Source organism: Camelus dromedarius, chromosome 33 (assembly GCF_036321535.1).
Source record: "Camelus dromedarius isolate mCamDro1 chromosome 33, mCamDro1.pat, whole genome shotgun sequence".
NCBI lineage: Eukaryota > Metazoa > Chordata > Mammalia > Artiodactyla > Camelidae > Camelus > Camelus dromedarius.
In genome coordinates this window covers 5,811,064-5,932,310 of record NC_087468.1, presented here as the reverse complement: position 1 = coordinate 5,932,310, position 121,247 = coordinate 5,811,064, and the positions used below count along the sequence as shown (strand labels likewise).

Here is a 121,247-nt window from a genome sequence, read left to right as displayed (position 1 = left end):
ATGTCAGAGCAGCTGCTTCTGGACGGGTGTGCAGCGGGCGGCGGGGGGGGGGGGAAGGTCAGGTCTTGTGGGTCCAGTGGTGCCCTGAGTGTCTCCTGATGTTCTGGTTCAGTCCACCTGGGACAGTGATGCTCTTGTACCACTGACAACAGCCGACTCTTGGGAAGCTCAGCCCTCAGCTCTTCAGAGTGATTGATAAAGTTCAGCGTGTCTCCCCCAGGGAACATCCGGCAGCAGCTGGGGACAGCTTTGATAGGCAGACACAGGAGGGGGCTGCTGGCATCTGTGAGCCAGCACCAGGGACGCTGCTAAATATTCTACGGAGCCCAGGATCCACCTCCCTCTACCTGCTGCCAAGACAAAGAATTTTCTGGTCCTCATGTGTCCCTGAGAGTGACCGAGGGCTCTTTGTCTCCTTGAAGGCTGCTCAGTCCTCTCCATCAATGCTCCCAGCCTCCCAGGGGAATGTCAGAACCAGGTTACGACAGGACAGCAGCTGATGTGCAGAAACGGCAGTTTCCTCCCCACCTCACGCCTCCAAGCAGCCCCCACCTGGAAAGCCCTATGATCTGTGGCCAAGCCTCGGGAAAACCCAGTGGCTTATCAGGTCAGGAAGCTCAGCATTAGGCTTTTTTTCCTTCTAACTTGTTCTGAAAGGTCAAAAAAAATATATATATTTAAGCTGATTAAAGTCAAGGAAGTATTTCCTCTGGGAGTTCTGAAAGATTTCCTGTCCTCTTTTTCTTTCTTTCTTTTTTTTTTAAAATGTCTCATTCATTTCAGTGTCTGCCAATGTCTGTTGTGTTCCAGACACAAGAAAGCAGGCTGAACGGTGGGAAACTCTTTTCCCCGGTGGAGACATCCTTCACGAGGATGCCCTCCAAGGGAAGGACCAGCCGCTTAAAAGTGTGTTTGAGGACAGAACCAACCGAAGGCGAATAGAAACCCTGCCCCGTGTAAGGAGGCCGAGCCCCTCACTTGCAAAGCCTCTTCTCGTTTGGAGGAGGACGTGGTGAAGGCAGGTGCACGGCCAGGGAGGAGCCCGTCTGGCCTTGGCCCTGTAAGTCGAGCGGGGTCTCTCACTGAATAGCCTTGGCTGCACCACTTCCCTCTGGGGCCTCCAACCCCCGCCCCCATCAGAGCGTGAAAATCAATAAGAGGGCATTTATGAAGCACTTTGGGCTCCTTGGAGGAGGAGTCTCGGGGCGGAAGCTGTACCATTATCCACATCATCGTCAATGCAGCCGCCAACCAGAGAGGGATGCTGAGTGCTCTGGGACGACCGCGTCTTTTTCAGAGTAATTGCTCCTCGCAGCTACCGTGGATGCGAACGGAGAGACTGTCCCAGGGCTCACGTTACCAGCCTGACGGCTTGTCGAGGTCCTGCTTTTTGCAGCTCTAACAGAAAAGACAGGCAAATAAATGTTAAAAAGTCACAGACAAGCCCTTTGTAAATGCCCAGCACATTCTTCCCAAGAACTTTGAGCTTATTATCTCATTACCTTTGACAACACCTGGTTGCCTCAGACATCACCACCACAGAGGTGGAAACAGAGGTGGGAACCGTGGATGGAAATTGGGACACACCATCCAGGTGCAGAGTGAGACTGGTCCCCGCTCTGAGCTCTGCCTCCATCTTCCCTAACTCAGGCAGATAAACTACGGGCTTGGTTAGTATCCGAGAGTGTCTCCTGCCGTCTGATGGTTTTTCCCACCCAGGAGAATTGATATTAAATTATCACCGTATAGAACTGCCCCTACCTTGGGGTCGACCCCACAAGTCTCTTTACAATTTCACACAGTAGAGGGAGGTGGGCTTAAGCCATGTCTGCTAAAGACCCCAGCCCCCTGCTACATATTTACAACCCGTTACCCACCTAGTTTCCATTTTCTTTCCGATGTTCTGTAGATTATTACACTGAGGACGTCCACGCTAATGTGGTGGCAGGAAAAAGTAGAATCACAGCCTTTCCCTTCTTTGATAGCTGATGGAAGAAGTAAACAAGCCATATCAACCAAAAATAACTAGCTACAATCACACAAGGAAAAAATAAAACCAAAACAAAACCAAACCCACTGTCATAAGAGTCAAGGAAGGATGGTAAAGACTCTGGTGTCATGACCAGCGCAAGCTGGTCCCTAGCCCACAACACATGTGAGATGCCTGGGGAGGTTGGGGGGGCGCACCCCGTCCCGTCGCGGGGCGTCAGCCACTGGGGTCACCGTGCTCCGGGGCGCTGTGCCGAGGGGAGAAACCGCCCTCCGTGGGTGCACAAGGTCTGACAGAGGACAGGCACGGGGTTCTAGAAGGAGCAAAACTGAAGTTTAGTAGGACAGTGCTGAGCCCAGGAAAGCTCCCTCCACTTTCCCAGCATGTATGTCCTCGGGGTTCAGAAGAGCAGTTTGAAAACAGCTCCCAGCACCTACTCAAACTGCAGGCAGCCGAGAGCGAAGATGGACAGACAGACTTTGGGAAGGAGCTTGAGAAGAAGTGCAGGAGATCTTGCCTGCCTGCTGCAGGGCAGATGGGAGGTCAGCCTGAGCTAAGCCTCAAAATGGTGCAAATGAGTGGTTTATATGAGCATCTGCATGAAAGAAAGGAAGGTAAGAAAATAGTGGGTGAAAGGACGGACCAAAATCTAGTCTAGAAGAAAACACAGCTGCTCACCAGAGGCAGTTCATCCACAGAGGCTCCCACCTGTCCTGGACCCGAACAATGAACTCTGTGACCCAGAGCTCACAGTGAAACGAGACCACAGAACAGGAAGAAAAGGGGATCATGGCTCAGAAAGGAACATAGCGTCATGACAGACGAACCGAGGAGAACGGATTGGAAAACAATTAGGGGAAAGAGGACAGGGATAGAGAACAAAGAATGAGAAACAAGACAGGGTGATGGGTCCCCTGAGATGAGAGAGAAATGAACTGAGCAGGGGAAGTTGTTTGGGTTATAACAAATGAGAACGTCTCTGAAACTTAGGAATAACAGATTCTGCCGTTCAGGGGAAAACCCCAGAAAGTTTACCATGAAAAACTACATACAAAGTTATGAATACCAACTGCCAACTAAAAGCTGGTGCTGGCCACCTGCCTGGATGAGGCCTGGACCACATTGGCACTGGGATCAGATCAGTGGCTGCTGCAGCCGCTGACCTCCCGGTCCCCGGACGGAGTCCAGGGTGGAGCTCCAGGGTGCAGAGCTCTGCGCTCCGGGAAACCTGGCAGAACAGGCCCCATACAGTTAGATGTTTTGGGAGAAGACTTTATGAGCCCACATTCTTGCATCTCCTCCTATCTAGAAAAGCACTAAAATCATTAACAGCATTAACGGTGACATCCGCTCCTCCGTCTAAACGTGTGCTTGGCTGCACGCACCCCCTTCACTGAAATCACACATAATGCTGTCCAGTCAGAGTCCAAATTTCCCCTGTTGTCTCATAACTGTCATTTTACAATCGGGGTTTTGGAATCAAGACCCAAAGAAAACCCACAGCTGAGATTTGGTTGATTTATCCCTTCTTATTTTTCCCTTGTCAGTTATTTGTCGGAGGAAGGCGGTCGGTGATTTTTGGCAGATGTACCTAGACCGTGGCAGACATAAACTGAATACTTTATATACTTTTTATCACCATAAATAACTCTGACCTCTGTGTATTTCATGACTTTCGTCCTGTCTCTTGGCCCCGCAAACCCTGACACTTCCCTCGTCTGGTTCTGTTTTCCACCTGGAGTGGATGCGACCGTGTGCACCCTGCGGTTTCCTGCCTCCTGCATCATCAGTGATCTCTTCCCTAAGGTCTCAAGTCCGGGGAGGGGGCGTCCTCGGAGGAGCCTTCCCCAGCTCCGCGAGAACGTCAGTCCGCCCCGGGGCAGTCACACAGCATCACGTGCCTTCCTTCCCCATCGTTGATCGGAGTCATAGTTTGCCCCTGGGTCTTGTGTGCGCCAGTGCGAGCGGGGGCGTCTTCTCGACGTGTGTTCCCAGGGTCAGTGAGCCTGCGTGTGGTGAGGGCTCAGGAAAGTGTGAAAATGAAGAAACAACTCTTTCTGGGCTTTCCGAAGAATCTGCGCAATCCTGTAAACACGAGGTAAGGAACTAAGCAGTATTACCCCCCCGTGACCCCCCGCCACAGAGGTTTTGCCATTTATATTACGTGAATGATGTTCTTGGATAATGTGTACCTATGGAAGGAACCATAATCACCCCTGTTTGGATTTTGGGTCTTTCTTGGTGGGGGATGGTTCAGGCTCCCCACGGGTCCCTCTGTCTTACCCCCATTCTGCCCTGAGTCGCCAGTTTTAGTGCCCCAGATGGTTCTTCGGGGCTGGTGGATGGTCCACGACACATCTGGGAAGGACAGAATGTCATCTTTCTACTTGCATGACAGCTTGGCCGGATTTCATGTTTTGCTTTGTATCAAAAAAACACAATATCGTTCAATCAATTTCCAGTAGAAATTTACAAGTCAAAGGATTTCTAATCTCATGTTTCCTCATGCGGAATCAAGAATGGGCAACCTCTATAATGAATTAAATAACCTGTTGAATTAAACTTTAGAAAAAAAAACTGTTCCATAACAATTTTTGATTGATATACTGACCAATCGAGAGAATTATTATAAGGAGAGGATTGAACAATTAGGTTGTTATTCAACTCGGAAATTCCAGTCCTACTTTTGTGCCCTGGAGAAATGCTCACACAGATGTTAAAGGAACTCTGTCAAAGAATGTTTATTGCAACAGTGTTTACAAGAGCTTCAAACGTGGAAACAACCCAAATGGCCATCTGGGGGAGGACGGATACATTACTGTGGTTCATCTGCTTAACATAATGCCGCACCCCAGTGAAAACGGTGAGCTGCAGCCAGACAGAGTCATAAGTGAACCCCAGTTATGTGTGGAGCTAGGAAGGGGACGCTGTGGGAGCACGTGTGGAGTTTATGGCTCGTGTCGGAACTTGAAAACACGCAGGAGAATTCTCCACCTCGGACACAAAGACATGTGTTGAAGGGTTAGGACGGGCAGTTATAAACACTGAATTCCAGAGAGCGGAGCGGGGAGGGGGCTTGGAGGGGCTGGGGGGGGGGAGAGGGACGCAGCGGGGGTGGGGTGGGCGGGGAGGTCCACGGTCCACTGGGTTCGTGCCGTTTTGTTTCATAAACTCAGGATGTCCTTATACGTTTTGTAGGATTGAAATAGTTCATATTAACTAAAGAAAGCTGTGTTGTGGGGTAAAATTTAACCTCTGATGATTAAAACCTACCTCAGGGCTTCTGCTAAGTCACACGGCAGCTCAACAGAAGTTCACGGAAACCGCGTCACACCCGGTCGTGTTCTCACCCCTTTCCCCTTTTCTCCAGTTCCTTCCACGATGTTCCATTCTCCTCCCAGCCCTTGCCGGTCTGAAGGTTTACATGTGCATCTTGTCCTGTCTGTCTGTCTTTCTGTCTGCCTGCCTATCTACCTCCCCATCCATCCATCCATCCATCTGTCCAACCGTCCATCCGTCCGTCTATACACCTGTCTAGATATATGTCTGTGTTGAATGTTAAAAAACAAAATTCAATGGAGCAAATGTTAAGATCTTGTTGGCTTTACTTAGTGATCCCACCAGCAGACAAAGGGGCCCTCTGAGGAGCTGGGCAGAGAGAGGACTTGAATTGCAGGAGGAAGCTGGACCAGGAGGTTACATCGGACAAAGAGGGCGGGCTGTTACAAGGTCACTTTCCTGTAGGGACGGCAGGGCCCACCAGGTAGATTCCTTCACTGGTGCTGGTTCCTGATTGACTGCATTCAAATTCCACTTCTGGGAGAGCAGAGCTGTAATTAAGTCTCAGTTTGGTGACGCGGGGCTTAACAGTAAGTGAGTCCATTTATGAGAAATGCTGATTTATCCTAGTGATTTCAGGTTTGTCTTCCATCCCTCAAGCTGCTGGAACCGGTTCTCAAATGCTGCACACGCTGACCTTGGGCAGAGCTCCAGGACAAGGAGGAGCGGGGAGGAGGAGCCCGGGGGGACTTTCCAGGAGGCTCCGCTTGGGTCCCACTGAGCTTCTTCTCAGCGGAGAACCTGCCTGACGGTCCTGCGATCTCCCTTGCAGAACAAGTAGCAGGCTGTTATCTGTCATGCTGATTTTCTTTTTCTTTTTCTTTTTACGTGGATTAAACAAAATCAGTATTTATTCAATATGTCTTCTTTGCTCAAAAAGAAGAGAAATCCAGGAACAGCATTCCAAATGATATGGCATCATTTTTCAAACAATCAGAACATCCAGCATCTTTCTTTTTGCTCTGGCATTCTTGGCTAGTAGATGTCATTTTCTTTTCTTTTCTTTTCTTTTTTTTTTTTTTTTTTTGCTGATTTTCCTGAAAGCACTCCGCTGCTGCGCGGTCCTCCCAGCTGTACTCACTGCTGCCACCCCACGGCTGCCGGGACCACGTTCATCTACCTAACATCACTCCTCTTCTGCGTGGAGCCAGACAGAAGTCAGACCTGGGGGAAATGGGAGGAAATTAAGTCCTTTATGTTCTGGGTTTCTTTTTTGTTTTTTCTCTCTGATTTCTCCAGAGGGAAGCAGCTTACTGTCTCATCGTTCCTGATGAAAAGACAGCTCCTTTAAGTGAATTCCAGCTGAAACCTCATCATTGCAAATATGAATAAAGGAAAGGTCACTGAAAACGGAGTCAGGGAGCCCTGAGGGGGATCTCACCCTCTGCCTCTCCCCAAATCTGAAGACCCAGCCACCGGGACTCCCAGCTCACCTTCCTTCTCTTCTGAAAGTTTCTTGACGATTCCACGGTTTTGTCTTTCAGATTAAAATAGTTATAATATTTCACCTCAACACATCTTGTTTTGGGCTTTGGCTGGCAATGATTTAGGGACAGCCGGCATCTTTACATTACTAATTATTTTCCACTAAAGAGCGAGGTGTAGCTTCCCATTGATTCAAGCTCTCCGTGTCCTTCCACAGAGGGTCACTGTGTTCCGCTCATGCTGTGTCTTTGTTCCTCGTTAATCTCATTGATGGACCATGGCAGAGGCTGTCGGCCACCCATTCAGCCCTCGCGGCGCCCACTCCCCCTTGCTTCTAGAACATCTTCCCTCTTTGATGCAAAAGCCGTGAACTTTCATCTTTGTTTTCTACGCCCTGCATATGAGACGCTTGCTCCGTGTTTTTAAACATTTTTGAAAAAATCATAGGCTTGCACCCACGTTCATAAAACACTACTTCTATTTAGATGTCCGCCTCTGTTGTCCTGCCTCACCTGTTAGTCAGCAGTTACCTTGAAAGTAAGTCTTAAATTTCAGACCCAAAGCAGGAAACGTCCCTCAGATAAAAACCCACTGCACACACGCCCGCTCCTTTCCTAGACGTCTTGTCATTTGCAAAGGACAAGGCAGACATTGCATATCAGCTACCTTGTTGGAAGCTTCCTAATTTCCTCATGAATGGCTCTACCTCTCCCTTGAGAAGCTGAAGTTGTGCAGTGCTTTTTGATGGGTGATGTCTGGGCCCTGGCGTGACTGGCTCTAGATTTACGGCCATTTGTGAACGACACGACAGATACAGCCAAGTGACGGGCTTTGGGAGCAGCAGCAGGTGGGAAACAAAAAGGTGAGACGGATATTTTTAATCTCAAGCTGATTGTGTCGTAAACTCTGTTTAGAGAGGGTCTACCATCAGACCTCAGAAGGCAGACAGTCAGAGAAACGTGTCTTATACTTTCCAAGGAGGTTGAGAAACCGACTCAGATTGGACCATGTGACAAAAATTCATCAGCTGAGTCATGCTGCTCGCGAAGCTAGACAACTGAGTAGTGTCAGCTTGACAGGGACACAGATGTCGGGGCAGCTCTGCATTCAGACTGAATCCGGGATGTGCGAGTGCCTGCGTAAACCACAAACTAAGTTATCAGCAGATCCTAGTCTCATTCTGCACTTAATGTCAGGATTTCCAGATAGCTAGAATTTACGAAAACTCCCAGGCAGTGTGAGAAATAAGGCGGAAGGCAAAGAGGAGCCTCCCCAGCTCCCACCCTACCCCGTGGGCATGCCCCGTGGGTCACCTCCCCGACCTGCACTGCTGGCTTTGGGCTGGTGGGTGGAAAAACACTTCCCCTTTTCACCTCGGGGCCTGGTAAACTCGGCGACCCAGGGTCAAAATTGTTGCTGGAGATGTCTGCTGACAAAGGAGCAGAGAGGGAATCACGGAAAGGAATTGGACCAGCTGCTCCTGAGACAGAACCGCTCTGTGCTAAGGGGACGGAGGAGGCCTGGCTGCCATCTGTTTCCCCGGGGCTGCGGGCAGCTCTAAATGCCCCCAAACCAGCAGACTTTCCCCCAGGCCAGGGTGCCATCTCTACAACCATGATCAGTAAGTTCGGAGCTGATGGGGTCACAGCCTGCAGTCTGATTTCTCACCTGGGTGCACAGGGGATGCTGACAGTGCTGGTGGCCCCTCAGGTGTGGTCCTTCCTGTGTATTCTGGGGGCTTCGTAGGCACACACCTGAGGTTCTGCACTGAGGGGTTTCTTCTCCAAGACCTGCCTGCTCAGAACGTGCCAGAGTGCTGAGGATGTGACCCCACCAGGAGTAGCCGTCAGCCCACAGCTGACACGAACCGGAGGGCGAGAGGCCCCACTGCCAGGCTCCTCGAGAGGGACACGGCTGGGACCTGCTCCACCCCGTCTCCCAGAGGTGAGGCGGCAGGGGGGACCCCGGGCGTCCACAGTGGGACCCGAGTGTGAGCACACACCCTGTTGGTTTCCTTCAAATGGGCTTCATGTGAAGACATATTTAAAGATTTTCACGTATGAACTCATAAATCAGAAAAAATTCTTTGACCATTTATCAATTTTTTTTTCTTAAGAAGACGATGTCTGCAGCATTAGTGTTAATTGCTCCCGTACGGATTATGTTTAAATGCAGGTTCTCCTAAGCTCGGTGCCGATTCCCCCGGATAGCTGCAGTTTTTCCAGGAGTCCTTCTGCCGGTCCTGAGGGTGACGTGGTCCGTTCAGCTGTGGCCTCACCTCAAGGACCTCCCCGCCCCCTCCCTCTCCTGTCTACACTCGTGGGTTAAAGCCTGCAGGGTGATGTCACTGCGACCCGAGGAGGAAGGCGAGGAGCTGCGGTCACTGCCGCGGCCTTGGGACCTTAGCACCGATTTATGAAGACGGAGCTGCAGGGCCATTTCTGCTCTGTTTTGCATCTTGATTGCAGCATAAACCCAAATCCCAGACCCTGTGAAAACAGGTCCTTTCCTTCGCAGATGCTCGTGGTCACAGCCTCCAAGAGGCACCGCTCACCTGCGTTCCTGCTTTGCCTGCTGCGTCTCTCATGGGTGGTGTCTGGAGTCCAGGCGGCTCCCCTCCCGCCCGCCGCGCACGGCATTGTCGGCCTGTCTGCTGCCGCAGAAGAGGGCCTCCTGTTCCTCCGGGTGCCCTAACAGACGAGCGGCGTATTTGCTGGTCAGGAGAGATGGCAGATCCCTCTTGTCACCATTCCTGTCTGTGTGCCTGCCCTCACCCCCGACTCACATCTAACTCCCCTTCTTTGTCCTTCCTTGGTGTGTGTGTGGGAGAGAGAGAGAGAGACACAGAGACAGAGAGAGACAGAGAGGCAGAGACAGTGGCAGAGGCAGAGGCAGAGACAGTGGCAGAGACAGAGACAGTGAGCCCTCCTGACGGTTTCACTTCAGACGGTAGCTCTGATGCTTCAAGATCACCCCAAGCTGCTTACTTACCTCTTCTGTTTCCACCGCGTGAATCCAGGGTGCCTGTCGCCCATCTCACCCCTTTGTTTTCCTCCCCTTTTCGTCTGTAAGTGTATTTTTCGGGCTGTCCATCTGGGTGGGTGCAGGAGGGTGGCCTCCAGCCTGGCCCCTGGCCCCTCTCCCTCTGCACAGAGCGGGTGGGAGGAAACCTCGGTCTTGGTCCACGTGTCCCGGGGGCCCAGGGACGCCACCCACGCTGGCGCTTGGCTGCGCGGCTGCGAGGCTCCGTGAGGCCAGACGGTGCTGGCTGGCGGTGCGGTTTGGTGGCACTAGTGTCCGCCTGGCACGTCCTGGCCCATTCGGCCGGTGCCAGCCTCCTCGTCAGACCACCCACAGTCCCCTCCCCGAACGTGAAAGCCTGTGAAGCCTGTTGTTATGGGTGTGGTTTCTGTGTTGGGAGACTGGGCCAGCCACGGGCATTTCTTCCAGCGGGAGAGCCCCCCTCAGCCGGCACCGTCGCCAGCACTGTCGCCGGCACTGGGAGCACAACCTTCTGAACAGAGCGGAACCGAGTTCACCCGCATCCCTGGGAAAGATGGGGGAAGTGCTGCCACCCTGAGGCCGCACGAGGTACGGCAGGCAGTCCCGGAAAGTCAGATTGGCTTGTGTTTCCCCTTGGATTTGTGAGAACGTCTCCTCTCCCCGGTTGTTGACTTCGTCGTCCCCGGCCGCGTTGGCAGTAACTGCAGGAAGGAATTACAGGACCTCAGAGGACCCCTGTCCTCACCTATTGGGTGATGTTTATCCACGCCTGCTCCCTATATGTGATCGTCCCTGCGCAGAAGAGAATCAAGACTCTTGTTTCAAATCAACTGCGACCTTCCGGGGCCCATGAAACTCATCACCAAAAAGGGATGTGTTTATCCGTGAATACATTTTAAGAAGTATAATTGCTGGGTCATTGATTACGTGTTTAAGATGCTTGTGTAATACTTCAATAATAAAACAGAATAAACAACAACAACAAAAAAAAACAATAGGCTTGTGTATTATGACAACCTGAATTCCAAGGGGGCCGTGCCGTTTACTGCTCAGTGTATAGGACCACCTACTTCCCATCACCTTGAAGACATCGCGGATCCTCAAACGTTTTTTGATTTTGACGTGGGTACCTCTAATTCTTCATGAATTTTGTTTAATTTACTTTTAAAAATCGTAGTTGACTTACAACATTTTATTAGTTTCAGATGTCCAACAGACTTAGTTTCAGGTGTTCAGTGTTTTTGTAGATTATACTCCATTTAAAGTTATTATAAAATACTTGTGCTAAACATTGCGCTTTCCTCGTGCTGCACAGCGCATACTTGCTTGTTGATTTTCTGTATAATCGTTTGTGCCTCTTAATCCCCTCCCCCATCATCCCAGCCCCTCCCCTCTCTCCCCGCTGGTAACCACGTGTTTGTTCTCTGTATCTGTGATTCCTTCATACATTTTAAATTGCGGGATTGAAATTGCTTTTGGTCTAAGAAGACTCATTCAAAGTCAGTTATTCACTTACTGATCTACAGAGGGTAATGCCCTGCCATGTCTTTTCACTTGACTTTTAGTTGGTTCCGTTTCCCTCTCTCTCTCTCTCTTTGGTCTTGAAGGCATTTGAAAATGATGTGGTTACGTTTATTGGTCCTTCCCTTATGGTTTTTGGCCTCAGTGGTCTTGTCAATTCAGATAAAGTGGTAATCAGAACACCTGGCCCCTGGTCAACAACAAAAAATACCTGGATGAAGTTTGTGTGTGTGTGTGATAGCCCTGATTTAGTAGCACCCAGGAAATCGGCAAGGATGCTTTCAGCGTTGAGATGTGGATGCAGCTGCCTGACCTAGAAGACACCTGGTCCCTCCCACAACCGTGGGGTAGACGTGGGCTGGACGTGGGGGTTCCTCCGGGCCCCTGCTGCACTTCCCTCCATCTCTGATGGCTTTAGCTCCCCCTTTCCTGGTCCCAAGACAGTAGCCTCGGCTACAGGGATCACATCCAAACAGGACACAGTGCAGAGAAGAGAAGGGGCATCTCTCTCCCCTGGTGCTTTTTAAGAGCTGGGACTAACACTGACCTTCACGTCTCATCGTCCGCACTGTGCTCCTGCCAAGCGCCAGCCAGGAGGGGGCTTGATCTGCTGAGGATGGAGCAAACCTCAGCTCTTCAAAGCAACGGTGCCTGAAATCCACCACAGGGTAGATCTGCGGCGGGCCAGGTCACCCGTGATGAGAAGGACCAGGTCCTGACTGGGACGTGTTCAGCCGAGAAGGCAGCCTGGAGGGACTGGGGGCTGGACGGGACCCCTGAGGAAGGGGCAGCGCTGGGTGGGGCCGAGAGGACGCACTTGGTCCTGGCTCTGTTCCAGGCTGTTAAACCCACTCTTCCCCCCACGGTGACAGTCAAACAGCCTTCTGTCTCTGAAAACTGCAAAAAGACTTATGAGAATCATTTGGAAAACTGAGAAGAAAGAGTTCAGAGCAATGACCCTGTACAGAATAAATCTATATAAAAGTCCGGTGTTCTTCTGTACACTGAGATAATAATTTTGAATACGTAATGGAAAAGTTTCATTCACAATAACAACAAATATAAAAAGCAAAAAATAAACTGAGAGAAGCCATGAAAGAAGATTTGGGATGAAAAAAACTAGAAATTAACTGAAAAATCGTAAGAGAGGATTTGATTAAATGCAAAGACAGTATTTCTTCAGGGAAAAGCTGAGAATTAACAATGATGTCAATTTTTCGATAATTATATTACGTGGAGGGAGAGGCAGGTGGGGAGGGACGTGGGGAAGGGGAGGCGGGGCCAGGTGGTCCTGGGTGGGGTGGGGCAGGGAGTGGCTGGGGGGTGGCTTCCCAGTGCGGGGGGTGGGAGTGAGTGACGGGAGCCCTCGGGGAGCTACTGAGGGGTCTGTGGCCAAATGTGGCTTAGGGCTACAATTTAAAAAATATTCTGCTTTGTGCTCAGATTTAGATGCTGTGTGTGTGCTGTTTTACCAGATGACCTTTGATGGCTTAATTTAAGGTCTTTTGTCCCACTTTTTTTATGACCGCACTAATCTGGCCAGAGCAGTGCGCTGGATTTGGGGAGGATGTCCGCCTCTCTTCTTAGTGAGGAGGCTGGAGAGGGGCATCCATCCGCCTGCTGAGAGCTGTGTTCCCGCTGCCCCGCTGCCTGGTATGCTGGCCCGCAGCCCCCTCCCTGCCCTTGGGTCTGGCCTGCTGTCTGTGGAAATGGGCTTCCTGTTTCCTTTGCTTCTGCTCACATCAGCACACTGGGCACAGGGACTCACTACATTCCAGCCTAAGCTGAAGACAAGGGAACATTTTTGTCAGGACCAACGAGTCTTGTCTTGGAACATGTGGACCCTTAGGGACATGTGGAGGGGCCTCATGGGGTCGGCCAGACCTGTGACTGTTGGCATGGGTTATACATGTGCTCACACACACACACAATACGTGTTATGTGTGGGTCCATAAAGTATGCTGTATGTATATGCACACACGTCACATGTATATATGCACACACATGATATGTGTTATATGTGGGTATGTGACGTATGCTGTGTATATATGTACACACACCTATGACATACCCAGCAAAGGGTTCATACTCCCAAAAGCTGAGTACCCGTTGCCCTGTACCAGTGACCCCTAAACTTCCTGGACTGTGCGCCCCCCGGCTCTGTCACTGCTGACACGTAGATCACATGCAGGCGCTCAGTGATGGACTGAAGGTCCCCATTTCTGGCGATGATGGGGCTGTGGTTCTGCGAGCTGGGATCGCATGTCACCCAGCGGGTGATTTGTCGCCTCGGGGGGAGCGTGACCCTGCTCCTTCCTGGTGTTTTGTCCCCACCCTTCCGGCCCTGGTCCTGTCACTGCTTCTGTCTCGTGACGTGGCTGATGGACTAGCGTGAGGAGAGGTGGGTTTGGCCTTTTTGGATTTTCAATTCAAAAAATTACTCTGCTTATTGAGAATCTAAAATCTGTTCCTTTTCCGATTTGGTTGTTGTCATTTGGAAACTGTCAGCACCTTTGGCACAATGCCCGTAGTTCTTGCCCGCCAGGCCTACGGGCCCCGCGTCTCCTGTAGTCCGCAGACCTGTCCTCTCAGTTTTGAGTGCACCTGTGTTCCTTGAATTAACTCTTTCTATATTTTACCCACATTGTTGTGAGTTTGGGACAGAGGCAACCTCCCTGGGTAATCTGACAAGCAATGATTCTGGACATCAGATCCATGTAAGAAAGTGAACATTAGGAGTATAGATAACTTATGTTTTTAAAATTTTTAACAATTTAAAGAAATTTTTAGAAAATAATACAACGAAAATTTAGAAAAAAATGTAATAAATAACATACTATAGCACATCTACCTGCCACCCAGCTTCATTAAATCTTAACACTTTGTCATACTTGCTTTAGATTAAAAGAAATTAGAGATAGAGCTGAATCCCACTGTATACACTTTTCCAACTCCACCCTCTACCTTTCCAAGGTCACGATTCTCAGTAACTTGGTGTTTTTCATTTCTGTGTGTATTTAATCCTACCACCCCATTTGTGTGTATGTATAAATGATATAAAATACTGTTTTGTAGGGCATTCATCTGTTTATAAATTACATTTTACATTACATATCTCTTGGCCATTTGTTTTTTAAAAATATATAGTTCAAGTTCATTGATTTGATAAATATGCCTTAATTTAGCAACTTCCCTGATTTATTTATGTGCACGAGTCTTTGTTAGAAGCCACCGGCGAAGACAGGATTTAAGGCGGAAGTCCTTCCGCTCTCAGGTCATAATTTCTATCCAGACACTAGGTGGTGATGTTGCGCTTTTAAAACCAGTTTTCTTTTTAGAGGCACTGGAGGGGTGAGCTACAACTTAAAAATAATCATTACATTTTCAATTTTAGCTCATTTTGGAATCGTATTTCCCCATTGTTTAAAATGCAACAAGAACTCTTAAGTCTTAAGCTCGGAGGCACTGGATTTTGTTGTGCTCAGATAACAACCCCAATATCTAAGTAAAACGATATAAAAGTGAAATCTATCCTCAGGTGAAAAAGCATTAGAATTTTCCCATAAAAGGGACTTTAGAATTTATGCTGAAAATATTTAGAGACTTGACAGAGATTCTTATTCTCACGGAAGAGTGTGCCGAACCCAGTATTAACCGTTTTTTAGTGTACCTGTTTTCACAGAGAGAAAAAAGAAAAGGTTATTCTAGAAAGAAAAGATAATTTACAAGATAATCATATGATCTGGGGAGAGGAAAGAGACACAACTCTCTGGGAGAGAGCTCTCTGCAAACAAGCGCACTCACCCAGGATGCTGCTTCTAGAAGGAGGGCGAATGCCAGGAAGAAAGAGAATTATTCAGACCAAGACTGTCCCTCCTGCACGACGTGAAGGGGTGGGCCCTTCTCCCCCACCCACACTGGCTCTGACTGTTAATTTAGATGAAAAGTGGTTTGTGTGCCCAGGGCCTGAGACGGGTCACCTGTAAGTTCTGTCCCATTGACACCAGGCAAGCAGGGGCAGGAGGCTGGGGGAGGGGCGCGCATCTGATTTGATCTGTCATCTGTGTTCACAAACCCTCACTTACTGATAGACACACACCTGCCAGAGCTGCGGAGTGTTTTAGGGGACAGTTTCTCCTGGGCTTCAGAGCCGGGGCACCGACCTTTCAGTGTTTTTGACCTACTTGTCTGTTCAGTGCGGGCTCCCAACTCTTAGGACTGTGGTCAGGACTTAGCAACAGCAATAATAAACAAGGATTAAAAAAAATAACATCCAGCGCTTGGACCAGAGAAGCTGTCATCCATGATCTATCTTTTTTCTAAAGGTTGACCAAGAACAATCCTAAATTCGCCCGATCTGAATTACCGGGTAAGGTACGTAAGATCTAGATGTCAAAAGCCAACTCAGACCTTAAAAATGGTCACAACTATATTTTAATTTGATGAATGTGTATATCTTTCCTTATTTGCAGTTATTTTTATAGCAAATTCCAAGTTGTTTTACATTCAAATTGTCACTGTACTGAGGGTGTACGTACAACTTAAGTGGTAGAGCGCATGCTTAGCATACACAAGGTCCTGGGTTCAATTCCCAGTACCTCCTCCAAAAATAAATAAACCTAATCAAAATGTCATTGTACTTAGTAAAACCAAATGAACCTCTCCCCGACAAATAAAAAGCAAAACAAACAAATAAGAACCCCCTAATATGTGAAGCAGTGGATTCCACAAGTGACTTAATTCTGTAATAAGAGTTTTTAAAACTGCCCTGGCTTAATGTTCATAAATTCTCGAGATAAGAATATGAATATAAGTACGGAAATTTGGTTTTGATTCAATTTCCCAAACTAATTTTCAGATGGATAGTCTAGATAAGCATAGATAATTTCCTTTCATTCTGTCTAGCTAAACAGGTAAAATTGGAGGGACGCTCAAGTCTGTGTTGTTGTACGCTGTTCGTCAAAAGCTTTGAGATAATGGAAATTCGTATGAATATGAATTTGAATTTTTGTTAGATTTGTTAGATTTGTTTTAGATTACTGTTACATATATTTTTAAAAATACTACTCTATTTCATATATATTATGTATGTATAAATTGGTAGTTTCTAAAACCAGCACCTATAAAAGAAGTGAATCTTCTCACTGTCCTACCGGAGAAAACATACTCTCTCTACATCCTTGATCTCATGTAATTCTCTTTTTTTTCAGGGGTTCACCCTCCCTCTAGAAAGCCATGCCCTGGGTGATTTTCTCTGTTTTCAAAGAATCATCTCTCAGGTAGATTGATGTCTTTTCCCCTCTAAAGCATATCATTTGAAATAGTGAAACCTTGAGTTCAGAAGGTTCTTTCTTGCAAGTGTGACAAACACACTGGGAAGCACAGGTACCCCAAGCAGATGGAGTGAGAAGACAGGACCCTTTGTTTTGGAAGGAGTTGGGAGCAGTGTCACTAAGGCGTGGAAGAGTCTTGATGATGAGATGACAATGGTGATGATGATGGTGGTGATGGTTGTGGTGACGATGGTGGTGGTGATGGTGGTGGTGATGATGGTGGTGGTGATGATGATCATAATGGTGATGATGATGATGATGGTGGTGATGGTGGTGGTGGTGATGGTTGTGGTGACGATGGTGGTGGTGATGGAAGGCAGCTGCTTTCCTGGAGGCCCTTACTGGGCTCGTAGCCTGTGCCCAACATCAGGTCTACATCAGGTTCCTGGGTCTGCACAGTGGTTGTCAACTGGGATACCCTCCTCACCCCTCCCCGTATGATATCTGACAGTGTGACAATGTGACAATGTCTAGAAACATTTTTGTTTGTTTCTGGGGGAGGGGTACTACTGACATCAAGTGGATAGAGGTTGGGGATGATGCTAAACGCCCCACAATGCACAGGACAGCCCCCACAGCAAGGAACCTTCCAGCCCAATGTCACTATACTGCAGTCAGGACCCCTGGCCCTCGTGTGGCACGCTGACCCCGCTGTGTGGCTTAGACTCAGGTAATAATGGACATCTGGGCCCCAGGTGAGCACTTCAGGATGCCCTGTGATGGGAAGATACAGATTTCTTACTCTTTGTTCTTCTTCTATTATTGTGTCCACAAGATATGAAAGCTCATTGCTTTTTCGGTCTTTTTTATGGCTATTTTAGAAGGCTTCAATGATCTTTCAAAGAAAATTGTACAAATGAAACAGTGTGTATTACTAATGTTACTATAACTTAATATGAGTAACATGAGCTGTTGTTCTGAGTGAGCCTGTTAGAAATAATTAGCGTTGTACTGCATATAAAACAAGAGGAGTGTTTTATAAAACCAATGTTCAGTTGAGGATGTGCTAAATCACAGGCCATGGGGACGTGCTGGTGAGGGAAAAGATGCAGTCGCTGACTTCCTAGAACCAGTAGTCTCAGGGAAAAGGCACCCACAACTCAGGTAATAACCGCAACCAGAGCAAAGCTGCAGCAGGCTCGGTGCTGGGGAGGAGAGGAGCCGGGCAGAGCGAGGCTGGGTGGGATGGGCGAGGGCACAGGCCGAGAGGAGCAGTGGGGCTGGGGGCCGTGGGAGTCGCTGGTCAGTGGCACTGGGGAGCAGGAGGGCCAGCTTGGGACTTGAGCGCTTTATCATCAAGCAGTAAGAAGCATGAACTTCACTGTAGGTGAGACATAGTTGGTTTTTCTGTTTTAAAAAAAATCACTCTGGTTGCAGAATGGAGAATGGATTTGGGGGGGAAACCATTTCATTGTTCTTATTTCTGTTATATAAGTGATACCCAAGGGCTCCCCCTAAACGGGCTTTGGTCAGGTGAGGAAGAGACCTCGCCTCTAATGCCCCGGTGTGAGGTGGGCTTCTTAATATGCTGATGTTTGGAGCCAACGTGAAAACTCTAAAAGTGATGTCCAGATGGTGGGGCGAGGCCTGAACTGGGGCAAGTAGCCCAAACCGAAGAGCCAGGGGTTTCGACGCAAAGCATAAACCAAGATGGCACTGAGGCCAGAACTTCAACAACGGAGGACACACGGGTGGTGGAGGGGAGAGTCTGGAAGGATCTCAGACCATGGGAGCACGCTCCCTGTGACTTTTCCGGGACACAGCAGGGCAGGTTCCCTTCCCTCAGACAGCCTCTTGTTCTGGATGGGTAGGGACCAGAGGTTCCTTGGGTTTGAGGAACAAATCCTCTTAACTAGCTCTTTCCAGTTTACAGCGTGGAATGTAAATTTCCCAAACCACCATTCCAGCTGGCACTTTCCCCAAAGCGCCGGGGCAGGACCAGCCCTGATATCACCAGCATTCCTGTTCTTTTGTCTCAGAGTCTCCAGACTTCCTGCCAGGGCAGGTGGCCAGTGTGTGTGGTGGAATATGGGGTCCCAGCAGGTTGGGAGAGGCAGGCAGCTGGGAAAGACAAGCTGGATGCCCATGGAAGGGACTGTGGAGAGGCCAGAGGACTGGTGACCTCGCCACCCAGAGGTGTTTGTTTAATAGTTAAATAAACCACACAAGAATGGATTTGCCCGCCACTAAGATTCAAGCTCACCCTGCTCCAACATTTGGGGCTCTGTTCAACTTCTGTATCGTTCTGCCTCTCTGGTCATCCACGCCCTACACTCTGCATCTGTGAGGGGGGCATTTAGGGTCCTGGGCTCTCCAAGTGGGGCTCCTTGTGGGCGGGGCTGCACGCAACAGGAGGCATCAGCACAAGGGAGTGGAGGTGCACAGACCATGCAGCCACGGCGAGCATGCGCAGGGGCCCTTCCGACAGTGCTCAAGGACACCGGGGAGCAGGCTGGTGACCTGCTGGGCGACCCCCAGGGCAGGTGGACCCACAGGGCCTCCCTCCTGCAGGGATGGGAAGGATGCCCAGGTCTGCGTCAGAGTGAGGGGCTCACATGATTGGTGGTCTGATTGCCACGCCTTGGCGTGGGCTCCTTCCCTCCCTGGAAGGTGGGTGTCCTGTCCCCTCTCAGTGCTGGCTCCCTCTCTCCCTCCGCTCCCCAGGACCTGTCCCCTCTTTTCAGGCCCTCACATCTGCCCACGCTCCCCCTCCCCCCACCTGCCCTCTACAACCCCCACCCGTCTTCCTGGAGGGAGGAGCACTGCCTCTCCCTCTGCTCTGCTGACGATGAGCCTCAAGGCTCTTCACCTTTGATCATTTTAAATCATTTTGATCATCATACCTTTCATCCTATGATCAAGATTCACACTTGGAAATTAAAAAACAGAACATTAACCATGTCCCGGTCTCTGCTTTCCTCCGATAGTGCAGTGCTTCTAACTGAGGACGCAGATTGTCAGGAGCCATGGGAAAGAAAGACACAGGCGGGAACCAGTCCACCAGGAGGTTACGTCTGGGCTCACTGGCTGCTTGGTTCTCCCATCTCACAGGAGTGGCAAGTTCACGTGCATTTCGAGACCCCGGTTTAGGAGACTCTTAGGAGACTGCGGGATAGCTGGGGGGAGGGAGGGGTGCCCAGAAGAGCAGTGGCCTCTTGAGTTGCATCCGCGTCCCCTGTGCTGGCATCAGGTCCCGGTCCAGCAGCGCCTGGCTTTCGCATCCCATCTCCCTCCTCTTCTTCGTGGGAGCCGGGCGCTGGTTGAGGTGAAGGGCCAGATGCTCACTAGGACACCCCCGGGCTCTCTTGGAGCCCCTCCCTCCCCAAGCAGATTAATTTGTCTAAATATCAGAGAGTCAGAGGGTGTCTCCACCCACCACCATCGCAGTGACTCCGCCTTCTGGCTGGCTGTGCAGACCGCCCCTGACCTTGGTTTGGAAACCTACAAAGTGCTCCCCTGACCATTTCCTCATTGTCACTGGTTCTCATAAATGCAAAGGCTTTTCTTCCCTCCTCTCTGGAGAGACAGACTCGTGGCTCCTCTTCTGGCCGAGCCCACCCAGGCCCCCTCCCGCCCACCTGCCGGCCTCCTCCACGCCCTGCACCCCGGGAGCTCCGTGGAACCTGCCTATCCTCCCTGTGGTTTCTGTGGGAATCACATTCCGATCCTTAAGTGAAACGTCATCTCTTCGGGGACGCCTGTGTGACAGAACAGGAAACTGGTCTCTCTTTCTGAGTATCAAGCTCTCCACTGTTGGAAACCTGCTTAGTGTGGACCTTGACCCCAGGGGAGTGCAGTGATCTCTGGTTTAACGTGATGAAATCTTAGCCCCAAAGGGCAAACCGGATTATTACTGGTCGTACATTCTTAATAACGCACTAAATGAGCTGCAACCATGACTAGAGATGAAATAGGAGTTAATGGAAACACATTACGCTATTATTAGCGTTTAATGGAAACTTGTTAAGATTTTATTTAAAACACAGTATGAAAAGTGAAGTTATAATGAAACTGCGCAGAGGAGGGAGTTGCCAAATGACCTAGAAGTGGATGAACCCGCAGTGAGCTCTGGTTGGTGGCACTGTCCCAGCTGTCACCTGTCATGAGCTCTGTCTGTGTTCTGCAGGGACAGTGAGTCACAACCACGGCTCGGACGTGGTCTCACCAGGTCTGACACTGCACGCAGGCAGGCCAAGGGCCGAGGTCAGAGTCTGGCTCCTCCCCCGGCCGGCTTTCTGTCCCCTGGGACTCTGAGCCTGCATGCAGGGTGGTGGAGGGTGGGGGTTCCTGTGGGACTGGGATGGAGCAAGCGGCAGCCGCTGGGCCCCAGTGATGTACTGAGGGCTGAAGTTTCCCAGCATTACTTCCGTGGTGGGAGCCGTGCCGAGAACACTGTCACCAGGGCTCAGAGCTCCCCAGCGCACCGTTGAGCAGACTGATGCTTCCCAGGTGTGGCCCTGCTGGCACTGCTTCTAAGAAGGTGCAGGAAAAAACCATCTTTTGTTGCTTAAAGAGGAGGCTTCAGCTTCTGGAGTGTTTCCATGATCACAAACCATCAGCAGCTCAAGATAGGCCTGCCGTGCATGTGTGTTCACACGTGAGGATGGCCTGACCTTATTTTTAGCAATTGAAATGTGGGTTAGACCCCACCTGACAGACTTGGTCTTCCTGCTGTGTGGGGGCCCGGGGAATTTAACTGAATCTAAGCAACACGTGCACGTGGTTAAAGGGACAGATGCATTTTCTGTGGGGGACAGAGAGCAGCGGGTGGCTCGGGACTGGGAGCGAAGTGAACCCCACGCTGAGAACCGTGGGGTCTGCGTCCCCACCCTCCTTCTCCATCCGTGTGAGTCTCAGCTGGGCATTCAAACTCGCTGCAATTTTTTACATCAAAATTTAATCAGTGGGAAAAGGACCAGACAGACTGACTTAGAGAGACCCCTCCGCGCTGGAAGTTCTCGCTTAAGGGCGAAGTGACCAAAGAGTCATCATCCGAGGCCACTCGCAAAGCGTATGCAGTACCAAAGCATTCAGAAAATCATAATCACTGAAGTCTGCGTTCACCTTGAGGTTCACGCTTGGGGCTGTACATTCCGTGGGTTTGAGCAAACATATAGTGACATGAATGCATCCTTATAATATCATTCAGAGTATTGTCACTGCCCTAAAAATCCTCTGGGCTCTGCCTTATTTATTTCCACCTCCTCATCCTCACCTCTGGCAACCACTGATTTTTTTTTTTTTTTTTTTTTTGCTGTCTCTCAAGTTTTGCCTTTTCCAGACTATCACACAGCTGGGGACATGCAGTGTGTGTGCCTTCTCAGATTGGCTCTTTTACTGAGCAATATGCATTTAAAGCTCCTTCGTGTCTTTTCACAGTGGAGCACTTTATTTCTTCAGAGACTCATACCTCACTGTCTGGATGGATCACGTGGTAATTTCTCATTACGAGAGGGACCAAGTGGAATAAAGCTGTTCTGAAGATCGTGAACTAGGAAACAGCAAAAGAACTGAGAAGCAGCAAAGTGGCTGAAGATATAAAGTCAAAGGGGTAGTAGACGTGGAGGGGCTACCTGGAGGCAGCCATCCCTTTCATCACGCGGGAGTGGAATCTGCCGGTACGAAAGCTGCAGGAACACAGAGTAGGAAGCTTGGTCCCAGAGTTTCCCAGTCTGCTCAGCGGAACATCACAACCGCATCAGCGCTTCTCCTTGAAATTGCACAACTCGTAGAGTCATTAAATCTTATTAAATCAGTCCAAGACTATTGGGAGTTGTAACTGTCGGTTTCCAAGCACTGTGTAAAGTCTTATCAAACCATAGGCTTCTCTAATTGTATCTGAGACGCTTCCTTCCAGAACACACACACATAATCACCAACACCAAGGCGCTTGGAGACTCCTTTCCTTGGTTGATGTGACCCTCCAGCAAAGTAACGAAGTGAATTAATTCCTAGGTGGTTAGCACTTTTTATGGTGACTATATTGGCTTAATAATGAAGGAAAGCCATATGTCTACGAGCTTCTGCATGGATATAGATTGAGAAAGTGAGGGAAAGCCAGTGTTTTGTTATGAGACCAGAATGTTGAATTTACATTATTTTCGTCTTACTTCAAGCAAGAGACTGTGGTTTGAATAACTCTGCTAAACAGCTTCGGTGATGAGTCTTGCGACTCTTTATCTTACATCTCCATCCTTCCAAAACAGAAGTAAACAGCAAGACTGCACAGAATTGTAATTATCCACAAGAGCCCAAGAATCTGATAAAAATGGAAATAAATGACTCAATCAAATGACAAAGTAATTTTCTATTTTCAGCTGACTGTTGGGGAAAGCAGTGAAGTAAATTTTCTCTCCACTTTGTAGAATTGTAAAAATTTTATTGACTCTTGGCAAATCCTGTTGTTACAGACCGTACATCCTTCCTATATGTTGACTACTTGATTATTTATCGTCATGATTTTGCTGTGTGCATTGTTTTTTTCTTTTTTAATCTCATGAGGGGGTGGGGATTTGGTTAAAATTTAGTAGTTTCTACTTGAAACTAAATGGAGTCCCTGGTGTTATATCTTGTTATTTTTTTCTTCTCTTTTTATTTTTTCAAATGTGATGTAATTGACATATAACATTATGTGGGTTTAAGGAGTACAATGCATGGATTTGATACAATTATATATTGCAATATAATTACCACCTTAGTCTTAGTGGGTGCCTCTCTTGGGTCATGTAACTATTTCCTTTTTGTGGTGAGAACAGTTAATATCTAGTCTCTTAGCAACTTTGAGTGTATAAAGCAGTCCTGTTACCTATAATCACCCCACGGTGCATTATCTCTTCAGGACTTAATTACAACAAACATGCAACTGCTAGATAAGCAGGTCTGATTATATTCTGCTCTTAAGGAGTTTTATTTATCAAATATTACTTCTAATTTATTTTTACAGTCTTTTTTTCTAAACATTCTTCTTTTGACATTTTATTTGTGAGAGAGACACTTGAAAGAAAACAATAATTTAGTTACAGAATCTGCTTCCTGTTAAGATCGGAATTTTCTTAATTTATTTTGTATTTGAATTTCCTTCTTGTTTAGTGGGGCTCCAATTGTACTAAAGTTTTAGTGGAAGAACATTCTCCTGGTACAAGGTGAATGAGTGTGTCTGTGTTACGCCTGTGTGTCTGGCTGGGGCTATGGAACTATGTGTGTCCCATTACGCCAGTGGTGAAAGATTAGTTTTTTTAATCTGGGAAATTGCCACCACCTTTCTGTGGGACATATTAAATGCTATATATATATTTTTAGTTTAAACTTAAATTGTGGCCAAGTTAGACCCCCAGAGGATTACGTATACATTTTATTCTGGGGAGAGTGCATACATTGAGGTCAGGAAATAGAATTTCTCCAGCCCCCATGAATCTATCCACCATCCACCATGTGCTTTTCACCAGTCCCCACACCCACTCACCCCTCCAGAGGTGACCACTATCCTCAAGAGGTTTGTTTTTTCCAGAGAACTCTGCCACGTTTTCTAGTGCTGACCATGCCATTTCACAAACTGAACTGAACTAACTAAACTTCTAAGCCTCCTCATTTGTGAAACCTCATGTAACCTTCCTCATAGGGGTAAGAGCGTTATGAGCATCAAATGAGACAAAACATGTAGAGTCCTTAGCAAGGTGTTTGGGAGAAAATAATTCCAAACAATTTCAGTTATTAGTACTGTCACCATTGTCAATCCTCAGTACACTTGATCATCAAAATTCTAGTGAAAAGACACTACAGTTATTCCAATTTTATAAATGTTCTGATAATTTTCAGAAGCAATTAAGACAATCTAGCCACATGTCATAGATTTAGTCATCGGCATAGAGCACACAATTATTTCTAATTTTTTTCTGCTGAATTAGAGAATTTTCTACAGACTTTGAAACTATGAATCAGTGATTTAAAGTCCTTCATAATCAGAAAGGGAAATGATTGATTTAAGTGATACTGGGGAAAAGCTGTCTCATGTTAAAACCACATGTCAGATTTGGGGTTGGTGCACCTGCTGTGTCCTTTGAGTCAAAGTCACCGAGGGGACCTGAGGCCCTCCGTGCTGGTCCAGCTTGGTTCTCAGGTTGTCAGATTTCAGGTACAATGGTTGCCATGAAAACATCTTCCGTAGTGAAACATGTATCGATTTATTCCCACATGCTCAAAGGCGTTTCTGGTCAATTCAGGCTAACTGGAAAGGCTGAGAAGCACATTTAAAATTCTCTGTCATTTCATTCCGCCTGACATCTCAGTTCAAAGTTGCTCAGTGAAGTGGGCCGACGGCCTGGTGCCCAAGATGAAAGCCCCTGAATAAAAGATGAATGTGTGTGCTCATTCCAGCCCTCACTGCCAGATATCAAAGCCAATTAGGACACTTAGGGGCTCATTTCATGGCAGCGGGGACTGAAGATTGCGGGTTTTGACTACTAAATCAAGAAACCATGTTTTCCTACATAGGTTTGCCAGTGCAGAGTGATTTTTGTCTGTTTGCAGTGACTCATGTGTATTTGTGCCTTAATTCACCGTGTTTCAACCCGAGCTTCACACATTCCATCTGTGTGAGCTTAGACAAGGACACTCAGGGCGACAGTGCAGATTTTCAAAATTTTGTTTTGGATTCTCAACTGTGTACAACAGGACCCCAGCTTCCCACCCATAAGATCGTTATCTCACCAAAGATTAGCAACAATTTTTTTTAATTTATCTTTTAAAATTTATTTATTTAATTTATCTTTTTATTATCATGTATATAATTCCTTTTTATTTGTCTTTAAAAACTTTACTTATTTATTTAATTTATTTTTTGTTATCATATAGTCAGTCTGTTTTCACATTTCCCTAATTGGATGTTTAAATTTTGTTTAAATTGGGTTCCAAATGAGGTTCATATTTTGATTGCTTGAGGCTCTTTTATTTTCCCTTACATTAGCTTTTCTGTTGAAGAAACTGGGTAGTTTGTAGGGTTTGCCACAGTCTAGATTTCATTAATTTCAGCCTCATAGCATTTTAAACACACTCTTTTATTCTCTGTAGCACCTGTAAATCGGTGGGTCTAGATGTGTGGTCAGATTCAGCCTTGGTTTTGTTTTCTCCTTTTCTTTCCTTCCTTGCTTTCTTTCTTCTTATTTCTTTCCTTCCTTCCTTCCTTCTTTCCTTCCTTCCTTCTTTCCTTCTTTCCCTCCTTCCTTCCTTCCTTTCTTCCTTCCTTCCTTCCTTTTTCCTACTGGGTCTTTCCGTCAGGAAGCACATGCTGTCTGGTTATCTCCTTTTTTTGGGGATATTTATCAGCCATTGATAATCTATGCTTAGATTTATTAATTCATTGGTTTTGCAAAACATTATTTTCTAATTCTATCATACTTCCTTCATTTAAAGCTGGGATAATTCAAGAAGGAAACCTTCCCTCGTTGACTATCTGGTTATGCCGATGTACAGATTTTACAGGGACGGCTTGATCATTACTTGACTCCCTCTCCCTCCAGTTTTAAAAACCAGTTTTAAAATGAGGAGTCGGCTCCTAACATACATCCAAGGTCGATGAATGAGCTGAGGTTCCTTCCTTTCTGATACGTATTGTAAACTTCTGGATCTTTCATGTGTTTTAATCCATTGCAACTAATATCTTTGTCAACATCCAAATCATTCTGTTTTTGGCCAGTGGGAGCCTATCCTGGTTAGCTCCTGAGTCCTTCTGACGGGGCCCGAGTTGTCCTGACCGCTCCCTCGCTCTCTGGGGCAGCGAGATGTTCCGGACTGATCTTGTAGTTGGAATCAGCTGTTTCTCAAGGAGCCCTTGTCTCCTCAGTGAGAGACGGTATTTGACGGCTGTAATCTGAGATGTCATACTGGCAGGTTGGTCTTTGCTCCTAGGCCTTGTCAGCGTATAGGACTAGGGGATATGCATGTTTTCAAAGGTAAGTCATGAGTCTACACTGATATTTCCAACTCAAACTGCGCATTGCAGGGATTTTTCCAACCCTCATTAATCTTGTCTCCCTTCGACCACAGTTGAAAATCTCAGCTCCCGATGCCGACTGAAATGCTTGTCACGCAAAACACATCATAACAGGACAACACTGCCACTACCACCGCCGGGAAAATGGTTTCAGAATTCTGTAGATTTTTTTCCTTTTTGTCCTTCAGGACTGTCCTACTATGGACATATGGTTACATTTCTGTGTGTTAAAGCTTAGTGTGTCTCCTCTCTAAGCAAGTACGCTGCCAACGAGATACACAGGTTTATTTGTTGTATTTGCTTTTGATTTGTAGGGGTGGCTTTTGAAAAGACATTTAAATGTGTTTCACAAATAACATAAAATAATGACATCATTCCAAAGTCAAATCTATTTTTCAAAAACCCAAAGCCATCCAGCTGATAGCCGTCACGTCTGCCCCTGTTCTCACTCCTTCAATAGGGAACCGTGGGTGGGTGGTGAGCTTTAAACAGTCAATAAATAGTAGTTATGAATCCACTTTTTGAGCAAAGAATTCTACTAGTTCTGCTAAGTGACCCCTTAACATGCTTTAGAATTCCGTCCTCCATAAATAAAATATAGAAGCAGGTGGCAGGTCATCAAAAAACAGTATTTTTGATGCTTTCTTTTTTCTTTTTTAAAAGTAATTTGTGGTCATTTCATAGTGTCTCTTTGTTGCACATCTGAGACTAATATAATAAAGAGGAAAATAATTAAAAGTAAATCAGTAAATTAAAAAGCACCTTTGGTGTGTTAGCTCCCCATGTCTGCTGTAACAAGTTTACGGCACCCTCGGGGGGAGCCAGCAGGCGCTGGGGCTTGGCTGTGCCTTCGGGAAGATGCTAAACCCACTTCCGGCAGCTCCAGCTGACCCTTAGCTGTGGCCCCATCCCTCCCATCGCTGCCTCCATGGTCACATGGCCTCCTCCTCTTTTTGTCAAATCTCCCCTGAAGGATTCTTACAAGATGCTTGTCCCTGTATTTAGGGACCCCTGAATAATCCACGAAGATCTGGTCATCTGAAGCTCCTTAAATGAAAAGAGTTGGACAACACCATTTTCCAAATAAGGTCACATTCGCAGGCTCCAGGTGTGGGGGTGTGGACATATTTTTGAGGGGGGAGGGCACTAGTCTACCTACTACAAGGAGGAGCGGGACTAGTGTTGGTTAAAAAACCCTAAAACCTAGGGAGAAGGTCTTGAATTAAAAGGTCCTATTGAACATCACCCTCGTTTCCCCACCCCCAGCAGAGCTGAAGCCTCAGTTATGCAAGGTGAGTTCTAGAGGTCAGCTGTGTGGTGTTGGGCCCCAAGTCCACAATGCTGTGTTGTAGACTTAAGATTTTGTGAAGAGGGTAGATCTCGGGTTAAATACCCTTACCACACACAAAAAGTCTTACCAAAATTTAATTGTACAAAGGAGATGCGGGTGGAGGAGTCTCTGCTCCAACTGGAATCCCCTGGGGAGAGGTCACTGTGTCTGGGGCCGGGGTCCCCGGCTTCCTGACAGTGCTGGCCTGAGTGGGACCCTCGTCTCCGGGGTCTGGCAAGAAGAACGTAGGACCAGGGAGGAATCGAAATATTACTGCTTAACCAGCGGAAAGCATCAAAGTAAATCTATCAGTAACCCGAGGGACACAAATAGTAATAGAAGGAATAAAGAAATGAAGTGAATGCGTGGTGTTGACAGTTTAAAATAAGTCTTGAGCGTAAGTGAGGAAACAGTCCTTTGTGGTCACGCTATTTATAGTCCTTTTTTCTGATATTTCAGGTGTTTGAGACATTGAAATGCACGTGCCTTGCTAAACTGGGTATCACCACCGAGCATGTTTTCAGACATGCAATTAGTCGACTTTGTAATCAATGTTGAAATTCTCAAGAAACGTCAGTTTTCTGCATTTTGCCAGATTAAATAAATTAATTTATCAAACTGAGCATTAAACAAATAGTAATGAAGGCTCCACTTCACACACTTAAAAGAACATACTAATTGCCTCCGTGACTGAGACCTTTTTTAAAGGACGAACCTGCTTCCTTTTCTTACCCCTCCCCTTGGGGGCCCCTCCTGGAGCCGACTGGGGGTGCCCCAGCTCCCCCTTCAGCCTCTTTCTGAAAGGAGTTGAGACCTCTAGCCCTTGACGCTGGAGGCCAGTGGGGGCCTCCTTTTCTGACCCTGAGGTCTCCCAAAGTTACCCACCTCCCATTGCAGTCAACTCACATCTACGTCAGTTTATTGTTAAGTCAGATGTGCAGTCACGTTTGGGGGTGCTACTACTGTCTCAATGATGAGTTGATTTTACGGAATAGATACTCCACTGCAATGCCTCATTCTCAACTCCTGTTTCTTCAGCAAAATTCTGTTTTCATGCAGCATAGGAATAGACCCCCTCCCCAGGAATACGGTCTTTGCTTTTATGAGTAATAAATTTGTTATTCTTGTTTTCTCCCTTTGAGAACTTTCCTAGGCTCCCTGCCCAGCCACTCTGGATGTGACAATTACTTCCGTTTTTGCTTTTCTTTCTGGTGCTCTCAGCAATGGTCCTGAAATACACCCAGCTTCCGCTGCTGGATGGGTGCAAATTGACGACCCCTCCGGACACAGGTACCCATAAAACAGCAGACCCAGCACCTGGTGGAAATATTTGTTTTCTCTTCCTAACTCAGAAAGTTGATTCAGAGTCCACCGAGAGCAACTTTCAAAGGAAAGTTGAGCTCACTTTTTCATTGGTAGGTTTCTACTGCTGGGAGAAGGCTAAATAAAGGTTCCATGTGGTGTTTGCAACAAGGGAAAATTCAGCGGAGAAATGCGTGGCTCCTTCCAAACTGGGCAGTGATTGGGGTCATACTTGTCAGGGAGCGAGAAAGGTTGCTTGGAGGTCACCGGGAAACAGGTCCAGGCCTGACGTCTGAGTGTGGTGTGTCATTGTGTCTCCTCCTCATCTTAGGGGACGGTCTGGAAGCACCCTGAACGTTTTCTCTTTGCCGTTTGAAATTTCTGGGTACTGTTCTCTCATTTTATAAATAGAAAAAGCAGTGCATCAAGGGAGAGATTAAACGACTCCTTGGAAAGAGAGCTGACTCACTCCTTCCTTAGGTCTGTATGTACTGAGTATGTTTCATGACCCAGAATGGGCTGGGCTCTGGGGTCACAGGGATGGAGAAGGCAGGGAGGCTGAGAGTGTCCCTGCGCACCTGTGCAGCGTGTCTCGCCATGGTACAATGGCTCTGCCTGCACGCAGCTCCCCTCAGGCCCTGGCCTCGTGATGTCCCCAGCCTGTGAGGATTAGCATGTCTGGCCATTTCAGGACTCCGTTCAGCACGTCGGGTGCAAGACCTTAACTTCCCAGGGATAGAGGAGGCCACCAATGTGAACACACAGTCGCAGAGACTTAGTGGAGACAAAGAGGGAGGACCATCGGACGGCTGAAAGGTGTGCTGGATGATCATGGTGGCTTATGGGGTCAGCTCTGCACATGACTGGAAAGACATTGCCCGCCATCACTGCGGAGGTCAACATACAATTTTGTTGGTGACATGCAGCCCAGCAAAGTGTCTCCCTTACTTCTCCCTGTGAACTTGACCCATATGAAGCCAGGCTACACTTGAGTGATGCTGTGTGTGGCAGGATGCACTTGCCCAGGGCAAACAGACCCAGGTTTCTAAGGTAGAAAGGTGGGCAAGGACCTGCACGACAACCACCCTGGGCATCTCCTGAGTTCCCTTCCTGGTTGTCAGGGCTGAAGCACCCACGATGGAAATAAAAAGTCACCCCTGAGATCCAACATCATTGAATCAACAGAAGTGTTTTCTGAGACGGGTCAAGAAGGGATGATTGGCAGAGGGGTGGCTGGCGTCAGGCACAGAGCCTACAGCCCCAGCACGCTGCTCAGCCACGTGAACACAGCCATCTGGAACCTTCTGTGAGGGTGCCTGGTGGCATAGACCCTCCCTTAGAAATACTTCGTGCCGTCCCCATGTGTGTCCCAGAAGTGACATTCGCCCGGCAGCGTCACGTTGGAGAGGAATGTCAGTGTGTCCCACTGAGAACCACCACCCCTCCTGTTCTCACTCTTCCTCCTTCTTGCTTTTTTGGAGAATTTCCTTCCTTTTGGACTTTCCCTTTCCTTACAACGTGATGAACAGCAGCTTCTTCCCAGCCACGCTCCTCTCAGTGCGTATTTTTCTGTTTTCCTGCCTCCACCTGCCTTAAACCACACTCCTCCTTTCCGCCTGGGTCTGGAGATTTTCTACCACGTCTCAGCCCGTCCGCCCAGAGTGGGTGGCTCCTGGTCCCAGCCCTGCATGGGAGAACTCATACCCATGTTTGTAAATGTTTAGGACCATCATAATACGGAAAAAAGAGTCCAGCAATCTGGAAACAAACATGAAGCCTGTGAGCTACAGACAGTGGGGGAAAAAGAACTCTTCTGGGAAATCCATTCCGCAGGACACCTTTTAAAAAATCAGTGAAAAGCTGCAATGGCAGGAGCAACAAAAACTATGTGATGAATCAAGGCAAGGGGCCAAATGCCATAAATGTAACGCATCTTTCTGAGAACTTCTCACCTGATGAAGACTGTGTGGCTTGGCGTCTCAGCACTGGGGTTCTGGGGTCACCAGCTGGTGCAGGTGTGTTCCAACCAGCGAGTCTTACACCGGCATCCCAGACGCGACACCTCTGCCTCGTCACACCGGTTCTAACAGACTCACGTCCACGCGGCGGTTCACGCTGGTCCCAGGCATGTCCAGAAGAGACATCCACGGCCCCCGTGGCTGGATCTTCTATGGGGTGAATTGCATATGAAACAACATCATCATTGCCTTCCTTTTGGAACTGAAATTTACATTGTCCAATTGTTTTGATCTTGCAAGGTGAGATCTTAATATTTGGCAAATATCTGTAGCCTGTACTTATATTAAAGCAAATGCTTATAATCTGTACATGTTCTCTACAAAGCGAAGATACTGAAGAAATCAAACACAGTCCATGTGCAGGACGTCATTTGCTGTTTTGTTTTGTTGGCTGAGTCCCAGTCGTTGTCTGTGTCATAACTGATGGAGGAAGAGAAGTAGACTTTGGAGTTGAAATTGGAAATATGATAATTCCTATGAAAAGATTCAATTTGCTATATACAGTTTTTGGCTTTACTGCCATACAAAATACTGCTATTTAATTTCCATGTAGCATTTTCTCTGATCTAACATAAAGTTTTAAATGTCAACCTACAAACATCCCAGTTAAATGTCACTTGTGTTGATTTTTTTTCTCAGAAATAAGTTAAAAATGAAAATTCCAGAAATAGTCAACCAATGCTAACATAAGAGCCAGAAGCAAAGTGCTCCAAAGAAGTTCAGCAAATTCAAATTCAGTCCACGGTGGAGAACCCTGGTTGTTCCCTATGTGTTATGTAGATGGAAATGTGTGTGTGTAAATATTTAATACATGTTAAAATCCACCCAGTCTTTAAGCCTGCTTATGCAGAGCTACATTAAAATGGAGAAACTGTCATTGGAAAAGGGGCATGAAATGGCTTCTGAAATGTATGTTAGGTATATGGATCTTTTTTTTTTAATTTAAAGAGTTTTTATTGAAGTATAGTCGGTTTATAAAATTGTGTCAATTTCTGGTGACAGCATAATGCTTCAGTCATACATGCACATACATAGATTCCTTTTCATCCTTTTTTTCATTACAGGTTACTACAAGATATTGAATATAGTTTCCTGTGTTGTTTATTTTATATATAGTAGTTAGTATCTGCAAATCTTTAACTCCCAATTTATCCCTTCCCAACCCCGTCCCCCCTGGTAACCATAAGTTTGTTTTCTATCTCTGTGAGTCTGTTTCTGCTCTGTAAATAAGTTCATTTGTGTCCTTTTTTTAGATTCCACATATAAGTGATAGCATATGGTAGTTTTCTTTCTCTTTCTGGCTTACTTCACTTAGAATGATGATTTCTAGGTCCATCCATGTTGCTACAAATGATATTTTCTTTTTTTCATTGCTGAGTAGTATTCCATTGTATAAACATACCACAGCTTCCTTATCCAGTCATCTGTCAGTGGACATTTAGGTTGCTTCCACGTCTTGGCTATTGTAAAAAGTGCTACTATGAACATTGGCATGAGTGTGTCTTTTCTAATTAGAGTTCCCTCTGGATATATGCCCAGGAGTGGGATTGCTGGATCATATGGTAAGTCTATTTTTAGTTTTTTAAGGAATCTGCATACTGTTTTCCATGTGGCTGCACCAAACTACATTCCCATCAACAGTGTTGGAGGGTTCCTTTTCCAGGAATTGTTTAAGTGAAATGCTGTTGAATAGTTGGTGTGCAATTAATTTTTTAGCATAAAGCAGGAGCTTTACTTTTATTTGTATTAAATTCTCATCTTGTTGATTTGGACACATCACTCAGCCCATTGACCTCTCTCTGAATTGTGATTTCCTTGTAGTTTATAAGCTCTCTCTTCCTGACTCTCTTCCTTGGCAGGACAGTGAGGTGGACTGACTTTGCTTGCATGGCTTCTGGGTCAGTCAGGGCCCCGGCAGAAAAGAGATGGCTCACTCACTGGGTCACTGAAGAAAGTTTGCTACAGGAATTGCTCTCAAACACAGAGGCTGGGTTTCAGAAATCAATGGGACATTTTTTACAGTAGCCAAAAGGTGGAAGCATCCCAAGTATCTGCTGATGGATGACTCGATGAACAGAATGTGGTCCACGCATTCAGTGGGGCACTGCTCACCTTTAAACAGGAAGGGGATTCTGACACATGGTGCATCATGGATGCATCCTGAGACATTATACTAAGTGAAATAAGGCAGGAAAAAAGGACAAATACTGTATGATTCCACCTTCCTGAGGTCCCTGGAGCAGCCAGGTTCGCAGAGACAGAGGGTGGAAGGGTGGGTCCTGGGGCGGGCGAGGGGATGGGGGATGGGCGAGAGGACGAGAAAGGGGGTGGCAGATGAGGGGATGAGGAGCTGTGTGTAATGGGAGCAGAGTTTCAGTTCTGTGAGATGAAATGCGTTCTGGAGATGCAGTTAGCAGTGGTTCACAGGAATGTGACTGTATTTAATGCTCCTGGACTGTGCCTTTATAAAGGGGTAAGATGGTAACTTTTATGTTACATGTGTTTTATCATAATTTATTTAAAAAAAAAAAAGGAAAAGAAACCAATGGGGAAGGGTGTGACAGCCTGGAAGCTGTCAGCAGCCCCAGAGGAGGAAGGCGAGTGTTCAGGAACCTGGGAGCGCAGCGCCACGCACAGGACCGTCCGGCAGAGGCTGTGGCCGTCAGTGGCGGGACACCTTCGAGGGACACGCGTGGACAACAGAGACATGGAGCTCGCGCTTCCTCCGGCCGCTTTCTGCCAGCACCTGTCGGCGGCGGGGCCAGCTGGGCTGAGAGGCGGGCCGCCCACTCCGGGCAGCCGCCCGGGGACACGCGAGTGGAGGGGGCCGGCGGGGCCCCCGGGGCAGTGACGGCGGGGAGGCCGGCTCAGGTCCCGAGGGCTCGGGCGGGCGGGGAGGGTGCTTCTGAGCCTGCGGGACAGAATCTGGGCCTTTCCAAAGAGGATGGGAGTCAGAGAGGAATGACAGCCAGATCACCTGTCCTGAGCGGGTGCGAACACGTCCGCAGAGCACACCGCCGCTGAGTAGATCGCTGTGACCTCGGAAGCAGGAGGCGGCCAGTGAGAACGCAATCTCTGTTTTCCTGGAGTCTGCAGAAGTGTCAACGGCTAGTGAACTTTTAAGTAATGCTTATGTTTCTTAGAGGAAATGGGGCCTGTTTTTACTGTGAATGAAAACACATTATCTGCTTTCCCTCCCTGGGCCTTGCGTTTAGTGTTGTAGCTAAAGGTCTTTGCCAAGTCCGAGGTCACCCACGTGCTTTTCTAGGAGTCGTATCATTTTGCATTTTTATTTCGACCTGTGATCCTCTTTGAGTTAAATTCTGTGAAAGGTGTAAGGTCTGTATCTAGAATTATTTTATTATTAGGTTTTTGATCCGTGGATGTCCGGTTGCCCCAGCACATTTGTGGAGAAGACCCCTTCCTCTGTTCCATTGCCTTTGCTTCTGGTCAAGGGTCAGCTGACTACTGACTGTCTCTGGGCCAGGGTCCCGGCTCCCTGTTCTGTCCCATCCATCTGCCCATCTTGTTCACCAGCACACAACTGCTTTGACTATGTGGCTTCACGGTAAGTCGTGAGGCCGGGTCCCGTTGGTCCTTTATTCCTTGTGTGTAGCTCTTATTTCATTCTTTAAAAAAATCTGAGATGGCCACAGGGTGCTTGGTGCAGCCTCTTTCTTCTTAGTTCATTTTCTACTTTTTATTCCGTAATAAATTCCTAGCAGATACATTGTTGAAATTTTAAAGGCGAGCCTGTCCCCCACCTTTCTTGTATGGTTATCTCCTCATGTTGAGGTAGGAAGGCTAAAGCATTGTCAGAATGGACATGTCAGAATAATCTTGGACGGCCTCAAACAATTTCCTGTATTTGCAAAGGGCAGCTTGAAAGTGGCCATTTACCATAACCAAGTGTAAATCGGCCGGTTTCCGCAGGTCAGCTACACTGTACACTATTTCCTCTTCGATGGTTGTATTTCACAAATATGTGATACTAGTATTATTTAAATGCCATTGTGCATGTTCAGAAAATACTATTATATACCTAATGTTAATGCAGACAAAAACCAATGATGCATTAAAACCTTAAAGGGGTGGGACATGGATATAATTTCTGGGGCAGTGACAAGGTGGGTTGATGAAAAGTTCCCATGACGGCATCACTTCATTGAAATACTCCATATTACTCAGAGTAAGTCCTGCAGCATCTGACATGCAGATGCAGGTGCTAGACAAGACCTGCTGAGATTTACATTTTAATATCTCCCAGAGACTCAAGCACCTCCAGCCAGAGGGGCAGGAGGAGACTTCCGTTTGAGCTGTGATTTATCGGATGAGCTATGGGCCTCTGGTGTTGATAATTGTTTTAAGTCCCGCTGTTCTCGCCGATGCTGCCTTTTAATCAGCATCTTACAGCTGCATCACCACAGCCATCCATCTACTGTTCTCTTAGCTTGGAACATTTCAGCCTCTTTCTATTTTATTTTTTAGAGTTGGCTTTGTGTTTGCAGTGTCACGTATACATTTTAAAGAGACAGGCAGGGAAAGGAGAGAAAGTAAAACCCGGATTCTCAGAGACCGCTCATTTTCTTCGTGATGAATTTCACAGTGGAAAGCATGTCGGGCACTGGTCCTTTTCACTTGCGGAAGAGTTCAAAGGCCTGATTTTACAATATCCTGTTTTTCTTATATTCTTCCCCCACCTTTTTTGTACGTATATATATTTTTTATTGAAGTATAGTCAGTTTACAATGTTGTGTCAGTTTCTGGTGTACAGCACAATGCTTCAGTGATACATGAACATACGTGTATTCATTTTCATATTCTTTTTCAGCATAAGTTACTACAAGATATTGAATACACGGCATGAACTTGTTATTTATCCTTTTTTTTTTTAAACATGAAAGCGTCTGACAGTGGGTTAATTATTTGTCTCTGCCAAGTAAAAGTTCAGAGCCAACGCCTGGCTAACATGCTGCAGGACATCTTAAGCCCTCTGTATTTCAGTCCATCAGGGTGACCAGGTATGCTTTGCTGAATGCTGGTGATGCTTCTGAGGAATGCCATTCATATCACTGACAGCATGGATTCTTATTTTTATGACAAGAGTTTTCCAGCTGGTGGAGGTTGTGTCTTGTCTTTATAAAATTAATTTGTCATGAAAAATTTCCAATGATGGGAATAAAGTGTCTCACAGAAGGGGCATCTGTTTTTTAACTTAAATAAACTAAGGGGATGATTCTGTTTACCAAGGTGAGGCTCCCTGGAGGCAGAACACATTTGTAAAAGAGTTCTTGGGTTTAGTTTTTGATCTGTTAAAGCTGTACAGTGGCAAAGCCAAGAAGGCAATTGAATATATTGAGTGTATTGAATAAGGCAAAAAGGGGATTTAGGCTAGAGATGAAGACAGGAAGAAATACCCCCGAGACAATGGCGATGATGTGGGAGTGGGTAAAATCACCCAGGTACGGAGTGTGGAGCTGCGAGAGAAGTCCAGCATTAGAGGAATCCAGTGTTAAAACAGAGACATGGAGGAACCAGCCAGCAGACTAAGGAGGGGCAACCAGACAGTCAGGAAGGAAGGTGCAGCCCTGTGATTCCAGAAGCCAGGGGAAGAGAGAGCTTCCAGAAGGAAGGAGGCATCGTGAGTGTGAAAGTCGCTGAGCATACAGCTTGGATGAGACTGGCAAAGGGTCCCCGGGATTCAGGAGCAGTGGTGAAAGTCAAGATGCAATGGCGTGGGGAGTGACTGCATGGTGCCAAGTGGGAACTCTTGGGGGCACGCAGCTGCAGAAGGAAGGAGAGTGAAGGGCAGTGACCGAAGGAGACAGGGTGTCAAGGGAATGTCTTTTAAGTGATGAGTAAGATATAAGTGGGTATTGGGAGAGACCCCTTCCTGGGTCTGTTTCTCACACCTTGCAAGAGGAGGCGTGGACGGCCATTGCTCTGGACTGTCTGGTGGTGAACGCCTCTGCAAGGTGCAAGGTTTCCCTCTGAGCCAAGCACGGATTTGTCCACATCCAGCAAACAAGGTAATGCCTCCCTCGGGGGCAAAGCTCAGCCGGCTTCACGCCCAACATCAAGGATCTGGATCCCGGAATGCACCTGTGTCCCCGGAATGCACCTGTTCCGAGCGCAGGTATTTCCTGGGCTACCTCCGCCCGAGTCCTTCCCCAGAAGGACAGGCAGGCGGTTCTGCCCCCTCTCTACCGGCCTGTGTCCTCAGTGCTTCCCTTAAACAGGTCAGAGCCCTCTAACACAGTCTGTGGCCTTTATCGAGTTTCATGGTGTGGAATTTTGCTGTGTTACTAAAAATCCATTTCCAATTTATAAGAGCCAGAGATGAAACAGCTGTTACTCAGCCTTTCTTTATTGAAGGAGGAAGCTAAAAAAAAAAGCCTTCAGAAAACAGAGGAGAAATGGAGGAAACTGCATGAATTCCTCTAACTGTATGTTGCCGGTCCCCGCAGGCAAACCCCTTTCCCCTCTCTGTTTCCCAAGCACTTGGTGGCTGGTTTGGGACGTGAGGTTTGCTCTGTTTGACTCGGATGTTCCAGGTGGGCTGAGCGGCTGATTTATGCTCGGGAGAACATGAAAAAGACCTCAAGTAGCTCATTTCATTCCTTCTCCGAAAAAACCCAGCCGTTAATTAGAACGGGCTGGCGACTTTGATGCGAGGCTGGGAAATCTGAAGGCGTTCGGGGCTTTTCAAGACAGAATTTTTCAGCATGAGATCTAGTTAGCAGCTGTGTTGTCAGTGAGTCTGAACAGCAAAATTAGCTGCACCATCAGGGCGCTGGGTCAGAGAAGTGCAGAATTAGATGCGGACGTGCCCGAGTTCTCACCCCTGGGCCCCTCCATCTCCAAACTCCTCACCTGCACCGTCAGGGCCAGACTGTGGCCAGGGCAGGCCAGCAGTGGGGACAGGCCAGCAGCGGGGGCAGGACAGAGCACAGGGGCCGGGCTTCAGCCGGGGACCCCTGGATGAGAGCCCACAGGTGGGATCTGTTCTAGCTCTTCTGGGCCTGGAGGGCTGGAGGGGCGACCGAGGAGCCTGGGTCCCAGGTGGGGGCTTCTCCCCCAGGGGCTGGAATAACCTGAAATGTAGGGGGTAAAGGAGTGACAGCAACGAGACAACAAAGAGTAACAGGAGTAGTCAAGGGGGTGTGATTAGGTCAAAAGGGAACTTTCTCGAGCTAAGACGCATGGTTTTTTAAATTTAAAGAATTTATTTCATAAAATGCAGGAGAGAATAGTCATATGTCAAAACAAAGCAAAAACACAAAGACATGGAAACTGTGAGCAAAAAGATAGGTGACTGGAAGGACCTGGCTGGAAGTCTGACGCGAGGACATGAGCGTTCCAGGAGAGGAAAGGGAGATTTGGGTCTGCATGTGGAGAGGGCTTAGCAAGTCCCAGGAAGGATGAATTTCTTTGGGAAATCCTGAATCGCAAAGAAAAGTCTTACGAAAGCAAGCTCTGGACACAAAGACGTCTCCTACAGGGAAATGGCTGTAGGGAGGCACCTGCTGGACCAGAAGCCGACGGTGGTGGGTTCACACCTGCAGGCGTCACCCCCCTGCCCTGACGGGCATGGAAAGGGCGGATGTGAAAGGGTTCCAAGAGCATCTCACGCCCTAGTTACCTCAGGAATACATTTCGGAAGGTATGTGAATCATACCAACTCACTATCTCAGATTGATGAGAAACTAGAAATTATGAAGGGTGTGAGTTTAAACTAGCAATAGGAAGTAAACGAATTGAAAATCGCTAGAAACGCCTGTTGATCAGTTAAAGGGAAACAAAGTGGAAAATTCAGGACTGTGCTGAGACTTTTTACAGCCTCTTCCGTTGAGGTGTCCTACCTGAGTCAGCGGGGCCACTTCTTGGGATGCTCAGACGAGAATGCCTGGGACCCCCTGTGCCAGGTGTTCAAACAGGAAAAAAGAGCTCATCCCCTGTCCCTCCAGCCCGAGGGGGGACAGAACCCTGGCTTGCCTTACTAGCCACTCTTCAGGCTCTCAGTCCTTTTACCTCCTGCGTAACTGCTGCATTGAGTTCAGTTCCTCCCCGTCAATAACCCAGAGTGGCTTCTGTCTTCCGGGTTGACCCCTGGCTGACTCACCTGTGTGGTCTCCGCTCCCCTCCCCCTCCATTCAGATGTACTTCCCTCTCTCTGCTCACTGGCAGGTGACCTGCCATCATGCTGCAATACTGAGTTTAGCAGCAGCTATGGGCCCAGTAGAAGGGGGGTGGATGAGGGACCGACTAAGAGACTGGACTTCAGAAGAAGGGACTTCCCCAACCCTGTTTGATATTCCACGTAGTGGCTCGAGACCGTGTCCCCAAACAATGTCTGGAGTGTCCCCAGTGAAAGTCTCCTCCTGAAGACACAGCGCTGCCCCTTCTGGCTGCTGGCCCAGGCAGTCTGGATTGGTAGGGAATGTTCTAAATTAAAAGAGTTAATGAAAATCTAGAATGTGCTGGGGAAAAGGACTTATTTTTCCTGTAATTGACCCCGATTTCACAACTTCTTGGAGGAATGACAGAGCAGTGGGGACCGCGGTGCCTGCTCAAAACTGGAAACAGACTTCTCCCCTGTCTCCCTCCTCTACCCCCTCCACTCACTCCATCACAGCCGGAAAGCTTCCGAGTGGCTCAGGGATTGGCCGAGACGGTCTTTGAGTCCATCTGGAGACTTTCACTCTGGGTAAGGCCACAGAAAGGATGATAACCTCCTTCTGGTATCTTCTTTGCTTCTCGGTCTCCACCGGCTTCCCATTGTGTGAAGACAACCTTTTAGTGCGCTCTGAGGCACGTCGAATTTTATCCAGTAACGGATAGAACTGTGGTTTCTAAACCTCTCTCGTCTCTAAGGGATGAAGTTGGCAATGCCCGCTGACTTTTGTTTTGGGACACTGAGTAGTTCTGGCCACCTCAGCTTTGAGAACAATCACTCTTACCTGTAAATCCTCTTTTAACGTGATTGTTCTCCACACAAGAGTCAGTTTTTTGTTTTTCGTTTTAGGAAGAGCATTTCTCACTTAATCGAACTTTCCTTTTCACACTCATCCCCCCCACCCCTTTTACGATTGTTTTTAATTGAAGTATAGTCGGTTTACAACGCTGTGTCAATTTCTATTTCACACTCATTTTGGTAAATTCCTTTGGGATTTAGAGCCAGTTCCCTTTGGGAATTTGAATCTGTGGGGAGCAGCCTGTAAGAGCAGCTGCCACTTTCTCTCTTCTGTTCTTTTTCTCCTTGTTGACTGAACATTAAAATATTGACCTATATCATCAGCTGTTTTGAAATGCTACCTAAATGCAGGAATCCTTAACTTGAAGGAAAAAGAAAGGAAGAAAACAAAGAATACATGTACTTCCTCTGGTCTCTGAATAAACAAACCTGTCCCAGGTGAATAATTTCTATTTCTTTCTTGACTGAGGAATCCAACTGGTTCTCTATGTCACGCAGTGACTTTGTTGTCTTTGTGACTCCAGGCATTTTTGTCTATCTCTGCATCATATTAACTCACGAAATCTGCTTCGTGCTGTGCTTTTGTTAGAAGAACAGGCTGTCTTTCTGAGCAGGTGTTAGACTGGTCCTTCTTTCATGTTGTTGCTTTGTGAAGGTGTTAAAAATGCCACTGTAAAAGGCTGGGCTGGAAATTGTTTGGTTAAACTGTGTGCGGCGGATGCCTGTGCAATTTTCACACCCCTGACAGTTTCCCCGTTAAGTGCCGTCACCCTGAAGAGATTACACTTTAGAAGTTTGAGGTGTTTATCCAAGATGATGCAGCAACGTTCTGTGGTACACTTGGAAACATCCTCCCATCACCCCCGGCAACGGCTCGTGGAGAATGACCACATGCTTCCCGCACCCCCTGGCTGATCCGCCCCTCCTGCCCAAGGACTAGACGTGGGGTTTGAGGGACACAGTCTTTATTCAGGTCTAGACACTGAATGAGTGTCACAGAGCCACTGATTAATGGTCACTCCACTTTGTGTGCAGGGATATTAAATATTGTTGAGAGGAAATAAGTATTTAAGAGTAAACCCCTAAGGCAGCTGGCCTTCCTCCTGTGAGTCTGATCCCGTCTGGGTGGTCTCCTGGGGGCAGAGCCTTGTCCTCCTCAGACAGAAGAAATGAACAAACAAAACCCAAAACACCCTCGGTGCTCTGCAGACCCTTTCTGTAAGGGACTGGGTAAGAGATAGTTCAGGCGTGGTGGGCTATAATCTCTCTGTCGCAAATTCTCCACTTTCACACATTGTAGCATGGACAGGATGTAGACAAATGAGTGTGCCTGAGGGCCAATAAAACTTTACTGACAAAAGCAGGCTGTGAGCTGCAGTTGGCCACCCCCTGCTCTGATGAAGGGGCAGCAGATCTTTGGTGCCGGAGGGCCGTCCTCCTGCTGGATTCTGTGTACCTGGGGTTTCGTGAGCACAGCACGGAGTGCCCAGGGCTGCCCCTCCGTGTGCCTCCAGTCCTCACGAGTCCCGTCTCCCCTGTTCTTCGCCCACCTCCTCCCTCGCTCCTGCTTCTCCCTGGGTACGCACCTGGGTTCCCAGCAGCCACATCCCAGCATCCTTCGAGGGCTCCACCCCTGGTCCTTCCAAATCAGGGCCCTGAGAACCAGGCGTGCATTTTAATTGTCTGGAAGCAGGCAGTCATCTTGCAGGGAAAGGAAAACCATGGCCAAGGTGTGCGAGCCCCGTCTGATTCAGCACAACCGTCAAAGGGGACCACGTCCTCAGCCACCCACACCAGTCCTGACATCAAACTTGGACGCTGCCCTTCGAGGACCCCTTCACATTCTAACCAGAAAGTACACACGTTTGGAAGTTTCTTTCCAGGACCCTAATTGACTTCCCCTGACGTGGCCAGTATGGAAACACCATGCTAACGTGAGCTGGCCGTGGGTGAGGTGGATTCCCTGTCACCAGGCTCCTCTCTGATTACTTACTTGTGTTCTCCAAGACTGAAAGCACTGTCACACTGGAAGTACCCCCCAAGGAATCAGCTAATAAAAGCGCTGGGCTGCTGAGCCAGCACCAGGACCTGGAGCCTAAATATGTCTTTCCTGTTGGATTTCAGCCAGGCCGCTCCCCTGCGTCCGATGGCCCCCAAGTGCGGAACACCGACCCCATCTCTGTTCCAGGCCCCGTGTGTCCACATCAGCGTCTGAAGGAGTCACTCCTTCTGCAGCTTCCATTAGATCTCAGCTTTGCACCAGGTTTTTCCAGGAAAGACTCATTATTACGCCCCAGGCTGCTTTGTTTGTGCAAATTCTACACATTCAGAGAAACTTCTAGACAAATGAAAACATGTTTTATTTACAGGAAAAAAAAATCTGTACACTGTGTACACATAAAAATATACAAAACCAAAATAGAAAAGGTCAAAGTGTTAAAATGTGTACAAACACTTTTAAAAGGTGACTTCTGGAAAACCTCAAGCCATAATTTATTTGACGCGTAGACACTGCATTTTAAAAACTAGCATACAAAAAAATTCCCAAAGCTGTTAAAAAAGTTCACTGGTTTCCACTGGAAAAATTTCATAAGTATTTTATCAAGAGTGAAACAGGACAGTGTGGGATCGTAAGCATTAGGCTTTACCAGTTCCAACGCAGGTAATTTGTGTGAAATCTACCTACTAAGAAGACTATCTCCCATAGAACCAAATAAATGTTTCTTTCCCTAATCTTGCAAAAGCTGTGAGGTCTAGGATAACTTCCCCCCAAAGTTCAGAGTTCAGTCAGGCTTCTGATGAGGATACGATCTTCATGTAGTGTTTCCACGCTCCGAGTGTCTTGTAAATATTTCCGACATACTTTCTAAGGTAGCCAGAATGTGTGAAATATGTGTGTGTGGGAAGACTAGATTTATTTTTTTTGTAACAGAAGGACATATAACATTTGCTTACTTCTCTGGAAAAAATCGGTGTTTGCATAATTAAAACAAACTTTATTGTAAAGTTTTCAGAAGTAAAGTTTGTTGAAAAAAGACACTATAAAAGCAGCCATGTGTGTAGATACGTATATATACACAGAACTATATCTACATGCACGCTTTAGAGCAAGAGTAAGAATTCTATCAATACCTTTAAGTCTTTAGATTCCATTAGCCCAAGCTTGTAGAGAAACTGATAGATTTTTTTCTTCTTACTAAAAGGCTTCATTCATCTAATAAAACAAGAACCAGAACTTAACAATTTATTTCCTTGACAGAGAAATACCCTTCATGAACCACTGGTGTAAATACTGTCTGAGAGACAGAAACATGGGACAATTTCACAAAATACCCAGAGCATCAACAGCAAGTCTGAACTCAGGCACAACTGGCCCAAGCACTGAACTTCTAAATGCAGCTGTGGAACCGCTCTTGTCCTCCGTCTCTTGTCCTTCTGCTGCTTAGCTGTGGGACCAGGTCACTTTGGCCACCAGTCTCGACCCCGCCCTGTGCGTTGATCTCTGAGAAAAAAGGCTGAAGAGAGAGCTTTAGTCGTGTCATCTGTGCAGTGAGAGTCTTACATCACCGACCATTACTCACAAGAGCCTGACTCCACCTCATGCAGCCAAACAGACCCAGTCAATTCAGTAGCTCTCAGCATCCCTGTCCGGAAGGGTCAGCCCACAGCATCAGATATTAATCTGTCCCACCAGAATGGACTGGCTCGTGAACCTGCCACAGGATGACCTGTGGCAGCTTTAAACAGTTAATTTTATTTCTCAGTTTTGAAAATGCTAACAATTGCTTCGGCCTGGCTTTGTCCAGATGCTTCAATGGCAGGAGAGGACTGGAGAGTCCAGAACTGATGAAGTGTCTGGCTGACCGGCCGAGGGCCTGGGACACGTGGGGTGGGCTGTGACTGAGAGTTTTGAGCTCTGCGTCCAGCAGACGAGGACAGTCCCCCTGAACCTGAAAGGGGGAAAAAGTCGCTTGCTCACCCATCTCGGTTCTCAGCTCTGAAGTTGCACGAGGCTTACACACAGCTCTGAGCTGCCCCCTGTAAGGACGCAGGGGAGGTGAGACACGGGGCCAGCACTAGTGTTCCCCGGGGACCGTGAGGACCTGTCAGACCTCACCCTGTACCTGGTGGAAGGAGCTGGGGAACCGAGCTGGGTGAACCTGGTTGCAGGTGAGTTGTCACTCCTGGTCAACACTGTTGTATTGTAACAACAACAACAGCAAGAAAAGATGAAGTGACGTTATCTTGAGATGTAAAGCAATGTGACCTTTGTCCGTCCTGAGAGTGAAAAAAGGGACACTGAATAGCTTCAGTTTACGAGCATCTGGTCCCGGAACAGGGTGGAGGGTTTGGAAGGGGCGGAGCTGGGAAGAATGCAGTGGGCACCGCTTTCTGTTAACATCTCTGCGCAAGGGCTGTGTGTTTATTCAGCAAACATAGCATCTGAGGATTTAGTCGACATCTGGCAAAACTCTGCCACATAGGACCTACCTGACTCAAACTAGAAGCGGTCATCATGTCCACTACATCTGCCTGCTACTTCTGAGCAGCTGAACAATGGAAACTTTCAAACAGAAGCACACCCAGCCCACACGAATATTAATGTGTACCACATTTTCCTCAATGTTTAACAGACCCCGATTCCCAAGAGTCTTTAAGGCTGTGATAAATCCAAAAGTTTTCATTAAATTTTCTTTAAGCTTTTCAGTCTTTCTTATAACGTCAATGAGACTGAAAGTCCTTTCTAAAAGTCCATGTGTTACAACAAAGTGTATTTTAAAATCCTTGAAATATTTTCTAGGGCTTTTGAACTTGAATATTTACATCGACCCCCGGCACATTTTCCTCTACTCACGTTCTCATGAGGGGGCTGTCCTGGAAATAAGGACGCAGGGAGAGAAATCCAGAAGGAGGCTACTAAAGAAACATCAGTGACATGGGCATCTGAAGGTCAGAGCTTGGAGGCTCTGGGGAGGAACAGAGCGGCTGGAGGACTGCTCACCCCACAGCAATGCTGCTGAACTCATTACTCACTCAGCACTGGAAGAGATTATGTTCTTTCAGGGAATCAGGAAGAAAAGTGTCTTGGCCACGTCTGCTCAGACATAAGCCAATGTGCTAGACAAAATTACCCATCCCTTCTCACAGATCTGGAAGCAAAACTCTCAAAGTGGGATACTGTCACGATGGAAACTCTTCATTCTTCCCACATCACTCTTCCAAGAAGCCACAGGAGATGCCTGTGACCCGACCCTATTTCTGTGGAGTAGACTAACGGTACAGAAGCTGCCAGTTTCTGTAAACCATCCTTGCTCAGGAAAAGAAACCAATCCTGGAACAAAAAACTAAACTCTCCTGACGTTCACACCCTTGCAAAGGAGAACACATTTAATTAAGTTGCTATTGTCACTGCCAAGAAGTCTTCACTATACCACTGAGATACGTTTTGATTTTGATTATAGATTGAAGTTGCCTGTTTAACGAAGGTATTCCAAAACGTTTCTGTTTCGCTGCATTCACGGCAAAAACATTTTGTTTTCACTGTATCAGTGACAAGGCTGAAATTACAACAGAACAAACTGAATGTAGCTCACTCACTGCCACGACCGTCTTCCCTTCCACTGCCTTTCCCTCTGAAGCACGTGTTATTTTCCTTGCTGTTCAAGGGCGATACTTTCACACAACTATACCTAATCATATGGCTTTGTCAAGTTGCTCATGTAAAACACATCTGTGAAAACAAGGGTGGGGGTCCGAAACATCCGCCCGTAGGAAGAATTAGTGAAAATCGGTGCATCACTGTCAGGATCCCAATAGCTGACACTAACCAGAAAGACACATGAAAGACACAGGTGTGCACCCTCGGAATCACAAGGTGCCAGCCCCCCAGTCTCCCTTCTAGACTGGAAGGAGCCTTCCCCCAGGGGGATGTCCTAATTGTCGGCGCCTATGGCTTCCGGGCTGTGGGGAGGGCTGGCGGGCGAGGAGGTACAGACCAGAAGGGCCGGCGTGGAGGACGGTCTGTCCAGGGCCGCCTGCAGACCCCGGGTCTGCATTCACCTGCCGGGGAAGTTCCTGTTGGCCAGGGATTCCTGGTCAAGTAAGGAAATAGTGCAGGAAAACAAAGTGCATCGTCTGTACTGCTACCCTGGGTGGGCTTTTTCTTGGACTGCTCAGGGGGGATGCTTTGTGGCCTGACCCACGAAGACCAAAGCATTTGGCGGGCAACAGGGACCAGAGAGGGGGCTGCCCGCGGCTGGAAACACCTCATAGGATATGGGGGGGGGGGGGTTTGCTGTCGCCATAGACACGTCTGGGGGATAATCCAGACGTTCGTCATCGACTCTGGGATGCTTCACGATCAGTGCACAGTCAAGGGACTCACCGGCTGTGACGGGTACTGCCCCTCCGCGTGAGCGCTCCCAGCTATAAGCCACGCCCTCCTGGCAGGTGTACCTCGGAGCCCTGTGGCTGAAACCCTCCCTGACTGATGGGGGGCGGGGTAAAGAAAAGACGTTTTGGAGGTATTGACCATTTGATATACATTTTTTTTCCTTGCTATCCTTTTAAAAATTGTTTCTTGCATCTTTCTTGGTTTTTGTTTTTTCCCCCTTTGAATTCCATTTCTATATTCAAAGCCGTCGTGAGTTCCCAGAGGCTTAGGAGGGGAAGAACTCTCCGGCGGAGGCTGAGTTACCGGTGGCGGCGGTCGCCCCGCCCCGCCCCCGGGACCAGCGCCCCGGGGCCTCAGGCGCGCGGCGGGCAGCGCGCGGCGCGGAGCCCGGGCAGCACCACCTTGCCCTTGCGGCGCAGGTCGCCGCGCGCGCCCGTGTTCAGCCGCTGCACCAGCAGCTTCTCGTAGAGCAGCGGGTGGTAGGCGCCCAGCGTGCAGGCCGCGTCGCGGTACAGCTCGTGGTAGTGGCACAGCTCCGTCTGCCGCACCGACGGGATGTACTCGTACACGTGCACCTCGCGGCAGAGCGTCATCATGAGCAGGATGCCTGCGCGACAGAAGACCGAGCGGTGAGCGACGCGGACGGGGGTGGGGAGGCCCCGGCGCTGCTCCCCCTTCCTGTCCTCTGTACTCTGCGGCTTCCAGTGAGGGGCGTGTGTGCGGCCTGGGGGCGCGGGGGCGTGTCGGACCTGACGCGATTGTACACGCATTCTTTCGGTCCACTCCTGAGAAGACAAAGCGCTCGAACTCAGGAGAGGACAGTTGGTGACAGACTGCATCCCCAAGTTTGACTGTCACTCACCCAGGTCTACACACGGGCGCACCCGGTCTACACGCAGGTGCCCCCACCTACACGCAGGTCCACTCCGTTCTACACACGGGTCCACTGGATTTGCAACAGGACTGTGATGTCCCCATGAAACGCATGTAAATAGCAGCTTAAAAGGAAAGAGATGGAGACACAGAGTCTCAGGTTCATTTTCAAATTATTTTTCTCCAGGGAGGGTATAGCTCAGTGGTTTAGCTTGTGCTGCAAGAGGTCCTGGGTTCAATCCCCAGTACCTCCAATCAGTCAATCAATCAAATTACTTCCCCCACCCCAAAATTATTTTCCTCACTGGAACTATCAACATTAAAGTTGCTTTAATTCCTCATTTTTTTTCCCTCTCTCCTCATACCAGGGTGATTGTGGCTTTCCCTAGGAATTTTCTGCACCCCTGTCATTAATAGATGTGATTGTCATTTCAAGTAAAGGACGAGAAAGTAAATCATTTGGTGCTTCGATTCATTAGTAACAAATCACTGCAGAGCCTCATACTATTCTTTTTAAATGATAAGTTGTGAAAATTTGGCAAGAAAGTCCACTTCTAAGAATGTAAATAAAATGTAAGCCCACAGTAAAAAATTTCCAACTGAAATGCTTGTCAGCATAATACAATTCCATCTTGTCTTTCTGAAGCCATTGTTGACAATCTTGGGCTTATTTATAATTTCTCAGCAATGCTAGACTCAAAGGTTCATAATCTATTATTTGTTTGGTGGTAATTCCTCATTTAAAAAGTGTTTATATAAATCTTATTGAAGTATAGTTGATTTACAATATTGTGTAAGTTTCAGATGTACAGCAAAGTGATTCAGGTATATGCATATGTTATGTGTAAATATATATACATATAATAGATATAATATTATATATATATAATATACCTTTCTAGATTCTTTTTCAATTATAGGTTATTACAAGACATTGAATATAGTTCCCTGTGCTATACAGTAAATTCTTGTTTTTTAAGTCTATTTTATATATGGTAGTATGTATCTGTTCATCCCATACTCCTAGTGTATCCTTTCCTCCACCCTGCCCTTTCTTCTTTGGTAACCATATGTTTGTTTTCTATGTCTCTGAGTCTGCTTCTGGTTTATAAATAAGTTCATTTGTGTCTCTCTCTCTTTTTTTTTTTTTTTGGTTTAGATTCCACATATGAGTGACATCATACAGTTTTTTTTTTTCTCTTTCTGGCTTACTTCACTTAGTATGATAAATTCTAGGTCCATCTGTGTTGCTGCAAATGGCAATGTTTCATTATTTTTTATGGCTGAGTAGTATTCCATTGTACATATACACCACATCTTCTTTATCCATTCATCTGGTGATGGACATTTAGGTTGCTTCCATGTCTTGGCTATTGTAAACAGTACTGCTGTGAACATTGGGGTGCATGTATCTTTTCAAATTAGGGCTTCCTCTGGATATATGTGCAGGAGTGGGATTGCTGGATCATATGGTAACTCTGTTTTTAGTTTTTAAGGAACCATACTGTTCTCCATAGTGGATGCACCAATTTACATTCCCACCGGCAGTGCAGGAGGGCTCCCTTTTCTCCACACCCTCTCCAGCATTTATCATTTGTGGACTTTTTGATGATGGCCATTCTGATCGGTATGAGGTGATTTAAAAATAACTTCTAGAGCTTCAGAAATACAAAAGCTTGCCACGGAGTTCATGACAGTCCCAACTGAAGGCCAACAGAGGTTCGGGAAGTGTGGTCCTTATCTTGAATTATCTGCATAATTCCTCCTGTTTTCTGCATTTCGTTTCGTGTTCCCTTATGAACTTGTGGGTTCTGCAATCATGAGCCTTGGCCTGGCACATCCCAAAATCTCAGTTAGAGCCAAATCTACTCTAAGCGTTTAAATGACAGCCAGCTGTCGTTTGGATATCGAACTGGTGCCGCAGCGCTTTCAAACGGATGGAAAATCAATGTACAACTCGTCGGAGACGTGTGAAAAGTGGACAAGATTTGTGAAACCAAATGTGGAGAATATTTTATTATTTTAAATTTTTTCTGACAGCATGGTCGTTTCCTTTGGCATCTGTACACTCTGCTTTTTAATTTGTTAAGGCTGATATACATATATTTGCATTTAGATTTACACCCTGTCATATAATAAACACTGAAAATCATTATAATTAAACGTGGTTAAATCTACATGTCAGTTTTCCTACAGGTTCACAGTATGGAGCCATACACAAAATCCCGAAGGTGGAATTTCTTCACGGGCTGCACACAGGAACCAGTGGACGTCAGTGTCTGCAGGTGTGTAACGGCTCCCACGCGGTTGGGAGTGTGCATTAGAGAATGGGATGTGGGGAGTATATCCCGCAGGGAGGCAGGGTTGGAGCAGAGCTGGGACAGACCAAGAGCCTTCAAGTCCTCTTGGAGGCCTCTTCACTTAAATGCAATGTGTCTTGAACAGGATACAGTTCTGATTGACTGGGGATTTAGGGAAAATTTCTCTAAGGAAAAAAAGTACGTTAAACGAAAGAACTAAGCTTGAAACGTAAAAATGGGGGCCAAGCCCACAAGCTGCAATCTTAGGATGATGTGAGGAAGGCATGTTTAACGACTGGACTGAGAAAAAGGTTTGAGCCCTGCTGCTGGCATCTCCTCTGAAGCGCTGTGACGCTGAGCCCCGCCAGCCACAAACAGCGCAAACGCCAACCACACATTTCTCAGATGCTCTGTGAATCATACTGACAAGGTACTGGGTCCCCAGCCTACCTCTGGGTTTGATGATTTGCCAGAAGGACCCATGGGACCCAACATATAGTCAATGATACAGCAAAAGGGTACGAGGCAGAGTCAGCAAAGGGAAAAGCACACAGGGTGAAGCCCAGGGGAGACGGGCATAAACTTCCAGAACCTTCTCCCCGTGGGCTAATTCCTCCAGCAACACACTGTGATCCACCGTCAGGGGAGCTCTGCAGAGACTCTGGGAGCCAACTCTTGATGGGGAGCCCAGACTCTCAGATGCCAGCCTTCCTAATCAGCCGTCCGCACAGACACCACACACGTGTAAACTCACAATATTCCAGTCCTTCCTCAACACTTCCCTAAGCCCCGGCCGACAGGGAGTTCACATCTGGTTATGCTAAAACTGTTTTGTTTCTTTTTTCATTTCCTTTCTTAGGACTACTCAGGATTATCTAAAAACAAAAAGAATACAAAGCATCGAATGCCCTGGTATTCAGTAAAATAATTTGTAAAAGAAATCACTGAAGAAACTTTTATGTTACGTAATTTTGTTTATGGACTACTGAAAAGTAACTGCTTTCATCACTAAGAAAATTTTCTGCTTTCAACATGGAGCCAGCCTTTTTGAAAGGCAGATCAATATTTAGACACTTTGTAATATATTTCTCCAGCCAGTCAAAGGGCATGTGGCCAGGTTTTAAAAATCTTTGACTATAACTCAATTAATGGTAAGTTTTTTTGGCCAGTTTTTACAAATGAGTATCTACTAGGGAGTCATTTGAAGGGAAAAAAAGTGCAAAGTTTTCTGGGAAAATATGACCCAAGAGGCATTCATTTGCCAAATTTCACGTTTTAAATATTGTATAATTCAGTATCATTATCAAACCAATTCAAAAGCATTCCCACTGGTCTTAATAAAACGACGCGTTACACAGCTCAGCATTAACAAGAACCATCTACGCTTATTTGCCCAAAACCTGGATGAAAAGCAAGCCTCAACCCTTGATCAGATCATCGCAAACACGGAATGAATGAGGCTCCCCTGTAAAACGCTACTTTGCACACGCAGGTGTGTGTTGGAGGCCAGCAGAGGGTAATCACTTAGCCTTTACTTTCATTGTGATTACACTAGAATTGTCTTAACTTTTCACCTGGCAAAATATTTAAAGTGGGATCAAAATCATTAATAATAACAGAATTTTCTCCGTGATGAGCACACCCTCTCCACATGTGGCAGTAAGGTATGGACATAAACAGAACAAGATGCGAGTGACAGAAAACACCAGCTTTCGTCAGTTCCAGGTCACACTTGAACTCAAGCCACACGTGAAGTCTATCAGACGTTTATGAGAACCACCACAGAACTCTGCGGACACGTGTCTGACCGAGGGGGGCGGGCAGCAGGCTGGGGAACACGCTGCACCAGGGAAACCTAGCAGCTCTTGTGTGGGGGCCCCATAAATTCATCGTGAGATGCAAAATTATGAGAACTACACTTAAGATTACTTAAGGAGCAAAAACGACTTATAAAGTGATATTTCCAGAAAATATGTGCAATTCAAAGGTGGTTTGGAAATGTATATTTCATGTAAGAAAATAATAATTTTTATAATTATAATAATGCGTCTTAGCATTTATTATATTAAATAAAATCATATAAATCAAGAATGATTACCATATGGTAATCTAAATCTAATAATCTAATAATAATCTAAAAAAAAGTCAAGTGAACTTATTTACAAACCAGACTGACAGACCCAGAAAACAAACACATGGTTACCAAAGGGGAAGGGAGGTGGGAAGGGATAAATGGGGAGTTTGAGATTTGCAGATACTAACTACTATATGCAAAATAGAGGAACAACAACTTCCTACTGTAGAGCGCAGGGAACTATATTCAACCTCTTGTAATAACCTAGAATGAAAAAGAATATGAAAAGAACATAGATGTAACAGAATTACTATGCTGTGCACCAGAAACTAACACAACATTGTAAATCGACTATGCTTCAATTTTAAAAAGATAAACAAACAAAAAACACATGGGGAAACATCATTCTCCAGCGATGACTATGTAAGTGGAAAATTTCAAACTGCTTGTTGACAGCAAGCACACCTGAGGCCCCCGCCCTTGGGCCCCCAAACTTGAGCTCTAATCAGATATTAGCCTCATGAATTCACAGGGAGGCACCCACACGGAAAATGCTTGATCGGACTTCCGGTCGTAGCATCATTCCATCCTCGTGACCCTTTGCTTACACACTAGATTCCACTTTCTTCCCTAAGTCAACAGGATTCTGTGACTCTGTACAAAAGATACAGGACTGAGGATTTCAAAAAGTGACTCGGAAACAAAGAATGTCAAAGGCATGGCTTTAAAAGGGGTGGAGGGAGCTATGCTTAAGGGAAATAACCTGCAGCCTCGGAAATTTTGGCTCGAATTCTGTGTAAAATGTTTGACGCTGTTAAAGTACACCAAACCCGCTTCAAAACCCACAAGCCTCAATCCAGATCCTCCTGCGCCCTGCACCCCTCACCCAAACCAGCATCACTTCCCCAAATGCTCCTTTGTTCACAGGGACCTACTGTGCAGCCCGAGCTAAGGTGCAGGGTTGCAAATTCATTGAAATTAGGGTTGAGAACATTATCAATGTTTTATGGACAAAATTAATATCCTTTGTTTCTACTGCAGCCTTCACATCGCCAAGGGCACCTAAAATATTCTGCAATATTATCCTACTCAGATAAAATCAAGAAAAAATGGGGCAATAAGCTGAAACAGAGGTGAAGAAATGAGGTAAGACCACAGACTCTGAGGATCAAAGCCTGGCCGCAAAAACCACACTATGCCAGGTGTCAGGCCCTCGTTACGTGGAGTCCATTTTTGGGTTGGAGCCAGTCGCCTCTGGAGCAGAGAGCACAACACGGCCCTAGAATTTGACTCCTGAAAGCCCAGAGGTACCAGTAAGCTTGCAACCTGCGGCGTGGTCCTGTGGCCACAAAGCCCACTCCTCGGCCCCGCCCCACGTCCGCACCGTGCACTCGGGTGGGTGGTGGTTCATGGGTGGCCCTGGGGTCTCCACCCCTCGAATCTGGCAGGTCTTTGACCCACAGAAAGTCCCCGGGCCTCAGCCCTGAGAAACTGCACCTTCTACTTCCTGTGATTGGAACACGTCCAGGAGCCCTGAGCTTCCACTGAGAGTCCACATAGCGCGAGGCCACCCCAGGGGGCAGCTGAATACCAGCCAGTGACCCCGTGATGCCTGTGGAACGAAGGTCACCCAGCCAAGCACGTCCTGACCCCCTCCCCATCACCAGAGGAAATACAACAGTTCTCAAAATTCGGGGGTAGTTTGTTACGTGCCCCTAGGTAGCTGGAACACTGTGTTTCTATCTCTTCCGTTAATCCCCCTCCAAAGCCGCCTTGAATGGCTCTAACTATATAACACGAACGTGTGTTTATTAAGCATTAAGCCCCACCCTGCCCGCCTGCCCAGGGACCCCGGAGCCTCACATTCACCCACCGATGAAGCCAGACGACGGGGGGTTGGGCTGGATCTTCTCCTCCGTGTTCTCCTGGATGATGTCCCAGAGCTGCCAGATGAACTTGGGGTGGAGAATGTAAAACGGCTGGTCCGGGTTTCTCCGCCGGTACTGCACGTACGGCGTGAACAGGTTGTAGTCTGGCTTCTTGTACCACTAGGAGAAGAGGAGCAGAATGCCGCCGTCAGGGACGGAGGGCCGCGCTGCGGGAGGGAAGCAGGGCGCACCCAGGCCAGGGGGCACCTGGAGGCCGAGGGGCCGGGCCGGGCTGGCGGGGTGCGGGCACCACCCCGCAGGCGCCGCCTCGCTGGAGGAGGGGCCGGGGGGCAGAGCCGGTCCAGCCTGCAGCCGATGCTTTACTCCCGGGTTACACGGGGGAGAAGGGCCCAGGGCGGGTCAGCGGACTTTCCTGTAAAGGGCCGATGGCAAACACGGAAAGCTCTGGGGACCAGAGAGGCGCTGCTGCCACCGCTGGGCTCTGCTGTGGGCCTGGAAACAGCGGGGACGGGACGAGTGTGCGTGGCTGTGTTCCTGTAAAACTTTATCTGCACACACACGGGGCCAGACTTGGGCCACGGCTGCAGCCTGCTGACCCCCGGGGCAATCACTGTACTTCAAAAATACCTTCTCCAAATCTATTGTTTAGAAAGTTCTCAGTCAGTGCCTGGGTTTGGGGGTGGGTCTGGGAAGACAGATGAGGGGGCCCAAGGGAGCTCTCAGCAGCGATGGGAAGATTCTATTTCCTTTTTTTTCTAATCAAAAACATTTTTTTTTAAAGTTTATTTATTTATTTATTTTTAATGGCAGTACCAGGGACTGAACCTAGGACCCCGTGCAAGTTAAGCTAGCACACGCTCCACCCTGAGCGCTATCCTTCTCCCCCAGTTCTGTCTTTTCATTGTGGTGGGGGCTATGTGGCTTCTACACGTGTTAACATCCATCAAATGGGCACACACTGATTATGCATAAATCATGGTAAGAAAACATGAACAATAAGGTTGATTTTTTTTTTTAAAGTCTTCATAAGTGTCTGAGGTGCGGCCAAGAAACGGGATTTGGAGGTGTTGGGGGAGGGGCTCTGACGGTCCCTGCAAACAGATACCTCGGGCAGAGTGGGTGTCCATTAAGATCCCACAGAACAGTCCATGGTTGAATGTGGTCTGTGCCTTTAAAAATTCTGAGGACTGGCCGGAGCATCTTCAGTGAACTGTGCCCCCAAACCCCAAGGTGGTGAGAGGAAGGCAAGAGAACATGGGGGTCTTTTCTTCCCCACCTCCCCTGGAGCCTCATATGAGACCCACAGAAAGCAGCCCACAGCCTTTGGCTTGGACAGCTCTGTGCCCTGGGCTGGGATGCTCCCAACACAAGCAGAAACAAGGCCCGACAGCTGGAGGCTCTTGTTGGTCCACAAACAGCAAGAAAACTGCCAGAACTTCAACTACAGAACCTCAGGCTGGAAGGAAGCTGACAAGGTCGAACGTCCATTGGAAGCTGATTCTCACTAGACGGCGTGTCTGAGAATCGACCAGACAGCGTCTCAGAAATGCACATCGAGGCTGTATGTGCCCAGATCCCTGGGAACAGGGCTTTGACAGGTACACCTGAAAACCATTCCAGGTGACTCTGCAGTGCGCTCCTGGTGGGGCACCAGTCACAGCTGTGCTTGGTACCCGTCCAGCCTCAGTCTCAGGGTCAGTGGGGACAGAACGCTCCTTCCAGAGGGACCACCAACCTTGGGCGGCTCTCTTAGAAAGTCGCCCCTTGGTGGTAAGACCTGTTTCATCTTAGGAAGCCGGCAGAGCAAGTCCCGAGACTCTGGTACAGCTGCTGACAGCATTGCTCACGAGGCTAAATTATAACCTATCTTCCCAGCCCTCTTTAAGAACAAGTTCACTGACTCACAGACATAGAAAACAAACTTAACGGTTATTGGTGGAAACGGAGTAGGGAAGGATAAATTGGGAGTTCAGGACTTGCAGATACAAACTACTACATATAAAACAGATAAACAACAAGGTCCTACTGTACAGCACAGGGCACTATATTCAATATCTTGTAGTAACCTACAATGATAACGAATATGAAAACCAATATATATGCATACAGAATCACTATGCTGTACACCAGAGACTAACGCAACATATTATGTCGACTATATTTCAATTAAAAACAGTGAAGTGTCCTTACAGCTCAAAAAAACCCAAAAAAGAAAAAACACAAGTACATTGACTCTTCATGCCAGATTTCACCAAAAGTAAATCGGCCATGAATGTAACTTACTTGTATTTTGGTGGTTAGTAATAATCTTGTTTATACTAAATCATATCAGATTAAAAATACTTGGGGGCAGAAGCCAAGGCATGGCACACTCAAGGAAAGCTTGTAACAGATTCCATTTAAATAACAATGTGCTGTTGATTCACAAAGTTTAAACTGCCCTGCCAAGAACTTCCGATTTATTTCCAAAGATCTTATAACTACTTGGATGGTGATGTAACCCTCTCACAATGGAAAAGTTCTGAGTTTAATCAGCCCAGCCTCTGGAGTAACTAGGCATTTGTCGACATTTAGACATTTGTTTTTGTGTTTTAAATCCTTCAGGACAAAAACACTTCAGCACTAGATGGATTACGCTCACCACAAATGCTACTGAAACTGGGACTCAAACGGTGGGAACGTACATGAATTAAGTCAGCACCCAGGATTGGTTTCACTCTGCCTGTCGCAGTTTAATCCCTGACTAGCTTCTGTTATTTATCAGTCAAAGGCACTGTCTGACCCAGCAGGGCAGGGACACCAAAGGCAACACTTACCAGGTTAAGGTTTGCAGAATAAGGAGCTGGGTCCCAGGCCACCAGGATGACGTCTTTATACAATGAACTGTCAATGAAGTGATGGCTGGGGTTGGTCAGAATCTGCAGATACACAGAAAAATACTCAAACAAGTGATGGGTTCTTCAGGAGACCTGGGCCTGCCGGTGTGACTGTCCTCCCCCTGTGGGCTCGCTGGTCCTGGGTGAGTCCCTCAATCTCACCTGCGAATCATCTTTTTAAAGTACAGTTTGGGGAGAAAATGATGCCCTGATTTGCCTCAGTTTTAAGGTGTAATTTTCCCGCAGTGTTTAAGATGCACTTTTTTCCTTCACATGTTAATATTTATGAAGTCAGGACAGATCTCACAAATGACATGAGTTTTAATTGGCTGGGACTTAGCTCTTCCTCTCTGAGAAACTGTCATCAGACCGAGGAGGAATCTTCAATCATCAGCGTCTCTGAATTCAGGAAACAGGGGCCGGTTTTTTACCTGTCTGCAGGCTGCAAGCCTTGGGACCTAGGATAATGCTAATATTTGTTCTGCAAGAAACCCCCATACATCGCTCATCACCCCATTTTTCCGATATAGTTTGAAATTATAGAAATTGTTTTGGTTTGTTCTGAGAACCACTTGGCTATGAATTTTGGAAAATACTCTTATTAGGAACAACTGAGAAGATATATTTTCATTTTAAAAATTTTCAAAGTTCCTGAGGTGCCCTGCTGACCCTTGAATTTTTGTTCCTTTGTTTTTCTCCCCTTCACCCCATGATTTCCTCCAACTTTCTTCTCTTCAGGTCACAAAATGCGGTACACTACATAGGTATTTGCCCACATCTACCCCGACTTTTCCTTTTGATCTTATGTACTTATTTTTCTACTCACACGCATCACCCATGTTTCTCTGCATTTTTCCTCGTTAATTCTTTATAACTGCAAGACCCATAGAAATAAGCAAGTTCATGGTCATGGAAAACTGGGTGATTCCTCTTCATGCAGCCAGTTAAACTACTTCCCCATAAAACGTACACCCTTGAAAACCCTCCGTCCATCTCACCTGGGAATTAATGATGCGGACGGTGGTTTTATTTCCAACATCCTTCTCATAACCACGCGTAGGAGCAGAGTTAAATCTCAAAACTGCGTCGTGGGAATCTAAGGGCACATAAGTGAAAAATTCAAATTTTTTTTTTCTCTTCTGAATCAGCATAATCTAGGAACACACCTTAAAGCAGATCTCTGGACACCTGAAGCTAACTGGGCGCCCACGAAGTTCAAATACCATACATATGTTTTTCTGTTCACTGTTTATTTAGAATGAGATCTTGGCTAGGGGGCAAACAAGCTTGAAAACATATACATCCGTTACAAGTGGTCCTGTATCGCCTAAGGGACATGTAGATACTTGGCTCACATTCTTTAAAGCATCCGTTAGATGCAGCCTTTCTCCGGAAGGTTCTATCTGGAAGGTGGAATCTATGGGAACTGGGCTGGCTGCTGCTCGTTCCCCTGTGCCGAGCATGGGGGCGCTCATGGTGCGTGTAAAGCCACCACCTGCCCCAAGATCCGGTGTGTCTCATTCAATGGGATCAACAGCCTTCAGCGCAGCTTTACCCCTTCTGGGTGCTGGTTTGTGCCTAACATGAAACCAGCCCTGATTTCTGTGCACTGTTACATTCTGCTAAGCCAAGAAGACCCTGCATCCCAGCAATGTCCAGGTCTGACCACCTGCAGCAGCCCTGGAGCGGGGCAGGGCCACCGATGGCGCGGGCTCCCGGTAAGGGCCCTCGAGGTTCACCAAGCTGCAGCTACAACAGGCGTCTGCGTCTCTCGTCATCTGACTTGATGGTCAGACCCATGTTCTCTCAGCTCCCGGGGGAAAGCCAGCCTCCCATTTCACAGAGACAAAGAGGACAGGTGGAGGACAGCGGGCTTGTGATTAAGGGGTGGGGTGGGGACACACTCCCTTTCCACAAAGCAGTCGAGACACACACATATGTTCCGAAATTTCTAGAGCCACCTCATGTGTTTCCCAAACCCTGGCTGAAACCAGAGTTAACCAGCAATAGGGAATTTCTATGGGCTTTCTTTAGCTTCAAAAATCCCACGCACATTTCTAGTTTAACTTGGAGCAACCACAGTGCCTGTTTGTGAGAGACTGAGGGGTGAGATCAGGTATTTCTGACTTGCCAAACAGCCTGCAGGTGCTGTGACCATACCCCACACAAGCCCCAGAGCAGCTGGCCTTCCTCCCATGAGTCTGATCCCCTCTGGGTGGTCTCCTGGGGACACAGCCTCATCCTCCCCAGACAGCAGAAACTCAGTGTGCGCGCCATCACGAAAACCACGTTACCAAACAGTGTGCCTTTCTCCAAAGCCCAGAACTCAGAAGATTAAATTGAATTTTTAATTTTTAATTTTTTTTTGTGGGGAGGAGGTAACTAGGTTTATTTACTTACTTTTTAACGGAGGCACTGGGGAGTGAACCTAGGACTTTGTGCATGCTAAGCACGCGCTCTGCCACTAAGCTGTGCCCTCCTCCCCAGAAGGATTTGGATTCCAGTTTTGAGCACTCACATTACTACACTTTTGGAAGACAACGCATAAAGGGCGCCTGGCTATACCATCTGGAAACCCTACAATGTTCTTTTAGGGGAAACTTTGCAGGAGCCGGCAAGCTACAGTGTGTTTTAGGGAGCAACCCTGCACCCCCGCAGCGCAGACACACCCCTGCATTAATCTGTCGTCTGTAACAGCAGAGCTGAGTTGTGACGGAGGCCCTGAGGCTCACGCTGCCTAAAATATTTACTACCCGGCTCTTAAAAAGAAAGTTTGCCAATCCCCAGATTTTAGGTGATCTATGCTTTGTGTAAATGATGCCCCAAACTCAAACGTTTACAATTTTCTTTCCTTCACAATTTAGGCACTCTTTTGCATTTTTGGGGTGTAACTATTTGCCATATGATTTATTATTATTGAAGAGTGTTTCATCATAAAATTTCAAGTGATATTTGAGCTAGAAAAATCAGACCTCCCAAAACAGTGGTTCTTATTTCTTGATCTCAGGGTCCCTTTACATCCTTGGAAATAACTGACAACCCAGGGACCTTTCGTTTGTTTAGATTCTATCTTTCAAGATAAATCACATTAGTAAGTAAAAAAAAGAAAGAAAAATTTAAAATATTTATCATTATACAATATTATCTTTAAAATAACCCATTTTAGTAAAAAAAAAAAAAATGCTTCAAAAATCAGGGAGCAGATTGGCACTGTTTTAAGTGTTCCCAAATCTCCTTAACGCCTGGCTCTTTGGAAGACAGTGGGTTTCACGAATCTGCTTCTGCACTTAATCTGCTACAATATATTGCTTTAGTTGAAATAAATGGAGATGCAGAGACATCACTGAAAATGGAGGGAATGTCGGAAGAGTCTTTCCAGGTTACTGGGAAAATTTTCCTCTGATGCATCACCAAAACTCGACAAGAGTTTCTGAGAGGTTGGTGGCAATGTGGCATGTGACACGATGTCAATGACCTTTCACGCCCTGCTGCGTTAAAAATCCGTTAATTAGTCTCGCTCTTAAAATGGGTGATTCACTCATGAATATTTACATAACACCGCACAGCAGTCATTTGGAAACTATCAGTTCAATAAGTTGATCTTCAAGTACTGATGTATTTCATTATGAAGTGTCCAATGTCCTCAGTATCGCCACAGAGCTCATCACTCGTTGAGCCTGGGAAGCTTCCAAGCTCGTGGTTGAAAGCTTTAACCTGATCACTGTCTACAGACTCTTAGTTATTTCCCTAAAAGTGACAGGCTGGCTTCCTTCCTTTTTGAGAAAATGTCTGTCAAATATTCAAGTCTAAACAAAGTATGTCTGTTGGCCATTTGTTTCAAGTATAGTTGTGTCTCGTGACAAAAGCGGCTAGTTCCACTCACAACGCAGTCACACAAGCGCGTTTCCATGTGGGCTGGCCCCATGGACAAGCTCTCATGTTATTTCACACTTCGTCTTAAAAGCACATGCACTCAAAGACTGAAATCTAATAAAACTGACCGCGTTTACTGCCTCCTCAAGGACATCCTTACAAGGAACTGGAACCTTTCCTTCCACTGCGAAGCTTGGCAGCAAGATGCTCCCTCAGGACTAGTGAAGCTGGGTACCATTGCCCTGATCTACTCTAAGACGCGGTTTTATCCACAATGGCTTCTGCATCATCAGTTCAGATGCCAACAGTTAAAGACCTCTGGGTACTAGTGGAAAAACAGTTCTCACCTCATGAACCCCCCGAAAGGGTCTGGAGGGCCCTTGGGGGAGTGTACCATGTGAGCTGCTGGCCTGGGGCAACCCTCCCACGGGCAGGGAGTGAGGGGGGCTCAGATGATGGGGTGGCCTCCAGGCACTCGGAGGGAATCAGGACCACTCCAGGGCAGGAGGCGTGATGCTGGCTCTGCTGGACCAGTCCTACCACCAAGCACGCTGCCCTGGGACACAGCCTCCGTCTGGAGGCAACGTGAACAAACCAAGGATGCTAGGTAGCGGGTGCATTTCTAATCAGTTATGTAGAAACTCCAAATTATGTACAGTCTTCTAAATGCCAGTGTTCTACACTGAGGTGTGTTTTAAGCCTTAGAACAACTTCACAAGGCACAGGGAGCAGAAAGGTAACCTAGCTTCACTCCTTTGGAAGTGGTAGGAAGCTGGAGAGTTAAAAGGCCAATTTCCTGGAGGAGGCAGAGAGGTGGGGCTGCCATGGATGGAGCGGAATGGACCAGGGTGGGAGGACCAGCTGCGTGTGTACGTCACGCAGACGTGTTTGTAAATGTGAGCTTGGCTGGGCCTCCCCAGATGACGTGCCTTCAAAATGAAGCTGTCCATTCATATTCAGAGAAGAAGGAACGGATCAGACAGCAAGCGCGGGGAAGAAAGTCAGGTGTCGTTTCTGCAGCCATTTCACGTTGACCTTGAGAACAGAGCCGGGCTAAGTGCATCCACTGAGGAAGATTAAAAGCCCACCAGGAGCTCCCAGACGGGAGGGGCATTGGCACCAGATCCACGGCCAGCCCAGGGCCCCACTTCCCACCCCCACCCTCCTTTCCCGAGCTCAGCCAGAAAGCGGAATCCGCACCAGCAAGGGACCCAAATCCTCCAGCGTTTGGGGGAGTAGCTGCCAAGGAGATGCCCCTTTCCCCTCCTGAATCCACTGCCCTGGTGCCCCCGGCCTCTCCCGGGGACGCTTGCAATCTGCCTGATTCCCCGGTGCCCTCCAGTTTGGCTCTGGAGCAACCTTTCCAGAATGAAAGTGGATCCAACACTCCTCTACTTTGAAGATTTCCATGCCTCTGCACCACGAGACCCAGGGGCCAGAGCTGGGGCTTCTGAGACCCAGACTGTGATTTGAGTCTGGCTCCGCCCTCGGGGTCCCTGGGTGCCGGGCTTCCTTATCGTAAAACAGGAATAAGCATCTCCACCCGTCAGCACCGGATGGCTTGAAACAGTCAACACATAAAAGCCTTTAGGACGGGACCGTCTCTGCAGTAAACACCCTACAAGTGGTCGCTGTTATGAGAGTCATTACGTGAGGTCTGATTTCTAGGGAGTGACACCCTAGAGCTCGGGGGGGGGGGGGCTGGCCTCCTGCCCAGCCGTCCAGCTCATCTGTCTTCTCTCTGAGCCCCGGCCCCGGGGCCACCCCAGCCCTCGTCACCCGCATACTGCACTGTTCCTCATCTCCCTGCGATGCTTGACCTGGACCTCTCTTCTCAGTGGTCTTTGCTAACCTCCGCTCTCTGCCCGGACATCAGCCCTCGCAGTGGGGTGGGAGTCGGGTGTCACCCCTGCTCTGTCAGTCCACGTCTCTCTTTGTCCTTCTCCTAATCATGAGATTGCAATGGTCTGTTTACAGTCTGCCTTTCCCATGAGACAGCAGAGCATTTGAGGGTCTGTGCCTTATCCACCCTGCTGTCACTAGGGTAAGTGCAGTGTCTAGTGCAGAGCTGGGGAATCCATGCTTGTTGAATGACTATATGATCTACTTTCTTGCTTTTTTAAAGTAAGGTTGATTTGTTTGTTTTGGGGGGAGTACTTAGGTCTACTTATTTATGTATTTATCATGGAGGGACTGGGGACTGACCCCAGGACCTCTTGCATGCTAAGTACGTGCTCTACCACTGAGCCATACCCCCCCCCCCCACTTGAGGTAAGGTAACAGGACAGTCCAAATGTCCAGCTCTCCCTGGGAGTGCCGTACACCCCACTCCCACATGGCCTCCTCCCCTTTCCCATAGGCTTCCCAGAATCTGTTTCAAGTCACAGACCCTGATCTCCCGTTCAAGGCCACTGCCGTTAGTTCAGAGCAGACCTGCTCGTCTGGAGTGTGTTTCCACAGGCCTGTTGGCGGTGATCTCACTGCGAGATTATTATTTACAGGAATGGGTGGAAAAAAAGAGCATCTCATGACTCTAGAAAAGATTGTCGCTTGTTTCCAAAACAGTTCAGTCTGCTTTTCAATCACATATTCAAAGTGGAGGTGTTTACAGCTGCTACACTGTTCTTTTCAAAAACAATGGCCAGGTGTGACTCAGTCTGAGGGAGCTGGGGAAACGGGGGTGGGGGGGCACTGCCCGCAGAGCAGCCGGCAGAGAGTGCTGGGGGCGGTGGATGCGCAGCCTGGGGCCTCCCTGGTCCCCTCCCTGGGAGAGAGGCGGGGCTGAGCCCCCCGCAGGTTGCTTTTCTAGCTCTGCGCTCAGTTTTTCACACGCCCACCACCTCGTGCAAGTCCTCTCCTCTTAGCCAGTTTCCAAGTTAACGTTTAAGGGCCAAGATGAATTCTGCGAAATAGTTCAGCACGCCCACCTCCCCAAATTTCCCTGAAGGAATCTTCAGGAAATCTAACAGCTGTGTCGATAAGCACGGGCTCACTCAGGTGAGTGGGAAGGGGACACGCAGCACCTGGCTTGCACAAGGGCTGATGCTGAGATGCCGGCTTACAAAAACGAAAGACCTTTTGTCTTTACAAATGGAATTATGCTGCCGTTATGTATTCTTAAACTGCTAGATACAAAACTGCATTCAAAGGGATCAAGGCAAAACAGAAAATCAAAAAAAAATTCTGAGTGTGTTTGTTCTTCAGTTACCTCTGTACAAGTTTAATCACAATGCTTCACACGAGTGTGTGTGTTCACAGCAGCACTGCTTACAACAGCCAAGACACGGAAACCACCTGGATGCCCATGGATAGAGGACTGGATAAAGAAGCCATGGTAATAGTTATACAGTGGAATCCACTCAACCATAAAAAAGAATAAAACAATGCCATTTGCGGCAACATGGATGGACCTAGAGATTGTCATTCTAAGTGAAGTAAGCCAAAAAGAGAAGGAAAAATACCATATGATATATCATTCATATGTGGAATCTAAAAAAAGAAAGAAAAAAGACACCAATGAACCTATTTACAAAACAGAAGCAGACTCACAGACATAGAGAACAAACTTATGGTTACCAGGGGGTGGGAAGGGATAAATCGAGAGTTTGAGATTTGCAGATACTAACTACTCTATTTAAAACAGATAAACAACAAGGTCCTACTGTACAGCACAGGGAACTATATTCAATACCTTGTAAGAGCCTGTAATGAAAAAGAATATGAGAAGGAATATATGTGTGCATATGTATGACTGAGACATGACGCTGTAGACCAGAAATTGACACAACATTGTAAACTGACTAGACTTCTATTTAAAAAAAGGGGGAAAAATGCGAACACTATACAATGAATGTGAAAGCTAGAAACTAACAAAGATGTGACTGACATGTCATGTTTCTGGGAAATGTGTAACTGCCAGTGTCTTTCAGACTCTCCTCCAAATTCTGAATAGAGGAGAGTGGACAGGACTCTGATCGGGGATATTCAAGCCAGAATAAAGAGCAAGGAGCCGCTCTCTGCCAGGCAGGAGCAACCCAAAGGTGCAGCTACGATGCAGCAGTGCTTATAACAAAGCCCAGCCAAACCAGGAGCAAGCCACTGCCTGCTTTAAAGCATGCTGCTTAAATTCCTTCCTCCATTATTAATAACGGTCCTTGGAAAGGAGGGAGGAGTGTGGCTTTACTTCACCGCAGGGGCCTCTACACCACGGCTCCCTCCTGATGGGTTACAGCCGGCCAGCTCTGGCTTTGGCTGCAAGTCCAAGTGACACATGGACAGTGTTACTGTGAGCCTGTTTAATGTCAGCACAGGGACCCTGGGACCCCAGGCCTCAAGCCCAGACTTGGGCTTTGTTTCTTCAGCTTCTCAAAAATTCCACATTCGGCCTCATTCCCAAGAGCCTGTGAGAGGAGGTCTGGGTGGGGCAGCCCGATTTTAACAGAAAGCATCACCCTCTTTCAAGACAGCTCTGGAATCTCGGCTACTCTTCAAGGACACGGAACATTGACGACGCCCCAGGAACCACGGTGATTCCTTTCTAACAAGTGGGCAGGGTCCCTGAAAGTCACACCCAGGTTGGCTACGAGTTAATGCCTTCTACCCTGAGAACGTGTGGCAGCATTGGCTTACATCGGGGCCTGAGGCCGAGCCTGCGTCTGGTCCACACTTGTCTTCCTGGCACCCCGGACAGAAGCCGGCAGAGTAGGGGCTCCGTGGGTGTTTGCGAAATGAGCGAATGAGCCTAAAGGGCGCAGCACAGGGACCGGCACCAGGGGAGTTGGAGGCCTTAGACTGGACTGAAGTTTCCAGATGCAGAAACCCTCCTGAGTTGCCTGCCTGCCCACCTGCCCTGCAGGTTCCAGACTTATCTGTACCCGCCCACCACAGCGGGAATAAGGTCTTAAAATATATCTTTCTCCATCAATATCCCACTGGTCCCTTTCTCTGGAGAGGCCAGAGTAACAGAGGAACCACCACCCGGAGGTGCTCCAGGGCTCGACGTGGATTGGAAGGCAGTTCAGCAGGGAAGATGGAAGCCCAGGATGTGGTGGGTTATTCACCGTCCGGGAGAAGGTCCCTGGGAGGTGCCGGGGCCAGGGCCCAGAGCCTGGACACGCACCAACCCTGGGAGGTCAGGACTCGGGTTCCCGCAGGGACAATGTTGGCAGCAGTGGTCCAGCTCCCAGCAGGGCCCAGGGATCGGGCTTCAGTCTCTGACAGAGTTAAAACTATCATCATACAAACCTCTCCCTGGAGCTGACCCTTAGGGTCGCTGCTCCGTGCGGGTCCCCTGCTGTCCTTTCTGTTCCCTGTTCCCTCATAATCCCACTACCTTTCTGGTTCATCAGGCGTGCACCCCCGCTGGGAGCCCATCCGTGCAGAACGGGGCTTCTACAGGAGACGAGCCGTGAGACCGGCAGCCAGACGGGCCACTGGTCTCCCCTACCCCCGGCCCCCGGCTCTGGGGAGAACGCCTCGGCTTGAAAATCACCCCAAAGGAGATCTCTGCGGGAATCCCAACCAGACTCATTCCGTCCCAGCAAAGGAAAAAGACCTAAGACTCTCCAAAAACAGCAGGACCACACCAGCCACCCTGCGTGGAGGGGATCCAGGGCCTCGGGCGCTCGGGGCGCAGGATCTGGAGACCCGCGGGGGACCCACCTATCTCCTCTCCCAGCGAGGAGTTGAGGATGGCGCCGGCCGACGTGACCACGGCGCAGCTCCGGAGCCCGCGCGGGTGCAGCTGGCCGAGCGGTACGGCGGGGACCAAGGCGCGCCAGCCCAGCGCCGAGAAGGGCGGCTCGGTGCCATCCAGGGTGCGCACCCGCACGCGGCCCCGCAGCGCGCACAGCAGCTCCGCGCGGCTCCGCCCGGCCGCCCGCCGCCCGCGGAAGCGCACGCCGTGCTTGTTGGCGCTCAGGTAGGCGCGCATGGCCTTCTGCAGGCGCGGGTGCAGCATCCGGGGGGACGCGTCGCCCTTCCAGAGCCGGCGCAGGAAGGCGCTGGACATGGACGAGGACAGCCGGTCACCGTCCTCGCCCTCCTCCGGCGCGGTGCTCCTTCCCAGCCTCCGGGGCCGTCTCTGCGCCCGCCTCCCCGGGGCCTGGTGCGCCGGCTCAGCCCCCACCGGCGGGCCTGGGTCTCCGGGGGACAGAGGCCCAGACGTGCCCGGAGCGCGGCTGTGCGCCCCTGGCCGGCCAGCGGCGTCCTCCCGGGGCAAAGTGCTTTGAGATTTTCTCCCCATCTGAGGTGAAAAGAACTCTTCTTCACTTTGCAACCCATCTTGGGCCCATGTCTGCAGGTCACCCGGCCCCGCGTGCAGAGGGCCGGGCGGGGGTACCCCGGGCAGCCGCCCGGGTGCGTCCGCGCCCTCGGGCAGGGCGGGCTCCTCCTGCACAGCGCCCATGATGGCCCTCTGCCTCCCCTGCACCGGCAGAAGCCTCCTGGTCTCCAGGAAGGAGAAGGAGCTGGGCGCGGGCTCAGCAGGGTTGCTGTCGGTGAAGTAGACGAAAATCGCCACGAAGAGGAGCCCCCACGCAAATATCCCGCAGAGCATGCCTTGTCTCCATTGCTTCAAGTGCGGTTTCATGGCAGGTCTGCGGGGTCAGCACCTTGTGTCCCAAGGCGGCAGGAGGCGGGATGGACCTGAAAAACAGTGGGGTGTTACAGTTAGCCACATAGGACGCTGTGGGACAGCGCTGGGGACAGTCTGTCTTGAGAGGGTCCCTGGGGAGGGTGAGAAGACGCATCAGAAACCAGGATCATAGGAGCTTCGGCTAAATTCAGGGGTCATATCCACCCGCCCGTGACGTCTGTGATACAAGGGGTCCCACCACCTCAGCTGAGAATCCTGGCAGAGGGGAAGTGCAGTGGGTGTAAGGGAGACTCTCTAGAGGCACCTCAACGAGGCGGCTGCCTCCCCACCTGAGGGCTGTTCCATCCGGGCCCCTCCCAGCAACCTGTCCCTGCAGCTGGTTACAGAATTCTGACCTGGTGAAGCCAGGCAGGAGGGCTTGGCAGAGATTCCCCTCCCTCACTTGCTCAGCAGACCCTAAAGGCTCAAAGCTCAGCAACTGCACAGCAGCTCTGCTCTGCGTTTCCCAGGGAAACTGCCGGGGACCTGCCAGAAGTGCACAGATGGTCCCCAGGAAGCGATGGCTCCATGACTGGGGCTCCGGGGGACGGTTATGCGGGGATGTCTGTGGAGCTCAAAACAGCCCTCAGGCAACCCCTTCACGCCCCTGATGGAATAAGATGGGCAAGGACGTATGCCAGAATTTTAAACAAGGGGGGAGATAAGAAGCAAGATTGACTCTAGGTGAGCCTCCAGCAGACAGAGGGCGAGGGAGGAGGCAGAGAGGAGGGTCCAAGACACAATGTGGGAGCAAAGGACCCTGCCCGGCCATCGGTGTCCCAGCCCACGTTTATGGCCACGTTGCTACTCGGGGAGCCCAGTGCTTGGTACTAAGGGCAACAACATGACATTGATAAATGCACCTGAGCTTCAGGGATGTAAGCAAAGTCCCAGAGAGGGGGAAGCACAGGCGTGCGAAGTAAGCCTGTGTGTGTGTGTGTGCATGGGTGTGCATGTATGTATGCACACGTTACGTGTTTGTGCATGTGTTCATGCACGTGTGCATGTATGTGTGTGCATGTGTGTGTGTTGGGAGTGGGAGCTGTGTGTCTGCAGGTGTGCACAGCTGTGTGTATGGTGATGGGGTTGGAAGAGGCAGGGAGACCATTTGGGGGAAACTGAGCTGGGATGCTGCCCCATTCAGTCCTAGGATGGGGGGCCTGGGGGCCTACTTGGAGGTCTGGGTCATGTCTGTGGTAGGAACGGGAGGTCTCTGACAAGGGGTAAGATGCTGGTTGCAGAGGCTTTCAGGGCAGGTGAGGCGGGGGGAGAGGAGGGCCTCAGGAGGAGTCGGACTCTCAGGAAGCCAGCCTGCTGGGTGGAGCTCGCAGAGGGAGCTCTCCCCCCGCAGTGCGGGCTGACAGGCCTCCAGGAAGACGGCAGGGGCAGGGGGCGTGTGAGCAGAGGCGGTGATGCGGGGACTGGGCTTTACTCAGGTGAGAGCTGAACTCCGAGTGGGTGAGACCCACATCTGTGGAGTCACCTGGGGAAGCCGTACCCTGTCTCTGGTGGAAAAGTAGGTGTGTAAGGTGAGAAGCCACATGCTTTGTGGCCCTGTAGCTGGTTACAGATGGACACAGATCTTTTGGCCTTTTCCCCCCGGTGGGGTCGGTCCCAGTCTCCCCTCTCCCCTTCTGACCAGTTAGCAGGCCCACATCCAGTAGCTTCCACGTCCTGCCTTTAAAAGACTCGCGCTGGGGGAAGTAGCCACCAGCAAAGATGTCTCTCTAGCCCGAGTCCACCACGCAGCGTGGCCAGCCACGTGGAAAGCCCACGTGAGCTGAGATGCCCAGATCAGCCCGGGCTGTCCAGCTGTTCCTGGCCTCGGCACCATCTTGGACTCCAGCCCAGTGGAGTGTTCATATGGTTCCAGCCCTGGCCAACCTCTGGCTGTAGCCGCAGGTAAGACCCCAAAGGAGAACCCAGCCGAGCCCTGTCAACCAACAGAACCAGGAATGAAAATGACAGATCGTTGTTGTGAGCCACCAAGTTTCTGGATGACTCGTTACACCAGAAGTGATCGTTGGAACAGGCTCTGATAGAAACGCCAAATGAGAAATGCCCAGCGTGGTTCCAACAGCTGCGCGTCCTTGAGACGAGGGTCTAGCCTCTCAGAGAGATTACGGGAAAAGCAGCGTTCACTGCTGCTGCTTCTGTAAGCTGTGGCTTCTTAAAAAGTGCTTCTTTATCTTGCCTTCACCTGGAAGCAGGGCTTTAGATTCCCTTGAACGTCGTGTGTCGAACACACGTAACGAGCCTGCGCCCACCAAGCTGGAAACACTGATGCTGAGAAAGGAACCTACAGAACACAATGCTGGCAGCCGACCCGCGGCGGGCCAGACCCTGTGCTGCCCCGCGCTTCCCTTGGAAGATCCCATTTGGTCTCCCCAGCACCTAATAAGGTAGGAAACACGGCTTCATCCATTCCACAAGTCAGAAAGTTGAAGCCCAGAGAGGTTAAGTAACTTGCCCGAAGCCACAGAGATAGCAGGCAGCAGACAGCATATAAAAACCCATCTGCTCACACTTTTAGCACTAAGTTCTGATTCCAACTGATCATAAGAATCTGATTCTTACACTGTCTGTGGGGAAGGATCATCTTCCCCCAATGTTGCTACAATCTGAATACTTTCGTATTTCCGTTCCAGAATGTCTGGGCAGTGTCCCCAGGCTGTCAAAGCTCACTGCCAAGCTCCGAGCACAGCTCATCAGAACAGCTCACGGGCAGTGTGCAGACGTGAACATGTGTCTGGGCGACGGCGCTTTGAGAACAATCTTTCTAAACCTGTGCACTCAGCCCCTCTGTCAAGCTCACCTCAGACGATGCTCTAAAAACGGGTCCATTTTATTGCATGTACTTTATACTGCAAAGAATTTGATTTTGAAAATAGACAAAATGGAAAAAAAAGATAACATTGCTTTTCAGGGACTAAAAAAAAAAAATAGGACCACTCAGGAGCAAGGGCTTTACTCTGTCATCAGCCTGCAGATCTGGAAGCTGTTTCCAGGATTTCAGCACTTCTATCAGAAATCACAAAATCACCGTTAATAACAGTTATTCTGTGTCTGCCCTAACTGAGTGCAGTGCATACGGCTCTGACACTAACCAGCACGGTGGCCCGGCCCCCGCCAGGCGAGGACACCATCCCACAAGCCCGTCCCCACGCCAGATGCCAGCCTTAAGTCAGGTCCCCAGGCCACCTGCACTTCTGACCATTTGACTACCAATCTTGGGGGGGTTCCCACGACACCCCTCAGGCTGAAGGATTTGCTAAAATGATGAGCAGAATTCAGGAAAGCACTGGACCAATGACCACAGGCTCCTGTGAGGGACACACAGAGTTCCAGGTCGGGGGGTGTGTCCCAAGTGCAGAGATTCCGTGCCATCTTGCCGTGGTGTCAGGAAATGTCACCCTCTTGGGACAGGGATGTGTTCACCAGCCACAAAGCTCCACTGAGCTGTGGCCTCCACAACTTTGTTGAGGTTTCATTGATTGAATCACTGACCGTGGCGCTGGGAGGTGGAAATGGCAGGGTTTGCGAGGCCTCTGGGCCCTGAGAAAGGGGAGCGGCAGGAGCACAGGGGGACCCCTCACCCTCCTCCCGGCCCCGATGAGCGGCAGCACCAGGGAGGCGCGGGCTCCCCGCCTCTGCTCAGGGGGAGGCTTCAACTGCTAACAATCCGAAGCCTTCCCCACACCCCATCACTGCCACCCTCTGTTGCCAATAAAGGGAACGTTCTCCAAAATGATGAAATCTCAAGGCGGCGCAAATCCTCTGCTGGCGAAATGCTACAGAAAGCACTGCACGGATGGTGGCCGCAGTCATCAGCATATCTGCAAAAATCCAGGACGCGGAGATGAAGGAGACCCCTGTCTACGTCATAGCCATGGACCATTCTTTTCCTTAAAATAACCGTCCAGCTGCTTGGGAAGAAATGTTGGACAGGAGAAAACCACATTCTCCCTCTGCGCGGCACAGCTGAAATGGGGCTGTGCTGGTGCAGCTCAAACAGGCGGCATCTCCAGCCCTCCCTGCTCTGTCCCCTCATTAGTGGGGACCTAGATCACATCAGAGAGACAGAAACAGAGGCTCCTCGGGCAGAGCACTGGTTCCCAGGTGATGGTGGAAAGAGGCTTCCAGCTCACAGGTTCCTGCGAGCCTCGGTGGGATGGCTTCTGTGACGGAGGCTGTCACTCCCAGGCTCCTGGGAGGAGGACTTCCCCCCTGGGTCCTGCAAGGTCGTCGGGAGGACTGGCGAGGTTAGAAGCATCATTTGTGCCCTGTGGCTTTGTTTTCTTTCCCACAACGATTGATTCCAACATCACCACCTGGCCGCGCTAGAAATAATTCTGATCATTCTACCCACTCAGGAATTCCAGTTCCCCTTGTCTTAGGAACTAATTCTCAAAGGAATGAGTCCCTCTTCTGCAGGGATGTTCAGAAGAGAACGGAAGAGTATTTACATGCTCCTTCAAAAGCCACTCAGAAAGAAAGCGCATTATCCAGAAGGCAGTTTATGACAAGGTGCCCAGTGGAATTACGAAATGTAAGGACCACCACAGGCAGACGTAACGATGCAGCAGAGGGTTGTCAGTACCTTCTTACATTGTCCAAAGGTAAAGAGAGGGTCCCTCTGGGCTCTGCCACTGGAAAGATGCCCTTCCCACACCTGCGGTGGGCGCGCGTGAGCAGCGGTGTTCGTGAACGAGGAGAATTTTTAAGCACACACTGATCGCTGCGTCTGCTGTGACTCCCTTCTGGCCAGCTTTCCTCGTGCCTTTTTGTGTGTAGAAGTTGTCTAGATGTTCCGAAATCTAAGTACTTGTTTTAACACTGAAATAATAATAAAGAAGACGCAGCGTGTGAACAGCCGTGAGACACTCGTGCATCTTCATAGCCTTCGGGAGTCATCATCTTTCAAGGATCATTTTTCTAAAATTAGCTCTTGTCACAGAGCCGAGAAAACATTCATTCTGCAGGGCCCAGGAGGGTGCCAGCCCGGTTGGAATCCTGCCTCTTCACGACCTCAGGGGCTCCTTTTACAAAGGACCCAGGTTCTTTCCTTGTCTTTGTTTTATGTTTTATAAATGGAAGGAATCCTCAAGGCCACTGAGGGTCCCCTCCCTGATCCATGCCCTCTCCATCCCAGCCCATTCTTAAGCTAATGCCCAGAAGCACAGAAAGGGAAAGGTCAGCGGGTGGAGCAGGGCAGAGCGCCCTGGTGGGAGGGCAGCCTCTTCCCTGCCTCCTCTCTGCCCCTGCAGACCTGCAGTGCATCTTCCAGAAGCTCAGCTGCATGGCCCGCAGCTTCTGGCCAGTCTCCTGGTAACCCCAGGCCCCGGGATGGAGGGATGGAGGATGCTGTGTGGGCTGGCCCACTCGGGGGAGCTCGCTTGGCAAAGGCGTAAGTTATGAAAACGAGTGCCCCCGCTCCAGTTCAAAGCATGGGTGCTTGAGCAGCGTCAGTGTGGAGGAGCCAGACCTACCTGAAGTCACGCGGGTGGGCGGCTCCCAGCAAAGGTAACCAGTGTCATCACCCAGTCAGGTTAGGTCAGGTCGGGGTGCGTTGGTGTTATGAACGCAGGAGTCAAGCTGATGACAGACCAGCATCAGATGCCGCCTCCCCCAGCTGCCCGCATAGCATAGCAGGCGCAGCACATCCACACCTTCCTTATAATTCTTTGTTCTCAGTTTAATCTTTACAGCAAACTTCCTACAAACATCATTATTCTCGTTCAGCATATAAAGGAGCTGGAAGACTGAGTGGTTCCCTTCCTGTACGTGGTTCCCAAACCCGTCTTTTGCACCACAACTCGAAGCGGGGGATGTTGCACCATGTTTAAAATCTGAATGAGATTTCTCTTTTCTCTCTGTCACAAAGGACCGCGATGGATTTCAGCCTAGCTACCCGCCCTGACGGGACACGGGGCCCCCAGCATCGCATCTTCTCTAACATCCCTGTTCATGTTCCTGGAGACACTGGCCTCCCAGGTCAGCTCAGAAGCCACACGGCTCCTTGCTGGCATTCCTCCGAGAGGGCGTGGCCTGGCCCACCGCCAAGGGGATCTGCCCCGTCCGTGTGGGAGGCCGGTTCACTGCCATTTCCAGGGAGGCCCAGGCGTGAAGGCCCGTCATCTCCGGGGGCTTGCTATCTAGGTGGGAAGACGAAATGATTCTGACTGCTTTCTCTGTCCCACGATGGGTGGATGCACCAAGGAGAGACAAGGACTGAAGTCACCCTGGCTGCTTCCAGGAGGAAGGAGCAGAGGAGGACACGGAAGGACAGGGCAGTACGGGCGGAGTCAGGCAGCCCCAGTTGGGGTGCCGGGACCCGCACATGCCGGGCGCACGGACAAGGAGGTGCCCCCTCGCTAAGGCCAGAGGACCACCCTTCTGGGCCGATGGATCCAGCAGCACAGGGTTTTCCCTCGTGTGGCAGGGCGGACAGGCAATGGTGTCAAAGGCAAAGACATGACAGGCGAGCGACTCCGGCAGCTTTCAGTTCTCAGGACCTTCTGCAGTGAGGTGGCAGGTGCCGTCGGGCGGGGGGAGGCGGGAAGGGCTGCAGATGCCCGTTACTGGCTGCGTAGACGCTACACAAGCTGCCCGCCAGCTGGGGTCTCTGGCTGCCTGAAACGCGCCCGTCTGCTCCGGACACAGTGGTCTGTTTGTTTTGTGATAATTAACTTTCAAATATTTACACTTGATACCAGCGATGTGCCAAGGCTCACGGCTAAAGCTGGAAATTAGCTTCACCCTCGTGTTTACCAGTCACGATGGAGGAGGGTTCATACCTGCCACTGGGATTTAAAGCTCTTCTCTGATTCCTCAAATGTACGTGGGTTTGGTGGTGAAAGTGTAGGTGGCCGGCAGGTGGTTCTTACAAGGAGGCCTCTGTACTGGCTGGAGACCCCCTCCCTGGGGAAAGCAGGCCTCCTGTCCTCATGAGTTCTCCACCGACGGCACGCGCTGGGGCGAGGACAGCGCCCGCTATGATTGCAGGCGGTCAAAAGGCGGACCGCGATAACGCTCTCTCCTTACTTCCCAGGCTGGTTGAAAATAGCCAAGAAGGAAAATGCAATTGTAAGGGCATTTTAAATTTAGACGCCCTACGACTTCTTTCAGTTTTCATGATAGGAGGAATTGTCAATATTTAAATTTAATTATTACGTCAAAGCCATATTATTCGATTTTGTCTTTCATAAAATAAGTGTAAATGAAAAGATGATTCTGGTATACACAAAAATCACCTTGGCCGGTGCAGAGGTGCAGTGAAAACTGGAGACGGGGGAGTGGTTTTCTGGGCCAAGGAAGATGGCAGTTTGCTTTAAAAGGCCATTCAGTGGCTGCAAGGGTCCTGAGGTTTGCGGTTAAGGATGGACCTTTTGAAACCTGTTTAGGAGAAAATGCCAATTGCTCTCTGACCGAGCACTGCACTCCTTACGACAGAACACACCTTCCATAGGAGTGACAGGATAGCCAGCCACACGCTCCCAGGTGGTGGCTGTCATGGAAGACTGGGGCTGGGAGAAACATTAATTTAAATTTAATTTAATTTAAATTTAATTTTAACTAAAAACGTTTTTATATAGTTATAGAGGTTTTTTTCAATGGCGGTACCGTGCACGCTAAGCACTTGCTGTACCTCTGAGCTACACCCTCCTCCCACTTTTTACTTTAAAACACATATATACACCCGTACCATGGAGTCAAATACAAAACCAACCTGAAGATTTTAAGATAAAGATTTAAGATAAAACATGAGACTTCAAAGACCTTTCTCAGTGTGGTGCTTTCAACTCTGACACCTGAGCTTCAAAGCTGGAAGTTCTCCATCCTCAGAGCTCAGAGCTCCCCTCCGCAGAGGTCGGGAGCCTCGGGGCTGGGACTCGAGGACACGGCCCCCAGCGGACGGAAGAATCACCCAGACGTAGTTCACTTCATTTCTCTCTAGCCTGCTTCTCCAGCTTTCAGTTTTCAAAACCAGTAAAAAGTTTCCAGATGACGAAACCATCTCTGAAGTTTAATATCTGCTAATTCCCAACCACCCCTGGTCCCCGCTGCCTAGTCACGTTCCCACGTGAACAGCAGGTGCACGTGCACGTACAAGCAGGGCACGGACCTTCCTTCACTTTATTCAATCATAAATTCCACAGATACCTGGACACCTGCCATGGGCTGGATTCCAGGTACACGATGCTGAGCAGATCAAAGATACCCCACCTGCCCACCGAGCCTAAAGCGATTTGAGAAAGGCAGACATAAAGCACACAAATCTTGCAGGAAATTGTGCATTCTGACGTTTTCCACATTCCTTCTCCCCCTGTGGCTTCCCTCCCTTCACAGCGACAAACAGGAGGCCCCCCCCACGCCCAGGGACACCTATCACAGAGGAACCAGGAACTTTTAAAAGTTCAAAAGCTGTATTTCAAGGGGCGAGAAGGGAGGACAAACGTTTGGAAGACTGGCTGAATCCGTTTTCCCTTGCCCGAAGGGAGATCAAAACTACGTCTGACCTGATGGACAAGGGCACAGGGGACTGAAACAGGAGAGTGAGATGCCCCAGAATATGGCTGAATTCAGGTAACACCACGTTTCTCCAGCACCCGCGGATGTGGACTGTAGACAGTACCCACCCTGCGTGACCGTGCGGCTGTGGGTGTGCCGTGTCTTGGGCTGCAGTCCTCCTGCACTCCTCTCCACAGCCCTGGCTTCTCCCCTGAACTGCAGATCCTTGTGTGACGGCTCCAGGGGCTTCAACTTTGCAAGTCCAGACAGCCCGGGTTACCCTCTTTTCCTCCCTGAGTCTTTCCCAGTAAACGCATTCACCCAGCCGCCCAGGTCACGGGCTTTGGTGCAGTTCCTGGTGCTTCTTTCCATGTAAACCAACTCCAGCCCCAACCACCAGCAGACCTTGACGGCCCCAAATGAAAACACATTCCGACTTGCAGAACTGATCACCTCGTCCGCTGCTCACTGAGTCCCAGGCCCCTCACCTGCTTCCCTCCTGCCTCCTCCTGCCAGGACTGACCACCTTGTCTGCTGCCCACTGGGTCCCAGGCCCCTTCACCTGCTTCCTTCCTGCAGATGCTCCGGGAACAGAGGAACTTCAGGTAGAGAATCAGCGGAGCCGGTTGCTTGCTCCCAACCCTCCTTTCTTCTTTCCTCCATGAGACACATGCGGTCCTGGCCTCCACGAGGTACCGACCGTGCATGTCTCTCTGACTTCACTTCCTGCCACTGCCCCCTGGTCCCTGAGGCTCTGGTCACACTGGGTCCCCGTGGCCCTTCCTCTGCCTGGAACTGCCCCCTCCAGGCCCTGCCTGGACTCCTGGCGCACCAAGGTCTCAGCTCTGCTCCCAGAGGCATCCCCGCATCCTCTGGTCCCTGCTGCCCCCTCAGCGGGCCCCGTTGTCACTGTTGGTGCTTTCACACCTGAGACATTCATGTCTTCTCCCGCGGGCCAGGCCCTGAGCTCCGGGAGGGAGACCTGTCCTGCCTCCACGCACGTGGTGAGAACTCAGCCCCTCCGGGAAGGAGGTGGGGACGGAGGGGAGTGAGGGACTTGAGACAGAAGCTTCAGGGCATGACTCAGACCAGGGACCTTGGGGTGGGCATGTGCAGGCAGTGAGCAGTGAGATTCTAGCCCAGAACAAGTGGACGATGAGGACCTGGTACTTGGTGGCAGGTGTGCTACAGAAGAGGAGCCTGCACACTGAGTCGTGACGTTTGGGTAAGTGCGTGGGTATCTGACAGACACTCCAGAAAGTCCAAAGCACTTGTCACTTAGTCTGCACACACATCGTGATGTGGACACACTGGCTTCTGTGACATATATTAACAAGAACGTGTGAGAAAGACTGTCATTTTAGTGTCTTCATCACATCTAAGGACATTAATAAAATGCAGTGGGTTTCAGCCTCCCCGTCAGAGCTCAGTAAAAACCTTCCCTCATAGATAGTTTTGACTAAAACTGAGTCATGTACAACTGAGACGGGGGAACTTACAAGTATGGCTTCTGGAAGTTCCTTTTGTCAAGGAGGACGAGAGAAAAGTGACAGTGGTAATACATCCACAGCCACCAGCCTGGGCTGACTGCACAGAAGTTGTGCAGGGCTTCAGCGGGACAGGGCGCTGACAGTTATAACTCTAGGGAGGCACCAGACCCGCCCAGCTCCTGAAAGGTCACGGGCCGAAACTCAAGGTGGACTAGACGGGCAAGACCACGGCCGTGACCAAGTCACCAGAATCTGAACGGAGAAGCCGACCAGGACGAGAGGAAAGCAGTGCATCACGGGAGATGAAGGATGCTGTCTGAAGCTGTGTGCCTCCGAGGAGACTCCCTGCATCGTCTGAATCCTGGTTCGGTATCTACACTAAACAGGTGATCTGGGTATCTCCCCACCCTGGCCCATCCCAGCCCCCCTCCTGCTGCTGCCATTCCTCCCTGTCCTGCAGAAGCTCCTTCTTCCAATTTGTAAATAAGTCGTGGCATATGAGCTGCCCCCACATCCCACGGGAATTCACACACACACACACACACACACACACACGCTCACACACGCTCACACACATGGTACAAGCATTTATTATACGTCCAGGCACTGTGCTATATGGCAGGGGTAAAGAGGACAATATAACACAGTCTTATCCTTCATAATTCTAGAATGTAGTGAGAATAACTGCTAATGTCGCCCTCATGGTACCTGTGTCAGGCAAGAATATCCCATTATTGAGTGGAACTGATGTTCAGTTGTTCTTTCTCACTCTTATGTAAATACATAAACAATGTTACAATGAGGGTGTCTGTTCTAATTTCCACACTGAGTACATGAATGTTCTGGAGCAGAAAAAAAAATCACTGCTCCATCATTTATTCACTCATCAAACATCTCTCGTAAGAAGCACTTGGACATAAAACTATTAGCGGCATACGGTATTAGTATATGTGGCATAAACAAGATGTCAACACCACTGGCCCAGAGTAATAAAGATGCTCCAATCTTCAGATACGACCTAGTCTGGACAGGACAGATAAACAAGGTCCCACTGTACAGCACAGGGAACTATATTCAGTGGCTTGTAGTAGCCTGTAATGAAAAACATGAAAAGGAATCTATGTATGTATATGTATATCTGAATCACTGCTGTTCACCAGAAATTTATATCACGTTATAAATCAACCATACTCCAATAAAAAAAGGGGAAAAAAAGAAAAAAAACCCACAACAGCTCCAATCTTTGTTGCCTCTCACTCCTGAACGCATTTGCTCTTTTCATTACTGCTCTCAGCAAGAGGTAAATAAAGGCGTTTTTCCTTTGCTCTGCAAACGTCTGCAGCAGCTCTTACATTTACTCAACACGGCATTAACTCCAGCACAAATACACGCGCCCAGACGGCTTTTTGAGCAAGGGAAATGTTTTTGATCTTTATCACAGAAACCCTGAATTCATCAGCCTACAATTTATTCACAATGTCAGATGAGCTTGATGAAAATCTGTATCTGGATTTCATTTCCGAGCAGTGTGGAGGGACTACTCTGAATTCAAGGGGAAAGAGTACACCCTAGAGTAGGGTCCGACCCTCTCAGGATGTCAGGCGCAAGGTGGGCACGCGGGGCTCCTGTGGATCCACTCCGTATTATGTGCTAAAAAAACCACTTCTTACTTGGTTGCCCTTCCCCTTTTAGTATAAATTTGTGGTCCAGTTCTACAATAAGGTAAAATATCAGTTACGTACAGTTGTACAGAGTAAATGATAATCTTTTGAAAATATCCCAGGCTGCAATAATAAAAGTCAGTTAAGGGGTGGGCATGGCTCAGAGATAGAGCACGTGCTCAGCATGCACAAGGTCCTGGTTCAATCCCCAGTCCCTCCAACAAAAATAAATTAACCTAATTACGCCCCCACAAAATTTTGATTAAAAAAAGTCAATTAAAATGATCTCTAAAAAGAAAGAAAAAAAAGAACCCATCGGCCATCACGAGGGCCGGCCTCATGGGCACAGTCAAATGGCCGTGCTTGGTTCCATGCACTCCGCTCACCGTCCTGACATTCTTAATAGTCGTGTCTCTGAGTTTGGGTTTTCTGAGTGAGGTCCGACGGGGAGCAGGACCACGGAACAGCTGCTCCAGCAGAACAGACCCGCACAACATGTGCGGACCACGCGTGCCCGGCAGCCCCGGCCTCCCGCCCTCCTGCAGCCGCCGGGGCGCCCCGCGCGCGGATCCCAGCGAGCCCACCGTGCGTGCAGGTCGGCAGGACTGCAGTGAGCACGCGGTGAGCTGGGTTCCTCTGTAAGGACGGGGGGCCCCACAGCCCCAGAGGCCACACTTCCTGTCAGAACCAGAGCCAGCTTCAAAGGCAGAAAGAGGCCAGTGTTCTAAGAAACACAATAGACCGAGGGCCCCATCACGCCGTCTGGTTTCCCCTGGGGCCCCTTGGCCGGACCAGCTGTCACAGGGCTCAAGGCGGCGGAGTCAGCACGTGAGCCCAGGCTGATGTCACGTCTCCTTCACTCTTGCACCGTCTTCTCCAGCCTCCCGGGAAGAACAACAGGGTTCAGACTGTTCCGGAAAATTTTTGTCATTATTCCACCATTAGCCATCTGCACATCTGACTGTTACGTGTTTATTCTCTTTGACTTTTCTTTCTCCTTTTTTTCCTCATTCTCACTGAATCGTTTGAGCTGTATTTTCTCCATTCACTGAGCGAGTAGCCACTCTGACCCAGGAACATACATCTGTGACCCGATGGAGAGTCAGCGAAGTGGACACTTTCAGAGAAACGGGCGGCCAAGACATTTCTAAGAATCTTACTAAACACAACCAGATGATGAGGGGCCTCAATGCCAGGAATCTCCACTGCACGCATGGCCTCTGAGTCCCAAAGACCCCCAACCACCCGGCAGGCTGTGAGTTCGATCATTCGTAAGTTACATCCCAGGACGAGGTGTTATGGAAGACGGTAATGCAACAGCAAGACAAAAACAAACCCGAGTCTTCAGGAGGGCTGCGTAAACGAGGGCCAAAAAGCATTTGCCAGTCTGGCAGCCAGTTCCCCTCGACCACTGTCCCGAGACTGTGTTCTGATCAAAACAGATCCCACCCTGGGGCCCAGAGCAGACGTGCTGATTGACATGGAAAACCACCGTTGGTCAAAAAAGACCCAGATCATGTTTCACAGAGGAGGACACCGAAGCCCAGAATCCAGTTAACTTTTTCCTGCTTTGTTATAACAAAAAGTAGAAGAAATCACAGGCAAAAATGTAAAACACAGCACGGGAAGACTCCTAGGAGATAAGACGGGAGAGAACCTGGATGACCTTGGGTGTGATGGTGACATTTTAGATATAACCCCCGAGGTACCGTCATGAAAGGACTCACTGATATGCTCTGGACTTCATTAAAGTCAAAACCCCCTGCTCTGTGAAAGCAATGTCAAGAGGACGAGAAAGCAAGTCACAGACGGGGAGAACCTGTTTGTCAAAGACACAGCCGATCAAGGCCTGTTCTTGAAGCCGTATGAAGACGTCTTAAAGTTCAACAGTGAGAAAATAAGCAACCTGATTAAAAAAATGGGCCAAAGACCTTAACAGACACACAGCTGGCAGACGCGCACAGGAAGAGATCCTCCACATCACAGTCATCAGGGAGGCGCAAAGTGAAACAACAGGAGACACCACCGCACACCGACTAGAAGGGCCAAAACCCGGAACACTGACATCACCAAGTGCCGGCGAGGATGTGGAGAAAGGGAACTCCCGTCGCTGCTGGTGGGAAGGCAGAACGGTGCGGCCCCTTTGGAAGATGGCGTGGGGACTTCCTTCAAAACTAAACAGATGCTTACGTAAGACCCAGCAACCACGCTCCTCGGTATTTACCCGAAGGAGTTGAAAACTTACGTCCATACAAAAACCCGCACATGGATGTTTTTGGCAGATTTGGCAGCTTTATTCAGAACTGCCCAAACTTGGAAGCAAACAAGACAGCCTTCAGTAGGTGCATGGATAAGTAAGCTGCGGTAACAACGAGACGATGGAATATTATTCAGAGCTAAAAAGAAACAAACTATCAAGCAATGAAAAGACGTGGAGGAAACATAAATGCATGTGACTAAGTGACAGAAGCCGTACTGAGGAGATTCACCAGCCCAGGATTCCAGCTCTAGCACATTCTGGAAAATGGGGACCGATGGAGACAGTAAGAGGTCAGTGGCTGCAGGAGCAGGTGGCTGGGGGTGGGGGGTGAAGGGCCAGAGCACGGAGGGTTTTTACTGAAACTACTGCATGCGATGCTGATGACACATGATGGATACATGTCATTATACATCTGTCCAAACTCACAGGATGTACGAGCCCACGAGAGAACCCGAATGTCAACCGTGGGCTTTGAGAGATCACGATGTGTCAGTGCAGGTTTATCAGTTGCAACCAATGTACCACCACTTCGGGGGGAGGCTGTGCATGGGGGGCAGGGGGTACGTGGGAAATCTTTGTACGTTCTGCTCAACTCTGCTGAGAACCTTAAGCTGCTCTAAGAGTCTTAAGAAAAAAGTAGAAAAGAAAGAAGAAAATTAAAAAGAATGACACCCCCAAATGCCCCCAATACTGGAGTCCCTGGAATCTGAGACTCAGTCTGTTGTCCCTTGCGGGTGGCCCTCCACCCTCTACGGTTTATAAAGAGCTCCCACATACTGTGCAGTGCAGTGCCACATGGGTTACAGATTAAATGTCCAATTCTGACCTCAGTTGCAGACTGCAAATAAACTTTTCACAGGTCATAAATTTTTAGAACCTGCCGTAATAAACTAAGTATCTTGTGTCCAAGTCCCACAGCAAAGACAGGTGACCTGGAGTCCCCCAGCGGGGTTTGCCGTCCACGTGGATGCGCTGACCTGACTGACCAGAGAGCACTGGGGACGGAGGCTGAGGAAAGACAGACAGCGCCCAGGACGAAAAAAACGTCATCCACCCACCGTCAGTGTAGAGTCCGGGGGCTTCAGAGACAACTACAAGAAGCCAACTTGTTTCTCTTCTCAAGAAGGAAACTTCTAACCTCAGAATGTACGTGTTCCCACGAACGTTAATTACAGCATGAACTGGGGAGTGAGTGCAATAAAGAACCCCGTCAAGTGCTGATCCCTTGAGGGGGCGCAATCCAGTTCGTTCAGCCATCCCTTAGCAGCGAGGTAAAAAGTCCTGGGAGGGGCTCCAGGGCCCGGCTGCCCGTGTCTGCCATGAAAGACGTGTCCTTTATTCAGCAAATATCTAGGGAGGAATTTTCGAGCCCCCGGCGACACCGAGATAAATTAGATAAATTCCCATATAGAAGAATCTTCGGTGGGGGTGGGTGCTGGAGAGGATTTAGGGGTGGCAGGCAGCCAGATACATAAGTCCCAAGGTGTGAGCAGAACGGAGGCAGTCCTGGGGAGGGACCCCTGACAGACTCCCTGGGATTCTCGATCTGGGTCCAGATCTGGGTCTGGGTCCGGGTCCGGATCTGGGTCTGGGTCCGGATAGGGTCTGGATCTTGGTCAGGGTCTGGCAGGGGCGGCCAGGAAGCCAGGGCAGGGCGTGCTGTGTCTCCGGCGGCTGCTGGGCACAGAGCTTCCCCCTCCACTCAAGATGTTCTGGGAACTAGCAGGCGAGGGCCACTGTTAATTTCCGTCGGCAAACAGAAAACACATTTCGTCTCATCTTTTCGTCTTTCCCTCCAGAAGCCCCCAAACCCTTGGACTCCTTGATAACCCATTCCTGTCGCAGGAAGGCTGCTGGGATGGGGGCCAGAGTGACCCCTCCACCTGTTTTCTAGGTCAGGGAGAGAGAAGCTGGTGTTTACACAGAGCAGAACCCCTCCCGCGGTCTCCCCTTCCCAGCAGAGTGGGGCTTCAGAGCTGTCAGTCAGACCCTTCCAGAACACGCGAGAACCCGGGGGAGGGAGGAAAGGATCTGACTGCTTCTAAGACCTTCTCATCAACATCACTGATAGCGGAGGCCTCGCACTCAGCAGTGCAGGGGTCCAGGTGGAAGCTGAGGTACCCCGAGCTCCAAGGGGACCCCTCCCTGCATGCCTGCACTCCACCCCTTCCCTGCACGAAGCAGGGCTGAACAGAGGGCGCAGCCCAGGGGGCACCCGGCCCCTGAGCCTGGGAGACAGATCCCTGTTGGTGTCGCTATTGTCGGGCCACCTCTGGGTTGAGCCACATTCAGCTCTGCCTGGGGTGGCCCCCGTGCCCGGGGTGACTGCCAGGAGGCCCACCTGCAACATGGCCAGTGGCAGGGGGCAGGGAGAGCCACCTGCATGGGTGGTCACCTGGGGTGCGGGGCCTGCACTCAGCCCATCGCCCCCCAGTGAGATCTCCCCACCTCTCCCTTGGCAGAGAGCTGAAGTCGAGGTGCATACGGCCCTGCAGGATGCACCTCCTCCCTTCCCAGGACAAGGAGGGCCCTTCTTTCAAAAAAAAAAGAAAAGACATGATTGTTTTGGTGAGCATGCTGATGCTTCATGGCAGCCCACTAAGAGGGGGCCACAGAGGCTGAAACTCCCACTCACTCAAGACGTTCATGAAGCCTAAACCAAGGGAAGGCAGGACGGAATTATTCCTCTGAATGATTACATCCAAATTATTCATCACCAGTTTCTAGAAAGCCACAAAATCATGTTTAGGTTGAGGCTCCCTGCCAGAGAGTAAACTTTCTCAAGGAGCCTGAAGCAGCTGGAAAAAGAAAACCAAACCAGTCAACAAGCAAAAACATCAGCCAGTACGAAGGCCAAGGCCAAGGTCACCCCCTCACCCAAAAGCTTGGGATGAACTGGAATCCAGTTTCAATATCCGTCGATTCTGAGTTCCCAGAAGACTGTGCATAAGCCGGGTTGGTATCAGAGGGTCAGGCCTTCCTGGCTGGCACCGGAATTCCAGAACACAGTAACAAATTTTCTCACCATGCCCAGTTATCCAAAATCTCGTCCAGCACAACAACATAATTAAAAAGTGCAGAGAAACCAACCGGTGATGCAAACCTTATTAAGCCGGCACAGCATGACTCACAAGGAAAATTAAAAGGGCTTGCTTGAGGGTACACAGAGAGCTAAGGTCCTTAAGAAAAATGAAATAATTTGCACAGATTTTCAAATTTTAATGTATTACTTTAAATGACAGCAAGATCGCACGCTTTGGGACGCAGCCCAGACCTCTAACAGTAGACGGAGCTTTCCTACCAAGAGCCTCCTTTGCCGGATGTGTGACTCTGGGACAGACCTGAGTTGGTGCCAGACCCCCGGGGGGTGGTGGGGTCACTGGACGGAACTGCCTGGGTACCACAGTCTGCAGCAGGACCGCTAACAGCCAGCACACATGCAGACATTAAAATCCACTTAACTAGATGATGAAAGTAATTTAAAATTATTTCCATGGTTGAAAGGAAGTCCACACTAAGGTTCCTCTCTCTTTATTTGCAAATGGTCCCTTATATCCGAAGCATACGGAAATGGAGCAAGGAAACACTTTATTTAAATGCCCTGTGTGTGTGTGTGTGTGTGTGTGTGTGTGTGTGTGTGTGTGTGTTTTAACTCCATGTGCTTTGATTAAATTCCTGTAATGTTCTATTTACCACTGAGAATTACTTGAAGTTCCTAAGTTCAAACCATGAGCAGCCTTTTTAACTTTAATTCTAGTATGGGTTCAGAGTAAGGGAGAGTCCCTTTAATTAACTGACTCACCCAGGCATGCCCCAGACGCTACCTAGACCTTTAGAGAGAGAAATGCACTGTCCTTAGTGCACGGAGGGTGTGAGTCGGGAAGATGCTTTGAAAATACATGAAGTTCCACATAAACTCTAATGACCTCAAATGCATGCTGACCCTCTGTGCAGAGAAGGCACCCTCAGCCCAGGTAGCTGTCTCCTGCCAGGATCGTTGGCAGAACAAGGTCATGGCCACATCAGACACATATGGCCAGGTGTGTTAGTGCCATTCCCTGGCTTCCAAGTAAAGGTGTGTGTTAACTTCCCGACCTGCATGTGGTTGGACTGAACTTAGGGTCAAGGCATTGCATTTACAATTCTTTGCAGACAGCTGATTTTTTATACCTTCCCTGGTCTAGAGGTACCTTTTCCTAATTTTAATAGCTGTTCCCAAATGATTTGTGGGCAGGCAGAAGATGCAGCCCCGTCACAGACCCTGCTGAGCCCCTTCCCTGGGGAGCAGCCTTAATCATCACCCCAGGTGCTGAGAATGTAAGTTGCTCTAATGCGCTCATACACTGACGACTCCGAGACAGAGTGCCTTTATAAACTCTCCTTGGGCAGATCCTGCTCAAATTATTTACTAACGTCTGACCAACGGCATGTGTCCCTCACTTCTGATGCTTCCTTAAAGAAAGAAACATCGTTTGTCAAGATGATGAAAAGAAAGGTGAATTTCAGGTTTTCTCTGCGAGAGTCAAAGAAGTGTAAAAATGAAAAGGTTGAATGTTTTAACTTTGACTTCCTAACATTGCAAGGAAATGTGTTTCTCCAAAGTGATGACCTGCAGCCCTAGAGAGAAGGTTTGTACAGACTGGTCCACCTGACCTATGGTCCCTCATCCTTGGAACATCCTGTTCACAGATCCGGGCGACATATGTACACCGGATTCAACTGGGAAAAAAGGCAAAAGATCCCACCCTTTCCCCTCTGTTTTCAGAAATCATGTTCAGGGAGCAGATGGTAGTCCTTTCAGTCAAGCAGTATTTTAGCTCCACTCACTCCACGTGGGTTGAGCATCCGAGATCAGTCCTGGGGGGTGTGTTTAGCAGCTGGGACACTGCCTGCAGGGCTGCCTGCAAGGACCTTGCAGTTCAGCAGGGGTGAGAGCGGAGTAAACAGTCACTGTAACACAGGGAGGAGTCAGTGCAGCAGCAGACGGGACCATCCACCGTGCATGTGTGCAGGTGTATGTTTATATGCATGTGTGTGCGAGCGTGCGCGCGTGCGTGTGCGTGACGGAGGCGGGCGAGTGGAGACCACAAGCAGGGGGCCAGTCCAGAAGCCCATGATGTTCTAAGCATCCCAGACCGTGTCCCCAAGGAGAGGGCAAGGTCACATGACCAAGCCTCGGGTTTGGCAAGATGACCCTCCGCATTCTGGACACCGGCCGGCGTGCACGAGGTGCGCCGGAGCGGGTGGAGGCACCCGTGGAACCATCTCCCGACGGAAATGTGCCTCCAGCTACGGCCCGGGCGGGCGCGCCCCCACTCCTCTGCAAGGAATATGACGAAGTCCAGGAGCTGGAGCCGCAGACACACTGTCCTCCGGAAACTGTGTCACCGTCTCCCTCAGGGGAGAGACTCTGGGCGGGAACGCGAAGCACAGCCGCGTATTTGAAGCCAGTTCCGCTGCACCCGCCCCAGGGCGCCCGGAGGAGGGAGGCGGGGAGAGGCAGCTCCCTCTTCGGGGGACAGAAGCCAAGTCCAGGCTGCCCGCCCACCTGGCTCCACCGGCATCCGGCCCTGGGTTGAACCCCACCTCCTCCGCTTGAGGAAAACCCCGAATTTATACAGTATAATCTGAGTACATCATATCTTTATTGTGCAATCTGCCTGGTATGCTTTTTACTTGAAAAGTCGTATCTCAGTTTCTTATTCCCTTCCTTTCTACAGATTTTACGATGCCATTCTACCTTGTCTTTATAGCCTTTTGAACTTTAGTTTTCCATGGAGTGAAAACCTCCCTCGAAGTTCGTCAGGGCGCCCCAAGCACAGCCCAGGCCACTGGTATATTGGACTGAGGTTTCAGATTTCTTTAGTTTTCAGATTTTTCTTTATTATTTCCAAATGGCAATGTAGGATCTCTGTGAAGGCAAAAACTTTGCATAATTTATATGACTTTAATCTTCCATGGCCTGCTGAAATTTTCTGTAAGCTGGTTCCTTAAAAATGTCTCCTAAGTGAGTCTAATGGCATTGTGCAAAGCATTTCATAGGACAATCCGTCTGTGTCTACTTGCAAAATTAAAGTGTCCAAATTCACAATTAAAAGGCTACAAGTTGCTAAATGAAATAAAATTCAGTTAATAAAGAAAACTTCGTGTTTTTTCCATATAAATGTTATATATTCACTTTCATTTTAATAAATTGAAATGTGGTAAAATATGTCTTCAAGATTTGAGCGTAACGCACTCACCAGCTTTTAGTACATTTTAAAATTTACATTCGACCTTGTGGTTGAGACGAATGGAAAGGAAGATCTCTAGCACCCAGCAAACGGCCAGTCCAAGCTCGGACGTTACCAGCAGCCGAATGCACGTCACACAGCAAGGGACTCTCAGTGCAGCTGGACTCTCAGATGTCTGACTTCCTGCCTTAACAGCACCACCACCATTTCATTCCCGGCTACCTCTCTGCCTTAACTCTAGAAACATACTGAATTGTTAAAGGCTACCCTGTTCAAACTTGAATGCAAGCGGGTAACATACAGATAATCAATACTGTTAGAAATCAGGACGGTGGTGACCTCCTTGGGAGGGGGAACGAGGCGGCTTCTGAGATGCCGGTAACACATGCTCCTTGATCTAGCTGGCTATACAGGTGTATTCGGTTTATGAAACTCATCAAACTTTATACTTATGATCTGTGCGTGCACAGCTGGCCTTGACAAAGGGTTTAATAAATAACTTTTCTCTGTGGCAATCCTCTGGTTAGAGATGTAACTGGAGAAACAGGAGTAAAACTGACCATTGGAGAAATGACACACGCTTTCTTCCTACAATACACATGGACGCAGGAAGCCCAGGAGTGAAGAAAGAAAGAGTTCTGAACTCTCGGGAGGGAAAAAGCAAGGGAAGCTAGGGAAGGGGGCGGGAGGTGAGGATGTCATGTCTTTATTTACCTCTTTCTTCTCCCAAATCCCACTGCCGCTCTGAGGACCAGCGAGGAAAGAGGTGTGACTCGTGCACGAAATGGGGGTGTCTCCTCCAGGCCGGTTTGCAAGGGGGATCACTAAGCTTGCTTCCCCGTATCCTTCCAGGATCCCAGGGGGTGGCTGGGGGCTTAGTTCCTCCTCTATCTTTTGCACCTGAGGTTGACAAAATCTGATACGTGAGCATACATGGAGCTGAAAAGAATAATATCCTGTGAGAGTAAAGACAGTTTTGTGAATTAAAAAAAGAAAGTTGAAAAAAGAAAGACAAGCCCTGGACCTGCTGTGTTCGAGGGTGTCACTGTGACCGCAGCACCTGGGTTCAACAGTCGCTCGGGGCACCGAGGGTCTTGAGGTGAACCTTCCCACCCGTCCCCCATTCCACTGACACGGGCAGGGGGACTCATGACAGTGGCTGCTGCTTCCTGTCCACCTACAACCAGCGGGCACCAAGGGAAGGGGCTTCATCGTGAAATTTCACAGGTGAAGGAATGTTCCAAGGCACCTGACTTTATCTCCATAAAAATGTCCTTGGCAGGTACACAGAGGAAACACGGGCAACGCTTAAATACCTAACCGTCACCACAACCCTCCTTTCACCCAGTGAAAGTGTAACAGAGCAGTATAAAGCCAACACACGCACACATGACCGTCCTGATAAAGTCCTGTTCTGTCTGCCTCTCCCCACGTACAGAACTTGAATTTTTCACTCGAGAGAAGAGTATGTGGGCTTATGGGAAATACATACCCTGCAAAGCACGCTCATCAAACCATGTATGCCTTGTGGTTCGACAGGGAGTGGTTTTAAGGTGCACCAAAAGATAGTCCCCCCCCCCGCCTTTTTTTGTATTGGTATTTCTCAGGTGACAGTTTTCTCAGTTGTACAATGTAATTTACATGGTAAGCTCCCTCTTCTAACAGTAAAAACAAATTCATTCATTTAATCATGTACTTAGAGTTTCACATTGTCATTAGATGAACTGTATCATTTGGAAGGCAAATCCTGTATTAATTGTACTTTTTTCGACCCATTTGTAGCCAGAGGTACAAATACAGGTTTTTAACACATCATAAACTTATATACACTTATATCACTATGCTTTCGAGGAAGCGACTATTCACATTTATTTCTGAATAATGAGCGCTATTGGATTATCTAAGGGATTTACCCTTTCCCTAATTTAATTTAAAGCTAAGTCATTTTAGAAACCACAACAATTACCCACATGCAAGGACCTTTATTTGAAAAATAATTTGAACATGGAAAACCAATTGTTCTAAATTTAATAAAGCATCTTCCTCTCAGGCTCAAACCTTAGAAGCAGCCCAGAGTAACACTTAATGTGTGAATTATAAACTTCTGAAAACAGAGGCTTATAATCAAGGCGTCGCAGGAGTTTTCTTTACAGTGTATTTTCCAATATATTTCTAAATGTCCCAAGAGACCACTTTCTAAGCTTTGCTCTCTTCACCAACCCCGTAACTCAAAGCATGGAGGTAATGTTCTCGAATCGTAGCTTAAATTTTTCCTTGGAAATTTCACTTCTGTGACAACCTGTGAGCCTGAATTTCATTCTAACATCATCCACTTGAATATTCCAAATGGCAGGGGCCACTGTTAAGTGTCAGCTCAGTTCTCCTTCTCCCTCTGAGTTCTGGTGAAGGCGTGGGGTCCCTGCCATCTGCTTTCATCCTGGCACAGCCCTCCTGAGCCAGCAAGCCCAGCTGTGGTTGGAGACGTGGATGCTTACAGCCAGTCCTCCTCTGGTCCCACAACAAGGAGAGGAGTCCTCCCCTTCCCCTGGGGAGCGGGACCTCATCTCACACAAACCCAGCCTCCAATCCCAGCTCTGCCACGTCCTTGCTAAGCGACTTTTGAGGCAGACACGTCCTCTTTCTGGGCTCAGTATCCTCACCTGGAAAACGGGGGTGATGATAATACATCCCAGCTGCGGCCAGGGTGCTCCTCCACACCCTGTGCAGACCGAGCAGCAGGGCGGGATAATAGTGAACCTCGAAGCAGTCGCTGTCATCATCCTTTGAATCTCTGCTCTCCCCAGGCTACGCAGTGTTTGAAGGGATGTGTCCACCATGTGAACTAAAGGTTCATTCTCTTCAGAGCAGGGGAATCAGCTGCGCGGGATCCCAGAATACACGGTGATTAGTTCGGAGGAATGCCAGCATCAGAAGACACCTTGGAGAGGATTTAACCTGCGTCTTCATTTGACAGCCCTGGAAACTGGTCACTGCAGGGGTGGCAGCCCTAGGACTCGGGTCGGGGCCGTCAGCCAAGAGCTCTCCCTGCCACTGGGCTCTCTGAAAAAGTCCAGTGCAAAACTGCAACCACAGCCCTCACAAGTTTTAGAAACCATGTCTGCCTGGAACTGGAGGTTCTTTCCTAGAGAGGACGACAGGGGGCAGCAGAAACCAGGAGGGGCATGGACAGCTCTGTGCAGACAGAACTTCCTGGCGGTGGGCAGCATTGCTCTGACGTCATCTCCATCCACAGAGCAGTTCCTCCCCCAAAGCAAGAGGGACAAGACAGCCCGGAACCTGCCTGTGGACAAGCCAAGACTGTCTTAGTAGCCAGACCACTGCTGGGACCCAGCTGTACCAAGCGGCAGGTCAAGGACGGATGCAAGTGTTGGCCCAAACCACCAGCTCAGGACCACTCCGGCCACACCCCACACCCTTCACCCTGTGGCCGCCACACCACCCACAGGCCAGGCGGGTTCCAGGTGTTCTGAAGTGCAGCTGTTCTCCATCAGTTCTGGAGGAGGGGCTTGGAATTTCAGATCAGGATGGGATTTGGTAAGGAGCTTAATAAATCCTTGTTTCTGCCTATACCCTGTGTATTTAATAATGTTTACAAACACATCTCTCAAAAGTAGGAAGGAAGGCTTTCAGAAAAAATGGCAGATGCATTGACTGGAAAAGTCCAACATTGATACCCTAACAGTAGCTGGTCATCTTCTGTAGGACACGCAGGGCTTGGCCTTGGCACCAACCTGCTAAGAACACTGAAAACTGCTGGGTGAATACTACCTTCCTGGTCCAGATCCCCCAGTTAACATCGAAATCCATGTACTTATTTCTCTTACCGTCAGTCGTGAATTTCATACCATAGTTCTTTTTTATGAAGAAGCTTTCAGTGCTTAAAATCTCAAAATTTAACATATCTCTACCTTGAAGGCACTATCTTTTGCTAAGACATTTAAGCAAGTCGAATAAAGTACTTCACTTAATTTAAAAATTAAAATTTAAGATTATGTAAGAGAGGATCCAGGAGGGGTAAAAACACTGTCTACTTAAAGAAAGGTGAATATTAAAGAAAAAAAAAACTGCCCCAATTACCAATGCCTAAGATGTTTTTATTCAAAAAAAAAAAAAAATCAAGAATAAGACACCAAATCTGAAAATTAAAAGTTTCTCAAAGGGCAAAGATCCCCAAGTTTCTGGAAAGGAACCACCATTTGTTTACCTAAGTGGTAGGTACAGAAGCCTAGAAATGAGTTTGTCATTATAGGGAAAATGGGAGCACTTGAGAAATACTTGGATAAATTCTAGAGCTAGAGTATAAAATTTCAGTATAAGCAACAGATCAGAGACTCATACTTAAATCATCTCGGAAAGAGGAGAGTCTCAGAAAAAGAGCTGCAGATACAAACATGTACAGGAATGTCGCAGCAACGACTTCACTATTTAACGTATCCCTGGACCCAGCTTAAGTCTTCAGCCCATGAGTAAACCCATTCCCTGTTAATTATCCTCATCAGAGACTGAGCACAGTTGATTGCCTTTCTCTGCATAATAAATCCGTTCACATATTTTCAAATATTAAATCATCTCAGCCTTGAACCCTCCAGGCTAAATGCTCTCATTTCTTCATCTTTGCTTCCCGGATCGTGTGCAGCACAGAATACACTCACCTCTGCTGGTCTCCACGCTGAATGCCCTCCCCAACCATCTCCCCCTCCCAAGTGGTGGGGCTCAGAACCCCACTAAAAGTGAGGCTCACACCACAGCCTTGACAGAGATTTAGCTCAAAGCTCCAGCAGCTTCAACTGCACCAAACAAAAAGGTGAAACGCTACAGTTTACCTCACTCACAACAAAAATTGGATCAAGAATTCCAGCATGTTTGAGTGACTTTTTTTAACCTAGCTGTGAAATCCAAGGCGATTCACCCCCTGTTTTAAGCCGCTCCTATTCTGATCACAATATCCATCTCCTACTGTCAACAGTTTTCCTGATGCATTAGTGGAAAACGCAAGCCGTCCAGTGTTGTAAATTTTGGTTGCCAGTTTCAGAAAAATAATGGGTTAAAGAGAGTGGGTAGAAGTAAGTTCAAGATCATGCATCATTTTTTCCTCTTAAGAGCCATATTAACTCCAAGTTTGCAACAACAGGATGACATACAGCTCTTCAATGTTGGAAATTCCTTATTAGCCACAAATTTTATTTCAATGTGGCAAAGTATGTTGACCCAAATTTCCAAAAATGTAAATATCAACTAACTGGCCTGAGACTTTTAAAAAGTGCAGAAAGTACTTAAAACGCGTCCTGAGTCCGCCAGTAATGTCCTCACCAGCAGACAGCTAGCCGCGTGGAGGACCCGCCGGCCCCTTCACGTTAGAACCGCACAGAAAGCAAAGCTTTCGACCAAATACGGTTTACCTCTCCTCAAATTTTTACCATGACCACTAAAAATACGTTCACCAAACAATCTAGCCAGGCATTTCTTTTCTCAAGTGCTTCTCAGATTATAAAAGAGCTCTCAAAGTTCAGCCTGACAAAACAAAGATGGTACCAGGAGGAGAGACCTGGAAGGCGATCACAAAAAGTCTCATTTAAATTCCTGGAAAGCACGGCTTCTCCAAACAGCTATTCGGATCGCTCTGCAAAGCGTCACTCGCTTCCAGCCCTGAGTTTAACTCCACGCCGTCCCCCAGCCTTGCAAAATCCGAACAAGAGAGGGATGTTACATTCCGTACCCCCAAGATGCATCCAAAAGCCTCTGTGCACACGGTGGAAAGTAAACCACCCCAAAGCAGGAGTTTTCCTGACCCAAGTGCGCAAGAATTAACACCGGGTATTCAGGATTCTAAAGATCCTTCCTGCCCCTAATCGTTCCAGCCACAGAACACTGGAAATCAATGGAACGCACTTGAAGCTTTAAGAAGTGCAGTTTTGCATGGGGGTGGAGTGGAGAAAGACGATTAAAAACCTCGATTCCCTTCCAGAGCCAAAATACAAGCCACCTGGGCACAGCCGTGTCCGCGCGTCCCCAAAGCGCCAGCCCTCCGGTGGGCTCACCTCTGGAAGAATTTCCTGCTTCTCTCCCGAAAACCACCCTTAACGTCCCCCAAGCAGGTCTGGCGCCAGGACGCCGAGTCTAACTCGGCGCTGAGCGGGGCCAGGGCCGCGGAGACCCCGCGGCGGCCGCCTCCGCCCCGCTCGACCCCGCGCCTTAGGTCGCCCACCTTCTCTGGACGACGCGCCTCCCAGGGCCCGACCCGGCGGCACTCGCGTCGGAGACGAGCGTGTCACATCTTCGCCTCCGGCAGCCGCTCGGGCGCGCGCCACGCGCTCCCACACTCGCCCCGACTGGAGCGGAGACCCGGGGCCCGGGCGCCCGACGCGCGCGCGGCTCAGAGGCTCCCGCGGCGACCGCCCGGCTCCACCTCCCAGCCCCGGCGACCCGCGCTCGCGTCCCGGGCGGCCGGCGGGGTCGCGTCCGGGCCAGAGCGCTCGGCGCAGGGCAGCAGCGGCAGGCGCGCGGGGCTCGGCCTCCGGGCCGGCGCGAGGCTGCGCTCAGCCCGCGCCGCGCGCCTCATTGTTCCCGGCGGCGCGGCGGCGGCTCCCGGCCCTCGCGCCGAGCCTGCGCTGCGCCGCGCCCCGCCCCGAGCCCGCGCGCCCCTGCGTCCGCCCCGGCCCCTCCGCGGCCGCCTGCGGCCTCCCCCTCCCGGCCCCTCTCACCTAGCGGCCGGGCGCCGGCCCCGAGAAGTTCCCAGTCCGCTCCCAGCGCCCCGGCCCCGCTGCCTGGCCGCGGCGGCGCAGGGGGTGCACGGCGGGGCGCTCCCCGGCTGCGCGCCCAGCCCTGCTTCTGGCAGAGAGTGATTGCAGACTTGGGCGGCGCGGCGGCGCGGCAGCCCGGAAAGGCACGCCTGTCCCCGGCCGCCGCCTCCAGCCAGCCCCGATCCTCCGGGGGTCACCTGCACAGGCTCCGCCCGGCACCGCGCGGCACTCGGGGCCCGCCGGCGGCCGGGGTGCAGGAATGAGGACGGGCAGTGAGTGGCGGGGAGGGGGTCGGGGCGCCTGGCCCCGCGGAAGTGAGTCTTTGTGTGCCCGGCTCCAACACACCCTCCCGCGGCGCCGAAGGCCGGGCTACCTGCGCGCGAGGCAGCGCCCGAGAGCGGGCCGGGTGGGGCGCAGGGGAGCGTAGCATCCTCCCGGCCCGCGGCTCCCTTTGTTCCGCCTGCTCCGCCGGGTTCCGCGCCGCCGCCTGGCCCTCGCTCCCGGGAGCTTCTTCGAGACGCCCGGGGTCGGGGCTGGGCCGGGAGCGGGCCACCTGCCGCTGGGAGTCCCCTAGAGATCCATCTGCCCGGCCCTCCCCACCGCCGGCGCCAGGCCCCGCGAGGGCCGGCAAAGTTCTCGGGACGGCGGCCCTGGGGCTGCTGGCCTGGCGCTCCGAGAACCAGATCGGGTGTCCGTCTGCTTGTGTGCGGAATGCCCATTTGTCGCCGCGACCCTCTTGCCCTTCCAAGGCGGCCGCAGCTGGTCCCGGGACCGAGACCACGCCGCCCTTTGTTTGCTGGTTAACATGTGCCTTTGAACTTCAACGCAGTCCCCGCTTGCGCGCGGGAGGCCGTGGGCCGCTCCCTCCCCAGGGTCCTCTTGCGGACCCAGAGCCCGGTTCCAGGGTGGGTAGGCGAGCCCCCAGGCCGAGCAAGGTTCAGTTGAATGATGCTACCAGGTAGTGTCCATCTCAGAGGGACGAGTTACCCCTACCCCTCCATCCCAAGTCCTGGCGGGAGACACAAATCCTTCACTAAATACATTATTTGAAAATGTGTATGTACGTTCATTGTCCTAATTGAGGATTTTGGGAAAAAAACAATTAACTACACATCCAGTTCATTCAGTGTTTATTAAGTGCCTGCTATGTGCTGGGGACTCTTGGAGGGGCGATAGACTTGGGAAGGTGAGCAGAATCTCTTTCCTACCCTCAAGAAGCTTGCAGAAATTGAAGCCATCACAGGAGTTCCACTAAAACCTTCTGGGCAAAATGCACTGTACTCAAAAAGTGCAGGCCGAAAACGCTTACTCAGCATTTCCCCGATTATGGTGATGGCTTCCGACACCTGGAATTTGGAGGAACTGCATGGAGGAAAAATGTGTCGCATGGACTGAAAGAAAACAAGAGTGTTTCATAAATGTGAAATACGTACAATAGGGCTACAAAGGAAAAGTGTCAGTGTCAGAGTCCTGGGGCCAGTGGGGGTGGGAGTAATGCAGAAAAATCCACCCCTGTCCCCTAAGGGCTCCGGGGCAGGTCTCATCCTCTGAGGGCCTTGGTTTTCCCTTCTGTGTAACGCAGGTAAGAGGTCCTACCTTCAATGTTAGTCCTAAGAGGGTAAAGATCAAGTGCTGAAATGTCTCCCTCATGCCTGGAATATGATACATAATGAGCTGTAATAATTAATAAACAATAGTAGCCATTATGAAAACACTTTGACCATGAGATAGAAAAGTAATTCATACATTCTTCTTGTAGTGTCTATGCATTTAAATGCTGCAGAAGTTGCTGTCTTGAGTAGCTTAAGGAATTTTTAATGAGACATTAAATAAGAGTGGCCAAATACCAATTAACTTCATGCTTGTAGATTACCACCTGAAGGTAAATATGCAAATCCTTGTTGTAAAATTTTAAGTAGATGGAGCTTACTATTTATGGTTGGGGTACTCAGTGAAGTGGGGCTAAATTGACTTAATCTATTGCTTCCTGAAGAAATCAGAAAGTTAGCTGACATACATCCAGCTGTCGACTGGTGATTGTGTCTGTCAAAAAAGTGTACGGCAAAGAAAATACTCTGACATCTTTTACTTTTATTGCTTGGAGGCACCCCAAATAGGAGCAGATTATTTAACTTTTTTTTTTTTATTAGTCTACAGATCTGTGAGAAATTCCAGGGCTCTCTGGCACTTGAATATTCCTTTCCTTAAACAAAACCAAAAAGCAGAACAACTTATTCCTAAGCACCAGAAACCTGCTTGGTGTTATCCGTGCACTCTTAATAACCTGCATTTCCTTTTCTGTTTTTAAACTCAGGGTCCACCCCTGTCCTTTCTCACCCACTGCCGGCTGATAATGGGCTGTGTTCATAGGGAATATGCCTTCTGTTTTGGGGGAGCTTGTGTTTGGTGAGCAGTCATGTCAGGAAGCTCCGTGAGCCTCCTAGCTGAGAAGCATCTGGGTTTGAGTGGGAAGTGAAAAGTGAAGATTTTCTAGCTATACCATTGCTGAATCTGGGGTATTTGTTAACTACTGTTCACAGAAAACACTTCTCTCCTATTATTCTGCCATTCAACTCTCACCATAAACCCACAGATTACAGACGGGGAAACTGAAGCTGGCAGTTTTATGTACATGTATATATGACTGTTTTCTCAAAGCATAGGGTCTGCAGGTCCTGATTTGCCTGAGAGTGCCATTCTGTAAGTGAAATTAGTGTTTCAGGGAGGAAAATCGCTTATAGATTTCTTCCTCACACTTAATCTGTGAAACAAATTTGTCTGTGGTCACTGCAAACATGAACTGTGGATGCTCACTTATTTGGAGCCCATTAAACAATGCTAAGATGAGGAAGAAACATTTTTTTCCCTAGGCAACCCATTTTTAAAAATTGTCATTTAGTCTATAGAAATGTTAGTAGGGAGACGACCATTATTGGGAAGAACCCGCCTCAGAATTTTGGATGCTTGTAGGGAGGGACCAGAATCCTGGGCCTGTGGAGTGAACACACACGTGTTCCTTCTGTGTTTTCAGATGGAGAGAAAAGATCTTTTTTAGCATCCTATAGAAGAAAAGATACCGTTCCAGCATCAGAGGGAGAGGAGAAGACACTGAAATGTGATTGGCGCCCGCAGGAGCATCCAGACCACGCCTTCCGAATGCCCCAGCTCCCTGGGGAAGCCAGGCCTCAGGAGGGGTCAGGGGTCACAAGCACACCTGCAGGACTGAGCCAGGTGAAAACAAGTCTGGTTGTGAGAGAAATCCCCTCTCCTGAACTCTCCCTTCTGGTCCACCAACTAATGTCAAAAGGACAGGACTGAAGCCTGGGGAGTCTGGGATGTCCCCTGACCCTGTCACCTTAGTGAAGCTGCCTGAGTTTCCTGCACCCCAACCACGCTGTCGGCAATACAGACGAAACCCAGTTTACAGTCACCTCCCAAGCTCACAATAGTCACAGGGCACTGCACTTCACAGTTTATGTAGAGGCTTTCCCACCTCAACTCTGAATAAGGGAGGGAAGACATGAGCAGATGAAAGGCCATCTAGAGGTGGCCCTACCACTTCTGCACTGGATGGCAGTAATAATATATTGATATTACTGACATATTAAGACATATTTTAAAGGCTATGTTCTAGGCCCTTTATAAATATTAGTTCATTTAATACTTATAACAAGAGTGGGGTTTTTTTTTTGAGTGTGAAGGTAATTTTTATTAAATAATTATCTAGAAAAAAAGAAACAGGATTTTGATATTTATTCTTTTTTTATGTCGCCACAGCAGTCTCTCCACATCACTCATTATTTGATGACCCTAGTGTCACTTCAAATAAAAGCCTGTGGTCATCGGAATGAATAGATACAAACCGCTTATTGAAATAGGTGGCTCTTCAAAGTTCTTGTGTGTCAGTGTACCAGAAGACAAGGGTGGCTTTTTAACCTTTTTTATTTTGGAGGAATTTCAGACTCACAGCAAAAGTGGGTGACTAATACCTTCCCCCGGATTCTGCAAACACCGGCCCCGGCCTGGGTCGGTTTGCTGCCCCTCACTGTCCGCCCTGAACTGCTGGAGGACACAGAACTGCTTTCTTCACATTCTTTCCCCCCTAAACGCAGGGATCCCCCACTTTCCATAGATTCACTTGAAGCTATTCACTTTTAGGGAAAACCTACATTAGTACCTGTTTTCGCTAACAAAAAAACTATTTTTCACTTTTACAAAAAAAAAAAAAAGGTGAAAAGGGAAAGTTGCATTCAGTGTGGTTTTTGCACACGCGGTTGGTTATCGAGGCGGCAGGCGGGGCCCTGCCCAGCTCCCTCTGGGTCCACACTCAGCATCTCAGCACCTCGGCGTCCAGAGCGGTGAAGCATGTGTGCGAGCACCTGGGCTTCCGCACCCTGGGTTCTCTGCACCCTTTAGCAGCGCAGGTCTTGAGGTAACTCCTTCACTTTACATCGTTTCAGCTACAAAAGCTTTCTTGGGAATGGTCTGCTCACAGACAGTCGGGGGGAACCTGTGCTTTGCTTTATTTTCCTAGTACTGGGACACGGTCTTACGTAACTAGGGAAATGATACTGTGATAGTATTATGCAATCTGGGACTTTCAGATTTCACCAACTGTCCCAGTAAAGACCTTCAGAGCAAACAGTAACACAAAGCGAGGCCCAGGACCCAGTCCGGACTGATCTGCTTGTTTAGTTGTCTCTTTAACCAGGAAGGGTGCTTCTTTAACTTGCACACTTTTACGGACTTCAGACTACTTAATTTGTTGCGTGCCCTCCATTTGCATTTGTCAGCTGTTTCCTCACAATTCAGTTCGGACTGTGCTGTTTTCTTTTCTTCTCTTTGGCTAGAAGTTCTGCAGTGCTGTGTCCTTCTGAGAGCATCGCCTCAGAATTGTGCACTGTGTTCGTTTGTTCCAGCACCGAGGAGCTGGGCCTTCGTTGCTTGGTTGAGGCGGCGTCTGCCAGCTCTCTCCACAGTGAAGTTACTATTCCTTCCGTTGCAATTAAAAGTCTTTTGTGTGTGGGGGCTAAAAAAAAAAAGATGATAGAAATTCTATTTACAAACCAAAAACAGACTCATGGACATAGAAAACAAACCATGGTTATCCAAGGGAAAGGATATAAAACACACACACACACATTTATATATACTATATATAAAACAGATAAACAAAAAGGATCTACTGTGTAGCACAGTGAACTATATTCAATACCTTGTAATAACCTATAATGGAAAAGAATCTGAAAAGAAACAATATATATGTATGTATGTGCTCAACTCAATCACTGTGCTAACAATGAAACTGACATTGTAAATCAACTACACTTCAATAAAAAATAAGATTTAAAAGAAGTCATTTGTGTGAAGATGCTTGGAGCCTATGTAAATAGTCTGTTTCCCCTCAAACTGTTCTCACTGGAAGGGGTTAAACTCTCCTTCGTGTACGAAAGTAACCTTCTCTGTGCCTCAGTCCTTGATGGGTTCTGTCTGCATCTCAGGCGTTGGTGCCCCTGTGGGTGCAGGGCTGGCACCGCAGTTTCAGGGCACTGGTACCCAAGTGCACAAAGAAACACCACAGCAGCATTTTTCATTTCTCTTGAGACGTCCTCTTTGAATAATAGATGATTTAGTAGTGTGTCGCAAACTTCTAGGTTTTGATAATATCTCGGTTATATGTCTTACTGATTTCTAGTTTGATAGAATTATTTTAAATTTGTTGCTCTTGGTTTCACAGCCCAGGATCGGGTCTTGGTCTGTGTTCCCGGGTTGCTTGAAAATAATCTGCTTCTGTTGTTAGGGAAAGTGTCCTATACGGGTCAACTTGACTCTGTTGGTTGATGGAGTAGAGCCGTTCTTTTCTGGTGTGTTAAAAATGATAGACCCAAAAGTAGTTCTCTGTCAACAATCAACTCATGAGCCAAGAGGGCAGCTATGTCTTTAGACCAGATAACTATTCTGCCTGGGTCTTTCTTGGGAGAATGAGAGAGCGCTATGAACAGAGGGAGCCTTTGTCAATGCAGAGCCAGCAACCGTTAGGCAGAGGAGAGGCTCTGCTTACAGATAACTTTGCCAAGTGTTTTAGTTTGGTTTCCCCAGAAGCAGACCTCGAGACAAGTGCAAGTTTTTGGAGGTGATCCCAGGAAACAGCAGTGGGAGGGGGGTTGGGGAAGGAAGGCCAGTAAGTGGAGGCAGCCAATAAAAAGCACATTGTGAAGCAAATAAGCATTGTGGGCGCCCAGAACTCAGTCCTGCGGGGCTTCCGTGGGTACCAGCATCGCACACAGCTCGGAGCATGATGCAGCAGGGGTTTTATGCATCAGTTCCTATCAGTCTCTGTTCAAGGGTGCGTGGGGGGTGGGGGGGGGTTGGGAGGGGGTGTTAATTCTTTGATGCTGGCTGAGAAGAATCCAGCTGCCAGAGAAAGTCTCCAGGCACAGAGGTGGAGTGATCACAGCTGGAAGCGAGCCTGGTGCGCTGCTCTGGTCAAGCCTGATGGACCATGAACAGAGCACACAGCATCAGCACCACCTGCCAAGCAGGTACCTAGAAGTCCCTACGATGCCCCACTGGCACATTCTGGCACAATCTAAAATCCCCAAGAAAAGAAATTCTTCTTTTAGCTGGAGCCCTGGCTCCGTGACTTTTCCTTCTATGGATTTGCAGGAACACTGTTAGGGAGGGTGCTTGTCTTCCCTCGGTCTTGTTTCAGCATCTTCACTGCCCTTTTTGAGAGCTTTCCCTGTTCCCATCTTCCTCAAGAACAGGTCCCAGTGCTCTCAGGGGACTCTACACCTCATCTCAGATGGTTTCAGACAAGCCCATGAGGAGACGTCAGCACTCCAGGCTGACTTACCTTCTGAGAGGGGAAGGAGTGAGTGTCTAAAGGCAATTCCAGGCTCCTGAGCCTCTGGGAGCAGCCACCCACTGCCGGACGCGAAGGGAAAACCAGCATCCATCTCCTCTGGCCTCGTCACACATGCCAGCCAGCAATTACAGGTGGGTCACCTCCTATGGCTGCTCTGGATCCACCCTACTCTGGCTTCAGCCAAAGGACTGACAGCATGCCTCTGAAGATTTGGTTGGGCATGTCAGCCATGTGGACGAGTGAATTAACATTAGGTCCCGGTGTTCTAATGCAGACACCTGGGAGGTGGAGGTCCATCCTTTCCTGAGACAGTTCCTCAGAATGCTTTGGGGGGAAATAATTTAACACCTCGGCTGGCTCCTCATCTGCCAAAACAATGGAAATAATATTGAGCTACCACACTGGGGCATTGTAAGAGTCTAGTGAAAATATAATTGTTTAATTTCCCCCATAATCACACAGGATGCTTTCCTGGCTGGGAACCACACGATGCATTATAAGAGGGAGGTAACATTTCTGCTCCTGAAAGGCTGGAAGCCTTAGAAAAATGTAAAAATATAAAGAAACCAATTTAAATGTGTGGAGGAGGCGGTGTCCCCTAGTCCCTGAAAGCCAATAGCAATTGTACCCCTTTTCCCTGTTTTATCTTGGCCTGAAATATAAGAAGATGGAAGCAAACAATGAAAATGCTTCTATTTTTATTTATTTATGTATTTTCTTTTATTTTTTGTTATTGGTTTAAGTTTTAAAGTTTGTTTTTGTTGAAGTATCTTTGGTTTACAATGTTGTGTTAATTTCAGGTGTACAGAATAGTGATGCAGCCATACGTACATATGTTCATATTCTTTTTCATCATAGGCTATTCCAAGCTACTGAATACAGTTCTCTGTGCTATACAGTGGGACCTTGTTTATTTTATACATAGTAGTTTGTATCTGCAAATCCTGAACTCTCAATTTATCCCTCCACACACTTTCCCCACTGGTAACCATAAATTTGGTTCCTATGTCTGAGAACCCATTTCTGTTTTGTAAAGAAGTTTGTTTGTGTCATTTGAGCACAGTTTTTAAATGCCTTAAGTCTATCTGGCAAAATACTTGCATGGTTAGAGACCCCATCGTCAGAAACCCTGAAATTCATTTGCATAAGAAGAAAATTTAAATGATCTTCCTCTGCCATTTCTAGTGACTGTCAAAAATGACATTGCTTTTGATTTAAGAAATAGGATTCAAAGCCAGTCTGTGAAACCAGGCCAAGACTTTCCCCAAATCTGGCTGAGCTTGAAGGAAACTAATTTTGGATAAGCACCAAGCATTTTGTTTAATATTCTTTTAATGTCAGACCAAGCGTTAATAAAAACAAGAAGTTGGTTTTAGGTATATACCTCCAATAGCCAAGATTCTGAATGATTCAGCAAACTATGTCCTTCATTTAGCACTTATATTGGTTGCCTGGGTCTGCTGTAACAAAGGACCACAAACATGGGGACTTAACACCAGCAGAAATTTACTCTTTCCCAGTTCTGGGGACCAGAGGTCCGGAGTCAAGGTTTTGGTAGGGCCTCCCCCCCCGAAGGCTCCCCTCCTCTCCTCTTTCAGCTTCTGGTGTCTCCAAGGGATCCTTCTAGTGGCTGTGTCTCTCTGGTCTCTGTCTTCACATGGCTGCCTGCTCTGTGTCCCTCATCTCTGATCCTGGTCTTTGGACTTAGGACCCATCCAGATAACCCAGGATGGCCTCACCTTGCAATCTCTAACTAAGTTGCATCTGCACAGGCCTTTTTTCCAAATAAGGTGACATTCATCAGTCCCAGGGGATTGAGACTTGGACCACCATTCAGTCCTTTCTCACATCTCTCTCTCTCTCTCTTGAATGTGTTTCTCTGGATTAAAACTGTAGTAAAAATTAAAACTATATCAGAAAAGCAAACATCTTTTCATCCTTTATTCACATTTTCCCTTCCCAGCATTTCCACTCTTTGAGGAGGTGATGTAACTCAAAGGCTTACACATCCCTGCAAATGCCTGTATTCTCTGCTTGAATGAGAGGCGTCCTCCAAGAGGCAAGGTGAATGTGTTTCTGCCCATTTCTACAGCAACTACCGGTAAGAGGACTGGAAGAACTATAGTTGTAGAGTGCAAAACTATGCCACACCTGATAGGCGACACTGCAGAAATTCTAGATGGCCTTAGGTTTGGTGAAGACTTTTTAAGACACAAAACCAAAAGCATGATCCATGAAAGAGAAAAAAATTATTAAGTTGGATTTCATTAAGTTTTTTTTAATTAGCTTTGCAAAAGACACTCTAAAGAGAGTGTCAAGACCCCCTGGGGGGAGATCGGAGCAAAGCACGGATCTGAGAAAGAACCGGTGTCCCAGGAACCCAACAGACTTTTCAAATGTAACAAGAAGAAAACAAAGATTCCAAATGAAAAATGAGCCAAAGTTTTGGATTCATCATTGGTGGTGGTGAGTCTCTAAAAAGGTTTTCTTCTTTATTAAAAAGTGGTGCAACTCCTTTGAGAGACCATTCTCTCTCTCCCAGGTCTTGGATTTTGCTGGATGAAGATGGGGAACTCAGACCCACTTCAGCCTTCCTGCAGCCCTGGGCGCACAAGCATGAGGGTAAAAGGAAACCAAATGGCAAAACAGACAGTGGAAAGAACATGGGTCTTCAGGGAAGTTGTTGTGACTCTCAGTTTTCCAAGCATCAAACCATTTGGTACCTGATTTCTCATTATGTGGCACAATAATTCCATTTATTGTTGAAATCAAACAGTTCAAAACATCCTAATTTGAACCATTTTAAAAATTGCTTGTGTTGTTTTGGTTTTAACAATTTAATAACTTTTTTAACAGTTAAGTTAGAAACCCAGCAGCATCATGCACTAGCGGGTTCAGAGCTGTTAAAGGTCAGGGTGGCTGCTGGCCTGGGTGTCGCTTCCAATCCCTTCTCTACTTGGAGGGGTGACCTTGGGCACCCCTCCCTTGTTATCCTACTTTCTTTACAAATGAGGAGGTCAGATAATAGTCTTAGAGTTCCATAATTCTTTTTTTTTAAAATTGAAGTATACTCAGTTACAATGTGTCAATTTCCAGCATACAGCATAATGTTTCAGTCATACATATACATACATACATTCCTTTTCATATTCTTTTTCATTATAGGTTCCTGCAGAATATTGAGTATAGTTCCCTGTGCAATACAGAAGAAATTTGTTTTATCTTTTTTTATACATAGTAGTTAATATTTGCAAATCTCGAACTCCCAGTTTATCCCTTCCCACCCACTTTCCCCCAGTAACCATAACTATGTCTGAGAGTCTGTTTCTGTTTTGTAGATGAGTTCATTAGTGTCTTCTTTTTTTCTTTTTTAAGATTCTACATATGATTGATCTCATATGGCATTTTTCTTTTTCTTTCTGGCTTACTTCAGTTAGAATGACAATCTCCAAGTCCATCCATGTTGCTGTAAATGGCATTATTTCATTCATTTTTATGGCTGAGTAGTATTCCATTGAATAAATATACCACAGCTTCTTTATCCAGTCATCTGTCGATGGACATTTACGTTGTTTCCATGTCTTGGCTATCGTAAATGGTGCTGCTTTGAACACTGGGGTGCATGTGTCTTTTCAAATTAGAGTTCCCTCCAGATATAGACCCAGGAGTGGGATTACTGGAACATAGGGTAAGCCTATTTTTAATTTTTTGAGGAATCTCCATACTGTTTTCCATAATAACTGCACCAAACTACACTCCCACCAGCAGTATAGGAGGGTTCCCTTTTCTTCACACCCTCTCCAGCATTTATTGTTTGTGGACTTTTTAATGATGGCCATTCTGACTGGTGTGAGATGAGACCTCATGGTGGTTTTGATTTGCATTTCTCTGATAATTAGTGATACTGAGCATTTTTTATGTGTCTATTGGCCATTTGTATGTGTTCATTGGAGAGTTCCATGTTTCTAATCAGAGTTCTTCTCTGGCCCTGCCTTTGTTGTCTGACTGGCTACAGGACGCTGGAACTCCACCGTCTCCAGGTCAGTGAGCTTCTGCCTTCAAGCTTTGCACGACTGTGAAAATCCGGGGTTAGTATAAATACTTGACATTTGCATAAAAGATAGACAGTTAGGACATTATAATGAAGTATAGCAGCTTTCTCTAAAAGGCAAACCAGAAAGTCTCATCCTGAGAAAGAAGAAACATGTGTTAATGTATTGCAGGGCAGGCATAGTAAACAGCAGAGCACTACATGCCAACGTTTCAAAATGCATTAGTCGCCAAGATCACGGTGAATAAAACAGGTGCTAGAATCCCTCTCTTCTCTGCATTTTTCTGTGTCCCTCTCAGTGTGTTCACTACTGCTAGCAAGGGATGACGGAGCAGTGGGAGTGTGACTCCTGGGATGTGTGAAGACGGGGAGAGGAGGAAAGAACAGCTGACAGCATTCATGGTCATCAGATGGACATAGTTATGAACAAGAGCCTCGAACACAGCCAAGACCAACAGGGCACGGGCTCTGTCCGAGAGCACTGAGCATTCCACAGACGATGGTCGTTCATCATCATCACGTGTTGAGGGGATGGAGGGACCCCTGGACAGACTTTACATGGGGACTTTCCCCAGTTTCAGAGACCCAGGGAACGTGTTCAACACCGTCATCCTCTGTAAGACCACCCCCCTCACACAGACTGTGGCTTCTCAAGGTGTGTCGATTAGGTAAGTTACCTTTGTCGCTTCAATCACCTCATCTACTAAATGGGGCTGATTTAATGAGTTGTCGTGAGGACTAAGGCACAGATGTGGACATAAAGGGCTTAGCACATTTATTGATACACAGCAGTCACTCAGTAAGTCAGAGCTACCATCAGGCGTGGCATGACTAGTATAATAGTAGCAGCATACATTACATCCTGGGCTTGTTTTGAGGCTTAAAGGACATAATGTATGTAAATTGCTTGGCCCCACACCTGGTGGAGTGAATCCTTAAAAATGTCAGCTGTCAGTGGTGGTGGTGGTGGTGATGGTGGTGGTGGTGGTGGCGATGGTGGTGGTGATATCAGGTGGTGGTGGTGATGATGATGGTGATGGTGGTGCATCCTAGTCCACTTCATGTCTTCTCACTGGAGGAGAAAGCCTCCCAAGTGCCCTCCCCCCACTGTCCCATTTCTCTCTAATTCTGCACTATTCTGTGACATAAGACAGTATGAGTTTTTATGTAAGAAACAGAAAGCAGTTTTCAAACAATTTTAGCTGCGAAGAGGGATCCACTCATCCAAAGGTTGCGTTTGATGTTTCCAAAGACCTGAGTGTTTCGCTGCCTGACAGTTCAGTGACAGGTAATTGGCTCGGCTCTTCCTTTTCAGTTTCCATCCGGGCGTTTGGCTCTGCTTGACAAGAAGAGAGCCTGAACGCTGCTCCTTTGTCTGCGCTGAAAGCTGTTTGCGAACATACTTGAAATCAAGCAACAAAGCCGTGTTCTTCCACTGCGCTTCTTTGCGCTGCGCAATCACTTTCGTATTCTTGAATCACGAAACAAAGCGCGATGAGTCACCCAGGTGGGACTCACAGCGCAGGAATCAGGAGCCCCACGAGGGTCTGATCCTCCGCTTTAATCGTATCTCAAACACACCCGAGTTACTGTTTGTAGTCTTGTTTCCTTGCTTCCTCTCCGCCCATTCCAGCCGTGAGATGAGGTTATGAAGAAAGAGAAAAATGAGGAGAGGAAAAGCTAAAAGGGGAAAAAAAAAACCTAGGAGTGAAATGGTACAGTTGAAATTCAGAATATATAGCCACAAAATGGTAAAAACAAACAAACAAACAAAAAAACATAAAACAAACATGTAGACTGATTGTTTTTTCTGCTTGGGCTCAAGGCTGCCTGTCTTCATTTGGAACAGGGAGGCAAAATTACTGTTGAACAGTAAACGAAAATACCAGGCTCGCCGACTTCCTTTAGTCTCGCTGCACTTGTTAAAGCTTATGTTCAACATCTTGCCCATCCAGAATCTAACATACGGACCCGTGGGTGAGAGAGCTGTGAGAACCTTCGCTTGTGCGGTCTGTGATTGCAAAGGCTTCAAAATAACCTGAATGTTAATGCTATTTTTTAAAAAATGACTTTTGAAAACCCCTATAAGAGGAAAGGAAAAACACCGTAGCCGAGACTTTCTTCAAGTCTCCAGGACAGGCTAAGATGGCCAGGAGGCCTCGGTAGAGTGCGAGGACCCCGAGGTGCCACAGCTCAGGAGGGGCCGATAGGCAGGCGCAGGTGCAGAGTCCGTGGAGAGAATTCCTGAGCCTGAGGCTGGGAGCTGCGCCATCTTTGAACTCTAACAAGGAATTTGTTCAAGCCTTTGGGGTGTGTGTGTGTGTGTGTGTGTCTGTGTGCGTGTGTATTTAAAGCTTGAGGAATGAACAACCTCTTTATTAACATCTCAAAAGTAAAACTTCCATTGGCACCATTGGGAACCTAGACATAGTTTCCTCATGGCCTCTATAAAGTCTGCATCCTTTGAAAGGAGGCAGCTAATGAGTTTAGGTCAAAAGCTGCAAAAGAAAGAAAAGATGACAAAGATTAGCAGCGGGGGAAGGGTATCCTGCAAAAAATTATTTCTTGGGAGAGGTGAAAATTATAAAACAATAAAATTTTCATTAATGTAGAAGAAATATCACTTTAAAAGCTATATAATGAAACAGAAATGCAAAACTCAGGTGAAAGATGAGGGCAGCAGCGGGGTGTGAAATGAAGGCTGACAGAACTCAGGACAGAAATATGAAAAGACAGTGAATCGTCACCAGAATGAGGATGGAACTGCGTGGAGTCCAAGGGCAAGTAAACACTAACAACCACAACAACAAAGCAACATGAAGAACAGAAATGAGAAAATTCAAAACAGAGAAAAAGTGTCAAAAGCAGTACAGAACACAGGCATGCAAGAAACCAGCCCAGGTACTTCTGAACACAGTATTTTGACTGTATACCTCGGACTAAAGATAAAAATAGACACACATACTGAATTCTAATTAGTAGCTTTGTGTTTCACATTTGGGTTACTAATTCTGAAACGATTTCTGGGTATTTTAGGATCGAGAAAATAGGTAAATGTATTGAGGATAATTGGCCCCGACCCCCCCCTCTCCTGTTGGAGGCCTGACTTACACGTAGGGGACGGGGCGTGGAGAGGAAAGTGTACCCCGAGGTGCGCAGTGGAACTGGAGGTGTCCGTGTAATCCCAGGACCGCACGTTCGCACGCACGCATGCACACACACACACATACACACGTGGACCCATCCATATGGTCCCCAGCTCTCCTTGCTGAGGGGGCCCGGGAACAGTCTGCCTCAGTTCACACGAGCACCCACATCTTGAGGTCTGAGAGCCATTCTCTAAAAAAATGGCTTGAAAAATGGCTTCCTTGGAGAACTGGCTGATTCTTGGTTTGTGGAGAGCAGAGCACAAGATGGGGGACAGAACATCCTTTTGTGCTGGGAGGCAAGGAGGTAAGCAAAGGATGGAGCCACGCCCAAAGACCCTGCAAGCCAACTTGGGGAGACAGTCCCACCGGTCAATTCTGAGACAATGTGAGCATCAAAAACTAATAATCATAGAAAGAAGCTGTTATCCGCTGACCACAATGAGAATCAGTCAATCTCTGAATGAATGAGTGAAAAGGAAACACTCCTCCTTCCTGCAGAAAACCAACAAGAGAAGTAGATGGGACCCAATTGTGCTAGGAAACCGCTGTCTGACGCCTGTTGTTTCCGACCAGATTGGTGGGAGGAAGGGTAAGGCTCATAAGCATCTTGTTTCCATCCAAATGTCTCCCCACAAGATATTCGTTACCGGCAAAGGAAAACAGTAGGAGCGTGACCCCTGAGGAGCCCGGCAGACATCACCTCCCCCAAAGGACGGAAGTTAACGTCCCACAGGACACGGTCACATATCTCAGCCATGACTCACCGAGATCACGTCTCTTCTGTGGTGTTTCTGCCCTGACACGTAACCTGCAGCTGATCACAACAGAACACCCAACTGCCCACAGTGAGCGACCATCTCAAAAACAGCAGATGAAATTCATCAAAGAAAGAGAAGTGTAAGAACACTTCAGAGTGTAGGAGACGCAAGCGCTGATGACTAACTGATGTGTGACCCTGGGCTGGAAGGGGCGGAGCGGGCGGCTTTTCCTGATGGACATTATTGAGACAATCGATGACAGTTGAACACACTGTGAATTACACAACAGTATTGTATGAATGCCAGTATTGTATCAATATTAAATTTCCTGGATTTGAACAATGTTCTGTGGTTTTATAAAAAAAAAATAGCCTTGCTGTTAGGGGAATAGACTGATGCATTTAGGGTGAAAGGGTGCAAATAAAAATATATGTAAGAGAGAGAAGAAGACAGAGAATGCACAAATCACCAAGCAAATGGGGCAGAATATTAGCAATTGGTGAATCAGGGTAAAAGAACGGGTCTACTATGCTTGCAACATTTCTGCTTGAAATTTTATCAGGATAAAAACTTAGAAAGAGAGAAATGAACAGAGGCTGTAGGCAAAAGAGATCCAACATGAGAGAGGCTGAAAAAGAAAACCAAGGTAACAGAACTGAAAAATGTATTTCAATACGTGACCTCAAGGGTAAAGAAAGACTTTTAATGCAGCAGGGCAAACTAAGACATGGGGAAAAATCAAGATAATTTTGCTTTTTTTTTTTTTTCCACAGTAACTTGTGCAGCAGGATGAAGATGGCTAAAGAAATGAGGAGGGAGCGAAGGCTTTCGTATCATCGAACTGTCCTTCAGGTGTGAAGGCTACAGGCAGATAGTTTAGAACTTGTGCAAACTCAGGAGAACACTGCTCCTGGGAGCTCATCCAAGGAAGCTGTTGGAAGACACTCTTCAGTGAACCAAGAGATGTTAGAGAAACCACAAGGAGACTTAAGTAAGGATTGCACATTTAGGAGTAAAAACCAAGACTAACTCAAATGCTGGTGCTGGGTAACCTAATGATGTAGAAATGGTGACACTGAATCAGGAAAAGAGAAAAAGGGAAAGAAATCGAGAAAAAAAAATTATCTTACTTATAATAACCTGAGTCAAAGGATCAATTTTAAGACTGACACGTTTGGTACTAGATGTACAACATTGAGAAAGATATGAAATTGCACATGGAAAAATATTTTAAAAAAGAATTATGAGGGAGATTCTGAAACAGAAAGGCAGTGGGCAAGAGTTACGCTTAAAAGACATAAAAAGATACAGAGACAGATAAGTTAAGACAGCATGGTATTGTTGTCTAACTAAATAAACCAATGGGAAACAAAAAAATTAGAAGAAAAACTCCAGAAATTGACCCTAGTTCAAATTTTGCACATGATAAATGAAGAAGGACAAAATAGTCTACAATTTGAGATGTTATTATTGGGCAGACATCTGGGAAAAAGCGAAGGTTTATCCCACATCTGAAATAGGGCTGAGGTTATGCTGCAGGAAGAGGGACCTAAAATCTCAGTGGCTTCATTGACTCTAATTTCATCTAACAAAGCTTTATTACTCATTCGTGTTCTTTATCCATCATTGAGCAGAGTGGGCAATTTGCAATTTTTATGAATATCTGAAGCTATTCGAAAAATTTTAAACAGTTCATTAAAAAAAATCCAAATCCTGTCTCTTACCCTGAATGGCTGCCTTCTCTGAAGGGGGTGGGGAGCCACATAGTTTGGGGGTGTCTGTCCCCTGAACGTGCCCTCCCTTGGGACGGACGGGGTCCCTTGTCTTGTGTCCCGCACACCCTGGTCAGTGGGAGATGCACAGGCTGGGGGATTAAGCCGTTTCTGTGTGTCTGTTGCTTTCCTGAGGTCCCTGGATATGCTCATCAATCCATCTCCCAGTGACCCCCGAGTTCCTGGCCCCTGTTTTGACCTCCTTTCTGCCGCTTACAATTTGATTTATTTCTGACGAAGAATCAAAGTGTGTTAGTTCTGGAAGGAAGCTTAGACCATCTAGGCAAATCCTTTTGAGTTCATAAAACATGAAAGAGCCCCCTAGTAACAGAGGGCTCACCGCTCATCTTGACCTCGAGGGGAAGCTGACCCCCAGCCGGCCCCGCAGACCTGGAGGTCCAGGCCGGCCCTGGCCCCTCCTCCACCAGCTGGTCACTCCAACAGCAGCTCCGTTTAGAATTCCTTATGTGTGTTGTGCATACACACGGACCTACAAGTCTGCGTGTGTGTTCTGTGGAGTCTCGAATCAATTTACACACAACGTTTTTTTGAGGATATCTCACAGAAGAACTATTTTTTCAAATCTTTTGGAGTAAATGGAAGATAAAATACTTACCTGGCTCCTTTTCCTTTGGCTGTAAAAGCCCCTAAAACTTATTTTCAAGAGAAAGGTTCAGATCGTGTGCTTTTGATTTGTTAGTTAATGCAGCAGAACATAAAAAACAGAAAATATTTTGACTTTCAAGCGTGGGTCTGAATTTTCCCTTAGAAACAGAGGTTGCAGTTTTCTTCGTGGAAATGCACTGCAGAATATTGTACATCTGAATGACTCTTTGACTGTGTTGATTCCTCCTCTGGGTGCTCTGGTGAGAGGTGGGAAACAGATCTCAAGGAAAGCGATCTGAATTCAGAGCTGTGCTTTGGGTAAGGTGTTGCAGGCTCTCAAAATAATATGTTGACCCTAGAGTGTCTGCAAATTGTCTGTGGCAACCCCAATGATTGTAATATAAATGGAGACGTTGCTGAAAATATGCTGCTTGTATGAGCATGGGATTTTTTGCCTCTTCTGACATATATTTGAAAATATGCAAGCTGGCAATGTGCAAATGATTTCAAAAATCATTTTAGACCAAAAAAAGAAGACAAATCAACTAGCGCCTCCCTGAAACAGTTCCATTAAATCTCAGGGTGGGTTTCAGAAATGGAAGGAAAATACATGGGACTTGAACTGTGTGTTGTACACAGGAACTTACAGGGACTTCTTTGTTTTATTTTATTTCCCCTCTGCTTTCACTTTTGTTTAAAAATACACACAGGGCAGAAGTCAAAATTGTAACAGTTATTTCCATAGGAGATGAGATTATTAGTGAGTTTTTTTTTTTTTGCTACTTTTCTTTGCTTATTTTATTAATCTCTAAACATTTTGCAATTAATATGTATCACTTTTGTGATAAAATAGTTTTTTTTTACATGTGCAGACTTGTTGTTTTTTAATGGGTTTATTGTTTTTGTTATTTTATTTTATTATATTTTCGACCATTTTTTAAATTGAAGTTTGGTTGATTTACAATGCTGTGTTAATTTCTGGTGTATAGCATAGTGATTCAGTAATACATACATATACATGTTCTTTTTCATACTTTTTTCCATAGTGACTTTTTAAAATACTGCTTTTTAATGCCTCTCAGAGCTCAGAGGCAATCTGCCTAATGTTTATCCTGATTCCTAATTCCATGGAAGTACTGCAGCAGGATTATCATCACTCACATGGCAAGGAAAAGCGCGTCTGTACCTCAGTTCTGTTACCTCTTCTGATTTTCAGCTTTGAGAAAAAGGTACTTTGCAAATTGTAACTGTTTCCAAGAACTAAGCATGTTAAAGCAGGTCCAGGTCATCTTTTTGGTGAAAAGAATTGATAAATTCTGTACTGGGAGGAGAATGAACAAACACCATCATCATAAGCATGTGCATGGACGGATGTCACAAAGAGCTGGCTGAGGGAGGCAGCGGGGAAAGGAGCACACTGAGTAATCCACTTGTGTAAGGCTCAGAGCCAGCTCGTGGGGGCCGGTGAGGACTGCCCCTGGGGGACAGCGACAGAGATGAGTGTGACAACCCTCTGCGCCCTAGGCTGCTCTGACATTCCGTTTCTTCACTGAGGTGCTGGTTGCACAGGGGTGCATTTTGGTGGGAATTAATAGAGCGGATTGCACTTAGGAAACAGGTACCTCCCTCTCTCTGTGCATGACGTGTTTCAGTGAAAAGGTTCTTGAACACAATCAGTCTGACGGTCAAGATAGATGACTTTCAGCCTCAGGTTCTTCGTAAAGCCAATGTATGTTTGATCAATGAAACTTAAGTTATCATTAAACACATTAGAAGATTTGCCTGGATTTTAAGATGGTCCCTTCAGATGTTAGCTATGCCATCTGTGATTACTGGGGTCTTCACCAGGCAGTGATCTCAGGAAGCCACTTGCTCCAAATTCCAGTGATTCTAAACAAAATTTCACTGCATTTTTTTAAATGTTGGTTGTCAAAAGCATTTTAGGTGTATTGAAGTCCAAGGGTATTTTGTATAAAACTCAGAGGATGGAATCTTGGTTGCCTGGAAATGCTACTGTAGAATGAGCATTATGCATTCCTGTTTCAACCAAAGTGAAACTGCTTTGTAGATACAATATTCTCTTAAGGGAAAGGGCCAAAAGCATCTTACTGTGTTTTTATTATGTTGATTTCTAAAACCTATCCAACTCCTGGCATTAAATTCAGCTCAGAGAGAACTTACTGTGAACTAGGGGACACTAAATTTTTTCATTAATTCTGTCCAACCTTCTTTAAAGCAAACAAGCAGAGCTGCACTGAGAACGGGATTTTTGGCTTGGCACGTGAATAAAACTGGCATTAGTGAAAATGGCTATTAAGGACTAAAAATAGTCCAGATTATCTATCATTTCCATTTTTAAAAGAAGGGCACTTAAAATTGATCCTGAAACGTAACATTTAGCATCATTACACAGTGTACACACTTAAGCAGTTCTGAAAATACTTAGCAGACAGCCTGGAAGCTCTTATCGCAGTAGACCGCTGCACGTTCAGAAATCTGTCCATCATCTAGTTGTTGCCGTAGCAACAGCCTAGTTCCAGCCAGAGAACAGGTCCCTTGTGCTGGCTCACGCGGAACCCTAAGCTTGCCCCCTCCCCTCACTGTCCAGCCATAAACCTCCATCTCCAGTCGGGGCATAACATCGTACCAAGAGATGCGGCTCTGGTGGCTGTGAATGAGGGCACGGCCTTTTCTGCTGCCCCTTGTTTGTCTGCTTGCAAGTTAGTAATGATGTCTTACCAAGGAGACGCTTTGTAATTACTTCAGATGCTTTGGGTTTTGATCAAGATTCTATATTAAGAGAAGCAATTTTACATAATTTAAACATAATTTTCGCCCTTTCTCTGCTGCTGGAAATCTTGTTACCATCTCCTGGTTGTCATCAGGCCCCATGATGCCTGCAGGGGGGGGTTGGATGCCGTCCATGGAAATTCCTGCTAATGTTCTCCAGATGGGATGGGCTGATGGTGGTTTCCTGGCCGGAAGTGTGCTCTGAGTGGTTAGGAAGAGGCCCTCGTTGGCATGTCTGATACTGGCCCCATGTCCTCCCATGTTCCAACATGTGGATTTAATTCTGAGTCAGAATACTGCAAGGAGGGCTGTTTAGGGTCCTACGTAAGAGCTCAAGGTCATATACTTGAATAACCCCAGCAGGCATTGCATGTTTCTCTTTAGATCCACGAGGCTTCTTGCCTCTAAATGCCCTTCAAAAACCTCCCTCAATGAGCAGACAATTAGAAATCTATCTTTGTATGATGGAGCTATGGGTTGTTATATTTTTATCTCTTCTTCAATTTTCTACAACCATGACACGTTTATTGAATAATATAAAATAATTCTATCTTATTTAAATCACCCGAATTTTTCAAAAATTTTTTCAAAAAAGAAGTTGCCAGACTGGAATAAAGAATTCTTGACTTCCTTCATCAAACCTCATCCAATGTTAACATTTCCTACAATCACAGTACAGTTATTAAAAAGCTCACTTATTAATTGGAATTCTACAGTAATGAGGAGCTTTCCCTACCCCTCATTTATCTATCTTTTCTCTATCTATCTATCTATCTATCTATCTATCTATCTATCTATCTATTCTATTCTATCTCCCATCCATCCATCCATTCATCTTATGTCAGTATGCACTCATAGATATGTTTCATTCAATGGATTGTAATCCACTTATATAATTACTTTCTTGCTTGAATTGTCTCAAACTTGGTCACTGGGAGCCCTTTCAAGATGCTTCCTATGTCCTTTTGTCATGACAGCATCATTTTCTGAGCCCTGCCTTACTCCCTGGGACCTGGAGGGCACTTCCAACTTGTCGGGGACGGCACCATGGGAGAGGTAGCCTTCTATGTGAGCCTTGGGGAAGGCCAGGATTAGGACCAGCAGGAGTGTGGGTTGGGGGGGCACCAAGGGCAGGTGCTGCTTCTGCATGTAATGCTTATGGGATTGGGAACAAAAATAATTATGTGCAAAATATAAATTAAAAAAATTAAAAGGTATTTAAAGTTCATCATGACTTTTTCCTGTCTCGGTCTCTGGAATCCAAATGCTAAAAATACCTGATTTCTTTTACTGGAGAATAGTATTTGGAAAACAAAATCAGAGTGCTGGGTAAATAATACTCTATCTTTTAAAAATCTCAGAGGAAATTGTATTAGTTCACCTTTTTTCTTGCTGTTAACAAAAATTATGTTTTAGAACCAGACTTCATTTAAAAACTATATTTCCAATACAGAATACCAATTTTAAAAAATGTTTACCATTTCTTTTCTGATTACAAAAGTAATGTGCGTGCCCTGTGGGAATTTTTTTAAATAGAAAAATGTACAAATAAGGATGTAAAACAAGTTCTCATTCTCAAGTGCTGATCATAGTTAATATTTTAAAAATCTACCTTTTTTCCTTTGGATTTTTATACATTAAAATAAATAAGAAACCAAACTGTACATAATGCTATAATCTATTTTTAAAACTTACTATCATTTTAAACCTTTTACCATGCTATTAGAAATTCTAAAACACTCTTTTAATGAGTGTATAGTATTGCATTGTATTAACTCCATTTCTTGGAAATGTATAATGTTTTCCAGTTTTTAATCTGATGCATGATCTGACAACAAACAGTCCTGTATATAAATCTTTCAATTCATCTCTGTTTTCTGCAGATTACAGTTAAAAATAAAAAATATATTTGCTTTCTTATTTTTCCATAAACTGATTTAAAGGGGGATGTTTTAATAACTTTTAAATTGGGGGTGGGAGCTTCCCAGAATGCTACATAGCTGAGCTGCCACTTCTCAGCAGGCTGTCAAACTTAGAACCTGATTAGTCTTGTATCCTCAGCCCGTGCTTATCAGGGTACTATATGTACCTACTAGGCCATAGTAGATAGATACCCAAACCACCCTGTACTACATTATACTGAAACCATGGTTTCAGATAAGATGGCACTTCAACTCCGGTCAGCGCTGCGAGACTTCATATTCATCACGATAAGAATTTCACAATCATTGTTCGTAAAATAAATTGACAGCACTCACTAGCACCATGGACTTACTCTCCACTCTTGACACATTTCTGGGTGATCAGAAAGCTTTCTGTGAGCATTTAAATATCCCTAAAGTGGAAATTCCACAGCTAGGCTTCAGTCTCCAAGAGATATACAGGTGGGTTGGACTTATGGGAGCCGTGCTTGAAAGCAAGTTTAATGTAATTCAGTGTTTAAAGGGCACCTCAAGAATTATAGAGAAAGGGAGCATGTGTGGATTGTGTATTCCTGGGTGGCTTCCTGGAGGCAGCAGAACGTATACCTGAAAGCTAGTTCAGCTTTCCTCGGGCAGTATTGTTGATACTTACAGAATCACAGCAAGAATCAAACAGGTGAAACAAATCACGGAGAAGATTTCATGAACGGGGACGAGCAGGAGTTTCTTAAGTGACAAATCATCTCCTGTGCAATAGTCTCTGAGCAATCTTCCTTAGACCTGAGGGACTTCCTCCAAAGATGGATAGATCAGAACCAAATGTCAACTCCTAAGCCTAGGGCAGAGTTTTTCCTTCTTCTCTAACAATGAAAAATCAACAAGGTCTGGGTTATTAGGAGACTGGGCCTCACGTCTTGTCCTGACGTTTTGCAGGGCGAGCGGTTACGTAGATACTGTCGGCAATATGATGAGTTAGTACTTACCTTGTTCCTTTTTTATTTCCTAGAATATATATTACTGGGAGGAAAACATCTCAAAAGGTTTATGTAATGACACATTCCGTGTTCTGTGGTAACGGGCACATGGCATTGATAATCGCTTGTGAACTTCAGTGATCGTGCACCTAAATGTATTTACAAGCCCCTGTGCCTCCAAGGATCACCAAGGTGACCGAGTGATGCTCTGGTTCCCTCCACGTGCGCAGAACCAGTGTTGCCTTCTTCCCACATTCATCTGAGAGTCAGGAGGTTCGTTTTGGGGGAAGAGGCGAGGCGAGAAGAGGTCTCTGGGAGCTTGAAAGTCTCTTCCTTGGCCCTGAAGGGTGCTGGGAACCTCCGAAGCAGGTGAGGTTCCTGAAAGTGTCTGAAAATGTTGGAAACCTCACTGTGCGTGGTCCTGGGCGGGGGGGGGGGGGGTGAGAGTCACAGCCCTGTGTGTGACTCCACATAGGTGACCAGCCACAGTTTCTACAAATACGGTCACGGGGGGAAGATGTTAGGTGAAGGGTTTTCATCACATTTTTTACCTACACTGAAAATATTTTCCCATTTTCTGAACCATAACTAAGATAGCTGGCAGACCTAGGTCTAACAAAAGCACAAGGTGTTTTGCTTCATTTGTCTTAATTGAGGTTCTCTGACAAAACCTTGGGCAAATAGGGGAGGGAGGTTCCTAGCAGACCCCCTTCTCCTTTCCAGTCTCAGTGTGGGGGATCCCCTCCGGCCCCCAGGCCCAGGGCTCCCGCAGTCAGAGCCCAGACAAGACTGCGCCTCCAGGCACCAGCAGGTCTGGAAACAGACACACCGTTTCAATTACAGGGGTGGGGGATGGGAGGGATCTCTCAAAGTTAGACCTGTCAAAAGGTATTTCCTTCTTTATGTGCTATGTCAGCTTCGATTTATATATCTGTTATTGAGCTGTAGTTGATTTATAATATTACATTAGTTTCAGGTGTACAGCATAGTGATCGCAGTTTTTATAGGTTATACTCCATGTAAGGTTATGGTAAAATATTGGCTGAATTCCCTGGGCTGTACAATGTACCCTGGTAGCTTATTTATTTTATACATAGTAATTTCTCCCACTTTCATTTATAAGGAAAACATTTTTAAAAGTTATATTTTTTAACTTCCAGGTGCTTCGTAACAGTCAGATTTCATATCTGAAAACGTTAAAAAATTTCAACCTAGTCTTTCTGCTGACGTCACCCCTTTTAGGATGATAGGTCCTGGAAATCAGTGATTTTAAAGATTCTGAGGTTTGCACAGGGACTTCCAGTGCACACCAGGCTTATGAGGGCTGTGGACAGTCTGACTAGTGGTGGCGGGACCCACATCACGTGACGGGGCTCAAGGGACAAGCTTCAGGTGTGCAGCAAAGTGACTCAGTTATATATACATATATATACACACACATATGGACTTTTTCCAGATTCTTTTTCATTACAGCTCATTACAAAATATTGAATATAGTTCCCTGTGCTCTACAATTGGCCTTTGTTGTTTATCTATTTTACATACAGCAGGTAGTCTCTGCAAATCCCAAACTCCCAGTTTATCCCTTTCCACTGCTTTCCAGCCCCTGACATCCACCCCCCGCCCCCCCGGCGCTGCCGGTAACCTTAAGTTTGTTTTCTCTGTGAGTCCGTTTCTGTTTTTAAATAAGTACATTTGTGCCTTTTCTTGATTACATGCTGTTTCATATTTTCTTTCTTGCATGAGCTACAGCCTTGATGCAGCTTCTGAATTCTTGGTCCTTTCTTTCCAGTAGACTGAGAAATTGAAGTCTCTTAGAAACAGCCTTCTTGAGAACATTTCTAGAGGCCTAACATCCCTCTCAATCTTCTTCTATGGTTTATCCAAATAAGGGAGCAATTATCTTCGGAAACTCAACTTCATCAGGTCTTTCCAAAGCGTTTAATTTAGTTTTCCCAGAAACAACCCTTTTTTTCTGTCTTCATGGTTTACTGACTTATGTAGTTTTAAATTAGATTATATCATGACATGACAGTGAGTGCCGTCATAAACAATTCTGGGAAGAGCCGTCTCTATCACAAGTGCTAACACAGTTGGAGAAACACGGTTTTGTGGGCCTGCCTGTGAGCAACCTGCCGGTGGCAAGCGGGCAGGTCTGCAGATGGATGAAAAACGTCACCAGCTAATCTACCCCCACCAGCTCGATGAAGGAATTCAGGGACTGGCGTGAAAGCCACAGTGGGGGAAGTGTAAGTTTCAACGATTGTGCAATTTGATGTTCAAGAACGAGGTGGAGAGCTTACAAATGACCTTGTCTGCACAAGAGCTTGGATTTAATCCTGCTAGTCACTGGGAAACGTCTTTAACTGCCAGGAAGTCGAATGAAAAGAGACATGCCTGGGGAGGTTTATTGGGGATTACGTTTGAGGATCAACACTTGGAGGGGGTGGAAGAGGGAACTTAAACTCTGACACAAGCTACAGCTGACCCACTGGAGCTGGGATGGCCCTTCAGGGTTGAAGCAGAAGACTCACATCTTCACATTCAGCTCTGTCTCCTGTACCCTCCGCTGCGTGCCGGCTGCCTTCACCTGCAGGAATTCACCCTCTGTGGTACAGTAAACACCTCTGGTTTTTGTTCTCAGCTCCTGGCCCGTGAGAGCTTCAAAGCTTTGGAATTTCCTGAGTGGTGGGACAGTCTTTCTTCTGCTAATGAGGTAATTCATGATGAGCCCTTGGACAGCTTCAGGATGGGGGCTGGTCCCCTGAGAGACCAACCACGTGATTAGGGGGCTGGAACTCTGAGGAGGGGAGAGGGACTGGGGACTGAGGTCAGTCACATGGGTGATGACTTCACCACTCGTGCCAGTGAAGTCTCTGGACGCCGAGGCTCAGTGGTGCTTCCTGGCTGATGGACACGGTAATGTGCTTGGAGCGCGACACGTCTGGATTCCATGAGGAGGGGGCGTGGACGAGCTGGGCACCCCCTGCCTTGACTCGCCCCATGTGTCTCTTCGTTGGCTCTTCCTGGTCTTACCCTTCATAATAAAACTTTAATGGTCAGCACAGCACTTTCTGTGAGTTCTGTGAGTTTTCCTAGAGAATCACTGAAACTGAGTGGGTTGTGGGAACCCCTGCATTTGGTCAGAAGTGCAGGTGGTCCCTGGGACTTTGACATGACTGCAGTTTTAATCCGCGCTAGCCATGATGCCAAGTGGGGCACGGAGTGCACCTGGAAAGACCTCTTGGCTGAGTTTGTGGTAGTCCACTGTCCTCCTTGAGGGTCTGTCTGGACGTTTAGGGGCTAAGCTGGCAATTCCATGGGGTTATGTTGAGGACCAGCACTGCTACGCCCAGTATGGCCCTGAGGGTGCTGCTGATCTGTGTGACTCCCCCAGCATGTAAAGCCACTTCTGATTTACTATATTGGAAGGTTGGGTGGGGGTGGGTGTTCAGAGACGTCCACTTGGCTTTTCTCACTATGATAGCCATTACCTCACATGCCAAGGGGTCAATATGCCAAGGGGCCAACTCTCACACATGTCCTTTACAATTTTCATTTAGGGGCAGGGGAGTGACCGTTGGGCGGGTCGTGGACTCACCGGACCTCCTGTCTGCCAGATCTGAGCCAGGATCCATGTATCACTTGGGTCCCGTAGATCCCCTGCTATAATCATGGTGATGCTTCGGGCCTCTGAGGATCTCACCAGCTCACACCAGACACTGCACCACAGTCATCGAAATATTTACGTTTTTCCTTTCCCCAGCATCTGATTACTCAAGTAAAGGGCCGTATGTCCTTTTAGAAAATGGCTGGAGACGTCACTCACATACGCGTTTGCCGTCGTCCTGCAGGGTTTCTTCCTCCAAGGGGTCTGGACACTTAGGTCCAGGGGCTGGAGAAGTGGCTGTGCCCCTTTGCTGGGGCAGCTATCCTCAGTCCTCTCATCACCCATCCTTGCTTTATCTCGATCGTGCAGACCAAACACCACCCTTGTTGGGTCCCCATCTACCTTATTTGTAAGTGTGACATGACCTATGATCTCCACAGCCTTTTGGCTGCTAAACAGCCTTGCATTTATTATGAAAACTGTCCCATCTTGCCTCTGACATTTAAGTGCAGTGCCCCAACCTCTGTTATTTTGGGATTTTATCAACCCTGCTGCTAGCAGGGAGCCCAGGACTCTGGTCCCACCCCCGCCAGCAGCCCTGGTCTACAGAGCCCAGGCGTCTCTGAGTCTCTTGGTGACGCTGCTGCCCCTCCCCCAAGGTACCGTCCTGCAGAACGCAGCCAGCTGGCTAGTTT

At 47.9% G+C, this 121,247-nt stretch overlaps 1 protein-coding gene and 1 long non-coding RNA gene across 4 annotated transcripts; one reads left to right on the top strand and one right to left on the bottom strand.

The window, feature by feature from the left end:
• Positions 1-42,677: 42,677 nt before the first annotated feature.
• ST6GAL2 (ST6 beta-galactoside alpha-2,6-sialyltransferase 2) lies at positions 42,678-94,778 on the bottom strand. Of its 3 annotated transcripts, none has more exons than XM_031441017.2 (6): positions 94,426-94,778; positions 66,164-67,147; positions 57,628-57,725; positions 56,570-56,671; positions 53,738-53,912; positions 42,678-47,224 (listed from the first exon to the last, which is right to left on the bottom strand). In XM_031441017.2, exons 2-6 carry the CDS (start codon positions 67,089-67,091, stop codon positions 46,971-46,973), a joined length of 1,557 nt encoding a protein of 518 aa, XP_031296877.2. In that variant the 5' UTR covers positions 67,092-67,147; positions 94,426-94,778; the 3' UTR covers positions 42,678-46,970. The 3 variants fall into 3 exon arrangements, with proteins under 3 accessions (XP_031296877.2, XP_064337842.1, XP_031296876.2); XM_064481772.1 differs by lacking the exon at positions 94,426-94,778 and adding an exon at positions 94,014-94,293; XM_031441016.2 differs by lacking the exon at positions 94,426-94,778 and adding an exon at positions 93,518-93,775.
• Positions 94,779-103,501: 8,723 nt separating this feature from the next.
• On the top strand, positions 103,502-105,612 carry LOC135319877 (uncharacterized). Its single transcript, XR_010378872.1, has 3 exons — positions 103,502-103,639; positions 104,936-105,008; positions 105,271-105,612. It is a non-coding gene; the product is annotated as an uncharacterized LOC135319877 (long non-coding RNA).
• Positions 105,613-121,247: the final 15,635 nt, after the last annotated feature.

Coding starts and splice junctions, on each gene's coding strand:
- ST6GAL2 (XM_031441017.2), bottom strand. CDS start 67,091: ATGAAACCGCACTTGAAGCAATGGAGACAAGGCATGCTCTGCGGGATA. Junction 57,726..66,163: donor CTCGCTGGGAGAGGAGATAG/GTGGGTCCCCCG, acceptor ATGTGCCCTTAG/ATTCCCACGACGCAGTTTTG. Junction 47,225..53,737: donor CCCGTCGTCTGGCTTCATCG/GTGGGTGAATGT, acceptor TCTGTCGCGCAG/GCATCCTGCTCATGATGACG.